A 144,179-nucleotide genomic window follows, 5' to 3' on the forward strand; every position below is an offset into this window, starting at 1 on the left:
GGACAGAGGAACGTTTGCTGAGTGCAGAGAATAGTTGAATAAAGAACAGAGAGGGCCGAAAAGTTGCCGAGAAGCCTCGCGCAGTATACGGTTACTAATTCCGTCGGGACCAGAAGCCTTCCCTATTTGCAAGTTTCTGAGAACATCCTCAACTTCATTCTGGATAAGAGTCACAGATGATAGCTGGCGTTCAACTGGAGGGACGGTTGGATTCGGTTGAGTTTTACCGTCATCATTTAGTTGAGTCTGATTTGCAAAGTACGTATTTAAAAGGTCAGCCTTTTCTGCATCACTTGTGGTTGGCATATTAGTGACAGGATCGATAAGGGGTGGGATAGAAACAGAAGAATCTTTAGTTATGAAAGGCTTCAATGTATTCCACCAGTCTTTTGAAGAAGATGTGCAGGTTTTAAGTTTGTCTACGAGATTAATGTAGTACGTGGATTTGGCCTGCTTGATGGAACGTATAGTGTCATTACGGATCCTTCGAAATTTAGATCAGTGCTCGGCAGATCCCGACAGTTTTGCTTTTTTATATGCACGTTTACGCCTCCGAATACACCGTCGTATTGCGCTTGTCATTCATGGGACATCTCTAGGACGTACAGTAACAGTTTTATTTGGAATAAGGTTTTTACATATCGATAAAATTGTGTCTGTTATGTTAGAAGCGTACGCATTGACATCTGCGTTGGAACACGATTCCCAATCTGCTGACGAAAGACTTTGTCGCAAGAGGTCAAAGTTGCATTGATCATACATCCAAATGAGCCTTGTAAACGTAATTGGCTTAGGTTTACATAATTTAAGAATACAGTACGTGGGACAATGATATCTGAGCTCCTGTTCCAGGAAGTGATCACTGACTCCGGAAGCTACAACAGATCTTGGATTAGAAACGAAGAAGAGGTCAAGTATAGAGCTTGAGTTCTCTGTAAAATGCGTAGGCTCTTGGATCTATTGGGTGAAATTATTTTCTTGACAAAGTGAGGCAATTTTTAAGTTGGAGCGTTGGTCCATAATGTTCCAGTTGAAATCACCTGTTACGATTATGTCATGAATACCGGTATCGATAGCAAGAGAAAATGAATCGTTTAAAAGAGTGTTGTAGACAGAGTCAGAACCTGGGGGACGGTAGAAGGTTCCGAAAAGTATCCGTTTGTTGTTGCGAAGAGAGAGTTCAGTCCAAAGGCATTCCAATCGATTGGGTTCGAGGTCGGGTCTACGTTTGAAGTGGATGCAATCCTTAACATAAATCACCACTCCGCCATGACTGTCCCGAAATCTGTCTTTGCGAATCGGTGGATGGAAAGAATGTATAAGAAGGTCATCATCTGAGATGGAATTATTTAACCAGGTTTCAGTGAAAGCTAAAATATCAAAGACGGTCAGCTCAGACGCAAGGATATCGATCTTGTTGTAGATGCTTTGAACATTATAATGGACGAAAGATAAGTTGTTACTTAGACTCAAAATATCAGAAATACCAGAACATGAGGAGACTGAAGAGAAAGAAGAATGACTGGGAGATGGTCCAGGATTTTTGTGAATATCATCAGCATTCATAAGTATTATGTATAACCAGAGGTAAAAAGTAACTTGGAAAAAGCACCATGTAAGATTCTGGATAAAGATGACGTTGGTAATGTAAAGTGAGGTATTCGGATGCACGCTCCGCAAGGCACTTTTGGACATGGATTGTGAACTTCACAACAAATTTACAGCATTGACAGCTCTGTATTTGTAAAGAGTAATACTATCCCGGTCAATATAGCATAGAAAAACAATATCATCAACGATGAATTTTTTTTTGCTACACATCAAAGTATTCAGTCAATGTTCAAATTTCCCACACATTTCTGTCAAGGCCGCCAGTTTGGAGTAGTTCTTTAATCCTTCAGCATAGAAATGTAGTCCTTAAAAACACGGACAAAACAACTGTTACAGACATCAGAAATGACATAAAATGTACACAGTGTCAATAAATACATTTGGAATTTAAGATGGCTTCAAATTGGGAACTTCAAAATTTCAAAGAACTACTTCCTAGGATACAACGACCGGAAGTACTTCAATCCCAGCCAGCATAACTATATCGGCCCGATATAGGTATAATGTCAGAATGTCGGCAAAATGTGCCGATGTAGGGCCGACGTCGGGTCGTTGTGAGTCAGTGAGTTAATAAAAATCTGGAAAGTAGATCTTTCGGAAGCACCTAGAACAATGCAAACACGGCGAATCGACACAAAATGATCATATATCGCCGTGATCGGACCGTTGAACTGCAGCAGAATATAGAAATCAGTAGATCGACATCAATCAGTGTAACTATTTCCTAAGTCGGATTGACATCGGGTCGATATTGGATTCTCTAATATAGCTATATTTTTCAAAATATTATTGATAAACGTAAAAAAGTAATCTAATTGTTTATGTGTGCTAATTTATGAAGCAAATATGATGTATGCCAGAATTAATCAAACTAGGTTCCAAACAAAATTTGTAGACGGTATTTATCAAAATTTTATATGTAATAAAGGGAGGTTATAATCAAGATGCATTTTTATTTTATGTAGAATGCCGCTGTAGAAATATTTATATTTACAAGAAAATGAAAATATAAATATGTTTAAAAGTCTACTTGAACAATTTTAATAGTGTTAAGAATATACAGAAAACTTACGTAACTGTATAAAACATGTAGTATATAGAAAAATATTATATCAATATAATCAAATAACCATCATACACATGATGCGAGACACATCTGTTCTCAAGTAAATTACTGTGAGAATTTATAAAGTGTATATTTGAAGAAATCTTTGATGAAGCACTGCGTGTCACACTGATACGCGACAACGATATGATCTGTCAATATCGGGTCGATATCAGTTTGATGTTGGCCAAATATCGTTTGCCAATGTTGGACCTATGTCATTATGATGTTGGCCCGATATCATCTGCCGACGTCGGGCCGACATCATTTCTATTTGCAGCCGATATTGAAGCCGATATCGGGCCGTTATAGACAACGACGTCGGTTTGATATCGGGCCGATATAGAATGCTGGCTGGGATACCGGGGTGACTCCTTAAATGGGACTCTCAGCCGGAAGAATAATATTCATTTTGATCGGAGGAGCAAGGAAGATCAAACTTGTGGCCTGTGGATTTGTAGTAGGGCGTCTTCAAGTAAAATGTGCATTCTTAAAGTTCTCTTGATGCAAGAGGTCTAATACTATGATTGTTAATGATGAAACAAACTAGAAATCGATTGAACGACCGGATCAAATTTGCAACTACATTCCAAATTCACTGACTTTACTTTCTTACGCCTGTTACCTTGATCGTTCACCAATCTGGATTTCGAGCTACTTTCGCTGACACATACTATTTCTTCTTACATTTCCCTCTCAGAAGACAACATTGGTGTCACTGGTTGACAATCGTGACCCAACGCTTGGTATGAATTTCTTCAGGTCGCATGGATCTTTAAATGTTAATTCATTGAGCTCTTTCTCTGGGTTTACAGCGTGATTACCTAACCATCGACTTACATGAGCCTTTGTAGTTCTTTATGCTTTCGTCAACGTTACAGAAAAAAACTTGTATGAACTTCCCTAATGAACATTCAGTCTTGGGGCCACAGCAGTGTGCACATGTTAGGCAAAATGTAAACAAACAAAGACAAAATGCAAAATACATATTCGCAGTTATACGATAAAACTGGAAATGATGAATGAAAATCATCTCAGAAATGATTTTGAATTTGAAGTCGTACATTGGTACACATTTGTATTGTTTATTTAATTCACATTGCACATTTATGTTGCATTTACTAGTAGATATTTTAGCGTACACATGTAGTTAATGAAGATTGACATACATTTTCACATCAGCCAATCAGAAAGATTTTATAATCTAGACCGGAACTTCATTAGGGATTGAAGGAATGTGACCGGTACACAATGGAAGATAAATTACCACTTGTTCAATATGCATAGCACACATTTACCAAACTGCGCGTTTTAGGTGAGAAATGAAATGTGATTGAAATTTGTTAGTATATTTTCCCGTTCATGACCAGGGTTCTTATAGTTTACCTTGGGGTAGGGTATAACATGTACAGTGGTGCCGGTGACTCGTAATGGCAGTAGAAATGTGGCTGGTTCTCTAGTCGTTTTTGAGACCATTGTTGAACGTTGGGTACCGAGTCTAAGGCAGCTAGCACAAAAAAATGAATGGTTTTACAATTTACTTGCAAAAAATCGCAAGGGTGTTCCTAAAAGTTCAAGTTAAATGTACTGTTTTTTGTTGTTGTTGTTTTTGTTTTCATACATTTCAACTTTAATCATCTACAAAATAAGCTTGACATATTTCATTGGAATAAAACTAACTAAGTTCCGTTTATTTTTATCCAAATTAGTACAGCACACAGTTTCAAACAGTTAACGTCACTTTTATAACAACGCAGACCCCTTTATTGTTCAGTTCCGTCCGTTCTTATGCAATCAATATTCATGTCATAAACTCGGTAAAATGTAGATTTAAAAACTGAATAACAAAACCCCCAAACCCCTGAGAAGTATACAAAGGATATTTGTTTGTTTGTAAGGTCAATAACCTTAGGACGGCCAGCACATATTTATGCAATCTCGCCAGTCATATGTATGTTTTTGAACACAGAAAATGACGTCACTCGACCTTCAGCTATTTCCGGAAGTAAATAAAATGAAAGTAGAAATGCTAAACTTGAAAACGAAAGCCGCATTTTGATTCGTAGGTAGTCAGGGGTCACGCGCAGGGGTCACCCCGTCTAAATGTATGCGCGTGGACTTTTTTTTTTTTTTTTTTTTTTGCTATTAGGGAGCCAATTTTCAGCACTTTATTACGAATTGAAATTACCTGGGCTTTAGTACAGCATGTCAGCTTTTAATCTATGAAAAAATATTTGACCTCTGGATAAACAGAAATCCCAAAGGGGTCCGTAACGGACCAAGGGTACATTGCTAATATTGGAACTTCATCAAATCGCTCAAAATGTCATTTTTGATGTTGTCTGAGAGTGTCAGTATATGCCTCAGATGTAAGATATAAACGTATTTAAGAGCTGCAGACCTAGACATTTCAGAAATATTTTCAAAATAAGTTTCGTATGATAAATGTTGTTTCTACGGAAGCGTGAAAGGGCCATCAGACGCTAATACGTTTTAGTACGTTAAGGCTGCGGAAAGGATATAATATGCTTTTAGACACAGATTGGAATTGTTGAATAATACAACTTAACTCTGTATTGTAATGGAAATACTCTGATGCATACTTTATGTTATTGCTAATTCATGTGTGACCAGCCGTGAGGATTTGCGCATAATAATTTTATATATTTTTACCTCTTTAAAAGAAACGTTGCGTTAGTTACTGTATACTTTTGAATATTCTTAAATACAATTGCAAAATGAGCATACAAAAATGCTCTATTTTTAGTGAATACTTTTCGGCATGTTCAAGTCTTAAGATAAACCTTTTCTTTTCTTTTCGGCAAGGTTTATAGTGATTTAAGATTGTTCGTGTCAACCAGGTTTACCAAAGTTCTGCATACTTTTACTTTATAATTATACTAGACATACAGCGGCACGAAGTGACAGACAGTATTGTCTCGCGCGCTTTTTACATTCAATGAATGTGTACATTGTATCCTTCGTATATTATCTCATATTGTACAATCGCTGAAGAAAGATTATCCCTGATGGAATACTATCTAGAAAATATTACATATATGTCTATTGTTCTCACGGCAGGTCACACTGCAAATAATATTGAATGAATTTTAACTGAGTGTTCTTTTGTTTTGTTCACTCTCGCATTGCTATGCATGTTTAGTATATTTTGTTCTTATAACGATGAACTGTACATGTTCAAGTTATATCAATAAATTACTGTTCTGTTCTGTTCTGATATATCGTCTTTCAACATTTAATGTTTTGGCAATGGGCGTAACTTGTTTTCACAAACGAAACCACTTCGATCTGACATGTGAACAAACATGCTTTTCACGGTTTTTAAAATAAGTTTGTAGATCATTTGGTGGAAAAATAATTAATTTATGAAATATAGTTTTCACTTTGAAATGTATAGTTCATTCTTGTTTTTCAATATGTCACTGAAAAACATGTAACATACACTTTAATTGGCGATTTCAAAGAGAATCTCAACAACATATGATAGAACTAGAGTCATTCAGAATAACTTTCATATGTACGTTCAGTATGAATATCTGTCTGTTTAATGTCATCAAAGGTTCCCGCGGCAGTTGCAATGTACTGTCCCAACTGATATGCAATATATATTGTTTCGTAATATACATTTTTGTATCAGTAGGGCTACAAATTTCTTATTAAAACAGAAAATCAGTTTTTATGTTTTATGTTTACTATAATTTGTTAAATATGGCATGCAAGAAGAAGATTCTATCACTGGTTGTAGGTGGAGATGGGAATATCCGGCTCTAGGGTAACAGTTTAAGCGGTAATTGTGCAGAGCCTCCTAACCGCCAAAACAGTTTCCCTCTGGTCGGAGATTCCCATTAGTACATAAAAACAGTGAAAGAATCTTGTTTTATGCATGGTTGGTACAAGTACTAAACTTCAATCAGACTTCATAAAATGCTTTTGGCATCTAGTGACAAAATCTAAATCTTCTATTCCCTTGTGTCGAACTTACAACACGATGACGGTTAGGTTTATTTCCAAAGCTTATGTGCATTTCATAGCCGACTACTTGTCACTAAGTTATTGGATCAATTTTTGTGATGAACTTACGATAGTAGAAAGTCCCAATTGCGACGGTGAAAATTCTGAACAGCCGTAAATGGGCCTAAAACTAAACTAAAGCGAAACTACAACACCACGATGGTAAAAAGACGAAAGTAAGAATAATTTCGACTTCTTGTTGTTTCAATTGGGCAAAAATTTCCCAATAAAAGAATTTGTTCAAACTTTGTATTTGGACACAGTTTCATGTTAGAAACAGAAAAATGCAAAAACAATCATAGGTCACCGTGCTTGTTCAGGAGTTATCTGCCCTTAAACATGTTTTTTTTTCCTTCAAGTTTGCATATTCCGTTCTTTCGACTGATGGCAATAACAGGACACCGCACATGTTAGGAGTTGTGCGGGTCGTTGCACACTTTATTATTCATCATGAACAAAAACAATCAAACAGTTTTTTATTACTTGGCTTGGTTCAAAATAATGTTTGATAAGAAATTATGATACAATTGCCAAATACTACTCTTAAATGGATTAGTGTGCGTGCGTGCGTGCGTGCGTGCGTTTAACATATTTTCAATCATATAAATGATGGTGTCTGGTAATGCCCAACTTTATAGTGCTGCCTCAATGGAACATTACGCCGTAGACACTTGACGAAATACCCAATCCGATCACATTTTACTGACACCGGATTGACAAGTCCTAGCACTTTCCTCAAAATGCTAAGCGCCAAGTGCGGAAGCTATTAATATCATTTTTATGTTTTTGGTATGACGCGGCCAAGGATCGAACCCACGACCTCTCGAAGCGAGCGCTCTACTTCATGATCAGTACAACTTGAAAACTGTTTTGCTGGTATCTGAAGTGCGCAGTCTGTGAATCGTGGTCTTGGAATATCTAACAAAGACACAGGCACTAAAACGAAACCCAAGAAGCTCTTACAGCGCATATTTCTCTGCAAACGCAAGTTTCATGTACATATATATAGGCTACATTTACTACCAGCCTCGAACAAAGGAACATAACATCATCAATTTATTTGTAAAAAATACAAGAATTAAACATGTATTCACAAATATATAAATATATTCCATTTGTTCTTGAAAGGAATAGATGTTAAAAACAATTGTTTCACACATAAAATAAAATGTACAAATAAATGGTGTACTTGATATATTTTTGTCTGTCTGTTTATCACTTTATAGGTTTTAAGCAGAATCACTCGCAGTTTGATTACTGAGCAAAAAGTCAAACTTTGCTTTCGTAAGTTTATTTGTCTTCTCTTCCCTAGCTTCGACCGTGACTTCTGTGCCTCCAAAAATCATCTTAACCCAAACACCACGTGCTTTCCCACCAGAAAGGTCAGGAACCTCGACTTCAAGTTGACCTACGTATTCGCAGCCTACATCAGTGACGTATTGTGGGTCCTCCTCAGTCGACGTGTAAATGTCGAAAACTAACGATATTTGGGCAGGTTCTAGTGGTATATAGCGTTTGTTCGATTGCGCCTCGCCTACAATCAGTTCCTGGCCCTTTTTAACGTGGACAGCAAACACATCTTTGCATTTAGTTTTTCCTCCAATCTTCACCTTCTTGTTCAATGGATGGACGCCATCTTGGAAATCCCGATACACGCGAATACCATAGGAACGTTTAGCAATACGTGAAACAATTGTCACTGGATTGTGTCCAAAACTGACAGCACCTCTCAAAACTGCTAATCCCGATTCTTCTGGGATAATCAACCTTTTGTCTGGGAAATTTTTCCTTATGGCTTCTTGTAAGATAGGGGACTCGGAAAACCCGCCGACTAAAAGAATGGTGTTTGTTCCAGCACTTGACTTTTGCTTGAAGATTTCTTTGACATGTTTTACCGTATTCTCACAAGATTCGTTGAACCATGACCTAAATATTCCCGCCTCAACTCTCATTTTCTCTCCGACCCAGGTAACTTTGTCAGCATATTCCTTCTTTGTTTTAATGTAATCCTTCAGTACTTTTCCCGTAGATTCTCTGAAAATCTCAGCAAGTCTAGGTGGGACTTTAATGGTCTCTTTTGATCTCTCATCGCCAGCCCCTTTGGCCTTTATGCCTCTTTTCTTTGTCTCAAACTCCTTAAAGAGGTCAACCCAATCTTCCTCTGCGTCCTGCTTAAATCTGTCAAAAACCGTCATTTTGTCCTTTCTGTCCTTTTTTTCTATGTCTGAAATACATATTATTATATTCATTTCTTTTATATGTTGTTAAGTAAATAGATGACTTTCCATACACAACAATTTGTTCCACATAAATTTAGGGGGTTAAGACCCCCTCTTTTCCGCCCATATCAACTATTTGTCATTATCGTGAAGCATTTTTAAAACGATAAGAGCATAGGCGGAGATCAAAGACCATGTCTTGTTACGATATCAGCCTGTTTAAAAATTCGCTTTTTGAAAAGATACCCGTTCTAAATCGTGCATGCTTCTGGTACCAAAATTAGTAAGTATATCGTTTCTATTAAACAGTCCTCGTATAGTAACTATCCAGTTCCAAGAAGTTGAAAGCGTGGATTAATTGATACGCGACTCCGCCGAGCAAATTTATATATAAAGCAGGTATCCATACACACATCAGAAAACATGACTGATTTAATGGAAGTTATCGATCACTCGCTCAAAACCCCCAAAAATGACAGTTGTCAGGACCGGTATCATTCGAAGAAATGGCTACAGACCATCCGTTGATATCAGTGACTGACAGGTAGTGTCAGTTTCAAAGTTTCCCATCATAACTAATGGTAAATGGTGCATTTTTATAAACATGATCAATTTATAACAAAACATTGTGAGGTCTACCTATGCTCAGTTCGTTTTAAAATGCTGAAATATATTGGCTAACATTTTGCAAGGGCGCAGTTGGTTGCGGCTGGGAGTCATGACCCCACATGTCTGTGATTTTTTCTATACCACCGTGTTTTGTACTAAAACGTGTCCATTGAATTCAGTATACTGATTCCATATTCCTAATAGCCAAGTTTCTGTACTCATTAAGACTTTGTGGCAAAAAGGTACTTTCACGCGAGACGACCACTTTTCCTTTTCTTTGTTGAAGAACATACCGGTCAATACCGTCATCTACATTTAATAGCTTTCTAAACTTAGATGGAAGTAAAGACCCTAAAACTCGGGGGAAAATGTCTTAAAATCATTAATTTTCTCCACAAAATGTCGGTCTGCAAAATTGGAATATTTATGAGACGACAGATACAAAAGTCAACATGGACATTGTTAACATACCAACCATTCCCCGTAGAAATTTCTCAAATGCATCATCGACACATGTTCCACCACATGCCCCTCCACTAGCGTAAGTAACCTCCTTCAGTTTGTCCTCATCTACCACCTCATATACAGTTGCATCAATAGTTTCAGCTAGAATCAGACATATTATTTGCAGCTGAATACGGAATGCATGGATGAGGTTGACAATGCCTCAGTCATGTTCCATTATTACACGACACGTCCAAAATATAGATTCATAACATACGTGATGGCTATATTTTTAATCAAAGCCTATATTATTTTTGAAGAAAACAACACAACAACATACAAATCGATTACAAAAAGTAAAAAGATATTGCATGAATGTCATTATATTATACAAATATAGATAATTCAACAGACTTACGATAAGCCTACAGTGAATCATTTGGTACGGTTAAAATCCAATGGAACATTTTCAGGGGAACATGATGGGACTAAATCCAATTCGATTTTTCAGAATTGTTTAAAGACAATTTTAACAGTATATTTTTGCACTGTGCTATATCATTATCTTATATAAATTTGATGCATCTTCACATGTAATGTTTATGCCCTATTGCCAGAAATTATCCTAGACAACAAATAATAAACAAAAAGTTCAAGACCGACTAAATACCATAATACCAGTGGTGAATCCTAACTGACGATTTGAAATGATAATTTGTATCCCAAAGTGACGGTTATTTTTAATCTGTAAAATTGGAAGGTTAAGTAATTTACAAAGATACTCTAGTTACAAGGGTAAGAAGATAATATGATAAAGATGCTAGTTTAATTATAAGAACTGACACGAGTGTGGCATCGTTAAATGTTGCAACTCCGCTAAATTTCGCAACTACCTTTAAATGTCGCAAGGTTGACGTTAAATGTCACAATGCAACCACCAATAAATGTCGCAAAATCATCTGACGCTTCCTGTCGCACCTTCAACGCAAAAATTTGTCCACCGTTATATGTCGCAACACCAACGCTAAATGTCGCACTACCTATACAAAAGACATATATTTACAAAAGATAAAAGGTAAGGGCAGATTTCCCGGAAGCACAGAGCACCCCAAACTTAGCCATAGATCCATACATCGCAAAGTAGGCCCAAAACAAAAAGATGCTGCAACGGAAAAATATTATCCAACAAGTACATTTTAATTATATGCAAAATACAGAAAAGGGGGAGGTGTAGGCCTAAGAGGTAGATAAAAGGGTCGAGTGTTGGGGGAAAGTGGAGCAAGGATGAATATGCAAAAGGGAAAGCCACATTCCTTAAACGCAGTAACGCTACAACGTAAACCACAGCAGTGCAAACATCCACGTACAAAAGACAAACACAGACACACAACTAACATACACACAAGTAAGAAAAAAACAACAATGTGGGGCACCGCCCAAGACACGCACACACACACGCACAAACAAACAAGCAGGCAAAAACAACAGTCGGGCACCGCCTTAGGACGCCGGCGGCCAAAATTATGGTTGGCACAATAATTTACTCATAGTAAAAGGACAGGGGGTACTAATGCAAGGGTGCAAGGGAGTACAAATGCTATGAGAAAAGATGGGAGAAGGCGATGAGACAACGTAATACGCAACACAAGATACGAGACGGACAGAAAACAAGTTGAAAATAGGGACTCCGCCTTGGAACGGTCAGTAACCTATATAAAGGAAACTGGAAGTTTTTTTGTTTTATTTTTAATTTTATTTTTTATGTAATAAACTTGTATCTTCAACAGCAGTTATTATCTTTTTCATATTGCTGGTTCATATAGGAACACAAGAGGGTCATGGTGGCCCATGATCGCTCACCTGAGTTTCACAGCTTTCTTGGAGAGTTTTGACAGAGGGTCGCGCAAAAAAAAGTTGAGAAAATGTTTTGATACAAATACGGGTTTGTAATAACATTGTGTGTTCGTGCGGATGGGGTAGGGATTGGTAAGGGGGTAAATAAAGACACAGGAATCTAAGATAAAATACCAACAAATAGTAAAAAGAAAAATCATTTTCCTGGGGTAGGCATGGTGAGGAGGGATGGAGGAGTGAGGGGGATGTAGTGGGCAGAGATGTTAATGATATGATACTAAAAGACAATTCAAGAAACTAAAAGTGAAATAATGCACGGAGTCACCTTAATAGAATCCCTGACCAATTAATAGGAAATCGTTCGTTTTTTACAGCTGCACAGTACAAAACACAAAACCACTGTGTAGGTTAACTGCCTTCGAGACTATGATTAGAGACACGAACAGGTTTCCTTTATATGAACAAGCGTTATCAAGATTGATGCAGTTCACATTTCTCATATTGCGACTGATTTGTCTTCGGTGGCAAGGTCTCTTTATGTCGCATATATCTTACATTTTCCTATTGCTTAAATGAGTAAGACTAGACTGGGCTAGGCTGGGCTGGGCTGGGCTAGTTTGGCCAATAATTTTGACAGATCATTCGTTTTTTTTTATTTGGTGTCGTGTGGGGAAGTTGTCCGCTACTATCTCCAAACATTTTTTTTAATTTTAGTTTCGTAACACTTACGTGAAAGTACGATGGTGTGTTTAGGACACTCTTACGTTTTTAATTGACTTATCTTGAGCGACTGAAATAAGATTTTGTGCGATCGAAATAAGATGTCGTGCACTTGAGATAAGATGTCGAGCGATCGATATAAGATGCCGTGCGCTCGAGGTAAGATGTCATGCTCTCGAGACAATATCTCGAGAATAAATGTCGTGCTCTCAAGATAATATGTCGAGCGCTCGAGATAATTTTATCTTTAACAATAGTGTTATGATGGTCCAACATAGATCACCAGAGTTTCACAGTTTAATCTGGATATGTAAAATTTCCCGTCTACTAGCGGTTATATTTCGTACAAATCAAAATTGCGTTATCAGTCTTATTTAAATGTATAAACATGTATATTGTTTTGCCAAGACATATTGATAATGTAAGCCATGTTCAATTAATAAGTGCGGCTAATCATGTATTCTTCGAACAAGCTATTTAGACAAGATATTCAAAGTATCCCATTTATACAAATAAATATAATAAGCACATCCGTGGAGGTGCCGACTTAAACAATTTTGGTAGAAAGACATATTCTGCCAGATAACTTTGTATAAAACTGCTTGTTCGATTTTAAAATACACTGTTATTGCAAACAATATTTGCTCTTTGTGTGTTGTAAATGGTATACTATTATGTTAAAATTTAAAGCACAGCCGTCATGACCGTGACTTATGAACTATTGTACATTTAAAATATATCTATATTATAGATAATGTCTCACGATAGGAATGAATATACTAAAAAGTAACATGGACAGTAATTGGATACAAACACTCAGTAAATCATACATTCTCATTTGGTAAAAAGAATTCCATCATTTGCTACAAAACCTTATTGTCGCCCGTCGTATCGTGTGTTGAGCGTCATGTCGCAAGGCTGTGCATCGTTTTGTGTGTTGACGTCAACTCTTTTAGGCCGGCGCACGGCACGTGATACAGCTTGCGGCAATACGAAACGACGCGCGACACAGCGCTCGACAAAGATAAGACTGGCGACACAAGTGCGACATTAATATCACATAAGTTAAACCTAAAATAACTTTAGTACTGTGACTCAACCTTTAAGTATCAAATCAATAGCGTATGTATGGCCCGGCACCATTGAAATACAAACATGCTGTTCAGAACAGTATATCATTTCTAAGCATTTTTATAGTCCATTCAATGCATACTTACGTATGCATGCACACACTCACCTAATCTTATCCCGGATTCAAAATTACTGAAAGTAATATCTAAGTTGCAATGACTGTTGAACTTACAATACAGTAGTGATATTTTTTCTTCTTTTATAGTGTTGGTGTTGCGACATATAACGGTAGACATATTATTGCGTATATTTAGTGTTAAAAGTGCGACATATAGCGGCAGATGATTTGCGACATTTATCGGTTGTTGCAACAATTAATGTCAACCTATATTCAGCTTTAGCACCGCTTGTCTATGATCAATGTGAAAAGAATGGGGCACAAATATGGGCGGCGGTAACCGCCAAAATTAGTAAATATACAATCCATTCATAAAAAAGTCAGTCAGTGCAGTGAATTGCAACGTCGTCTAGTCTAAAACTCCATCCCGTCCAATATATTTGCATTCAACGCATTGTATTTTGAAACCATTTAATACAAAACTTCATTCCATCCATATAAACATGGAACGATGCATTGAAAAACGTGTTGTGATGCACCGTAATATGAAATCATCCAACAAAACATGATACCATGCAGCTCAATGTAAAGCCGTTTAACACAACATGAGTACGTGCAGTGTTAAATGAAATGGTTTATTACAACTTGACGCCGTCTAATGCATATTGAAACCGCTTTATGTAATTAAAAGCGGTGTATAAAAACTTGATGTCATGCAGTCCAATGTGAAGACGTTTAACGCAACATGAGTTCGTGCAGTGTAAAATGAGCTTGGCGCCGTCTAATGCATACTGAAACCGTGTTGTGTGATTTGGAGCGGCGTATCAAAATTTGATGCCATGCAGCCAAATGTTAAGCCGTTTATAACGAAACACGAGTGCGTGCATTGTAAAAGGTTAAAAAGACTATCAGTTCATAAGTTTGACCTGTTATAAATATAGATTCTGGATCAGTTTTACATAAACATATCTTAAAATTTGTCCTTAAACCGACCTTGTGGTAAAATTCTAACATTTAATTTTAAACAGTTCCTGCGATTTATCTGAATATTAAAAGGGACCTTATTTTCGTGAAACATCTTTGTTCTAAGTTAAGCTTTGTCAGAAGTAAGCTTCGTGAAACAGACTCAGTAATAAAAATAATAATGACAAAATTAACAAACACTAAAAATCTCCCGAGTTAATTATTAAACATACAAAATCAATGTTAACATGTAGGCATAGGAAATAGAGATCAATATAATTGCACCTTTACTAATCCTACCAGGTGTTCTGTATTACAAAAGTGGATCTATTGTGACATTTTGATACAAGCAAAACTGTATTATCTGCACTATTATTTACCTACTGGTACTTCGTTTTATTATTGGCTTGTTAAAAATTAATTTTTTACCATATGTAAGTTGACAGAATCATAGGAACCATGTCTTGAGGGGTAAATCAAATACAAATGAATAAATCCTTAATGATTTTATTGTGCAAAAAAGTATGATACTGTGTCTTAAACAGTTTTCATTTTCCACTCAATTGTGTAATTGCAAGGGAAGTAAACTAATAGATCTCTACTGATAAGTACTAGCCCAAGGCAAGAGTTGTCATTCTTTGTGGATCACAACTTTAAATTAAAAATTAAAACTTCTGTTATTGATATTAACAAAACTATCATAAACTTCACATTTGTGAAATCATTTTTGGTTATTTCAAGGACTTGGAAATTAATTTCTAGACTTTATTTAATGTAATTCTATCACTGAAAATTTTAGGGCCTATCTCTATAACATGTTTATGTTTTTAGACTGTATGTCAAAATTACAGATTAGATCATTTATTAGAGTCTTATCCATTTACATTTTATACACATATACATACATAAATATAACACATATCATACAAGTAAATGGCCATTCTATATAGAATTACAAGAGACTATAGAATATAATACTCATACCATAAAATGTTACACTATTAAAATCATAGTAAAACTATGCAAGTGTATTGTGTTGTGTTCGTTTCATGTGGTGTGAGTGTGTTGTATGGGTGCATGTGTGTGTACGTAAGTTGTGTGTATGTGTGTAATGTGTTGTGATTGTGTTGTCATTTTTGTTTGTTTGTTTGTTTTTTCTGGGGTGGGTGGGGGCGGAAGATCTTATGCCGTTTTTAAACAGTATTTCATTTAAGTTGGACAGTCAGTTTCCTGGATTTCATACTAGTATTAACTTTATCTCCACAAGTATCTGCTACGCTCGCTCGGTTCACAAATCCCCTCACAGGTCGTATGAAATCCAGGAAACTGACTGTCCAACTTAAGTGAAATACTGTTTAAAAACAGCACAAGATCTTCCGCCCCCCCCCCCCCCCCCCCCCCCCCCCCACACACACCCGAAAAAAAATTGCATTGTACAGTGAAGTACATGTAATTTTGACATACTGTCTAAAAACATAAACATGTTAACATTGATTTTGTATGATTAATAATTAACTCGGGAGATTTTTAGTATTTGTTAATTTTGTCATTATTATTTCTGTTACTGAGTCTGTTTCACGAAGCTTACTTCTGACAAAGCTTAAACTTAGAACAAAGATGTTTCACGAAAATAAGGTCCCTTTTAATATTCAGATAAATCGCAGGAACTGTTTAAAATTAAATGTTAGAATTTTGCCACAAGGTCGGTTTTAGGACAAATTTTAAGATATTTTCATGTAAAACTGATCCAGAATCTATATTTATAACAGGTCAAAATTATGAACTGATAGTCTTTTTAACCTTTTACAATGCACGTACTCGTGTTTCGTTATAAACGGCTACACATTTGGCTGCATGGCATCAAATTTTGATACGCCGCTCCAAATCACACAACACGGTTTCAGTATGCATTATACGGCGCCAAGCTTTAATGAATCGTTTCATTTTTACACTGCACGAGCTCATGTTGCGTTAAACGTCTCCGTGTTGGACTGCATGGCATCAGGTTTTTATACACCGCTCTTAATTACATAAAGCGGTTTCAATATGCATTAGACGGGGTCAAGTTGTAAAAAATCATTTCATTTTACACTGCACGTACTCATGTTGTGTTAAACGGTTTTACATTGAGCTGCATGGTATCATGTTTTGTTGGATGATTTCATATTACGGTGCATCACAACACGTTTTTCAATGCATCGTTCCATGTTTAAATGGATGGAATGAAGTTTTGTATTAAATGGTTTCAAAATACAATGCGTTGAATGCAAATATATTGAACGGGGTGGAGTTTTAGACTAGACGGCGTTGAAATGCACTGCACTGACTGCCTTGTTTATGAATGGATTGTATATTTGCTAATTTTGGCGGTAACCGCCGCCCATACACATAATCCAATATTCACATTACTTAATGTGTATACAGCATGTACAATATCATGTTTATTACCTCCAATATTCACTACCACGTATCTTGTTCCCTTCGCAAAAGGCGAGATTTCCTGTGACTTTGTCCCGCACTCCCGACCGGAATCCAATTTGTCAACCGGAAGGTGCATACAAAACAATGACGCAGCTTCCGGTTCAAGGGCAATAATAAGGCAGTCTTTCTTGATTCCCGCCTAAGTGTTTTGAAACAAATTTAGGTAATTTAAAATTTTATTTCTTGTATGTTACCAGCAAGTTACATGTGCATGTCATCATTATCAAATTATTGATTACTGCCCTTACTGGATTACAAGCTTACATAATCATTTTTGTGCAACTCAAAATAATCTGATTCCTTCAAGAAAATACATTTAAAAAACATAAATTAGTTTACACAAAAAGTAGTTCCTTCGAAATGAATAAAAATCAACCTTTTCCGCAGCCTCCCTCATAAACTGCTTTGATCCATCACTCCAGATGGCAGGTACGGTAAGTACCCACCGTATGTCGCCTGGTAAGATGCCTGTCATACTGGAAGAAAATTTAAATGACTGAATAAAGCAGCCACGTGTATAAACTGAAAAAAGGAAATTAAATATTTAAAGCAGCCACTTGCTGGAAATTGAAAAGAGAAGTTGAAGAAATTAAGCAGTCATGTGTAGGAAATTGAAAAAGAAATAAAGCAGTCATGTGTAGAAAACTGAATAGGGAAGTTTATGATGCAATATGCTCATCTTTCGTAAGATATTTTATCATAAGATATTGATTTAAGTATTGACAATGATTGTGATGACGGCTTAAAGCTTATTTGAACCACTCTCGAGTCCGCTTCCAGGAAAAACTAGTACTACAGCACTGGTGTCATAAGAGAAGTCATGGTCGTGACCGTAGTGGGGCTCGAACCCACGACTCCCGGTTGGAGCGGCCGACACCTTAACCACTAGACCACCGCTACTGCCTATACACACAAACGTAAATATTTTATTATTACATCGAAACAGTGTAGTAATTGTTCATATTTCCGAACAGAAATATTTAGGCATAATATATCTTTAAAATTTTCATATTTTAATGTACAGACACATTCACTTTAGGTTATAGACAGAAACATTGGGTATTTAGTACTTGCTCCTTAGACAGAGCTATCCTTACACTACCAGGTTATGAACTTCTTGTTTGTGCAGTTCTCTTTCTAAAAAAGACAGTGCTATTAAAATTCTTCAATTTTGGTATTTTTCTTTGACGATTCCTTTTTTACTGAATGTCCACTGATATAGAAAATGTTCAACTCTTCTATAATTACATTTATACATACCGCCTGCCTAGTGTATCCATCAGGTGATCTTTAAGATATCTGATGGAAATACTAAATACGAGTAAGGCAGCCATCTGTCGTCCTTTGTCGTCTGGAATCATTACGTCTCTCGTCAACTTACCCTGTGAAATAGTATATACTTATTAACCTGCATGCAATTCAGTAAGTGTTTTATTACATGGCATCAGAAATGAATTTCAAAGTTTTTTTAAAAAATGTCTTGACATTAGCTAACAAAATTTCTTCCTCCTAAAAACCGGTCAATAGCACAATCTATGGACCGGCGATTTATATAAAGCGTCGTGCAATAGAGACAGTTATGTGGCACACTCTTCATAACTCTCTAAGAAGGGTTTTATGGTTCACAGCACGTACTCACCATATTTAGGAAAATAGTTTTTATTTTGTTTGGTTAGAATTGTTGTTTATTTGCAAGCATCATCAAATTCAAATTTCTGGAATTATTTCTCTTGAGCAAATCCGCGGACTTGTATACATTCTTGAATCTAAAGCCCCGTTCACATGAACCTTTTTACACACAAAGAGTATATAGTTGCATACCTGCAAAGTTGCTTACATAAGCAAATATGGTTATGCGAACGCACAGATTTACATCCAAGTTTGCACCTTATGTGAACCAAAACCAAATTAACTAAAGTAAGTTTTGGGTATTTTCCTTCATGTTGAATCCAGTTGAAGAAGAAAGTTATATCATATGACAAAATCGTATTCTTGGGCACATGCGTTCTATTATTTTATGAATAGTGACTGACAGGTCTGGTTTTAAACCTTTGAAAATAAAAGCACATTTGTAAGTAAAAGTAACTAACAGTGTTTATATAAAAAGAAACTCTATTAAAAGTAAACTATTTTTACAAGAGAAAAGTATGAATATATGTATAATCAATCCGCTGATTTAGACGTTGTGCACGTGTATGATGTGTACGGAGCTAATGTACACTGTAAATTGATTTACATTTCTTCTACTCCTTAACACTGGATGAACTTCAAAGTTCGATCCCTTGAACAGGGCATTAGTCTAAGCTACATCTCGTAGCTAGCATTGTATTAAATCATAACGAATGGAACTACTTCTACCGACGAAGGTCATGCGACGACTCCCAGTATTAAATGCTTACTCATTGCCCTCATACTATCCCAGATAATAATTTCGGTATCTGGACAGAAACAGCAAACTTCAGTTCAGTTCGGCCCTATCAAAGCTCGAACCTGCAGCAGTAAGAGGCAATTGATTCAAACTCATGAAAAACTTAGATACTCACCGATACTTTGTACAGAAGCATTTTGAACCTCCGGAAGTAGTAATATTTGTGATGTTCTTCGTCTGCTGCAATATCCAAATATTTCTCTTCTGCTTCGTCCCCAAAAGCAACAAACTTTTTATTATTATCAAGGAGAAGAATTGTTGGAGTTTTCAATGACATCAGCCCGGCAGATCCGGCCACCCAGCTCGTGTTTACCGACACTTTAGTCGGCTCAACTTCATAGTCGTGGCTGAATGAAAATGCATAACCAGAAAATGTGCTTCCGAAATCTATGGCTGCCACAACAACCTTCCCGCTTTTACTCTTTCTTTCTGTCTTTGCTGTTCCTGTTTTTGTTGCCATATTTATTCCTTCAATGTTATAACAACAATCCTCCGGTCTCCTCACATCAAAACTGGACAGTGACGTATGCCTAAAGTTCACAGCACTTTGAAACCCGGTGTCTGCAAATAACAATTAGAATAAATGATAATATATCGTTTGTACAAACTAGTCTTACTGTGTATCCAAGGCGAAAACGAAAGTTTTTTTACACTAAAGCACATACATACCTTTACCTTATTGTTCCTTCTCATGAGAAGGAACACTTATGGTGAACATGTCACACTTGACTGAGCAGGTAATGGATACAAGGGTATCATCAAGGCATACAGACACTAAAAAGAAAAATGGCGTGAAAAAAATGGTAGTCGCATAATGGCGGATACAAATAGTCCTCAGTTTTTTTGCTCTGTAGAGCATTTTTCCTTATTTTCTTTGCAATTCTTTTACTAAAATCAATGACAGATCTATGCTTGACATGTAGGTAGCATTTTCATAATGAAATAACAACATTACAAAATTTTTCATGGAAACGTAGATCATACACCACCAGTATAATTTGGGGTCTCATTTTTTAGCTGATTTGGCAGTTTGTGTGTTTGACTGAAATTATTTTTCTTGCATCAAACATGACCCCCACTTTTCTTTTGATTTTTAGTTAGTACTGACAATATTCTTCAAGAAAATGTAGGTTACGGAAATTTAAAATGGGCCCTGATGTGTGCTGCGGTCATTGGAATTAGGTCAGTTTTATATAGAATAAAGAACAACAACTATTTAGTGTGTTATAACCTCAAAGACATCCGAATTCCAGTAGGCGCCGCCATTTTGTATTCATCCATATTCATTACAAATAGCCTCTTTGCCAATGTGTTTTTACGCATCTTTAAGTCAATCTTTAGTGAAATACAACTACGTAATAAACAGACCTACAAACACAATAATTTAGTTTAAACTATCTAACTCCTAAATCTTACATGTCATATTGTAGAATCGAGATTAACTAAATGAATATTCATCATCTAAAAATAGACTCCCGCCTAAAAATATCGTCTACTATTATTCTTCTCGGTTTCATTCTTTGCTGCGTCCAGAGGTTCTTTTTACGATTTTATTTCATACCAACTTTAATATTTTAACATTTTAAGTATAACCATCAAAACATACTGTACTAATAAAGTTATTCGAGATTTTTCACTTGACTGTGAATGCTATTGCACGATACGTACCGTCACCGGATAACAATATTTCAATTACTTCCCTTGTTTTTATCTAGAACTGTATAATTGCATTTCTTCTTTTTACTGAGCTATAAATATTTCGAACTTGGTAATTTCATACCTTTTTATTAATTGTTTTGTAATTATCAAGTTGTGAACTTTTTACACGCACTTTTTTCAAATCCATCAGTTTGTTGGTGCCGACTTATATAAAACCCCTTTTTCTCCTGGCTTAGTCGTTCTGGGACCTCCGTGGCCGAGTGGTTAAGGTCGCTGACTTCAAATCACTTGCCCCTCATCGATGTGGGTTCGAGCCTCACTCGGGGCGTTGAATTCTTCATGTGAGGAAGCCATCCAGCTGGCTTACGGAAGGTCGGTGGTTCTACCCAGGTGGCCGCTCGTGATGAAATAATGCACGTAGGGGCACCTGGGGTCTTCCTCCACCATTGACCTAGCATGTGTCTGTGCGACGTTAAATCCAACCAAAAAAAAAAAAAAGCTTAGTCGTTCTGGAGCTGTAAGTATCCATTCATGCAATGCAATTACTGGCATATGGCAGAACTTTTTTCCATTGTATTGCTAATTAAAATTAGGCAAACATACGACCAAATTATGATCTGTGCCACTAGGACAGATGTCGACATTGGTTCCCCAAATTTTGACAGAGTGACGGTATTTATTGTCCGCTAATAATATTTAGGTAGGATCGCTCATCTAAAGGTGTTTGTTTAATATTATTTTAAGTTAAATAAATGTTTGTGTGAAATAACTTTAAGTATTCTTAAAATAAATAGAGAAGAATGCACGTAAACTAGCAAAAACATAGTTCATAATTATTTTATTAAAGGTCCCTTAAAAAGAATATTTAATGTGCGCTAGAAGGAACCTTTTGGTAAGCTAAATCTTGTAACAATTAAACGTCTACATAATTATTTTTTTGTCATTGATACGAGCTGTTCAAGTCCGTCGATTATGAATTTTTTATTCTTTTGTAAATTTACTTCCGGGTATGTGACCTTACCGTCAAGTTATTTTTAAACTGTTCAAAAGTCGCACTGACAAGTCACATGATCCGTTCGCACAATATGTTGAAATGTAAGTATCTATGAATGGTAGAACTGTCGTCTTAAACTTTATCATATGGTTATATCAATTTGTTATCATCTGCATGTTTTCTATACTAAAGCGAAATAGATTAAACTTACCTGAAATCAAAACGAAAGTTGTGGTATTTATTAGGCTACATATTCTGAATATTTTAAATGTAACTTCAAATTCACGTTAACCACTCCTTACAGGAGTGCACCAAAGAACACAGACATCCCGACAATAATTACAATTTCATTTCAAGGAAAATGTCACTTCGTTTTACTTCCTCAATTTGGTATGACTGAAGGTAAGATATGTTATAACTGTTTTGTTCGTTTTCGACGTGTTTAATATGTAATATCTATAAATAAGATAACACAACTAGAACAGCTATAACAAAATTAAATTGCACACACAATTTAGTATTTAAAGTCGTCACGGGGGTATTATATTAAAGCTTTGATGTTCAAGGTCGAGATCAACCTACACCTGTGTAGATGAATTTCAATGACAATAAATATTGAATTATACAAAAATGCAACTCTTCCACCCCACCAACTTCTTTATATAGCCATATTTAACATAATGATAGATAATTTTGGAACTTAAATACTCGTATCACGTAAGCAAGAAAAAAACAAACATCCTATAAAGCGGGCGAGATGTATTCCATTAAACATTATTTATAGCAACTTAGAATTCCGCACAGGGTAACCAGGGTAACAAATTGTGTTGTTTGTATTTTTCTCATATGGCACAACATTTCATGTCAGTATTCAGCAGGGTTTAACACCCGTCACATACGCGCCGGGTAGAAAAACCACCAACATGCACAAAACTGCATGAAGGTCATTCATGAACCCAATTGGTAACAAATGCATAAACACCTATAATTATTGCGGAACACTTGTCTAACCTTGCTAAATCTTATGTATCATTTACATCTGAAGAAACGGCAAACACCTTTATCATCATGTCAATAATTACAGTTCGTGGAAAAGATCAGATTTTTTCCTTCCTTGTTTTGGTCTGAAATTATTTGAATTATTACATGTATTAAAATAGACGCATACTATTGTTTCTGTGGTTTATGAGTGAAAAAATACTTTCTGAGTTTTTTACGCTACAAACAGGTAAGACCTTATATCACATATTATATGAATAGAACAAATACATTTTATGGAAATTTCAGTATTCCCTGTGTTGATCTGAATTGACCAAATGTAGAATTTTTACCTCGACGTTTTTTTTTTCTCAAATGAGAGCTTTTTGTTGGCTTCCTTTCGTCAGTGTTGATGACAATTTAAGTTCCATTTCTCATACAGGTATAAAAATTATGCCCCTTTTCAACCTATAAAATTTCGGTGTACCTTTTTTTCGTGTTTTCGTCCCGCCGACACGAAAACACGACAAATGTCTTAGTTATTGAGTTTTCGTGTTTCGTCTTCCATTAGACATGCGCACAAAAATTATTCATATGCAAGACGAGCAAGGAGATCTGGACTTATTATAGCCAATATAGCGCACAGTAAGAAAATGACCCAAATAGCGTTCACTTTTTGTGTAGTTAACGGCGAATGACTTGAATATAAGGTGAATGTGATAAAAGTATCCTTATATATTAGCTCTGAGGTCTGTTCAAAATGTATCATCCGCCGTTTAGAAATGAAAATCTACTTTGCAACATGTGAACATTTTACATATCATATAACGTGGACGCATTGGTCGAGAGGGCTAAGACGCTTTCCCATGGAGGTGAAGGCCCCTCGGGTTTTATTCCTAGCTACTCCCAATGCGATGTGTCCTTGGGCAAGGCACTTTATTACGACTGCCTCAGTCGACCCAGCTGTAAATGGGTACCAGTAAATTGCTTGGGGTAAGGTATAATTGGTTTTAACTGTTCTTAAAATAGGGTCGCCAAAAGCTCTATAGAGCGGCTCATGTTCATTGTTTCACACTGGACGGTAAATATTTACTTTTATCTCTACACATGATCGGGACTTCGTATCTAAATGTTTTTGTAATACAACATAACACACGTCCACTAGGTTAGTATGACTCTGTGATAATGCAAACAGATTGTTTGATGAAGGAGGTAGAACTACTTTTTGTACTAATTTGTTAGGAATTGAGCTCGCTATTAGACTAAGTTAGCACAGATGCGGATAACCTGATACCATTATTGATGGTTAAGTGTATCTATAATCTTTGCATCAATGTTTCGATTCTGGTGTCACTTTCCGTGAAAAATGGTCTGTGAACTGTTACCAATACTGTGTAAGATACTAGTAGCCGTTTAATTGTTTCTAAAGATTTATTTCTCAGTAAACCTCAAATTCAAGGAATGAATTTTAAGCATTTAAAAGACAATTTGTTTCATCTTTCAAGCGCGGTATAGAACTTATGTCACATTCCCCTTTATATTTATGTTATTTTCCAAACATCGAGAAATCATAATAACGTTAAGAATAAATGTAGACAAGGACTAATGTTTCCCCTCCCGCTTCATACCCATGAGAAATTGCCCGTACCCAAAATATTTTAGTTTTAGTTTTTATGTCGGGGGGGGGGGGGGGGGGGGCGGGGTGCGAAGTCACGACATGACAGCACGACAAATTAACACGACATATTAACCCGCCAACACGAAAACTCGACAGATAAATTTTTGGTGTAACGTTGAGTTTTCTCATAGAATGTGTCGTGTTTTCTGGCATTTGCCCTGCCAACACGGAAACACGAAGCCACGAAAACTGACAAATAAGATTTTTGTAGAGTTGTCGTGTTTTCGTATTGTCATGCTTTCGCCTCGCCAACACGACATAGCAGAAATCAGCCACCATAGTCAATTGGAATACAACTTAACCGAGATAGATTTTATTTCAATCAGGGCCAACTAAGGGCATGAGATCATAACATAAAAATATTTACAATGCAAGCAAACAATGTGATATGCATTAGCTACTGCATGAGACAAAGCTATGTGATGTGCAAGACAACATAAATTTAATACATATCAAATAATGGAGAAAAGCACAAAGACAGACAGTATAGTTCACTGGCACCAGACCAGAAAAAACTCCCACTGTACATGTTATATCCTACCTCTAGGTATACTATATGAACCATAGTCATGAACGGGAAACTGTATGAACCCATTTCAATCGCGCATTTCTCACCTAAAACGCGCAGTTTGGTACTACAGGTGGCAGTAACGTACCAAGGATACAGTATGGGTCCATGAGCCATATACACTTAAATATATTACAATTATAATGTTTTCTCAGAAAACACGTCTGTGACCTCTAGACCGGCTGTGCTTTATGTAAGTTCACACAAGTTTTTTTCTGCAACGTTGAGGAATGCAAATTAAATATGTGGAGTATCTCTGCAGTATGAAATATTGAGACAATGTGACTGGTGCACGATGGAAGATAAATTACCTCTGGTACTCATTCGACGAACTGTGCGTTTACGGTCTGGTGCCAGTGGTATAGTTTGACAAAAAAGTGAATATTTTGCGTACAATGATAAATATACACCCTTGTAACAAAATTATTTCACTGACTTGTATATATTTCTCGGGTATATGTACCAATACATTTATTTCCCTGCGAGGATTCACTGTACGAAGCTGTCAAATCCTTGTTGGCAGGGTCTCTGTTTACATCAAACTTTGAAAGTGCTTTAAGGCCAAAACTTATTTGTATTTTTTATTATTTTTGAGATGGCGAGCAGACCGGCACAACAATCGGCGAGTAATACAATTTTGACAGACAGCGTAATGGCGCAAGTCCAAGTTCAGGGTCAAGGTCAGAGCCAAGGACAAACATATTCATGGCTTGGGACTGCAGATCAGGTTGCAAGGGAAGCCGATGACATGATGGAGAAGTTACGCAATATAAGAATTAAATACCGACCATTCCGAGACCGTTACAGTCAAACCAATCTGCAAAATGCTAACAAGATTTTGTCTGAATATAACGAGGAGCTTTATTCATTATGCTCAGCTAATAGGGCAAGTATACATCAACTTCTATAAAGCTTATACATGGTTTTTGCGTTACAGAGGATTTTCTTACAGATTTTATTATTGCTATATTTTTTCTCTGGTATGTTTACCCATCTGTTTATTTATAGTACGCATGCTATGTTGTTTAAATAGCAATGTGTCTATTTTTTCTATAAATTACCTCTTCTTTAAAGTATCTTTATTGTTTGCAAATGGTAGTATATTTTGACCTGTTTGGATGTTTTAAACTATTCAGTTTTACTTAAAGTTGATCATGAATTTTACACAAACTTTATACATGGTAACATGGTATACTCAAGTTTGTACATAGTATATTCAAGTTTATACATGGTATATTCAAGTCTATACATGGTTTGTTCAAAGCTACTGCACTACGCTTAACCAAAATATAATGAGTATATCACATGTTAGCTTTTGACCACGTTTCAGACAATCTGACTGCATTTCTAGAAGCTTGTGCTGAAAGCGGAGGGGTGATCCTTGCCGAGCGGTTAAGGTTGCTGACTTTGAATCACTTGCCCCTCATCGCTGTGGGTTCGAAACCGCGCCTTGGGATAGAATTATCTCAAATGAGGAAGCAATCCAGTTTTCTGGCGGAAGGCCAAGGGTTCTACCCAAGTGCAGGCGGCCCGTGTAATAAATGATGCTGAGAGGTGGGGTGATGGGGTGGGCGGGGGGGGGGGGGCACCTAGGGTCTTCTTTTAGCACGAAAAGCTGGAAGGTCACCGTATGACATGTATTGATTTATTATTTTATCATACCTGTAGAGGAAATACATGCCAAATGTGGTAGACAAAACGATGATTCTTGATCAAGAAAGGCAGGAAGCGCAGAAAATGATGCAACATTATGAAACCAGAAACTTTAAACTAGAAAAGGAACTGAAAGAGGCAATACAGGCCAAAGAACGTGCTTTAAACAGGTAAATATATACATGAATTTGTGTAATGTGAGTAGATATATTTGTATTTGAGTAAATACGTTTGTATTTTAAGTAAATCTGGTGGTATTACAGTGAATATGATTGTATTTGAAGAAATAATTATGTATATTGAATTACATAACTGCAAATTTTAACTAAGTATTTATGTTGAAGTTAGAAAGAAAATGATTAATGTATTTATGTATAGCGATAATGTAAAAAAAAATGTACATATGACTTAAAATGAGATTATTCAAATGACTTTTATCGGATTATACTTGTCCACCAAGAGTGAACTCTGTGAAATAAATAAGACTTTCAGAAATATTTGAGACTTAAGTAGAACAATATAGTAATAGAACATAATACAAAATGGATGTATATATAAGTCATATCTAAATAAAATTTATCTCAAAAGGTTGATAGGTCGGTCAATACTAAAGTTTGCTCAAAGACAGAGTAAATTTGTTTTAAGAATCACAGTCGCAGTCACTTACTAGTGATTTGTTTTATAGCTAGCAGTTTATTCTTTATTTTACTTTTGCTTATCATTATCTGTTTTTAAGTCGTCTTGTACTGTAACATTAGATTAGACATGTTTCTGAGATTCAACATGCTTTTCAGTTCTATGAGATTCAACATGTTTCTGAATTCTATGGGACTGAATATGTTTTTTGGATTCTGTGAGATTCAATATGTTTTATTATTATTATTATTATTATTTTAGATTTAACACGTTTTTAAATTCTATGAGATTCAACATGTTTTTAAACGCTGTGAGATTCAACATGCTTTGTTCTTAATTCTATGAAATTCGACATATTTTCTTTTTTATTCTCTGAGCTTTGACATGTTTTTGAATTCATGGGATTCAAAATTCTTTTGAAATCTCTAAGATTCAACATGATTTTTTTACATGTAATTCAATGAAATTCGACATGTTTTTGAATTCTGTGCGATTCAAGACATTTTTAAATTCTATGAGATTCAACATGTTTTTTTTTTCTTTTAATTTTGTGACATTCTTCATGTTTTTGAATTCTATGAAATTAACATGTTTTTGAATTATTTGATATTCAACATGCTTTTAATTACAATAACAATTTAAATACAATGAAATCAGGAAGAAAAAAAACCGTTAAGCTGGGTCAAACGTGCTTATGTTAATTGCGTTATGTATACTCTGTTATTAATATACAGGCTAAGTGATCTTCAGTCTCGTCTGCTAAAATATGGAAACCCTGAAATAACAGATCTGAGCGACGAGAACCGACCCACAAATCTCGGACAGAATTTTAAACAGCTTTACGAGGATGAATGGACAGACGCGTTTGAATTCTTAACGGAGAAAAGACCAAGTAAAGACAATCAACTCAAAGACGAAGACGCCATTGATATGCTGTATTCCATGTTGAAGGTAGAATATCTAAACATATTTCTGTCAGTTGTACTTCCTTACTTTTTTCCATACTCAAAGAAGTTATGATCTTATTTAGTATAGAAACTAATTTGTAAGAAATACTCGGGTATAGGAATAGTGGAAATTCTTTAGATGAATAATTACTAGCATGTTGTGTAATGTCTAAAACATTGTCGCCACAATATTGTGCTTTATCACCTCTGTAAGACATCTATTCTCCTCCATTTGACATCTTTTATCCTCTGTATGGCGTCTTTCCTCTTACCTCCTCCGTTTGACGTCTTACCTTCTACAAATGACGTCTTTCCACCCCGGTATGACGTCTTATCATCTCTGACGCATTTCCTCCTCCGTATGACGTCTTATCTTCTAAATTAGCCATAGCTTCTATGCCGTCTAAACAGCTGATCGCATGTATTGACATGCTGCCGTTTGACTGAGGCCCGATAGGGATAGCCGAATTCGGAGCTCTATATATAGATCTACTTCTACATATGACGTATTTTCACCTCGGTGTGACGTCTTGTCATCTTTGACGCATTTCTTCTTCCGTATGACGTCTACCTTCTACATATGACGTCCTTCCACCACGGTACGACGTCTTATCATCTCTGTTTGGCGCATTTCCGCATCCGTGTGACGTCTTACCTTCTCCATATGGAGTCTTTCCGCTAGGTGCGATTTCTTAACATCTCTGTAAGAAGTCTTACCTCCTCCGTATAACTTGTAACCTCCTCCATATGACGTCTTACCACGTGTGACAGACGTCTTATCACGTCTTACCCCCTCCGTATTATGCCTTACCTTTCAACTGCATATGACGTCTCATCTGCATAGGACGTTTCATCTGCATTTGAGTCTTACCACCACCATACGACCTCTCATAAACTCCTTATGACGTCATACTATAGGAAAGGCTGGTGGACTCGCATGAGACACGAAGGAGACACAAAATGATGAGCCTTACTGCTATTTCTTTTTTATTAATTACGAAAAAATGTTTATTTTTGAGTTCATTTACATATTAGTGTGTTGGAATGTGTTTTGGTCTGAACCACTAAGGAGACAACATACAACAGTTGCTTAACTGATGTTAAATCCACCATATTTATTGTATTCTGCATAATTTATTTTTCTAAAGTACTGACTAGGCAGCTTACTGGTGTCTTCTTATCCATCATATTTATTGTATTTCTGCATAGTTATGAGGGTTTTTTTCTAAGTACTGACTGGGCAGTTAATGTTGCCTTCTTATCCATCGTATTCATTGTAAAGTGTATTTGTCTTTCAACGATGTAATAAGTTTTGCTCTCAAGCTTGCTGGTTTCTTTTTCATATCCGTCATGTTTATTATAAAATGTATCTTTATTTCAGCGATGTAATGCGTTTTGTTCTGAAGCACTCACTGGACAGCATGCAGTACTTGCACAACTAGTGTCTAATCCTCAATATCTAAAGGTAAAATCATTGCTTATAGACTAAAATATTGTTCAAAACATCTATGCATGTCATAAATTTTGAGTACTGGCTTAACTTTGTTATAGTAGAAAATAAGATATTTAAAATTGTAAAATACATCAAACTGGCCATGGATTTTAATTCCCATTTTGCAATATGTATCGGTTTTAACGAAAAGTAAGTAATTATACATTAAGATGTAAGTATTTAACTTTATTTCAACTTTCAGAAAGAAACCATTAGCGGTCGCCCCCAGTCTAAACCCCAGGCAACACCTAGACGAACTCCAAATGTTACAAAATTAGATGTAAAGGTACAGCCTGCACATCAGAAAGATTCAGAATCTCAGCAGGTATGTACAGGTATAATCTTACCTTGTTCATAGTCTGAATAACGCGCATGTCTGCGATTAGCATGCAACAATGACACTGTAAAGTCTTCTTGTGACTTTTGGAGGTGGGGGATGCTATGTTATGACCTTAGGCATTAATCGTCAAGGTTGTTTGAATAATAAAATGGCTTACGAGTAGTACAAAAATGAAGTCCTGATAAAATTATGTCTGCCTTTGCCGTCCGTCTGTCAGTCCGTCCGTCCGCATTAAGCTTGTCCGGCTTTCACAGGTCAAACTGCTGGCTGGACTCGGGAGTGATCAGTACCAACCATAGTTGTGCATATCACCAGCACGTTCCGCTTCGCTGAACAAAATGGCCGCCGGAGCTAAAAATAGAAAAATCTTGTCCGGCTTTCACAGGTCAAACTGCTGGCTGGATTTCTACGAAACTTCACAGAAGTAATCAGTATCAACCCTAGTTGTGCATATCGCCAGCACGTTCCGCTTCGCAGCATAAAATGGCCGCCAGAGCTAAAAATAAAAAAAATCTTGTCCGGCTTTTACAGGTCAAATTGCCAGCTGGATTTGAACAAAACTTCACAGGAGTGATCAGTACCAACCCTAGTTATGCAATTCGCCGGCACGTTCCAATTCGCTGCACAAAATGGCCACCAGAGCTAAAAACAGAAAAATCTTGTCCGGCTTTCACAGGTCAAACTGCTGGCTGGATTTCTACGAAACTTCACAGAAGTAATCAGTACCAACCCTAGTTGTGCATTTCGCCGGTATGTTCCGCTTCGCTGCACAAAATGACCACCAGAGCTAAAAATAGAAAAAACTTGTCCGGCTTTCACAGGTCAAACTGCTGGCTTGATTTCGACGAAAATTTACAAGAGTGATCAGTACCAAGCCTAGTTATGCATATCGCCGACACGTTCCGCTTTGCTGCACAAAATGCCAACAGCCCTTAAAGTAGAAACATCTTGTCCGGCTCAAACTTATGGCTAGATTTCGATGAAACTTCACAGGAGTGATCAGTACCAAGCCTAGTTGTGCATATCGCTGGCACGTTCTGCTTCGCTGCACAAAATGGCCACCAGAGCTAAAAAAAGATAGAAAAATCTTGTCTGGCTTTCACATGTCAAATTGCTTGACAGATTTCGACGAAACTTCACAGGAGTGATCAGTATCAAGTCTAGTTACGCATATCGTCGACACGTTCCGCTTCGCTGCACAAAATGTTTACCAGAGCTAAGGGTATACATAGTGGGGAGACATATGTTTTTGTGACAAAGTACCTTCTAGTTAATTATACAATAACACATTAAACCGTTTTCCTATAAGGACAAAGGAAAACAGTAAACATGTTTAATCTTCATGAAAGTAAAGACACGTTTTAGTTGATGTTGAGAAACACCGGACAAGGTCACTTCGAAGCTTTACTAATTGAGAAAGAGTATACTAGTTTGCACAGATGTTGCTTACGCACACATTTACATGAATTTAAAATAGCGACTATATTGTTCCGTAATCGAAAACACATATTTTTTGGCCAACCCACTTGACTTTTCGGCATCGCACACACGGGAAAGATATCTCGATGCATGTAACATTTTTGCTTGTATGTTTTTATATTGATGGGATTCTAATAAAATGAAAAACGTCGAATACGGGAAAAAATGCTTTCCTTGGCACAAAGCATGTCCGCCACGCATTCTCAATACTTTCTTCTCAATACTCAATACCACTTCGCCTAAATCCCGTGTGCACATTACCTATTTGGCCCGTCAAAACATTCAGGCGAAGTATGAGAACAGAAGTTTTATGCCGAGGAAAGTACTCGCTTTCCTGTCTTTGACGCTTTTTATATGATTAAGTCAGTCAAGTAATAGGGAAATTATAAGCAAACATTTTGCCTTAATCGAGTGATTTCCTCATGTGTTCGATACAAAAAATGTAACGTGAGGACATCCCTGCATATGCGGTATGCCATAAACATTTTTAATATGAATGTTGCAATATTTTAAGGGAAAATAACACTTAATTTTTACTTTTACTTTTAACATAGGCCAAAGTCAACTTTTCAAAGACTATGCCAGCTGGGACTCAAGGTAGTGGAGGTCTGTCTACAAGCGCCCACGGACAGTTGGGCCAACAAGGCGGAAATGAAACGCACATTGTTAATAAAAACGCACAACCAGGTAGCCCAAGGTCAGCCCAGCTCTCAGATGTGTATGATGCTGGACAAATGCCTCAATCAACAAAGCCTTCAGTATGTGAATGAATGATTTATTAACTGTTAAAAGCGGTGCTTACCAAACTCATTCTAACTGAATGGCGAACAGTGCAGATCATGATCAGACTGTACGGATGTGCAGGCTTATCATGATGTACACTGTTCGCAAAAGCATACTCAATCGGCTCCAGCATAATAAGGGTTAAAGTCTTACATTCATGATGTGGCTATATGAGAAATAATTTAAGTATAACAATTTATGTTAAATTAATCGTTCAAGCATATGATAATGTTCAGATAGTTATGTGACAAATTGTGTGGATAAAATGTAAATTTTATACTTGAAAGATTTATGAGATTATATATATGTAGATGATAAACATTATGGTAGCTGTTTATTTACAATTAGAAAATGTTACCTTTTGCGGAAAGCCAAATGGTGGCTTATTAACAGGATATTATTAGATACACTGCTTGTTGGGTTTTCGAGACAGCGTATATCCCGTATCCTGTCACCAACAAGCAATGTAACGATTTCATCTTGCCGACTATACCCTTTACTTCCATGCACAGACACTTTGGTTTGACAAGCTTATATCAGTATTGGTCAGCAATTTTCTACATATTAGCATCACACAACATGAACAAATTTCCTAAGTTTGTACTGGCATTTTAGTGAAAATACCCTAATCTATGATCAGGCAAGATTCCAAATTTCTCCTCATTGTTTACATACAGTGACCTTGTTCCAGAAAATTTTTTAAGTTTTATCCGACACAAACACACATGCTATTCGTGTTGATCGATTCAGCCCAAAACAATTTTTCCATCTGTATATATATTATTACCTGTCGTGGACTAATATCAGCAAATCTCCCAGTCATTTTGCGCTGACAACCAACTTTCCGTTGGATATTGTCCGTGGCGCCCGGCTGATATGCACAGGTATCGAAAACGCAGAACAGGGGAACCAATTATACATGCTTCCGTGAAATCTTCCCTAACCTTTTATTTTTTTTATTTCTGGTGCAATTTATATTAGTATAGCTCACAAGATAAACGAATCTTGTCACAGACTGGTTTTTGAATGAAAAGGACCTTTATTTCAGACTCTTTCTGCATGAACTCTGATTGGTTTGTAATAAATATGTCAGTTTTATTTCCAGACTGGTGATCAAACGATCAAAGAAAGGTTTGAAGTACCGTTCAAAGAGTTCTCCAAAAGCGTAGCCGCCGAAGTACTCAGAAATATATCAGTTTCTGTAAGTTTATAGAGGGTCATCTTCATGTACGTTATCAAATTATCATATTCAAACAATTGACTAATCTCTATAGCAACCAAAAAGGGTACATCGCAATGAAATATATTCGTTGCTACTTTCAAAATCAAACATCCTCATTAAATGCCTGACAAAAGTGCTGTGTTATGAGGATGTTGTATCACTGAAAAAAAATTTCGACACTGAAATTCTAAACCGTTGTTTACATTCATATTGACCAAAATGAGCGACATTGGCTGAAATAGAACATCCTTCAATAAATACATCATTGTGGTGATGACTGAAATCATTTCACGAAGACTACCTAGGAAAAGTTAAAGCTTTCACGAACATCTTTTAAGTGGATTTTCATTTTTTAATTATTCGGCTGTTACTGCAATCTCAACCGAAGAAAAAGAGCTAGATTTGCCAAACATTTGATGAATTAATGACACCTTTTTAGAATGACACAAGTTGTTTACTATGATGTGAGTGTGTTTAGGACAGAACTTCGGAGCAAACTCACGTGACAGAAGCTTCGTGGTAACATTATTTATAAAATGAATTTCCAAATTTCATTTGAAATAAATTATTAGCGGTACAGGTCATTGTTCATGAAAAATGATGTTATCTTTTAATTTTATTGGACCTACTGCTTTTGACAAGTCATACTTGTATAGCTTGGCTGTTTCTTGTAGGATAGCAGTAATCGAATTTGCTGTCAATGTTTTTTAATCAAATCAAGAAAGCGTAAAACTTGCATGGCAGAATTTTAAGTTATTTAAGAAATAATATATCTCATCGGTGATTTGTCGCTGAATAAATCACTGCTTGGAGTTCAGATGCGAAGGAATTATATCACGAGGGCGTAGCCCGAGTGATATAATGCTACGCATCTGAACGACAAACAGTGATTTATTCAAGAGCAAATCACTAAATGAGATATATTATTTCGATTCTAACACGTTATCAAGGACTTTAAAGTACACCTTGTCGGCATGCATTAAATATTTGCCCGTTTTCAATCGGGTTCTTTTCCAGCGCGCCGTTACGCCGCTTGACGCTATGACGTAATAGTTGTGACGTCAGAGCAGTGAATTGTTGTTTAATAAATCACTGTCTCCAGCCTTCTTTGTTTGATAGGAAAATGAATCGGATCGTGTTAGAATTCTAATTATAACGTCGCATAGATGTACCTCTAGCAGTTTTAACACGACTCGGTGTATTTTACTACTAAACGAAGTAGACAAAAACTGTGTTATTATGCAATGCATGCATTGTTCGTACGTCACAATTATTCCGTCATATAGATCTATATAGCGTCAGACGAAACCCCACAAAACTGGCAAAATTAATATTTGGTGAATATCATCAAAGATGTTGATAATAAGCTTCGATGACGTATTAGAATCGAGATGATATTATAAACTGATTTGCTTGTTCAGGCGCGTACTACATGTATATCTGCTGCGCCCTCGTGGTATAGATCTAATTCCTTTTTATCTGAACTCGAAAAAAATATTTCACTCAACGAGAAATCATTGTTTGTGATATGTTATTTCTTTAACCATGATTTGCTACTTCAATTGCAGGATATTCTACAAGCCATAAACAAAGATCATCAAATTCAAGAAGATGTTCTACAGAATGCAGAGGTTCAGAAATACCTCGAGAAATGTTTTCACTTATGCTGGCTGATGCTAGCACAATACCCGCCGATGGTAATGGATTTTGAAGCGAAGGAAGGAAAAGCATTTGACAACGAGGCGTTTGAGACATACACTAACAGGGGGCCTACAATTGCCCGCATTGTTTGGCCTCCTATTTACTTACACAAAGACGGGCCTCTCGTCTGTAAGGGGTATGCTGAAGGAACAAAATAAAATTGCGCCATTGTCTTAAAGTAAAAATAACATGCAGATACATAGCACCTTCTACAAAAATATATATATATTTACAAACCGGAATAATGTTATGTTGCAATATATCTAGCTATTTGGATGCTTGTTGTGCAACAAGTGTGTGCCCCTCTGAAACGCATTTTAAGTATATAGAATATACATGTATATCACGGCTTGCAATTGTATTTTCTTAAAGCATATTTGTATATAACATTCTATATTGTTATTTAGTCAGTATATCTTGCCCCATTTTGCATTTTTTATATTTCATTGCGGAAAACAGATATGCAAGTTTCCAGGGGAGCAAAAATTACTGATTGAATAATTCATTTTATATTGAGTTTTATACTGAATCTTATGCTGAATTTTATAAACACAGCGTAGATATTAATACTCTTTAAGATGTTTTGTAGTTACACGATTTGTTTTACAGGACAAAAAAAAAAATGAACATAGCATATTTGAAAAAAAAAGTATTGAAATACTACAAAATCCTACCCACTATTTCTGGGGATCGGGAATATGAAAGTAACAAACAGAAATATAGACTCGGAATTGAATACATTGATGACTGCTAAACTGGGGTTTAAAGGACATGATAAACTTTCCTTGCTAATACCGAATGGTTCGAATTCCAACACTTCCAATACCGGGTTGATAATCAAATAATTAGTAATGGTACCCAGTTAATTTGAGCTGTGCCATGAGAAAACCAACATAGTGGCTTTGCGACCAGCATGGATCCAGACCAGCCTGCGCGTCCGCGCAGTCTGGTCAGGATCCATGCTGTTCACTAACAGTTTCTCTAATTACAATAGGCTTTGAAAGTGAACAGCCAGCATGGATCCTGACCAGACTGCGCGGATGCGCAGGCTGGTCTGGATCCATGCTGGTCGCAAATGCACTATGTTGGTTTTCTCATGGCGCGACTCATTTCTGCTTCCCACCGTTCATTTTCTCAGTTTTGGTATGTAAATTGTTTATGTATCATTTATGCTTTTATATCAACATATATATGTATCTTCATACAGAATCTTTGAAAGGCCTCCGTCTTTGGAACGGGGGTTGAAGGTTTAAACCCCACTGGGAACCGTTCTGCTGTGGCCGGTTGTTGAGTCTCCAACTAATTAAAGAATGATTACCGGTTGCCTTCTTTCCTCGTGCCTGGCACAAAAGACTATAATTGAGAAGGGCAAAGTGTCTCATAATTCTTTTTCAGACGAGATGACACTAAAACAGACAAACGCAAAATGAGCCGCGCCATGAGAAAACCAACCATTGCCTTTGCGACAAGCATGGATCCAGACCAGCCTGCGCATCTGCGCAGTCTGGTCAGGATCCATGCTGTTCGCTACAGTTTCTCTAATTGCAATAGGCTTTGAAAGCGAACAACATGGATCCTGACCAGACTGCGCGGATGCGCAGGCTGGTCTGGATCCATGCTTGTCACAAACGCACTATGTTGGTTTTCTCATGGCGCGACTCATTAAGTTTTATCACTATAATACCTTTTGTTTTGCCACAATAAACAAGATTTTTACCGCACAATTTTCACCAAATCACTGTAGAAAGGACACACATGAATGAGCGCGAAACTATTGTAACTGGATATAAACAGAGGCCTAGATAATGCATTTTTGTTCTATATTGTGTTATACTAATCATGTATGTATACCAGATTTTAATAAAACAAACGAATACTGAAATATCTTATTATAGTTTGTACTCACACTATCGTGTAATATTAGGTTATTTAACATTGTTCTGTGCAATACGGAGATATAGGCGAGTCCAATATGGTTTTCCCAGCTGGGTACGAGTCCAAATATATCTCGTATTGGACAGTGCAATGAAGACTAGCCACTAGACTGATAATAACTATATTTCTATATTTTTCCCTTTTTTGACAAATTCAATTTCATAGGGACAAAAGCCAGTCTATTTTAGTGATTTTCACACAGGACTGATGATATTGGACATAGGATATAGACTGGCTCAGTTCACTACATTCAATCATAAAAATGTAAAAAGATATATCATAGTCTAGGAGCTAGTCTAAGTGCAATGTTAAATAACCTTTTTATTCTATATCTATTTTATTTTATTTTAAATTAAAAATGATTCACTGAATATTGTATTTCTGCCTTTTCTTGATATATGTCGCATAATAAAAACTCTGTACATAGAGCGCCTACTTCAGCCGATTTACATCCAAATACGGAAAAATACAGGTTATTTTGTACGCACGTGCGTCCAATACGGTAATATATTGTACGGTCACGTGTTGCAAATAAACGTTCACGATTGGATAAATAAAATAGATATAGAATAAAAATCAATTAATGACGCGTAACAAATCAAATAATATTGATGGCGTGTAAGTAGTTATGATACACATCCAGGAGATATTTTGAAAGCAGAAAAAATAGCTTGAGCAATAAAAAATGCTAAACAAGCATTTAAAAAGCTTCGCTACTGATGAAAGAAATGATCATAATTATGAAGAAAAGCTATGTTTATACATATCTGTTCCCGGGATTAGGACTTACAAAATTGGTATGATAGACGTATTAGTGGATAAGAAGAAAGACATACAAACAAGGTCTTTTTCTTTTACAATATATCTGACAAAACATTGGGTACGAAAGGCCATTGGTGAAAAAGAAAATAATCAGAACTTTCACCAAAGGACATACAGCCATCTTGGAGAAAATTGCTAGCTGCTCAAAGTTGTATATTGTATTCACTGCGTTCCGTAGTACACCTACCTCCGTCGCGTTGACCTCAAAAGTTGGGTCTTGTTATCAAAACCAAGTTTAGTTTCTCAAGGTGTGTAAAATATTAATGGTTTTACAATCTATATGTATGGGATATTGACACACATGACTTTAAAACACTTCTAAAGTCAATTAAGTTGAACACCAGTTTATAAGATCTAATTTGAGTAATTCTGATTCAGAAATAAACTAAATAGTTATAAACCTAGACATTTTTACTTTGCTAACATAACTCTATCTTTGTAAAAACAAACAGGGATACTATTATTATGAAAATGAAATTATAAGTAACTCTACCAGCGAAAATCTAAACTATATTAAGCGCTTAGTGAACACAAATAAGAGTAAATTATCGCATGTGAAAGTTTTTGACAAAATAAGTTTGTCTTTTGCAACAGCTAATGGACCTTTTTTTATTCATTACATAATAAAGTTTGTTTTTTTTTCCTTCTACGTCGTCATGTTTCAGAAAATTATTATACGGTAATTGAAATAAAATCGATTTTTTAATTGAACAGCATTAATATACTAGTGTGGATTTTTTTTTTCGAAAACTGTAATATACATGTAAATAGGTATATGACTTGTCGGTTGAAATGATACACGAGTTACGAATTTACGCTTGTCTTGATAATTAATATTTTCATTTTTACGACTTATCAATGGCTTTTTGTTTTAGATTTCAGCATTAATCAAGACATGAGTACATGAACCACATGTGTGTAGTTTTATATGACAGATAAGAAGAAGTGTGTAAATCACGTTAAGTATATTTTATTTAATTAACATCAAATGTCGACAGATATTATACATTTCATGGAAAAACCCTGCCTTTTTCACTTCCTTGTTTAGATTTAGACTGTGTAAAAAGGTAAGATTATTATTTTTTGTACTTAACTTTTCACTGAAAATTTCAGCAACAAGACAAAAATAATAAGGTTGAATGTAGGATCTTTACAGGTACTGTGTTCGAATCAAAACTTATCTATTTCTTTTAACCGAGTTGTGATCTGTGATAACCTTCAGCAGTCATTCTTTAAACTTCTCTTCACTTGAAGTGAAATGTAGATTAAGTGGTCAATGTTTTGTCCATCGTGCTTGGTGTAAACATGATAACCATTCCTCACATTGCTGGTTGCTCGGGTTCGAGTCAGACTTTGACCGTGGCTTATTGCAAGATGAGAGTTATGGGTAATTTATTTTGTCCTATTCATGAAGGAATTTTTGAGCTTGTTCGAATGCATACAAGTGCTTTAGCCTTTACTAGTGGGCGTTATCGTAACGGGTGGGGTAGGTTCGGGACCGAACCATGTAACGTTTGTGGAGAAAGGCCGGATTACTTTTTAATCGGACAAACTTGTTGACTTTACCATGCTGTGGTAACAGCAAATGTGTGTCTTTTGTTTTCATAATTACAAGTTCAGCAATTTAGGCAACATTTAAGTCAACATGTTTTTTTTTTATTGTTTTGACATAACACAACCTACATAGATACTAAATCTACTTAAGGAAGTCCTATACCAACAAGGAAGTCTTTCGGGTTTCAAATCAGTGAGATACAATATAACACAGAAGAGTTATGATTGCGTTGTCACTCAAATACCACTTGATATACAGTTTTAATTTACAATACTTAAATATACCGGTGAATATAGGTCAGATTTGCCTTCTTGTGAATGTATCACTTAGACTTTGAAATTTCGTATGGGAAATTAAGTTTTAATAAAATATGTTTCGTACCACGTCTCAGATAAAAGAGTGTGTTATATTATCAAAAGAAGGAAACACACACACAATCTTATTAATTGTATTTAGAGATATGGGCGAATAGGACTATCCAGAGTCTTGCTGGTTTTTCTTTTTTTATCAAAACCATTTAGTTGACTTCATCTTTGCCAACAAAAGTCTAATTTTGCATCGCCCCGCCTATCAAACATGTAGACGAATTTCAATAAATTCAGATATTTCGCCCCGTGTTTGATTCCTGGTAAAATGGTGGTTTTACTTCCTGTTTTCCTACCCGTGAAGATGTCTATAAAAGTCAAGTTATCTAAAAAAAAACTGTTTCAACACTGTAGTCTCCCCTTGGTGAGCTGTTGAGACATTGAAATATTCCCGCGCCAATGTCATTTTTTGCTGACATAGTGTTTATCAGTTTTCTACGAACAGGAGTAGAAAAAGAGAGGAAAAAAAGCTTGGACCAAGATAAGGAGTATCAAGTTGTACGACTCTCTATTATGTGATGGCGCGTGCATCTGTTATTCCGTCCGTCCGTCCGTCCGTCCGTCCGTCCTTCATACTTGTGTCCGGAGCATAACTTAATAACCATTCAAGTTATTGACTTTAAACTTAGCGTATTTGGTAGATGCCGATGAGACAATGTGCAAAGCATATTAATCTGGTCGGAAGGCCAAGATCAAGGCCACAAATATAACTCATATGTTATATTTAACCTTCATATTTCGTGTGTCCGGGGCACAACTTAATAATGATTCAAGATATTGACTTTATACTCGGCATACATGTAGGTGGTGATAAGGCAATGTGCAAAAACATAAACCAGGTCGGTAGGTCAAAGGTCAAGGTCACGAAAAGAGCTGAAAGGTAAAATATGTCCTTAATATGCCCGGAGCATCGCGTAATAAACATTCAATGTATTGACTTCAATCTTGGCATATATGTAAGTGGCAATGAAACAATTAGCAGAGTGCATGAACCAAGACTGTAGTCACAGCTTGTCCGTCAAATTTTATATTCATTACCATTCAAGGTATTGACTTCAAACGTTATATATAGGTAGGTAGCGATGGCACAGGCTTGGTCTGTATGTCAAAAGTTAGGGTCAAAACTGAGTTCAAATCTGTCCTTTGTTGTTGATAGCTCACCTGTCACGTAGTGACAAGGTGAGCTTTTGTGATCGCCCGTCGTCCGTCCTTCCATAATTTCTTGTGTACAGGATAGAGACCACATTTTGCAATTAATTTTAATCAAACTTGCGCACAACTTGTATTGGCGTAATATCTCGATTCCTTTCGAAAACTGGTCAGATCCCATCATGGGTTCTAGAGTTATGGCCCCTTAAAGGGCCAAAATTTGCTATCGTGGCATTTGCAGCCGTATAGATTCTTCGTTTATGGTTTGATTTGATTCAGATTTGCAAAATATCTTTAACAACAATAGATCTTAGATTCCATGATAAATTCCTCAGATTCAATCATAGATTCCGGCGTTACAGCTCCTGATTGACCCCTAAAAGAGTCAATATTTGTTATTGTTTACATTGTGAAGTAAAGTCAGGTAACAAACAAGACCCAGGAAACTATAGACCTATTTCCGTACTTAATACAATATCTAAAATATTTGAACGTCACATTGCTACACAGTTACAGGACTTCTTTAAACGAACAGATATAATACACAAAAATCAATCAGGATTCAGACCTAACCACTCCTGTCAGACTGCTTTAACATATCTAATAGAAACGTGGCTAAAAGACATTGACAATGGGAAGTATATAGGGGCTATATTTCTTGACTTAAGGAAAGCTTTTGATATGGTGGATCATGAAATACTGATTTATAAACTGAAACTTTACCATTTTACAGACAGAACATTGGATATATTTAAATCTTATTTAGCTAATCGAACACAGACTCTAGAAGTAAAGAAGCTGCATTCCAAAAGAATGACAGTACAATCAGGTGTCCCGCAAGGATCCATACTAGGTCCCCTTCTTTTCCTGATATATATCAATGACATGGCGTTAATTTCAAATACTACCAACATTGATCTATATGCCGACGACTCCACCCTACATAAATCCGCCGACAGTATTACAAAAATTCACTCTGAACTTCAGTATAGCCTAAATAGTGTCCATAATTGGTGTAAAATAAATAACATGTCACTTCATCCTTCAAAAACAAAATGTATGGTATTGAGCACTAGAGTCAAAATAAAACATACTAAAAAACTTGAGTTAATTTTAGACGGTTCGGTCATTGAAAATGTGAAGTGTCAGAAAGTTCTAGGTGTATATATCGATGAAACTCTGTCTTGGCAATCCCACGTTAGTATCATGGCCAATAAACTTAACTCAAAAATTGCTCTACTTAGAAGAATTGCATTTTTCTTAACAGATGAGATGAAACTATTGTATTACAATGCATATATTATGTCAACCATGGAGTATTGTTGCAATGTCTGGGGACTTTGTCACAAATCGGACACTGATAAAATTACATCTTTGCAGAGACGCGCTATAAAAATAATTACAAAATCAAAGTGTAGCAACTTTGATGAAATATTAAGAAATTCAAAACTTCTATCTTTTGAGAACAGGTGCAAATACCATATTTCATTATTAGTGTACAAAAGTAAAAGAGGAGATTGTCCTATATACATTTCAGATTTACTACATTTTGTTCATAATGATCATTACAGTCTGCGCTCAATCGAAAACATGGATCTTTCTATTGTTAAACCTAAAACGAACTACCTGAAACAAACATTTAGCTACAAAGCTGCACACATATGGAATTCACTTCCTTCTTACATTAAACTTCATAATAATAATATAACTACTTTCAAGCATAATTTAAAGAATTTTCTCTTGTTAAAATAGTTTTTAACAATTAATTACTTGTAATTACAAGAATTTTGTTGAATTGATGTTACTGTATTCTATTCCAATAATAATAATATTCATACTATCTTATTATTCAAATCTGGAACAATTTATTATCTTATGGGACAGACTTCTTTTTTGTATGTATCTTAATTGTCATGTATAATCTTTGTGACGCATGATAATTCTTTTAAAACATAGTTATTGTTACATTACGTTTATTTAAGCCTTCTTTAATTTGAGACGTGTTTGTCGAGAAAATTTAAGTAATTCTGATATGTGTTTTTTTGTATAAATGTTAAATTATAAATTGACTGTATGATTGTGTGTATGTGTGAATGTATATCAGTTGAAGGCCATACTGGAAATAAGTTGTAAAATATCTGTATTTGTACACTTAGTATGTCACCTTCAGAAAATAAAGTTATTATTATTATAATAGATGTGACATTTTACATTTCATTTTAACCACACTAACACATAACTTAAGTCACATTAATATCGGTTCATTTCAAAAACCGGCTAGAGTCACTGCCTCTGAAAGGGGAAAACATTCACTTTGGCCCTTTCAGCCATAAAGAAGTTTCATTTATGCTTTGCTTTGATACAAACTTGCACAGAAAGTTTATCTTGATGACCTCTAGGTCAAGTTTGAAACTGGGTCATGTGGGGTCAAAACTAGGTCACCAGGTCAAATCAACGGAAAAGCTTGTTTACACCGAGAGGCCGCATTTATGAACCTATCTTCACGAAGCTTTGTCAGAGTGATTATCTTGATAATTCCTATGTCAGGTTTAAAAACTATATTATATGGGTTCAAACACTAGGTCGCCCGATCAAATCAAAGGGAAAGCTTATTTACAATCTAGAGGCCACATTTAAAGTTTTAAACTAGGTCATGTTGGGTCAAAAACTAGGTCACCCGCTCAAATCAAAGGAAAAGCTTGTTAACAGTCTAGAGGCCATATGTTTGACCCTATCTTCATGAAACTTGATCAGAATGTTTATCTTGATGATACATAGGCTAAGTTCGAAAGTGTGTCATGTAGGGTGAAAAACTAGGTCACCACGGAAATCAAAAGAAAAGCTTGTTAACACTGTAGAGGCCACATCTATGACCCTATCTTCATGAAACTTTGTCAAAATGTTTATCTTGATAATTCCAAGGCCAAGTTTAACAGATGAGCGTTATAGGAGCGTCATGACTCTCTTGTTTTTAATTGTATCCAGAGCACAACTTAATAACTATTCAAGATATTGACTTTAAACTTGGAATACAGTTGGGTGGTGATAAGATGATTTAAGGAATTCAGAAATCCACATTACCCCCCCCCCCCCACACACACACACACCCGATAATTCCTCCTCCTCGCCTCCCCCCAAAAAAGCCTTCGAATTCGAGCACATGAACTAAGTTGGTAGGTCACAGGTTACAGCAATATCGAATGTGCCATGCAAGGTGTTGCCTTTGAACTTAGCATGTAGGTAGGTGGCAACGAGACGATGCGCGGAACAATGAACTTGATCAGGTTAAAAGTTAACCATGTTATAACTATGAAGTGAAGTAATTTAACATGGAATATATATATATAAGAAGAGCCTATGATTGGCAAATGCAAGGACTATGGCCTGTCTAAAGGTGAATTTACATGAATAAAATTGTTAGGATATCGATAAGGCAACAAACCAAAATGCAGCAAATTTCTGCCTGTTCTCTTTTATTTATTCCGGTATATATCACATATAAGACATTAACTATATATGACCCGATGTCAGCTTCTATTTGGAACCATTTTAAAGCCGCGCCGTAAAATTCACTTACGGCCGGCACATCATAATTGAGCCGCGCCATGAGAAAACCAACACATCCGCACAGTCTGGTCAGGATCCACGCTGTTCGCTAACGGTTTCTCTAATTGCAATAGGCTTTGATGCACAGGCTGGTTTGGATCCATGCTGGTCGCAAACGCACTATGTTGGTTTTCTTATGCCGCGGCTCATATTTCTTGGCGATAGAAATTGCAAAGCTTACAAGACTAACGGAAAGTTGAACAGTCTCATGACGGCTTGCTTATTGCCTATTAAATTTCAAAAGACGATATTGTATAACAGATAGAAATCTGACAGGATACGGTGCACAAGGAATTTTGATCTTCTAAAGTCACAGGGGTAATGTTTCTCAACGGTTTCAGTTTTAGTCATTATCAAATTATTTCTACCCATTCTCTGCAAAAAAAAATAAAATATTAAATAATAATAATAAAACATCAAAAGATTAGAGAGGCTTTCTCCTTTCTTTGGATATGCAATTATAGACCTTTTGGTGGTAAAAGATATAAAAGGCAGTTTTAAATGTCTGTATATTAACTATACTGACTACTCACTTAAGGCAATGCTGATATTTTCGACACCATCACAATATCTGTAAAATCTAGATATCAGGCTTTTACGTAAAAGGTGGCTTTTGTGATAAGTTTAGTGGTATTCGCTTCGCGATTGTATAGATTTGAAAGTGAAAAAAGGACGTGGGAATGTGTTCATGCATAGTAGGTATATTTCAATCGGATAATCCCCAAAGCATTTTACTGTTTAAAAAAAAAACAGCGTTTAAGTTTTTCATATGTCATGTCTTTCCCATCGCCGACATGAGGTATATAAGTTAACTGTCATCCATTTATAATTATATATATGAAACCATAAGATACCATATAGCCCTTACGTAAATACATATTTCCATTATTAGAGACTTACAAGAGGCTGTTTCATTCCCTTATGTAAGCCACGACCCTAATCATATTCTATTTCTACTCTAATATATATTGTTTTCTCAGGTGTATATGGTCTATAATGTGTCAGATCACACAATGAGATGTAACGCAATCAGTATGTGGAAGGTGATGAAGAACAAACATTTTCATGTATAAATCATATCAGATCTTATAATCACAAATTCAAGTTTCATTTTAGTCTGTATTTACAACTTTCTATATTTAAAATTGCAGTTTGACCTTTAGCCTGCTGGCGGCAAGTGTTTCTGCCTTTGCGACCAGTGCAGACCAAGATCAGTCTCCACATCCGTGCAGTCTGATCTTGGTCTGCACTGGTCGCTATTCAGTCAGTAAATTTTCAGTGACCACCCCTTTGAATAATAAATATTACTGCAGAAATCGAATGATGGACCGGTCCATTTTAGAAATTTAGCAGGGTAAAGGTTAGAAATTAATATTTCAATCTAATCTATAGGAAGGTTCTTTTGGGAGCATAAAAGTGTCCTCCCTAAGCGTTTGAATGTTGATTTTCCCTTTTTGTTAGAAATCATTTTATTTTGTTTCCACACAGATTTAATCTTTGTCCAGGTGTTCCGTTACGAAACTATATTCATGACTGACCGTTGTTGTTTTTTTTCTCACCAAATTATACACAAGCTCTGCCGGTCTCCCTCAGCTTTGTGCGTATTATCCCACGTACTGGTTACCTCATTCTCTTGCTTAAGAGACTCTTTTTGTGAGTTTATTTTACCTGACTTTATTTAATGAAAAACGTATGTTAAAATGCCCATTGCGGGGTAATAAAGAGACTGTTATTCAAATCGATGCAAATTTTTGTATCTCAGAGCTGAATAATTGGTATAGAGGAATGTCTTTTGGCTTTTGGCGCCAACTGATCTAAATATTATAGATAAGAAGAAACATCTCCACCCAAAAAGCAGGTTTTTTTTTTCCCTCATTTGATACATTAAGTGTGTGACTGATAGCATACCTGAAGACTTGTGAAAATGAGAAAAAAAAAGTAAATTATTAAGATATTATCTGTATGATCCTCACTTAAAACACACACAATTGTATTTCATTTATGATAACTAAAGGCATCTGAATGTACAAAACAATTCAGTAACCTTTTCCCTATATTTACATGTATACCGGTATTGATCGACCGTTTGATTTGAAAGAAAACAAAAATAACTGTCAGCACTATAGCTAATCATTTTTGAAATTATAGGAATAATAGTACTAAATAGGTAATCAAGCAGCACTTCCGGACTCCTCAGTTTTTTCCTAGTTAAAGTGGCATTTCATGTTTTAAGGTCATTGTGGACCTATACTTGACATTTTGGTAGCATTTTCAATGTTTTTTTTTTTTGTTTTTTTTTTTCATTTATAGACATGTAAACAAACCTTATTACTCATTTTATGCTTCCATTTACTTTACAAGATCCAGATATGAAGTAGATCTACTCGTCATAGTAAAGATCTCCGGGGGCGATAATTCAGTCTTTATTAAAAAAACGTTTAAAATATCTTTCAGAATGTTAATTTTATGGCAAAAATTGTGTTTTTCCATTGTAAAAACTCGATCAAAATCATAATATCTTATTTTACAAAAGTTTTGCAAGGAAATATTGCCTTTGTGTTATTTTAAAATCCTGAATGAGTTATATCCATCAAGAAATAAAACCGAAATGTAACTTTTTAGATTGGTATTCAATGGAAAATACCTCACAAAAAATCATTTTTTAACTTGTGATTAACAATAGGTTGCTCCAGGTTGAATCACACTTAACAAGCCATTTCCAAAGACTGGCCTAAAGACTGGCCTTTATATAAACCCTCTCGGCGATATATGACCATTTTGTGTCGATTCGCCGTAAAACCCAACTCACTCACATATATAAACCCTCATCTTAGTATTGTTTAAAAGCGTAACTCTGCAGGTCATAATGCAGTGCAACAAGCTTATGACAGTATGTTTACCTCCCTTTACCTAATAATCTAGTTGACTGGTTTCAAATGGAAACATGGTCTTAAATGCCATATTTTATCTTCTTAACCTTTGCATATTTATTACAAAAAAAAAGAGATTGTTTTTTTTTTGTCTTTAATGTTTTGTTTTTTTTAGCATTATAGCAAAAAGTAATTTTATTACTTTGAAGTAAGTCCTAATTGAAGTTGCTATAAATTTTAATTTATTCCTCCAAGATTTCCATTTATTACTAGATAACCTTTTAATGCAGAATAAAAGCAGAAGTATTATAGAATTAATTATTTGATAAAATTAGTCTGTAATAAATACCAAACTTTCGGCATTCGGAAAGGTTGGCGAATTTCTGGCAATATAATAATGTTCATGCCTACCGTCCTGCAAACATTAAAGACAGCAAGGTTTTGCTAAAATATTTAAATTATTAAATATTATATTATATTTGAAATTCGTTTATGTGATTAATTTGATTACAATTAAAACAATTTCACATTTTTCATTGTTAATGCAGATGGAGGGTAAACGCTCACAGAAGTCGCTAGACAATGTGGCACAACTTTGTCGGGATTCAGTATGGCTAGAAACCGAAGCCGCTGTAAAGACAGAGGCAACAAGTGTAAGAGACAAGCTTCATCAAGTAAGGGAGAACTATCGAAAGATTGTAAATACACCCAAAGGTCTAAAGGAAAGTAATAAATTACTGATTGAATGGAATGAGGGTCTGCTGGCCTTCTGCAAAGCCAACAGGGTAAGCAGTCATATTACACAGCCATCTTCCAATTTTGTTGTTTGTTATTTTTGGTTACACATTAAACCAACACAATTTAGGTTATCTGGTGTGTTTCCAGCTTTTAATGGTCAAAGTAGATCCCAGGTGCCTCTCTGGGCATTATACAAGGCACGGATGTGAACAGGGGTAGTACGAAGGAACTAAACTTAAGTCCTCATAGGACGATATGACAGGACTTTGAAAAAAAATAGTTGAGAATCAAGTCACTTTGCATTGACACAAAAGACACGTGCGCGTGCCTGTTTTTTATCAAATGTACATAATTTCTGCACTTAAATACCTTTTTCAAAGCACTGTTTCAGAAAGATAAAACGGTTCCTTTACATGACAGTTTAGTATAGTGTAAATTTGTACGAATACTTGAGTATGTGCATATGAATTTTGCTAAAAGATCGACTGAAATATTAAATATCGCCACATTGATATATTACATACATATCTGTTATTACACTGGCTCATAAGCCAATTATTGACGTAACAACCTCTTATCTATTATGAATACTTATCAATACTGTTGTAGAGGAAATATCATATGGAAGACAGGACACTGAAGTTGGATAGGCAGAGACTGGAAGACCAAAGGATTATTGGACAATATGAAGACGAAGTGGAGAAACTTCGTAAGGAACTGAAAGAGGCAACTGAAGCAAAAGAGCAGGCACTGAATAGGTCAATAGTCTGGTTATGGAATTACATTTATAAGGCATTTGTTCTTAAATCAGAAGACGTAGACTAATTTTATGATATTCTCTTTCGCGTGAAATGCAATCTTTCAGTATGATATACGAATTTAACTTTATTGGATTATTATGAAATATAACTTTAGTTACATCGGTGTTGATGCTCTTTATATGGTATTATAAATAAAAAATTAAGATATACACGTAGAAATTTATGCCTCTTTAAATCAGCTCTGATGAGTGTACATGTAGTAAACGTTTTTCACAAAATCAATTAGACCAATATCTAAGTAATTTACCCCTCAACACTGTAGGTTCGAGGAATCTCAGTTGGGATGTAGAATTTATTCATGTGAGGAAGCTATCTGGATTGTTCCACCCAGCTACCTGCCTCTGCCTGCAATATTGTCCTAAGGGGCACCTGGAGTCATCTTCCACTGTTAAAAACTGGAATATGAACATAAATTATGGCCTGTAATAGTGAAGCTGTAACGTTACCCTCCACCCTCTCCCCCCCCCCCCCTCTCCCCACTCAAAAAAAAAATCTAAGAAATTTGATTTCATCAAGCAGCAGCGTCAGACATAATCTGGTTCCCCTTACTGTAAAAGTTTCCCTTCAAGTGTGGCGGGGTGTGTGTGGGGAGTGTGGGGTGGGGGCAATCTACCTCCAACATTACACCTTCATATTTAAGCTTCATATCTGATATTTTTGTCATTTAACAGATTGAGCGAACTTCAGTCCAATCTTTTGAAATTTGGAAACCCAGATATAACTGATCTGAGCGACCAGAACCGACCTTCAAATCTTGGGGAGAATTTCAGAGAGCTGTATGACAACGAATGGACAGATGCGTTTGAATTCTTGACGGAGGAGAACGGTGAGACCCGTCGCGAAGATGAAGAGGCAATTGATACGCTATATGCAATGTTGAAGGTAAAATATATGCTAGTGTTAATGTTTGAAAAAGCTAAAGAAACAGTTAAACAAATGTGAATATTTCTTTGTCGCTTTGTAAATTCTTAATGCAGAATGTGTGTGTTGTGAGTGTCCGAATAGACATTTGGATTAACCTGTTTTACAATATAAAATCTTTGGGCTATACTGCCTCTGAAATGAAAGGAAGAGATCATCACACAATCATCACATGACCATGATATAATGCCATATTTAAATATATAATTCCAGTCAGTAACTTTTCTGTCAGTCAGTCAATATTCAACCACAGTGTGGCCTAAAAAGTTGTTTTTTTATGCTAGGTGCGTGTTTGTCGGTGTTGCACAATTCATATCCACTCGGCAACAGACTCATTCAAACCAAGCTCGCAATAAGTTTGCTTGATTGCAATCTATTGTTACGATGCATCGTATAAATTGATTAACAGTAGCGTTTGGGGGGCTACAAGCATTTTTTCTATACACCTATATGAGCTGCACCATGAGAAAACCAGCATAGTGCATTTGCGACCAGCATGGATCCATATTGTTCGCTAACAGTCTCTCTAATTGCAAAAGGGTTTGAAAGCGAACAGTCTGGATCCATGCTGGTCGCAGATGCATTATGTTGGTTTTCTCATGGTGCGGCTCATTTAAGGACTTTATTTTCAGCGTTGCAATGAGTTATGTTCTGAAGCGCTTCGGGAGCAGCATACGTCACTTGCGCAACTGGTGTCTAATCCTGCGTATTTTAAGGTAGGCCTAAAATCTTGTTTTCGAGGGTTGTCCCAATAAATCGTAGACGCTGTGAATAAATCATTTTTCTTGACGTCCTATTGCAATTATTTCATTCACACTTATATATAATCTATTTCCAAGCAACTAGAAATGATCTTAATTAAGAAATAATTTAAGAAAAAAACTGAGTTTTTATTAAGGTTTGATACATGTGGTGCAACCTATGCGTGGCAATAATATAGAAGTTGTTATATTTTCTGGTCCTTTGGGATCATAGAGTCCATTCAATAGATGTGTAATAGAGTTCCGCTTAAGCCGGTGCTAGGTGGCGTGAAGGGTGTTGCACATTTTATTACTTCTCATGAACAGACTCGATCAAACCGAGTCTGCTGTTATTCTTTTTTGGTTGCATTCTATGCTTCCAATGGACCTTTTTACAGATTTTATTATTTTTATTTGATTGTTGAACAAGTTCTATAACTTATTTTAATAATTCTTGGTACCATATTCCTGATGGTAGCCGTCGCCGAGTTTTTACTAAATTTTCATTGTCAGAAAACAACAGTTTCCAGATCTTATTGAATTTTCCATTTTCAGAAGAAAACCGTTCCTAGCCTGCCCCAATCTAAACCTGCAGTGCCACTGAAGAAAACCGCAAATGTTACACAAGTAACAGTAAAATCTCTACATGAAAAGAATCCATTGACTCAGCAAGTATGCATGCAGTTTTGAATGCATAAGTACAGGGATTATCCGTATAAATGGCCCAATTATTTTTGATGAAATAGGTCTCAATTCCCTGAATACTTTATTCCAAATTTTGAATTGCTTTATTGTTTACGGTTATTTTTGCACTAATTCTTCTCAAAGAGTTATATTTTTTGTAAGTTATTTTTTCATATCTATTTTGAACAAGAGCTCGTAGAACACGAAATGCCCCCCTTGAATTATTCAGTAATTGCATAAGGAACAGAAATTATTTGGTCACTGTGTACTGGATGTTTGACGTACTGACCCCAAATCAATAGTAATTATTATGGGTCATTTACCAGCCATAAGTAAACTCTGTATCAAATGTGATCTTTGACCAAAACATTATCTAGTTATTTGGCAAAAAAAGTTCTACTGTTTTGGGGCAATGTGACCTTGAACTTTGACCTACTGATCTCAAAATCAGTAGGGGTCATCTGCTGTCAACTTTCATGATCCTAGGCCCAAGCGTTCTTGAGTTATCATCCGGAAACCGTTTAACTGTTCTGGATCACTGTGATCTTGACCTTTGACCTACTCACCTTAAAATCAATAGGGGTCAACTACTGGTCATGGCCAACCTCCCCTATCAACTTTCATGATCCTAGGCTCAAGCGTTCTTGAATTATCATCCGGAAACCGTTTAACTGTTCCGGGTCACTGTGGCCTTGACCTTTGACCAATGACCTCAAAATCGATAGGGGTCATCTGCTGGTCATAACCAACCTCCCTATCAACTTTCATGATCCTAGGCTCAAGCGTTCTTGAGTTATCATTCGGAAACCGATTGGTCTACGGACCGACCGACAGACAGACCGACTGACCGAGCGACATCTGCAAAACAATATACCCCACCTTCTTCGAAGGGGGGCATAATTAGTAGTAAAACCTATACAGAACATTAATTTACTTTTAAACACTGATACTAAATGACCGAACAGGCAAAGTGAGCTCATTAGTAAAGTAACATCCCTCCGAACAGTTACCCGGCTCTCCTGCAATGAACAAGGCCTGCTTAGACTTATGGCTGTGTTGATGACGAAATGTATTAAGTAAACAACCCAACCATTCAACCGTGAAGAAAAGCCTTGAGGCCATTCATACCAAATTATCTAATTTGCTTTTTAAAAATGTCGACGTGTCTTAAAAATAACATACTTACCATGTCATTTACCTTCACACAATTCAAGGCCCAATTTGCCAAAACTTTACCAGCTGGAAGTCTAAGTACTGGTGATCAAGGAACTGGCCCCCAAGGACAGCTGGACAAACAAGGCAAAAGTACAGAGACAGCTGGTAATGGAAACAAACAACCTGGTGACCTAAAGTCGGGAAAGATGTCAGACGTTTATGAGGTTGAACAAATGACTAATGAAACCAAACCAAACGTAAGACAATTTACCTAAACCTTTGTAAGACTTTCGTTGTTTTAGACAAAAGATAAAAATGTTTATTTGAGACAAATGATTATAGTATAATGAAAACAGACTTCCGTTTTTATCTCTTCAATGAGATCTACCCTTCCAGTGGATCGAACTTGTGGCCCTGGATTAACGGTTCAAAGCTTCTTTTAAAACTGTGAGGTTCATACGCAACATCAGTTTTAGATTATATAGTATGTGAGGCTTAGACTGGTTCAAAATTACTGTGACTTTCACTCTCACTTTCAGGCTGGTGAGACTGATGGCCCAGTCATTAGTGCAAAAGTTGAAGTAACAATCAAAGAGTTCTCCAAAAGCGTAGCAGCTGAAGTTCTCAAACATGTTGCAATTTCGGTAAGGTTTAGTAGTAGGGATAAGATGTTAAAAAATATTAATTATTTCATTTTTAGCACTTGTTATTTTTAAATCTGTGAGAAATATTTACAATAAAAAGAATTTCATTACTTGAGGGAATTCATTTTTAGCTCCACTATTTGGAGAATAGGGGGGCTATTCTACTCGCCCCGGCGTCGGCGTGACCTTTCTTGGTTAAAGTTTTTCGGCAACCTTTGTTTTTTTGTCATGTCTTTGTTACTATTGCTTATATCTTACTGTAACTTCACATAAATATTGTCCAGTATACAAAGTATGTACAGGAGCTGAGCCTATTATACCCAAGGTCAAGGTCACCAAGGTGTTATACTTAGGTTATTTTTAAGGTTAAAGTTTTTGGCAACCTTTGTTTTTCCGTCATGTCTTTGTTACTATTGCTTATATCTTACTGTAAGTTCACATAAACATTGTCCAGCATACAAACAAAGTATGTGCAGGGGCTGGGCCTATTATACCCAAGGTCAAGGTCACAAAGTTGTTATACTTGGAATTATTTTCATGTTAAATTTTTTCGAAAGCTTCAGTTATAGACATATCTTTGGTACTTTAAAAGATAATGACTTGAAATTAAAAAAATTCTTTATAATCATCAGCTGTATGTTTGGTTACAAACCCCATAACTCTAATTGTATTTTTGACAGAATTATGCCCCTTTTGTACTTAAAAGTTTTTTTGCAATCTTTGCTTTCTGGATATAACTTTAATGCAAAGATAAAGACTTGAAACTTAAAATGAATCTTTATCATCATCATCTGCATGGCTGGTAACAATCCCCATAACTCTGATTTGTATTTTAGACCAAATTATGCCCCTTTCATACTTAAATTTTTTAACAAACTTCGTTTTCTGGACATAACTTTGGTACTATATAAGATAATGACTTGAAACTCAAAATATGTCTTTACCATCATCATCTGCATGTGTGGTAACAATCCCAATAACTCTCTGTGTTCTTGATAGAATTATGCCCCTTGGTGTATCTTCCTTTTACAGTAGAGGTCTCTTATCGAGACATATATTCATTTTACTGTCAAATCCCCGAATAGAGGAGCGCGCTGTCTTACGGACAGCTCTTGTTGTTCCATACAATATAATTTCTTTAAAAAAGAATTTGCAACAGGCGTGGGCATTACTGATACATGAATACCATGCAGGCCCAGTTGTAGGGCCAGGCCCAGGGTGTCAGTCCCCTCCCTCCCCCCACCCAGTTGGCTGAGAAGTGACCTGTACTCATTAAAGTTGCACTTAACTATTTTGGCAAAAGAATAATATTTTCTCAAAATTTAGACCAAAAACTGCACCAAAGGCCAACATTTCATACCTATATTTAAAAAATTTCCAGACGGAGACCCACTGACCCTGACCTCAAAAACATACATTTTCAACTTATTCATTTTTCGGCGACGCCGTCTAAATTCGTTTTCGTTACCTATGCCACGTGACTTCAGTTTGCAAATCAAACTACTTGATAACGCATTATAGATAATTTATCAAAATGGAAGATTTATGCAACACTCTGCCTGATTGGACGAGAGTGTCAATTTCTTTCACTCTGTTGATTGTGCTACGCTGAGTGAAATGTAGACAAAGCGTTTATCCTTAACGACGCTGTTCACAGTTTTAAAGCTAACTTTGGCTCAGTATATTTAGCAAGAATATTGATATATCTGAAAATGATAAGTAAGTTTAATAAATATGATAAAAACCTGTTCAAATACCAACATATATCAAATTAAAGAAAGAGCTGAATACGGTCTGCGTATCACATGAATAAGGGTGTGATAAGAGTCTTTGATGTAGAGACGAGCTTTTTAAAAGATTTTCCTTGTTACGGCTGTATATGAAAAGGTTTCTTGCTTTTGTGACTTATTCAGATTGCATATTAAAATGAGTACTTGTTTGCTTTGATATATTTGTTATATATTATTTAACTGATTTATTATATATGAATAATTTTCTTTAGTACGGTATGCAAATATTGAACTCAGTTGAAATCTGTTTTATTATATATATGCTATATAATGACTGAATCTCATTAGCTGAAATGAATTTACGCTGCATTCAGTATATCTATGTGATATGACTACGGCCAAACTTTGTTTATAAAACAGAAATATTGAAATAATTACAATTGTATGTTTTGCTTGACCTTCACTTTTTTATAGGTGTGACGTCATTATCCAAAGATTCATGAATAGCGAATATGCATTTGTTAAAGCGGGATCAGTTGGCCTATTTTAGAAATAAACAAAAATAATAAATAAAAAATCTTTTAATTGATTTTTTCTCATGTATTCTAATCAAACTTGATTTGTAGCATCTTTATTAGGCCCGCAGCCAACTTTGTTCTGCTGGGACATTTAACCCCTTTTAGGGGATGCTAGAACTAAAACTAGAAATGCCTTTATACAGCGTCTCATGAACAGCTTGGTGGATCTTTGTCATACTTGGTCTGGAGCATCATTATAAGGTCCTCTTCCGAATTTATTTATATAGGAACTTGGGACCTATTAGGGACCACTATAGCTAAAAGTAGATGTGCCTTTCTTCGCATTAACCGCTAAAATGTAATGGATTTTTATCAAACTCAATGTGTAACAATATCGTAAGGTCTCCTGCTATTTTGTTACAATTGGGGCAGGGACCAATTTAGCTAAAAATATAAACACGTTTAATGACCTCTTCTCATGAACCGCTTCATGAATCTTCATCAAACTACTGCTGTAATTATTCGTCTAAGGATAAACGAAACAAAATTGCAACCCTATGAAACCTTTGCGAAAAATTAAAAGAGAACCATTTAAATTGTTAAAGTGCGGTGTTTAGTTTTGCAATTTGAAAAATGTTAGATGAAAGATGAATGTTAGATGAAAAATTCATAAACTTCTTTCCTTATTACAATTCGCCGACCATCATTTTTAAAGATATTTCTTGTTGAGTTCTGTTTTGAGAATACTGTTTTGTGTAAAACTCACAAAGATACAAATGAATGTTAAATATTTTAGGATACAGGGTTGTAGATATTGAGTTGTCATTGATAGATGCCCATGATCGAACCACATTTAGATTTATTTCTAAGATATGGAAGGATAAATATGACAATTTGACATTTTCAAGACTGTTGAACTGGATTTAGGCCGTAATAAATAAAACGTTCTGTTTTGTTGGAATATTAATATAGTATTTATGACCTACTTTTCTGAACGCATGCGAAATTTCATGACTGTACCAGAACATGTAAATGGAAAGATATTGCCAAAGTCAGACGTTTTGTTGTGTATTAGTTGAAATGTGGTATTAACTATTAATAATAACAGCTTATATTGTTTCAATTTCAGGAGATTTTACCAGCTATAAGCAAAGACAAACAATATCTAGATGTATTGCAGAACTCTGGGGTCCAGAAATACCTCGAGAAGTGTTTCCACTTGTGCTGGTTGATGCAGACACAATACCCGCCAATGTTGATGGATTTTGAAACAAAGCCTGGAATGGCATTTAACACCAATGTGTTTGAGACATACACTAACAGGGGACCTAAAATCGTCCGCGTTGTCTGGCCCCCGGTTTACTTGCACAAAGATGGGCCTCTTGTCTGTAAGGGGTATGCAGAAGGCACAAAACAATGAATTTGTCTGTTTCATACAGAATTTGAACAATGCTGACAAAGACGGGAATATACTATAGAGTGTAATCTATAAATCTGAGAAACTCAAATAATATTGTTATATACTTTATTACCGTAGTCTCCCTAATGTGTGAAATATACTGACTTTGTCAGTTCTACATAACTGTCTGTGTCCGTTTGTCGATATGTCACAAATATTTATCTGTCCTTTCGGTGTGATTCCTTTTGCACAACTGTGCATGTTGAGTAAATTAGTGATTTAATGAATAAATCTGGATTACTTCTGCTATACATGTAAGTTTTTGTTTCCAACGTATTAACTGTAAAAGTCAGTAGTGAGCATTGTGGTGCATACTTTGTACTTCTCTTTAGTTTGTACTTGAGCTTCTACCATAATCTCAATTTGAATTTCTTTTTTATGAATGAAAAGTACATTTTGTACCAAGTCTTAGGTGCAAATCGTTTGCGTGTTTAGTTTTTATGGAGTAATGTACATTAGAAATATTTCACAGATATAGGGCGTCTAGAGTACTTCTCATACACTGTTTATTTTTGAAGATCCAGATATAAGCCGCGCCAGGAGAAAACCAACATAGTGCGTTTGCGACCAGCATGGATCCAGACCAGCCTGCGCATTCGCGCAGTCTGGTCAGGATCCATGCTGTTCGCTAACAGTTTCTCTAACTACAATAGGCTTTGAAAGTGAACAGCATGGATCCTGACCAGATTGCTTGGATGCGCAGGCTGGTCTGGATCCATGCTATCTTGGTTTTCTCATGTAATGAAATAGTTTTAAAGGGCTCAGATGGTTCACTAACAATATAGTGCCGCAGAAAAGATAGTGAAACTGAAAGAACTCCAAAGATGAGGATAACTTTAGACATATCCAATATACGGATGCCTCTTTACGAAGAAGCAACATAGATCCTAAGTAAATATGTAGAGTCTCAAGGCATTAAGACTACACACTAAACGTGCAGCAATAGTAGACGCTATGATATAAAACCAAAAATCATTGAGATTATGCATTGTGACCCAGAGACAGCAAATAACACAAAAATATAAGATGTAACAGGAAACGAGCTTCGTACTCTCAACCCAGGGATCAATATTTCCGGATAGAATGGGAATATTCAGCCACTTCATTTATCTGTTTCAAATTTGACCTATACATCATCATGACAAACATTCTGACAGGCTATTGTGTAGATCAGTTCAAATGTTTGGCCTCTTAGTGTTGAAAAGTTATTTTTCTAGGATTTGACCCAGTGATCTGGTTAAAAACCCCAAGTTAACCAAGTCTCAAAGATGACCTCGAGTCTATTTACATAAACGTTCAGCAGTTTTGTGTTTATTAGGTATTATATTAACATTTTTTTTTTTTTTGATTTGACTTAATTTTAAAGCCTAGTTTCAAAGTTGAAGACAAACATTCTGTTAAAGCATCAATGTATGAAAATCAGGTACAAAATGTTTCCTCCAGAAAGTTAGAAGTATTTCTATGATTTGTCAAAGCGACCAGATATTTCATTCTGGATAACAAAATATCAAATTTGACCAAGTTTTACTTTGCCCAAGACTTTGTTTCAGGTAACATTCTGGTCAAGTTTCGTTAAATGTTGGCAAAAACTGTCACCCCTTACGGGTAAATTGTTACGACGCCCACCGCCGGACACAGGACAAACACAATAGTTTACCCGAGGTACAAGTTGTACGTTAGGTCCACTCCCTATATCAGTTTAAGTTTTATTCTAGTGTGCACACAAATCTCAGCAGACTTTTGTTACAGATACATATTTCAGGTCAGATACAAAACTTTTATATAACAAGAGGGTCATGATGACCCTGAATCACTCACCTGAGTAATATGAGCCACATGTTTCAAAAGGCAAACTGATGCTAAAATATTTAGAAAGTAGGTAATTAGGTCACATTCATGGTCACTGAAAGTCAGTTTTTAAGATCGGTATGCAAAACTGTACATGTCATCCAAATTTCAAGGCTGTATCTTAAAAACCAAAAAAGTAGGTCAAGGTCACAGTAAGGTGACCCGTAATCACTCTGGTACATCAGGTAAATATAATTAAACAGTTTAGGAAATATGATCTGATAATTTTTTAAGTATTTTTTCCTATATAACTCATATAACAAGTGAATCCCAGGGCGGGGCCTCTTTTCACCCTAGTGGCATAATTTGAACAAACCTGTTACAGGTCCACTAGGCAATGCTATATACCAAATATCAAAGGCCTAGGCCTTGAACTTTCAGACAAGAAGATCTTTATTATTTTCCTATATAAGTCTATGTAAAACTTGGGACTCCAGGAGCGGGGCCTCTTTTCACCCCAGGGGCACAATTTGAACAATCTTCATAGAGAACCACAAGGCAATGCTACATACAAAATATCAAAGGCCTAGGTCTTGCAGTTTCAGATAAGAAGATTTTAAAAAATTTTCCTATATAAGTCTATGTATAACTTGAGACCCCCCAACCCCCGGGCAGGCTCTCTTTTCACCCCAGGGTAATAATTTGAACAATTTTGGAAGAGGACCACAAGGCAATGCTACATACTGAATATCAAAGGACTAGGTCTTGTGGTTTTAGACAAGAAGATTTTTAAAGTTTTTTTCTATATAAGTCTATGAAAAACTTGGGACCCCCAGCGCGGGGCCTCTTTTCATCCCAGGGCCACAATCTGAATAATTTTGGTAGAAGACCATTAGATGATGTCACATGCCAAATATCAAGGCTCTATGCCATGCAGTTTTGGACAAGAATATTATTAGTTTTTCCTTTCCGTTGCCATGGCAACCAGAGTTCTGCATAGAATTAAATTCTTTGAATAAATTTGAAAGGGGACCACCCAAGGATCATTCCTGTGAAGTTTTGTGAAATTCTGCCCAGTGGTTTTCAAGAAGAAGGTTTTTTCAGAAAATGCTGACGGACACACGACAGACGACGCACGACTGACATTGAGCGGTCACAAAAGCTCATCATGAGCCTTTGGCTCAGGTGAGCTAAAAACCCAAGATTTAAATGATATTGAAAAATATTATGGTAAATTTGAACTGATGTAAGACCATTAAAGTCTCTTTCAAGTTTGCTTGTTTTTACATACAGATATAAAGAAAACAAGAATTTAAAGAAACGAAAGCAATTCCTTCTGCAACAGACTACTGCCAGAAGGGAAGAATTTTCACCAAAAGAAACCTTTAAAACCTAATCCTTTCATTTGTGTTTTTTTTTTTTGGAGAACTGTATATTAAATAAATGCATGTGTATATGAAAATAATAAAACAGCACGAAAAAAATAGACAAAGTGAAACTGTTGTGAAACTGGTTTTAATAATTGCAATACATTAATTACTACATATCACATTGGAATGCTTCATTTATGTAAGAAAATAACAACAGACTACTAGTTCTAGACTGGCATATAAGTGTTAAAAGACTTCACAAATACAAACAAGCTTAGACATGTATCCACATTTCATAAACAGATACTGCAAAATGAGAAATTTTCCCAAGAGATACATTTTCACATTACTTGCTTATTGTTCGTTATTGCAAAAATAAATACTGTACTTGTGAAAATGCTTTTTATGTTTCTAATAATCCTATGTTTCATGAACTGTCCATTTATATAGAATATTCAACAATTCGAAACAACTCTAACCTAAGCAAACTTTAAGCCTCAGCCAAATACTGCAAATTCATTTAATTTCGTGGTCATGAAATTTCGTGGTTTTGGTCAAACTGGCATTTTCGTGGGGATATGAATTCGTGGATTTCAATTTTTGAATATAAAATGAATGAGAATTTTACTTGTTCGTTGGGATTAAATTTCGTGGTTTGACTTAACCATGAAATCCACGAAAATTAGTCCCCCACGAATATTAATAATGTCACAGTATCTGATTTTACAGAAGTTATGTTATATTAATCGTTGTACCTCAGTAGTATAAGATAAAGAGACTATTACATACGTGTTTTTTTTTTTACCGAATTACATATACATAACTGCAATACATTAATTACTATATATCACCTTGGAATGCTTAAAAACAACATACTGCTAGTACTAGACTGGCATGTGAGAGTTAAAAACTTCACAAATACAAGCAAGCTTGGACCTATTTCCTAAGTAGAGACTGTAAATTCAGACATTTCTGCAAGGGGTTTACTTTCATTTTACTTGCTTACTGCTCATATTTGCATAAAAATAGATATTGTACTTGTGAAAATATTTGTTTTTAAATTTCTATAGTCCTAAATAAGTCACAAATTGGCCATATATTGTGAATATTCTACAATAAGAAACATTTTTGCAAACTTTTAGCCTGAGGAAAATATCTGATTTTACAGCAGTTATGTTACATACATAGTACAAAATATAGAGACTATTACACAAGATTCTTCTCATACTGAATTTATTAAGCGATTTATTTAGAATAATAAAATTCAAAATTTCTATTTTTAATTAACTTTAAGCCTTGTAAAAAAGTCTGATTTTACAGTAGTTAAGTCTATCAAATATTAAATGTAGTATCTATATTGGCATGATTAAAAGTGCAGCTACTTTACTTCTATTTCACATCAATTTTAATTGCATGACTTTTCTTGTATGTCAGTCTCCTAAATATATTATAGACTATTCAATGTTTTAATCATACAGTCTAAAACTCAATGTTTAACTATTAATTTACAATTATCAGTAAATAATTATAAATACAAAATGTATGCAAAACATGACAAATATCAGGAGCCTGCAGGTGTGCCCCTTTTGACTAGTACTATCTTTACTCAATTAATTAAATAATCTTTAAACTTTGTTGTAAACATTGTAGAAAACATACATACTGACGAACAACCACAAAGAAAATATGCTTTACTAACAAAAGTTTCAATATATAATTGGACGGATTCTTTTCATCTGTAAAGCTCACTGATAAATGCTAAGACAAATAAAGATGAAATCTTTCATTAACTCTATCTGAAGGACAATTTTTCTTCAATTTCTTGGTTGCATCAAGCCATGAAATTTATTCCCAATACACAAATAAAATCTACATGGATTTTATCTTGATAGTCATGAGCCCATGAAATATACATTGTTTTGTAATAAAATTAAACATTTTCACAGTCTACTGAACACAACAGTCAACATGATAAATTTAGCAATGAGATCGCGTGTATTAAAGAGGTACAGATATCCCTACCACTTTGTTCCAGTCTCATCTTTTTTTTCGTTTTTTTGTTTTGTGTCATATTATATATAATATTCTAAAGAACTCCAAAGCTGGTACCAGTAAAAGGACCTTTTTCAATTCTTGATTGCTGTTGAATTCAAAACACATGTAAATTTCAGGCATTCTGGACACAAAAAGTTTCAACATTTCAATTTTGGCTTGATTTGTTGGTGGATTGTTGTAAAACTTTAAAGGCATTTTAGTTAGTACCAAAGCAACATTTCTATATATCAAAATTACAATTTATACAGTAACAAGCAAAAAAAGTCCTGTTACCTATCTCCACCTTAAATAACGAGAACAATAGCTGAATAGATCACTACATGTGTAGTGAGCCAAGATTTTCTGTTGAAATTCTATAATTTGCAAATATCAAACATATTGGTAATACACAAACTTTGTGTTTTTAACAGTGTCAAGTGTATTCCCTTCACTACAAAAGAGGGTCTCAGTCACTTCTTTGAAGAATAAATAGGCAATTCAGGAAATGTCAAATCACGTGGCTTTTGATTTAATGATCACATGGTCAGGATCCTGAATTCAAATTGTACAGTATAGACTTGAGATTTAGAGCCAGGAATGCTTGATCATTGGAACAGCCTCGCAACAGTTCCTGTATAATTCCAGTAATTGTGTAGACCTCAAAGAACCTCTTGTTTGTTCTGAAAAAAGGAGAAAATATCATATACATTACATAGATAGTTAACAAATGAATAATCAATGATGTAATGGTAAAAACCAACCAGCTGATTCTTTCCTCAAGCACTGACTGAAATGAAAAATTACTTATTAAATGAATTTTTTTGTGGGGAAATGTTCAGTTATTTTTTTAGCTTTACATTCTTTATTTATTATTAGTTATTACCTGGGGTAAATCTACACATTTCCATTCATATAAAACAGCGTTAAAAAAATAAGATCCCATTACACAGATATATAGCAATTATGCACTGCCCTATCATTAAAGTATCAACACAGAACCTGTGAATTTGTGAGAGCCTCCACTGTCAAGTGGTCAAAGCCACTGACTTCAAATCACTTGCCCATCACCTCTGTAGATTCAGACCCTGCCATGAAGCCATTTGGCTAGCTTATAGGTCTGTGTATCTACCCAATAGCTCTCCCTTGACTGAAGGGGCCCATTTAAGTCTTCCTCATATGTTGGAAGTTCGAAAGTTCCCATACAACTGGGAATTAAACCCTAAAACACTTGCATTTGTACCCTACACTTCTATGGAACATGCAAAATTGTAACTCAAAGCGTCATTGCAGCATAGAAACTTGAGGAAGTAACTGACCTAGATATCATCAAGGTGAACATTCAGATCAATTTTCATGAAGATCTATTGAAAAATATGGCCTCTAGAGAGGTCAAAAGATTTTAATAATTTTAGACCTACTGACCTAGTTTTTGACCGCAGTTGACCCAGTTTCAAACTTGACCTAGATATCATCAAGATGAACATTCAGACCAACTTTCATACAGATCCCATGAAAAGTGTGGCCTCTAGAGAGGTCACAAGGTTTTTTATTATTTGACCTACCAACCTAGTTTTTTATGGCACGTGACCCAGTTTCAAATTTTTACCTAGATATCATCAAGGTGAACATTCTGACCAATTTTTATGGAGATCCATTCACAAATATGGCCTCTAGAGAGGTCACAAGGTTTTTCATTTTTTAGACCTACTGACCTAGTTTTTGACCGCACATGACACTGTTTCGAACTTGACCTAGATATCATCAAGATGAACATTCAGACCAATTTTCATACAGATCTCATAAGAAATATGGCCTTTAGAGAGGTCACAAGGTTTTTCTATTATTTGACCTACTGACCTAGTTTTTGATGGCACGTGACCCACTTTCGAACTTGACCTAGATATCATCAAGATGAACATTCAGACCAACTTTCATACAGATCCCATGAAAAATATGGCCTCTAGAGAGGTCACAAGGTTTTTCTATTATTTGACTAACTGACCTAGTTTTTGACAGCATGTGACCCACTTTCGAACTTGATCTAGATATCATCAAGATGAACATTCTGACCAATTTTCATGAAGATCTCATGAAATATATGGCCTCTAGAGAGGTCACAAGGTTTTTCTATTTTTAGACCTACTGACCTAGTTTTTGATCGCACGCGACCCAGTTTCGAACTTGACCTAGATATCATCAAGATGAACATTCAGACCAATTTCCATACAGATCCCATGAAAAATATGGCCTTTAGAGAGGTCACAAAGTTTTTCTATTATTTGACCTACTGACCTAGTTTTTGAAGGCACGTGACCCAGTTTCGAACTTGACCTAGATATCATCAAGGTGAATGTTCTGACCAATTTTCATGAAGATCTTTTAAAATATATGGCCTCTAGAGAGGTCACAAGGTTTTTCTATTTTTAGACCTACTGACCTAGTTTTTGATGGCACGTGATCCAGTTTCGAACCTGAACTAGATATCATCAAGGTGAACATTCTGACCAATTTTCATGAAGATCTTATGAAATACATGGCCTCTAGAGAGGTCACAAGGTTTTTCTATTTTTAGACCTACTGACCTAGTTTTTGATGGCACGTGACCCAGTTTCAAACTTGACCTAGATATCATCAAGATGAACATTCTGACCAACTTTCATAAAGATCCCATGAAAAATGTGACCTCTAGAGTGGTCACAAGCAAAAGTTTACGGACGCACGGATGGACGACGGACACCGCGCGATCACAAAAGCTCACCTTGTCACTTTGTGACAGGTGAGCTAAACAAGAGCTGTCTGATGACAGCGCGCTCGACTATTCGAAGAATTGATTGAAGAATGGGGTCAAAATATTTCCACGGATATTCAGACAAAAGAAATAATAGATTAGACAAACAATGTTCCTGTATTACTTTGATTTCGATAAGTCTTGCACTAAATGGCAATATATGAGCCAATTTCAAAGTCCAAAAAGGGCCATAATTCAGTCAAAATAGTTACGTACTCTTGCCTACAGATGGAAATCATAATGATAAACAAGTGTTCGAAGATTAAAAGCCATATGTCAAATAGTTTTGACAAAACATAGACTTGTATGAAAACAGAACCAATTTCAAAGTCCAAAAAGGAATATAATTCAGCCAAAATAGATGACAGAGTTATGTTCTCTTTCCTACAGATAGAGACTATTATACTAAACAAGTGATAAAAGTTTCAAAGCCATATGTCAAACACTTTACAAAAAAATATGAACTGGTACGAAAAACTTAACCAAGATTTCTAAGTCAAAAGGGGCCATAATTCAGCCAAAATCCTTGATGGAGTTATGTACTCTTGCCTATAACTGGACATGGTGATGGTAAACAGGTGTTGAAAGTTTCAAAGCTTTATCTCAAAAGACTTTGTCAAAATATGAACTGGTACGAAATATTAACCCAGATTTCTAAGTCAAAAAGGGCCATAATTCAGCCAAAATCCTTGATGGAGTTATGTGCTCTTGCCTATAACTGGACATGGTGATGGTAAACAAGTGTTGAAAGTTTCAAAGCTTTATCTCAAAAGACTTTGTCTAAATATGAACTGGTACGAAAAACTTAACCAAGATTTCTATGTCGACAGGGGCCATAATTCAGCCAAAATCCCTGATGGAGTTATGTACTCTTGCCTATAACTGGCCATGGTGATGGTAAACAAGTGTTGAAAGTTTTAAAGCTTTATCTTTAAAGACTTTGTCAAAATATGAACTGGTACGAAAAACTTAACCATGATTTCTAAGTCAAAAGGGGCCATAATTCAGCCAAAATCCTTGATGGAGTTATGTGCTCTTGCCTATAACTGGCCATGATGATGGTAAACCAGTGTTGAAAGTTTCAAAGCTTTATCTCAAAAGACTTTGTCAAAATGTGGACTGGTACGAAAAACTTAACCAAGGTGTGACGCCGACGCCGACGCCGTGGTGAGTAGGATAGCTCTACTTATTCTTCGAATAGTCGAGCTAAAAAGACACTGATAACTCACCTAACTTTTGAAAGCTTCTGGAGGACAATACTCAGTCTCTCCAAAAGCTTCATATCCTGTCTGGGTGCTCTGAGAACCATGGCAACTGTACGGAACCAAGTTTCATTGCTACAGCTCTCCAGGAATGGAGGAAGGAATGGTGAATCTGTTGACATTTGAAGGAATATATCCATTGCTGGTGACATGAAAGGCTGAAAGTAAATTGTAAAGAATTTTCTTAATACATCAGCAATATATAAAAACTCGTAATAACCTGGTTTCATAAAGATGAAACTACAATTTGTCTGCATGACATGAAGTTTTTCGTGTTCAGCTGGTATAAATGTATCTAGATTATTTCATATCCATGTGTCCATTGAAAAAGACCTCAAACCATTAAAAGAAGTTGTAAAATTGAATAAAAGTTCAAATAAATCACATACTGGTACTTACAAATTTGGAACAATGTAAATGAAAAATATAACTTTTTTTCTCTATTTGATATAACTGCTGAGCATCTTCCCTATAAATGCACTTATACTCATTCCTTTATATACCCAGGTATATGCATTAATGCAAATAAATGCAAATTAGTTTTAATTGACATCCAAATGTATGAAATGGTCAACAATTCTATACAAAATGTAAATGTCACTAGTTTCTTTGTTAAAGCAGTTATTTATACATAAATCCATTTTGTATTCTCTTTCAAACTTACATTACTGGTAGAATTCAGAAAATTCTGTGACTTTCCATATAAAAGAAAGAAAAACTTGTATTTAAGCATGTTGCTTACACCAGTCCCTAAAAATATTCACCCTTAGCAGAAACACACTTTTTCATCTAAACTTTCCATGACCTGAAAGCTGCAGGGTAGTCTGCCTTTAGTACACTGTGCAAGGGTAGTCTGCCCTTAGTACACTGTGCAAGGGTAGTCTGCCCTTAGTATACTGTGCAAGGGTAGTCTGCCCTTAGTATACTGTGCAAGGGCAGTCAGCCCTTAGTATACTGTGCAAGGGTAGTCTGCCCTTAGTATACTGTGCAAGCGTAGTCTGCACTTAGTATACTGTGCAAGGGTAGTCAGCCCTTAGTACACTGTGCATGGGTAGTCAGCCCTTACTATACTGTGCAAGGGTAGTCAGCCCTTGGTACACTGTGCAAGGGTAGTCAGCCCTTAGTATACTGTGCAAGGGTAGTCTCCCTTAGTACACTGTGCAAGGGTAGTCAGGCCTTAGTATACTGTGCAAGGGTAGTCTCCCCTTAGTACACTGTGCAAGGGTAGTCTGCCCTTAGTATACTGTGCAAGGGTAGTCTGCCCTTAGTATACTGCGCAAGGGTAATCAGCCCTTAGTACACTGTGCAAGGGTAGTCTGCCCTTAGTATACTGCGCAAGGGTAGTCTACCCTTAGTATACTGTGCAAGGGTAGTCTACCCTTAGTATACTGCACAGACACTGATACACATTGCTACGATGGGTGCTTCTAAAATTGTAGGAATGCACAGCCAGCACCTTTTTTTATTTAAAGATGTTTTTTTGCAATATTGCACCCTTTGGATAACAGATAGGGTACCCTCCTTGCACACAGCAATTTCAAGTGTTAAGTCAGAATTTCATGAAGTATTCCCAATGAAATGTCCACTGATGCAGCTATTTGGGAAACAATATACCTCCAGTCTGTTACAATGGCTGCTACAGCAGCGATGCTATGAGAAATTGCTGATGTTTTAGGGTGCCCTGCTCAAGGTAGATCTTCAACTCATAGATTCTCCATTATTAAATAACCTTTCCAACCTATAAACAGTGGCTTTGGATGAGGAAGATTCACTGTAAACAGTTTTAAATTCTTGCAGTATCTGCTTGGCTGGAATAATTGAGCCGCGCCATGAGAAAACAAACATAGTGCTTTTGCGACCAGCATAGATCCAGACCAGCCTACACATCTGCGCAGTCTGGTCAAGATCCATGCTGTTCGTTAACGGTTTTTCTAATTGCAATAGGCTTTGAAAGTGGACAGCATGGATCCTGACCAAACTGTGCGGATGCACAGGCTGGTCTGGATCCATGCTGGTCGCATATGCACTATGTTGGTTTTCTCATGGTGCAGCTCATTTAGAGAATAATGCATCTTAATGTAGGACCTAATGTCCTTCCTACCTTTAACCTTCATGCTTATGATAAAATAACACCAGCGTTTATGTGTGTGGTGTGTTAAAACGCTTGGTACTCAGCTATAAAACAAGAGCTGTCGGAGGACAGCAATGCTCAACTATTCAACAGCCTTGTCGATTGAATGAATACGAAAGTCGAAAAAGGGGCATAATTTAGTAAAATAGCAAAATAGGGTTATGGAACCTGCAACCTGAAGTTTCAATCCATTCCCATTAGTGGGTACTGAGATACCAGCTTACATAAAAGAATTTAACCAAAAACTCGTAAGTCGAAAAAGGGGCATAATTTTGTAAAATGAGAATTTGAGTTATTGACCCTTTGCACTGCATGTCATAATTATCATGACAATGAACAAGTGTGTGACGTTTCAATCCTTTCCCATTAGTGGATACTGAGATACCAGCTTACATACAAAAACTAAACCAAAAATTTCTATATTGAAAAAGGGGCATAATTTTGTAAGAAAGCAAAACAGAGTTATGGGACCTGCTTTGTGCATGTCAGATTATGACAGTGAACATGTGAGTGAAGTTTCAATCCATTCCCATAAGTGAGTACTGCGATACCAGCTTACATACAAAACCTTAACCAAAAATTTCTAAGTCGAAAAAGGGGCATAATTTTGTAAAAAAGCAAAATAGAGTTAGGGAACCTGTGCAGTGTAAGTCAGTTTACCATAGAAAATAAGTGTGTGAAGTTTCAATCCATTTCCTCAAGTGGTTACTGAGATACCAGCTTACATACAAAACCTTAACCAAAAATTTCTAAGTCAAAAAAGGGGCATAATTTTGTAAAAAAGCAAAATAGAGTTATGGAACCTGTGCAGTGTAAGTCATTTTATCACAGTGAATAAGTGTGTGAAGTTTCAATCCATTCCCATAAGTGGTTGCTGAGATACCAGCTTACATACAAAAACTTAACCAAATTGGGACGCGGATGCGGACGCCGACGCATGGGTGAGTCCAATAGCTCTACTATTCTATGAATAGTCGAGCTAAAAAACTTAATTTTCTTGAAATTTTCAATGTACATGGCTATTGAAACCAGCTAGAATTCCATGTAAAATCATGCTTGTATCTGTAATAGTTTCTACTGAAAAGTGTTAGTCTCAAAATTTTCTTAATGTACTAGTTGGCGACCCAGAATTTCGGAAGACCCAGAAACCCGGACAGTTGTGTAAATGCTTATTTTGGCATTCTTTTTTATCATTTGTTGACAAGTACACAGACGCTTGCTTTATGAGCAACATAGACACTTGCTTTATGAGCAACATCCACTGCAACAATTGCAAATCGGTACCGTAAGTAAAACTTACAAAACTGGAATATTGACATTTGTTCATGAAATGTTGTGACAGCTCTCGCTGGGGGAATTTGCATGTGCGTTCAGTGCGCATGCGCATACTTGTTTTTAGGCCCCAAGTGATCAAAATGGGTATATTGTGCCAGGCTTAAATAAAATAAAAGGCCATTATTTATTTCTTAAGTTATTTTTTAAAAAATGGAAAAGATGAATTTAATAAGCAGGGTCATGTCAAAAATATCAATCAAAGGGAGAAAACTTGCACAGTTTTAAGCAAAAACAAGAGCTGTCTCCATAGAATGACACATGCCCCCGATGGCACTTTGAATGAATAGTTATGGCCGATGTTAGAGTTTAGGACCTTTGACCTACGGACCTGGGTCTTGCGCGTGACACGTTGTCTTACTGTGGTACACATTCATGCCCAATATTTTTAAAATCCATGCATGAATGACAAAGATATGGACCGGACACGCCCATCAATGCACTATCATGAAATATGACCTTTAACGTCTAAGTGTGACCTTGACCTTTGAGCTACGGACCTGGGTCTTGCGCGCGACACGTCGTCTTACTGTGGTACACATTCATGCCAAGTTATTTGAAAATCCATCCATGGATGACAAAGATATGGACCGGACACGAATGCACTATCATGAAAAATGACCTTTAACGTCTAAGTGTGACCTGACCTTTGAGCTACAGACCTGGGTCTTGCGCACGACATGTCGTCTTACTGTGGTTCACATTCATGCCAAGTTATTTGAAAATCCATCCATGGATGACAAAGATATGGACCGGACACGCCCAACTATCATGAAAAATGACCTTTAACGTCTAAGTGTGACCTTGACCTTTCAGCTACGGACCTGGGTCTTTCGCGCGACACATCGTCTTACTGTGGTTCACATTCATGCCAAGTTATTTGAAAATCCATCCATCGATGACAAAGATATGGACCGGACACAAAAATTGCGGACAGACTGACAGACTGACAGACGGTTCAAAAACTATATGCCTCCCTTCGGGGGCATAAAAACACTAAGGTAGCCTCTCAAATTGTTTGAAATATTTTTGATGATAATTAGAGTTTTCCTACTGTCGGATTACTGGGTCCTGCAACATGCTATAAATGCTAAATTTAAGTACCCTCTTTCGTGCTTCAGTAATATGTTCAGTTTATTTTTAGATACAAACAAATTCGTGTTTTGTGACACTGAAAATTTGAACTTGATTCAGGTAACATTTCATGGATCTTGAAAAAAAATGAAATAAAAATGAAATATGACAGCTGAAAAGGTTGTAAAATTGTCCGAACCTGGGTCGCCAACCAGTATCTCATATAGGGACATATTACTGAAATTCCGCTATTCTGCTAACTGTGTCTTGTACTTACTTTATTTACAGGTTTTAGAAATTGTAGCACAACTGTGGTCCCTTGGTAATACAAGAATAATTCCTTTGCTATGTCCGATTTCAGATCTGCTTTCAATACATCAAACACATGGGCTAACAAATCAACTGAAAAACAATTGTTAATTTTTTGTTACATCTTTAAGGAAACAACAAAACAATCTGCTTTTGAACACTGCTGGGCATACTGTAACGATTTGGTTCAGAAACTTACTTCAAAAAATTGCAGGGAAAGTTCTTAAAACTGTAAGAAACTGTAACGAGTAACAATGCTCAATGACTGCACTCTGGACTTCGGACAATTATTCATGCCTTAAAGTAACAGATCATGGAGACCACGGTCTTATTCAAATTTCTCGCCAGATTTGGTTTCTGCCACCTTCAGGGTAGGAGTCAGATGCTCTATCCCTAGACCACAGTGTCACTCCCCTCATTTGTAGGTTACACACATATTTAAAGGCAATGACCTCCAGATTTTGGCTTTAAAATTGAAGTTTGTTCAAATTATGAACATAAGAACATGAGTTTTTGTTTCTAAACTATTCAAAAAAATGCCAAATCAAGAAAAAAAAAAGCCGTGTCATGAACCAAACCTGAGCCGCCTTGGCAATAAATCCTTTTCAGCATTCTAAACAAATACACCATGGAGGCATATATATCTACCGAGTATTAAAGATAAAGATTTATAATTAAGGGTAGTTCACCTCCGGTACCCTGTTACAAATGTGTTTCAATTTTAAATGGAAAAGTTAGTAAAAACAACTAATTCTAATGTGTTTCCATAACATATAACCTGTAGGTAACTAAGTTTCAAAGCCTTCTTAAGAAATACAGTAAATATTTCCTGACATCTAAACATTTCCTTTTCTTTTCTTTTGATGTCATACCATCTGGAGGTCAGTGCTTTGAATTCAAATACATGTACTGTAAAATCATTTTTATTCGCGTAGGACGAATTTTCGCGTATTTCACGCAAGGACGGATGCGCAAATTAAAGATCGCGCTATTATTATTTTTGACTTTATTTTTCATTTCTAAAATTGAAAATGCCCGAATTAAAGCCTGCGCAAAACAGTCCTTTTTCACATTTGCGCGAAATTTCATGCCAGCCAATTTAATTGATTTTACAGTACTTAATTGGTCCAATGCTTTGCAGAAAAAAAACAAGAGCTGTCATTAATAGTGACAAATGCCCCCTCAGCGCCTTGATCTTTGACCTGGTGACCCCAAAGTCAATAGGGGTCGTGTACTCAATAAGTACTATCAGCATGTGAAGTTTGAAGGTCCTGGGTGCAGTGGTTCGCGAGTAAAGAGCCTTCATACAAAAAGTTAACATTGGCCCCTGTGACCTTTGACCTGGTGACCCAAAGTCAGTAGGGGTCGTGTACTCAATAAGTACTACCAGCATGTGAAGTTTGAAGGTCCTGGGTGCAGTGGTTCGCGAGTAAAGTGCCTTCATGCAAAAAGTTAACATTGGTGTGACAAACGGACATTGGTGTGACGGACAGTTGAAAACTAATATGCCTCCCTTCGGGGGCATAAAAATTATTCCATGGATGCTCATTATGACAGGAAATCATGAAATACCTTGAGACAAAGTCCGTAAAATAATCAACGAAGACAACAAGCGGACATGTAAGTTAGAACTTCTGAAGTAAATTCCTTCTCTATTTTTCTCAGTTTTTACAGGAGACGTTGTAACATCAGTTATTGTGTAGGGATCAGAATCGTAAAATCGGACTGTCTTTGAACGATACAACTCTTCTCCAAGTCTTCGGAATGTGGAGGAAAGATTAGACTTTTGCTGAAAAATCAACTAGGCTTGCTAAGTTACTATTTTTCATCTGATATCACGTTGCAGTACTTCCTGGCACAAAAAGTTAACAACAAATGTTTCAACTAAACATCTGCTGACAAAAAGAAAATTTTGTAAAATGGCTACTTTTCTTTTCATGAATAAAAACTACTAACTGTGAAGATATAAGTCCTGTCCCAAAGAAATAGACTTGTGTGTAAAAAAAAATATTTTATGAGATTTAATTAAAATATTTCAAGTAAAAATATATAAATCAATGATTTTGTGAAAATGCTATTTTTAAATCTTTTCATTTATGGCTGCAAAACTGTGTACATGTCTACTAAAAAATGACTTTTTTGCTTACAAAAATTTCTTGAATTTTTGAAAAAGAAGCAAAAACCAACCTGTTGTCCCTGGCTTTGTTCAACATGAACCAGGGACCAGTATGTAAACTGTAGACAAGGTAGACAGAACTTCAGATTGTGGCTGGGAAACTCCTTCAACATCTCAACAAGGGATGGTAGAATCTGAAGGAGATAGAAATGAATATGAATGAAAAGACAGTTATGACCATATTGCATTGAACCCTTGATCTCAACAAGGGAGGGTATTTCTGAAGGAAATATATATATAAATAAAATACATATGACATGAACACATAATTCCTGACTCCATTAACATCTCAACATGTATTGTAAAATCTGAAAAATGAGAAGAAACGACTATGCTAGGACTTTTCAACAAAACAATAGAGGGAGAAAAACTTGCTAAAATCTTAAGCTAGGAGTATGGAATGCTAGTAATTTAGATATTTCTGGGCAATGAGCACCCTAGATCACTCACCTATTAAAGTTTCACAGTTCAAACTGGTTGCATCAACAGAATGATGACAGTTTTGGTAGAAGGCCACCCGGAAATTTTCATGTAAAATAATTCACGAGATTTAATGGGTGGTTACAGACATTTTCAAATTATTAGGGCGTTTATATGGGTGTATAAAGTTACGATATAACATTAACAAGAGCTGTCCGTAAGACAGCCTAAGTACAAAAGAGGGCATAATTTGGCCAAAATACATGTCAGAGTTATAGGACTTGATGCTATCACCTAGTTTTATAACCCCAAAGACACATGAAGTTTCAATTCAATATCTGCATTAGTTTTGGAGATACATGTAGTAACTTGCATGCAAAACTTTAACTAGGATTTTCATGCAAAACTTTAACTAGGATTTTCTAAGTGCAAAAAGAGGGTATAATTTGGCAAAAAAACATGTCAGAGTTATGGGATCTATGACCTAGAAAAAGAAAAAGTAAGTTTCAAAGCTATTTGCCTTCAAATGATAGCTATACATACTTGCATGCAAAACTTTAACCAAGGTGTGACGCCATCACCGACACCAGGGTGAGTAGAATAGCTAGACTATTCTTTGAATAGTCAATCTAAAAATAATCCAAAATTTTATTTTACTCAACTGAACAGTGAGTTTTGTACCCAAACTAAATTGATTTCATCTACTAAATCCATACTTAAACTTGTTTTATCAATTACATGACAAGGGAATTAACTGATATGGAAGTTGTCAGTAATTTGCCAAGCAAGCCAGTAATGATACAAAATCCTGGATTACTGGTTATGTTGACTGGCAACTGTAATGTAACTTAAATACTGCTGGAACAAGACTTTCAACAAGAATATATAAACCAAAACAAACAAAAACAAGAGGGTCATTGACCCTAAAGTGCTCACCTGTGTACAAGGCTTGAAGTGTGTTTGTATAAGTACAGAGTTAGGTTTCTTCTATGTTAGCCTATATTATACACATGTCACACACATTTCTGAACCTAGGGCAATAATCTGAATAATTACAGTCAAAATTACAAATCTGATATCACGGCTCTAGCTATTATTGATTCAGCGAAGAAGATTTTCGAAGTTTCTTACATAAAAGCCTATAGTAAGTACATATCAGACACAGGGGCGTGGCCGTTCTTTTGACCTCAGGGTAATAATTTGGACAAGTATAGCAGAGAGTCAAACCCTTATATCACATACCAAATATCAAAGCTCTACAGAAAAGGATTTTTAAAGTCTGATAGCTTAAACCTACTTTTAACCAAAAAAACCCTTATGCTCAATGAGCTGGAACCATTTGAACAACTTTGAAAGAGTGCTAACCTGAGATCATTTGTGTAAAGTTTCATCAAAATCCATTCAGTGATTTTTTTTGGAGGAGATATTGTTTATAGAAATTTGAAAAATATTTGTAGAAGGTCACACAAGAACCATCTGTGTAAAATTATTTTAAAATCGGGCTAGCAGTTTCACACAAGAAGATTTTTGAAGTTTCCACTATATACATATAGGGAAAAGTGACAATGCCCTCTGGCGGCCATGTCTTTTGACAAATCAATATAATTTGAACAGTCTTAATAGAGGGTCACACAAGGACCATTTGTGTAAAATTATTTTAAAATCGGGATAGCAGTTTCACACAAGAAGATTTTTAAAGTTTCCACTATATACATATAGGGAAAAGTGACCATGCCCTTTGGCGGCCATGTTTTCTGACGAATCAAAATAATTTGAACAATCTTGGTAAAAGGTCACACAAGGACCATTTGTGTAGAATTGTTTTAAAATCGGGCCAGCAGTTTCACACAAGAAGATTTTTTAAATTTCCACTATATACATATGGGAAAAGTGACCACAACCCCTGGTGGCCATGTTTTTTTGATGAATCGGTATAATCTGAACAATCTTAGTAGAGGGTGACATAAGGACCATTTCGCGGGCTTAGCGCAAAACGCTTGTAACTCCTTCTTTATTTCATATAAGTTACAACCGTTTTGCGCTAAGCCCACGATTTGTGTGAAATTATTTCAAAATCGGACCATCGGTTTAGGAGGAGATGTCGTTTGAAGATTTTTCTATTTTTAGCTCTGGCGGCCCCTGTGTGCAACCAAGTGGAACCATTTGAACAACTTAAAATGGTAGAGGACCGTCCAAGAAACATCCATGCCAAATTTCATTAAAATCCATTCAGTGGTTTTGGAGAAGAGGTCTTTTAAACACAATTGTTGACAATGGACGGAAGCACAACGGACACAGCGTGATCACAATAGCTCACCATGAGCATTGCTCAGGTGAGCTAAAAACAAACAAACAGTCAAAAACACTGTCAATGCAAGGGTGTGACATTAGATCCTTGACTTTCTAATAAAGCTACAATTCAAGAACAGCCCTTCTACTCCCTTTTCTGATCTTAAAATTGAATGTATTTGTGTTTGTACATTGTATCTCTTCAGTACCATACCTTGATAACTTTTTCCTGAAGGAAATCCTGTGTAGCTACTCTGTCGACTGGTTTCAGAATATTGTCAATAGTTGTATACCTGAGCTGTGAATCCGAGACCCAGTCTAGAAGTGCTGACATTACCTCATAGGTAGTGGATGGGAGCTTGGGTAAATAGAGAAATATTTCTAAAAGGTAGTTATAAAAATCTTTATTTATTACATGCAAGTTAAAAAACTGGTTTCATAGAATACACATTAAACAAGGTTTTACACTGCATATCAGACACAAAATTGATTCAGAAGAATTGCACGTTAGTCAAGAGAAAAAGGTATACAAAAATTTTAGTAGATTTTTTAAGAATTTTTTTTGAAATTCAATTACGCATTTGACATATTTTCTCTTAATTCTCTCTTAAATTACACATCAAACAAGGGATGTTAAAACATCACATTTGACAAGCAAGTAAGTTCATAAATAACGCATTTAATTAACCCTTTCCCTGCTGAATTTCTATAATGGACTTGTCCATCTTTCAATTTGGACAGTACCATTAACTGTCAAAAGGGATGCTTACCAAAAAGATACTGACTGAATAGCGAACAGTGCAGATCATGATCAGACTGCATGGATGTGCAGGCTGATCATGATCTACACTGGTTGCAAAGGCAGAATCAATCGTGTCCAGCATGATAAGGGTCAATATGATTTCAGGATGCTTGTTTGGTAAATACATTCAACAGAATATACAAGCAACAAAAGACTGCCTGCAACAATGAGCCAACGTATACCTTTTGAGATTTGGTAGATTTTGGCCGTTCTTTCTCCTCCACTTGCACGTCTGGCTGGGTTTTGGATTTAGGTACTGCCATAGGAAGTGGAAGGTCGGCTTCTCGCTGACGCTGGACAAAGTCCTGTTTTCTCTGTAAGTTTGTAAGTCTTGCCTGCACACTAAGCGACTGCTTTTCCAGCTTTTCATGTTGACTTTTCAAAGCTTCCAACTGAAAAATTAGAAAATATTAAATGTCTACCATTTTCTCCTTAATTCAGTGTGGGGGATCACATGATTAAAATAATCTCTAGACGAAAATAATATTTTTAAAACTAGAAATGTGTCCATGGGACACAGATGCCCCCACTACATGACAAAGGACACAGATCAACTTTGGGAACATTCAAATGATCAATTTTTAACTAAGTCAGGGGCCATAACTCCTACATGACTGAATGAATCCGGACGCGAAACCCCAGGTGCACAACTGCACATGCTGACCAACATTCCTGTAAACTTTGGTGACTCTAAGTCAAATACTTTTGGAGCTACGCGCGACACAACATTAAAATGACCAATTTTTTAATAAGTCAGGGGCCATAACTCCTACACGACTGAATGAATCCGGACTCGAAACCCCAGGTGCACAACTGCACATGCTGACCAACATTCCTGTAAACTTTGGTGACTCTAAGTCAAATACTTTTGGAGCTACGTGCGACACAACATTAAAATGACCAATTTTTTAATAAGTCAGGGGCCATAACTCCTACACGACTGAATGAATCCGGACTTGAAACCCCAGGTGCACAACTACACATGCTGACCAACATTCCTGTAAAGTTTTGTGACTCTACGTCAAATACTTTCTGAGCTAGGCGCAACACAACATTCTTGGAAGGACGGACGGACGTAAGATATGAAATCTAAACATAGCCTTATTATGACTAACGAAAGTTGTTAAATAATTATGTAGTTTATAATGATGATAGATTTCTGGAAATTACGAACACTTATGAAAATAAGAGGTCTTAGTTTCTTGAAGAGTTCCAAACAATCAGAAGGTGATTGTGATTAAAATCTGTGTAGTTTTAGAATACATCTATGTTGCCATAAGATAGGCTATAGGCTATACCTTAGATTTACAGCAAAATTTGCTTCAGTATTATCCCATATTATTCGTAAATTAACTTTCGTTTAGTGATTATTTTGATCATGTGATTCCCCCCAGTGTAATTGTCTTTTATTTTATAATATAACTAAATCCGAGATATTTTTTAAAAATATTTTTTAAATCATTGAAATGCTACAGTGATTCATGACTAATCTGTCGATTATACTCTGTCGCTTATTTTGCATGAACCTTGAATTTTTTTTATTTATTTATTGTGCATTTTCTACCTGTTATTTCAAGTTAAACTGATCATGTAACAGAAAAACTGGCTGTCGAAATCAACTATGCATATTTTTCTTGTCTAGAAATCAGATATTTTACATGCAAATTGTGAATAAAACTTTTTACTTAAGGCTAAAAGCTCATAATTTTTTATTGAGTTGGTTTATATCTTTCCAATCCTGTGTCAATTACTGTAACATTTAGTTTGGTATTTTTTGATAAAACAGTATTTTATCATGCTTTTTTTGTCTTTTTATTTTTTCTGAAGTGTCTATCATCAATATAAGCTTGTAAGAAATGCAAGCTGTTATACACAACATGACATAATGATAATATTTCATAATCTTACAATGATCTAACAATAAAGTGACAGCATATCAAAACATTTCAAATCTAACTTCATGTATATTGCTGACATCTTACGGGGGTCAAATCTGATTTCATGTGTATTGGCAACACCTAAATGATGGTCGAAGTTGACCAGCTGACACAGTTGTCAAATACATGTTTCAAATCAATATATCAAAATATCATCAATATTACAACCGTAAGACACTTTAATTTCCAGCAAACTTTATTAAGCGAATTTGCACTACTTCCACTTAATATACTATTTATGCGCAAAAAATGTTGAATCTGAGACACTGAAAATTGAAACCAGAAAAATATTTGGGATATACTCAGGGCCCACACTGGACTAACAAAAGTTTGACGCACTTTTACATCATCTGTCTCATGCTGTCATTCGCCACTTGAGCCAACTGGCGAATTTGTGATAGAAGTGGCTCATAAAAGTCGCAAGTGGCGAAAATGGAAATTTCTACATATTTGTTTGTTCTGAATCGTAACCTTTCTAGAATTTTGACTGGTTCAGATAATTTGCCTTCAATTAAAACTGTCCAAATTGAAAGACGGACATGTTCATTACAGAAATTTAGCAGGGTAAAGGGTTAAGGGCTAAGGTAACACCCCTGATGTCTCACCTCTTTTTTCTGTGCATCATTTGCCAATTTAAGAGTCTCAAAATTATCCTTCAATCTCTTATTCTCTTTGAACTTCTCTTTCAAAGCCTGATCCATCTTCGCTAACTCAGATTTGTATTTCTGAAAAAAAGAGAGTTATCTTCCATAAATACATACACTATTCTCCTACGTAATAAAAATTTTCCGTTTTTACATTTTTATTCATTTAAGTATACACAGATTGCACATGTTATACATTTTAAACACTTAAAGATATTGTATATTAAAAATGTTATAAAAATTTTGCCACTTAAGAATATTTCATGCAATCCAAAATTGGTCCATATACCGCAAAAGAAAATTTCCTACATTGAACATTTCTTTTTATTAGGATAAAGAACTTCTTGTGGTGCCCTAAAATTTTTATTCTCCTGTTTGACCCAGTTGTGAATATTTACACTCTGATGACACCTTTGATCATGAAGACTATTTAAAAATGTTGATTTTTTTTGGCCTGACCTACACATGTACCTGTCAAATCATACATTTTGGCATGACCTAAATTTTCTGAATTTTAGTCTTGAATGTAAACTTACATTACAAAGAAAACATAAAAACTATGACAGGAGAGTTAAATCCATGAAAAAGAAACTTACACAAACAGTAATGATTCAACAGTAATTTTAATACTATCCCTATCAACTCGATGTCCTTGAAAAAACTTCCCTGATAAATAACATCGGTGAACTGTACATACTCGTAAAGTAGCATCTTATTGTTCAATGATCTAATGTTCAAAGATTTAGATCACTTTTTGTTGTTGTTGTGTTTAAAGTCACAGCAGCAACTTTTCAAGCTTTTGATGATGGAGGAAGACTCAGGGAAGGCATTGTTTCAGGCATGAGAGGATATCCGTGTTCACAAAACATTTTTTGGTCTTGGCTGAGTTTGAGTTTGAAATTTTAATATCAATTTTATAACCGGTAAAACTTCAAGGTTAAATTCAAACTGACTCTGATCGTCAGTACTGAATAGCCACTTGAAAATAGTTATTAACTTAAAATTTAGTTTTAAACATGCTATTTAGGTATAAATGACAATTCAAGTTTCATTATCAAACTCAGCTGAGACTGAAAATGTTTTGTGAACACAGAGCCAGGTTCCTCTCATGCTTGAAACAATGCCTTCCCTGAGTCTTCCTCCATCAACAAAAGCTTGAAAAGTTGCTGCTTGACTTTAAACCCAACAAAAAAAAGTGATCTAAATCTTTGAGCCTGGACAGAACCATCAGCCTTCCATAGGCCAGGTGTATTGCTTTCACACAAAAAATTCTAAACCCAAAGTACCGTTTGAAACCCACATCAGTGAGGGGCCAGTGATTTGAAGTCAACAACTTTAATCACATCACAACAGACTCATAGGTTCGAGCCCCTAGAAATATTGAGAACCTGACTGATAGTGTGCAGGTATTTATTTATTTATTTTGTTGGGTTTAACGTCACACCGACACAATTATAGGTCATATGGCGACTTTCCAGCTTTGATGGTGGAGGAAGACCCCAGGTGCCCCTTCGTGCATTATTTCATCACGAGCAGGCACCTGGGAAGAACCACCGACCTTTCGTAAGCCAGCTGGATGGCTTCCTCACATGAAGAATTCAACGCCCCATGTAAGGCTCGAACCCACATCGATGAGGGGCAAGTGATTTGAAGTCAGTGACCTTAACCACTAGGCCACAGAGGCCCCTAGTGTTCAGGTATAGCCAGTGCATGCATAACAATACTTTAACAAGTTTCACCTTAAACTAATACAGTTAAACTTCGTTCCCTCAAACTTGCATAATTCGAACATTACCCTTCGCTTGAAGTCATCGTCAGGTCCCGGCAAAATCCCTATGTAGTGCATTTTGTTTGATGGCTTAAACTACCGATAAATCGTACAAATTATGGGTGTCCCATCGAGTTCGAGCAAACAAAGTTTGACTGTTATTATTTACCTTTTTATTATATTTACATGTTCTGAAATACCATTCCAGAGCAAAAATTAGATGCGGACTTTACATTACCGTGACCTATACACACCAAAATACGGTAGGGCCATCATTTCAAAGTAACTGCCATAACTGGATAACAAATCATCTTCAGATAGGTGGGCTTTTTATTTTTTACAAATGGACCATCATGTTTTTTTTTTGTTTCTGTTTATTGTTATTGTGATAACAAGCAACTGTAATTACTCAGTAGCAAAAAAGTAACAGAAAATGGAGGCAAAACAGCCTTTGATAAACGAGAAATTAAACTTGCTTACATTTTACATTTGTCATTTTCTGCTTAAAGAACATAATGAAGTTAAGAGGTCATGCAGTTATGGTCAGGGATTTACCTTTAAGGTCAAAAGATCATATTAAGTCTTTGCTATAAACATTTTATGACAAAACTCTTTTTCCAATTCACATGGGGCAAGTCTCCAAATTTAAGAAAGACATTTTTTGATACTGAGAATATACCTGTTTGGAAAACAAACAAGAGCTGTTCGTAAGACAGCAAATGCTTGACTATTTGAATTATTGTCTTATGAAGCAGGAATATTACCCTAATTGTTAGAATATCTACAGAGTTTAAATCTTTAACTCAAGTTTCTGCATTAGTTTTGGAGATAGAAGCTTGCATGAAAAACTTTAACCAGAGGTTTTAAGTTCACTGGGGATATAATTTGGCCAAAATGCATGTCAGAGATATGGGACATGATGCTATCACCTAATTTTATGACCCTGAAGACACAAAAGTTTCAATTCAATATCTACATTAGTTTAGGAGATAGTAACTTGCATGTAAAAACTTTAACTAGGATTTTCTAAATCCAAAAGGGGGCATAATTTGTCCAAAATACATGTCAGAGTTATGGGACTTGACCCAATCAGGTTGGTTAATGACTTACAAAAAAGAAAAAAATAAGTTTCAAATCTAAATGCCTTTAAATGACAGCCATATGTACTTGCATTCAAAACTTTAACCAAGGTGTGATGCCAACGCCATAGAGAGTAGAATAGCTCGATTGTCGAGCTAAAGACTTTACCTCTTCCACAGCAGACACTCTCTGTTTGACTTCAAGATCAGCAACAGTTTTCAGGTTTTCCTGGGAAATGGACAACATTCTCTCCCTCTCCTTTAAACTGTTCTCTCTATCATGCAAGATATGATTCTCCTCCTAAATTAACAAAAAGTCAAAAAGTATGAAACAGCCAATGTCTCTTTACATTTTAAATTTTATGCTCCCCCCTCCCCCTCCATGCTCCCCCCTAGGGAAAGCCGTTGATAGCCCAGTCCATTAGTTTCATGAAGTAGTTAAAGTGATGACCCTTTCTATAAACTACATTTTGCAAGGCTAAGTTTCAAACACTGAAAATGTTTTATTGCCACAACTATTTCTTTTAAGGTATTCCTGCATATCTGATAGGTAAAAGTTTTACCTAATAACGTAATATGGAAATGTAGAGTAAGCCTGGACTCATTATATGGAAATGAAAATCTTTCTGTGCACTAATGGCAAGCAATGAGTACATAAGTCATGCCAAGAAAAAAACCAACAAAGTGAATTTGCGACCAGCATGGATCCTGACCAGACTACGCTGTTCGCTTTCAAAGCCTATTTGAATTAGAGAAACTGTTAGCAAACAGCATGGCTCCTGACCAGACTGCGCTGATCTGGATCCATGCTGGTCACAAATGCACTATGTTGGTTTTCTCATGGTGTGGCTCAAATTAATTAAAACATCAACGTTACTACTTTTCTAACGAAAAAAAACATGATATTAAAATGTTTGACATGGTAACTAAACTCTAAGTAATATTGGATCTCTTTAATCATGTGTAAATATTGAACCCTATCTTTTTTATTTGCCAGACTTTCTAAGTAAATTCTTAAGTTCTGAAAAATCTGGGTTTTATCAAATTCTATTTTGTAGAAAAAAAATATGACCCAAACATGCAGAACTACCTTTGACGGAACTTCACACAAACTTCACATGAGAAAACCAACATCTGCACAGTCTGGTCAAGATCCATGCTGTTAGCTAACGGTTTCTCTATTGCAATTTGGCTTTGAAAGCGAAAAGCTGTTTGGATGCGCAGGCTTGTCTGGATCCATGCTGGTCGCAAATGCACTATATTGGTTTTCTCATGACGAGGCTCAAATGTCAAACAAGATGAGAATGAGTATTACATGCAGAAATTAGATCTGAACTTCATCAAGATCAAGTCACAGGCCAGGGCACTTTGCTACTTTGTGGGATGGGTAAGATCATTTGTCCCTATCCGGAAACATCATAAATTTTGAAATTTAAATTAAGACAACACTTTCTTAATATAGTTTAATTCAGCTGTTTTAGGCTGTAAAACCATTTAATTTTGTGTTAATAAAATTTCATGGCTCTACATCAAAATCACAAAGTACAGGGGGCATAAATTTGTAACTTTTAAATTTTCAAAGATAAAATAATTGGAACATATTTATGGTACAAATTAATAAATTTATTAATTCATATACATTTAATTTTTTTTTTTATATTTTGAAATTTATCTTTAATTCTGATATGCATAAAAAGTCAGTGTTTGCTATGTCAAAGATTCCTGTAACAATACAGATAACAAGAAATTATATATGAAGTTATTTCGTGTCTACCTTGAGTTTTTCGCTGATCACCTCCAATTCCCTGTAGATTTCTTTCAGATTTCCTCTGCTTAAATCTGGTGGGTCTGCAAGACAGGAATATCATTGTTTAAAACAGTAATTCTAACACAGACCAATTTGTTTTCCTATTAAACAAAGATGGCTGAAAATGGTGGGATATTATGCAACAATTTATTCTTCTGACATCACAATTATTACATCATAACTTCAGATGACATAGTGGCGTGCTGGAAAAGCCCACCCACACCTAAATCAAGATGGTGCTATGCCACAATAGGCCTAATTAAAAGGGTTGGGCATTATCTCAAGTGTTGTAAGAACAAAATATATATGTTGTGTAAACAAGATTTCATGTTGTGAGCACAAAATATTTTCTATGGATGTGAAAAACATTTTCTTTTTAACTCAGGGTTTGTCACACAAAGTGTTCTGTTACTTGTGCTATATATTTCCCCCAGGTGCTTTCTATCATGAAAACATAAAATCCTTTTTCTTTCTAACTCAGGGTTTGTCACACAAAGTGTTCCATTACTTGTGCTATATATTTCCCCCAGGTGCTTTCTATCATGAAAACATAAAATCCTTTTTCTTTCTAACTCAGGGTTTGTCACACAAAGTGTTCTGTTACTTGTGCTATATATTTCCCCCAGGTGCTTTCTATCATGAAAACATAAAATCCTTTTTCTTTCTAACTCAGGGTTTGTCACACAAAGTGTTCCATTACTTGTGCTATATATTTCCCCCAGGTGCTTTCTATCATGAAAACATAAAATCCTTTTTCTTTCTAACTCAGGGTTTGTCACACAAAGTGTTCCGTTACTATATTTCCCCCAGGTACTTTCTATCATGAAAACATAAAATCCTTTTTCTTTCTAACTCAGGGTTTGTCACACAAAGTGTTCCATTACTTGTGCTATATATTTCCCCCAGGTGCTTTCTATCATGAAAACATAAAATCCTTTTTCTTTCTAACTCAGGGTTTGTCACACAAAGTGTTCCGTTACTTGTGCTATATATTTCCCCCAGGTACTTTCTATCATGAAAACATAAAATCCTTTTTCTTTCTAACTCAGGGTTTGTCACACAAAGTGTTCTGTTACTTGTGCTACCTATATATTTCCCCAAGGTGCTTTCTATATTTCCCCCAGGTGCTTTCTATATTTCCCCCCAGGTGCTTTCTATCATGAAAACATAAAATCCTTTTTATTGAGATAAAGATACAGCCACAATGACAGGACAAAGTGAGTCCATAATAGTCCCTCAAACTCAATGGTATGAGTAACAATGTATAATGCATAACAGACAGACACAGTGGTCCAGGGGACTGACTATAAAACCATGAGTCATGAGTTTGAGCCCACACTTCTACAACTAAAAATGATTAATACTGGGATAAGAGTCCTATGTATAGGCGTTTTACACTTGGCGCGCTAAAGAACCAGGGAAGCTTCTGGAACTGAAATGTGTTCTGTATCCGGCACCATACACAAAACAACTAACAGTCTTCTGTAGAAGTCGCCTACACAGGTTACCATTGGTGGCTATAAATTAGCTTACATTCAAATGAACAAGAAAACAGACAATTCTGTGCAATAATACTTATTTTCTGCTAAGCTTGCAAGATAAATGGCAATAAAAAATGGTCACTATCAAGATCAGAAACTGTTGTTCACCTGACTCAATAAAAAGCTAAGAAAGTACATGTACAAACAAAAATCAAGAAAATTACTTTTATTGTCATCAACCTATGCTAATTGCAAAAGAAAAATGTTATAGCTCTGTCTCGTCATGACGGTGTAAAAATAGCTGTCACATTTTTCTTGCACCAGACACTAATTTGTTGTATAAACAAACACTCAAAATTACATGCTAATTATGATGAAGTGTTCCAGTCTATATTTCTGTCAGGACATTCATCTGCATGAGTACTTAAATCAATGCCATTGGTTTGGTGGTCCACTTTCTGTTTGCTGGTGCAAGAGGTAACATCAACATTGGAAAAAAAAGGCGGAAAAAAGGAAAAAATGGATTTGAGAAACATTTTTTCTACAGTAACAGTTTTCTTGGCATGGCTTCTTACAGGTATGGAAAATTCATTTTTACATTTTATATTTTTTATATAATTATGAGCTGCACCATGAGAAAACCAACATAGTGCATTTGTGACCAGCATGGATCAAAACCAGCCTGCACATCCGTGCAGTCTGGTCAGGATCCATGGTGTCCGCTTTCAAAGCTTATTGTAATTAGAGAACCAGTTAGCAAACAGCATGGATCCTGACCAGACTGCGAGGAAAAAATTATACATTGTACATTATAAACATTGTGAAAATTTTTCATAATTTCATTTTTTATCTTAATTTTCTTTGTTATTTGGAAAACCATAAAATTACATAAAATTATTCAGAAATATCGTGAAAAAATAAATAAAATTGTTAAGAAATACCATAAAACAAACAAACATTTATTAAGAAATGCCATAAAAAATATTTAAGATTCCATAAAAATAGAAAAAAATACAAAGAATATCATAAAGGTATGAAAAAAGTAAATACTTCAGCAAAAAATACTCAGAAATAGATCTACTAAAACATTTGTGTCAATTGCTCATGACATATTTTCACTTTTCGTATAATTTTGATAGGCCTTTACTTAATATTTACTACAATGACCCTCTCATTGTTTCTTAAATATATATATTATGTTTACATAATTATGTAAGTGTAAGCTCCCTATTACAAATGTATGTTTTATGGAAATATGTAAAATCCTATAATTATATAATCCCCCCATTTATACTACATTATTCAATAAAACTGAGTATTTCTTTTTACGTCAATATAATTTCAAGTTTTTTTGGGTTATATCCACAATCTGAAGCAAAAAGCGAAGTTTTAAAACTGTGTCTTGCTTTTGAATTCATTTATCTCTAATCTATCTTGGTTGCACAACCAAGACAGTCAAAGGGAGGTAATAATGATGTCAGGTAAAAATACATATTTGAGCTGCGCCATGAGGAAACCTACATAGTGGGTTTGCGACCAGCATGGATCCAGACCAGCCTGCGCATCCGCGCAGTCTGGTCAGGATCCATGCTGTTCGCTAAAGGTTTTTTTAATTGCAATAGGCTTTGAAAGCAAACAGCATGGATCCTGACCAGACTGCGCGGATGCGCAGGCTGGTCTGGATCTATGCTGGTCGCAACCCACTATGTTGGTTTTCACATGGGGTGGCTCATATGATTTGTCAGTGACAGACTATGAAGATTTTGATTATTTTATCAATTCATCATTATCTTTAAACCATTCTCATCCTCCCTGGAAAGTGATGTAGAAGGTACGTTGTTTTGTTTTAGTAAAAGATAAAATGCAGTATCTTGAAAATGTAAAATGTGGTGTTCAAAAGTGGAAGATATTTTAAACAATTTAATTCTCAGATTTTTAATGTATTTTCAACAGCTTTCTCCAAACATTTTTAACCCTTAGCCGGCTGGCGGCAAGTGATTCTGCCTTTGCGACCAGTGCAGACCAAGATCAGCCTGCACATCCGTGCAGTCTGATCATGGTCTGCACTGTTCGCCATTCAGTCAGTATCTTTTTGGACAAGTTCATTATAGAAATTTAGCAGGGTAAGGGTTAAACTGACAATGTAATGCAAAAGGTAAAACATCAACTTCATCTTCAAGACATCAAAATGTTTACATAGTTCTGAGGAGATTTAAAGATTTCTTTTATATCTAAATATGTTTTTGCCTTTCTGACAAATTATTATTTTACAATCACAACTAGTTTTCAAAATGCAACTTGTAAGCTGTGTAGAAGGACCTTTAAAATTGACTTTAATATAAAAGGAAACAATTTTGATAATTAGAATAATGTTTCAAGATGATCAGTGCCACTGATGAGCCCAGACTAACTGGGCACTCTTCACAACTTGAAAGCAACATCATTAACCTTCCAAAATATCACTAAATTTGTAAACTCACAAAACCAAGAAAAAGTCAGTATCCTCCAACTTCTTTTGTAATATATACTAGGAACAACCAAAAGCCAAACACAACAAAATGCAAAATCCATAGGGTGAGTAAACAAGCCAAACAAGCTTACAACTTTTCAAACAAAAAGTCATTGTAACAAGTAACAAAACTGAGAGCATTGTCTTAAATTCAAAGAAAAATCTTTTTCTACTTTCAGTACAAGGCCAAATGTTCGAGCTCGATCCAATGGATATGATGCAACTCACGTCTGCTGTTCGGCATATTGTTCATCCAAATGCACAGCCAACCCCTGAGATGATGGCCATTGCTACAAGACAAGGCGGACCACCAGCTACCATCGCACAGATGTTACAGTACACACCATTTTTCGTTAACCTAGCAACCCAGATGGGAGTTCGACCCCCAGGAACCAATGGAACCGTTACCCGTCAAGCTCTTACAGATTTTATAGTTGCCAAGGGAAACCAGTGGATGCAGCAACAAGGAGCTCTAGCTGGAATGACCGGCGGACAGATGGGGTTCGGATCTGAAATGACCGGCATTGGAGGTTTAACAGGAAGAATGGGCTCAGTAGGAAGAGCAGCACCAGTGCAGCCACTTGGATCTTTAATGGGCCAATATTCAGCAGGATTTGGGTTCTCTCCTGTATCTATGATGCTTCTAAATGGTGAAATGGACTTACACATGCCCATGATGAATTCTTTAGGCAGCACCAGAAATCCTCTATCCATGATGTATTTTATGGAGAATATGATGTAACTATTGAAAAATATAATCAGTTATAAATGTTAATATGATTTCACTTTTTCACATAAACTTTGTCAGAACAATATACATGTACTGAAATGCCTGCAAAACAGGAACTTAAGTACAGCAGTACCCCCAACTTTCACCCTCATAACAAAGAGAAGTTTGGTACCAGTTCCTACAGCAAATACACAATCATATTAACCTGAACCCTTCTATTTTTGGGGGAAAAAACAATTTCCAAACTTAACCTTTATACACAAAGTACCCCTAAAAACCAAACAGCCTAAATTTACTGGCCATCTGACTATCTCCGCTTATCAAAACATTAAGTCCTAATGATACTCTGTGACAATTTTCCTTTACTATAGACTGGAAAATATTCATGTCAGTTTCATTTTACAATCTGATATGACAACAAACATCATTACATACATTGTTTAGAGTTTGTGCTTCATATCTCAATACATGTTTGAAAATAATGCGGCTTCATACTGAAAAATCTTGCATGTAATTTTGCAACTTTGACCAAAAACAGCTATTCCGTGGAGTTTTCAATTTTCAAAGGTAAAATAAATGAGAAGTAGGGATGGCAACGAATAGCAATTTTGGTATTCGAATATTCGGTCAGCCTTCCGAACGAATATTCGAATATTCGGTCATCAAATGATCAACAAATCAACTCAAAATCTTATGAATCTTATGAACTTTACCCTCTGTCTGAATATTGAGTAGATTCTACTATTTTTTCCATACGAAATGCATTTATTATCAAGAGGAATCCGTTTTACATAAAAATAATATTCATCACATTTGACTTGTTTACAACACTTTTCGGCATTTTTCTTTACTGAAATACATGTTGAATCGACTTTGACTGAAATCTGAGTCATTAATTCAAGTGCTTTCTGGTGATTTTTTTTTCAATTATATGCGGTTCGCACCTACCGAAAACAAGGCGATTTGTAACGGATTTACATCAATTGGGGACTAATAAAATTTCTAAAGGAAAGTAATTAGCGAATTACTTACTACAGGATACGATGTCATCACCATAGCGATGTACAATATCGGCACGCTAATATACAAAGTGACACGTCTGACAGCGACGGAAGCCATTTTCGCGCGTATTTACTATGAAAGCGAATTTTGGTAAATTGGATAAACGAACATACTGGTTCTTGCATTTAGTTTTTATTTATTTCTTATGATTTTATATTTTTTCCGAATATTCGAATAGTGAAACAGTATTCGAATATTCGTGTCATGAACGAATATTCGAATATTCGAATATTCGTTGCCATCACTAATGAGAAGTTTAATTAAATGAGCCATGAGATAACCAACATAGTGCATTTGCGACCAGCATCCGCACAGTCTGGTCAGGATACATGCTGTTTGCTAACAGTTTCTCGAACTGTAATAGGCTTTGAAAGCGAACAGCATGGATCCTGACCAGACTGTGCGGATGCGCAGGCTGGTCTGGATCCATGCTGGTCCCAAATGCACTATGTTGGTTTTCTCATGGTGCAGCTCAAATGTTTGTTAGGACAACAGTTCACAGACTGATACAACCATGAAATTAAGTTCCCACCAAAAAACGCTGATTTCAATATTCATTACTTGCTACCTTACCTTAATTGCAAATATTAATAAAAAAATAAAAATGTCATGAGTACTGTAAAAGCAGAAATTTCCATGAGGATTTAATTTTCGCTATATTTGCCAGGCCCTTCATCTCGCGTAAATTAATCCTCACGTATATAATTACCATTGGTATAATTCAAATCAAATTAGGATACCATTTTAACAATTTCACAAATATCAAACCCAGCGAACATACTCAAAACTTCAAATTTGCGAAATTTTGACCCAGCCAAAATATGTGCTTTTACAGTATTACCCAATCTACAAATACATATCCATACTCTGACACACCGGTAATTGTACTCATTTTGTGGAAAATATAACTTACCTTGTAAATTGCTTTTTCTGCCTTGCGACCTTAGCCCTTTTGTATCAGCGGAGGACTTTTCTCGACTGTGGTCTGACCTTTTCCTCGGCCTTCGACCTTTACTCTTCCTATCTTCAAGCTGACCTTGAAAATCTGACAGTGAATCAGAATCGAGAACTTGTCCGTGACCAGCATCATCCTGTGGCTGGATTGGGGTCACTGCAGAATCTGTGTCAGATTTAAAAAATATACTATATAAAGCTAGAGTTAACAAGAGGGCCATGAAGGCCCTGTATCGCTCACCTGACCTATTGACCTAAAGATCATCAAGATTAACATTCTGACCAAGTTTCATTAAGATATGGTCATAAATGTGGCCTCTTGAGTGTTAACTAGCTTTTCCTATCATTTGACCCGGTGACCTAGTTTTTGACCCCATATGACCCACATTCGAACTTGACCTAAAGATTATCAAGGTTAATATTCTGACCAAGTTTCATGAAGATATAGTCATAAATGTGGCCTCTAGAGTGTTAACAAGCTTTTCCTTTGATTTGACCTGGTGACCTAGTTTTTGACCCCAGATGACCAAATATCGAATACATCCAAAATTTTATTGAGGGTAACATTCTGACCAAGTTTCATTAAAATTGGGCCAAAATTGTGACCTCTAGAGTGTTAACAAGCTTTTTCTTTGGTTTGACCTGGTGACCTAGTTTTTGATCCCAGATGACCCAATATCGAACTCGTGCAAGATTTTATTGAGGGTAACATTCTGATCAAGTTTCATTAAGATTGGGCCAAAATTGTGACCTCCAGAGTGTTAACAAGCTTTTCCTTTGATTTGACCTGGTGACCTAGTTTTTGACCCCAGATGACCCAATATCGAAACTGTCCAAGATTTTATTGAGGGTAACATTCTGACCAAGTTTCATTAAGATTGGGTCAAAATTGTGACCTCTAGAGTGTTAACAGTCAAATTGTTGACGCCGACGGACAACGGACACAGGGGGATCACAAAAGCTCACCTTGAGCACTTCGTGCTCAGGTGAGCGAAAAATTGAACCTGAGGCACCATTTGAGCTAACATGCTCAAGATGAATATAGAGAGACTTAGAGAGGTCAAATTTCACACTGAGACATTCATTCATATTACTGCAGAAAATACAAATTTCAAAATAGCTTTTTAATTCACCTTTTCTGCATCAAGATTTTTCCTTCACTGCTCTTTAAAAAGAAGACAAGACCATTCTTTTTTTGTACATCATTTTAAAAAACTTCAAAGGAATGGGGGATAATGTTAACTTTTTCATTTTTAAAAATATGTTTTAACAGTGCATTTTCCATTATCAATTTAAGGTATATTTAGGACCAAATTTTTTTTATAAATTCCGACATTAATTGGGAATTTGCTGAGAGATTTATATAAAACTGTCCGGTTATACCAGCCTGTTCCAGATTTCGTGGATCAAACAGGAGGTTAAAGTTAGATAAACAACAAAAAATTAAGAAAGTAAAGGTCGTAATTATAACTGACTGCACAAGGGGGATTTTCTCCAAATGGGATTTCGGATTTCTTTGGTTCTTATGAAAAACCATTTCCTGTTTTGGCTGAAGGATGCGGCAATCAAATACGTATAATACATAACAGCACAAAAATTGCCGATTGTCAATATGGGTTCCTTACATTAATACAGCCAAAAGCATCATGCACTGCAGAGGTCACTTTTGCCATTTGCCATTAACTCAGCCATTCACTACACTTTCATGAAAGTGGCTCAAACTTGTTTTATCTGGCTGTTCGAATTTGGCAATATTTTACATTTACTACAAAGGATAACCTAATTATCTCATAAAATTTTCGTGCTGACAGTGGCTCTAAAAACTTCTGAGCGAATGTGACCCCTGCTATGTTACTAACTCAAGCCAGCTATGAACATAAATTATAATATTCTTACCGATATCACTTTCATCCGAGAAGTCCATTCCTAACACTTTACTGCTGAAAAAACAAAAAAAAAGTACATAAATAAATTTCTCTAGCACACTAAGTCTTTGTCCTCCTAAAATTGAATTTCTATATGCAGAGCATATTTTGCATCCATTATCTATCAAAAATGATAGAACTATACATTGCTAATAATACACGGAGAGACCTTACATTGTGAGAAAGAAAACAATATGAGCCGCACCATGAGAAAACCAACATAGTGCGTTTGCGACCAGCATGGATCCAGACCAGCCTGCGCATCTGCGCAGTCTGGTCAGGCTTCATGCTGTTCCCTTTTAAAGCCTATTGGAATTGGAAAAACTGTTAGCGAACAGCATGGATCCTGACCAGACTGCGCAGATGCGCAGGCTGGTCTGGATCCATGCTGGTCGCAAAGCCACTATGTTGGTTTTCTCATGGCACGGCTCATATCTAAATTCTTCATATCGCATCTGTGTGTAAATCCAAATCCTATAATCATGTAAGTCTTATCAGATAATTTTCCTGATTTATTGGCATAATGATTGATTAACGAGTGACTTATTGACTTCATGATTGATTAACAACTAATCTTTGTTTGATTTTGGATCAAAGAAATTTCAAACGTGACTTTTCAAAATTTTCTTAGATGTGAGAGAAATGTTGCATTGTCCAGCAGGAAGTTTTTGATACTGTAAGATCATTATTATTTGTGGGTGACTAAAGTTTTGGACATTATTGTTTCATCTGTCCATAAAATTTAACTAAAAAAATTGAGTATGGGGAGGCGGGGGGTGGGGGGGGAGTCCTTGTCCGTGTCTTGTTCCCTGGCCACATCATACCATAGAGGTGAAAAATAGTTCTGATAGCTTCCTTGCTTGGCGCTCAGCTTTTAGAGGATAGTTCTGCGACTGGTCAGCCTAGTATCAGTATAATGTGACTGGGTGGGGTTTCATGTCACGTGTCCATGGTGTGATATTCCAGTCAGGCAGCACTACAAAACTGGGCATTGTGCTCCCTGCCACAAGTTACTTATGAAGTAGTCACTGTCGTTTATATTCATATTTTGCATCCATTATCTATCAAAAATGATAGAACTATACATTGCTAATAATACATGGAGAGACCTTACATTGTGAGAAAGAAAACAATATGAGCTGCACCATGAGAAAACCAACATAGTGCGTTTGCGACCAGCTTGGATCCAGACCAGCCTGCGCATCCGCGCAGTCTGGTCAGGATCCATGCTGTTCGCTTTCAAAGCCTATTGCAAGTTCGAAACTGGGTCATGTGCAGTCCAAAACTAGGTCAGTAGGTCTAAAAATAGAAAAACCTTGTGACCTCTCTAGAGGCCATATTTTTCAATGGATCTTGATGAAAATTAGTCAGAATGTTCACCTTGATGATATCTAGGTCAAGTTCGAAACTTGGTCAAGTGCCATCAAAAACTAAGTCAGTAGGTCAAATAATAAAAAAACCTTGTGACCTCTCTAGAGGCCATATTTTTCATGGGATCTGTATGAAAGTTGGTCTGAATGTTCATCTTGATGATATCTAGGTCAAGTTTGAAACTGGGTCAACTGCGGTCAAAAACTAGGTCAGTAGGTCTAAAAATAGAAAAACCTTGTGACCTCTCTACAGGCCATACTTTTAAATGGATCTTCATGAAAATTGGTCAGAATGTTCACCTTGATGATATCTAGGTCAAGTTCGAAACTGGGTCACATGCCACCAATAACTAGGTCAGTAGGTCAAATAATAAAAAAACCTTGTGACCTCTCTAGAGGCCATATTTTCATGGAATCTGTATGAAAGTTGATCTGAATGTTCATCTTGATGATATCTATGTCAAGTTCGAAACTGGGTCAACTGCGGTCAAAAACTAGGTCAGTAGGTCTAACAAGAGGACCATGATGGTCCTGAATCGCTCACCTATCCCCACATGACCCAGTGTTGAACTGAGTATGACGAGCACATGTGACCTAGATATCATCAAGATAAAAAATTCTGACCAATTTCCATGAAGATCCATTGAAAAATATGGCCTCTAGAGAGGTCACAAGGTTTTTCTATTATTTGACCTAATGACCTAGTTTTTGAAGGCATGTGACCCACTTTTAAACTTGACCTAGATATCATCAAGGTGAACATTCTCACCAATTTTCATGAAGATCTCGTGAAAAATATGGCCTCTAGAGAGGTCACAAGGTTTTTCTATTTTTCGACCTACTGACCTAGTTTTTGACTGCACATGTACCAGATACGAACCTGACCTAGATATCATCAAGCTGAACATTCTCACCAATTTTCATGAAGATCCGTTGAGAAACATGGCCTCTAGAGAGGTCACAAGGTTTTTTCTATTTTTAGACCTACTGACCTAGTTTTTGACCCCACGTGACCCAGTTTCGAACTTGACTTAGATATCATCAAGGTGAACATTCTGACTAATATTCATGAAGATCTCATGAAAAATATGGCCTTTAGAGAGGTCACAAGGTTTTTCTATGTTTAGATCTACTGACCTAGTTTTTGACCGCACGTGACCCAGTTTCGAACTTGACCTAGATATCATCAAGGTGAACATTCTGACCAATTTTCATGAAGATCCATTGAGAAATATGGCCTCTAGAGAGGTCACAAGGTTTTTCTATTTTTAGATCTACTGACCTAGTTTTTGACCCCACATGACCCAGTTTCAAACTTGACCTAGATAACATCAAAGTGAACATTCTAACCAATATTCATGAAGATCTCATGAAAAATATGGCCTCTAGAGAGGTCACAAGGTTTTTCTATTTTTAGACCTAATGACCTAGTTTTTGACCCTACGTGACCCAGTTTCGAACTTGACCTAGATATCATCAAAGTTAACATTCTGACCAATATTCATGAAGATCCATTGAAAAATATGGCCTCTAGAGAGGTCACAAGGTTTTTCTATTTTTAGACCTACTGACCTAGTTTTTGAACCCACGTGACCCAGTTTCGAACTTGACCTAGATATCATCAAGGTGAACATTCTGACCAATTTTCATAAGATCTTTTGAAATATATGGCCTCTAGAGAGGTCACAAGGTTTTTCTATTTTTAGACCTACTGACCTAGTTTTTGATGGCACGTGACCCAGTTTCGAACTTGACCTAGATATCATCAAGATGAACATTCTGACCAACTTTCATAAAGATCCCATGAAAAATGTGACCTCTAGAGTGGTCACAAGCAAAAGTTTACGGACGCACGGACGGACGACGGACACCGCGCGATCACAAAAGCTCACCTTGTCACTTTGTTACAGGTGAGCTAAAAATAGAAAAACCTTTTGACCTCTCTTGAGGCCATATTTTTCAATGGATCTTCATGAAAATTGGTCTGAATGTTCACCTTGATGATATCTAGGTAAAGTTCGAAACTGGGTCACAAGATTTTTCTATTATTTGACCTACTGACCTAGTTTTTGAAGGCACGTGACCCACTTTCGAACTTGACCTAGATATCATCAAGATGAACATTCAGACCAACTTTCATACAGATCCCATGAAAAATATAGCCTCTAGAGAGGTCACAAGGTTTTTCTATTATTTGACCTACTGACCTAGTTTTTGATGGCACGTGACCCACTTTCGAACTTGACCTAGATATCATCAAGGTGAACATTCTGACCAATTTTCATGAAGACCTTATGAAATATATGGCCTCTAGAGAGGTCACAAGGTTTTTTATTTTTAGACCTACTGACCTAGTTTTTGACGGCACGTGACCCAGTTTCGAACTCGACCTAGATATCATCAAGATGAACATTCAGACCAAGTTTCATACAGATCCCATGAAAAATATTGCCTTTAGAGAGGTCACAAGGTTTTTCTATTATTTGAACTACTGACCTAGTTTTTGATGGCACGTGACCCAGTTTCGAACTTGACCTAGATATCATCAAGGTGAACGTTCTGACCAATTTTCATGAAGATCTTGTGAAACATATGGCCTCTAGAGAGGTCACAAGGTTTTTCTATTTTTAGACCTACTGACCTAGTTTTTGACGGCACGTGACCCAGTTTCGAACTTGACCTAGATATCATCAAGGTTAACATTCTGACCAATTTTCATGAAGATCTTGTGAAATATATGGCCTCTAGAGAGGTCACAAGGTTTTTCTATTTTTAGACCTACTGACCTAGTTTTAGACCCCACGTGACCCAGTTTCGAACTTGACCTAGATATCATCAAGATGAACATTCTGACCAACTTTCATAAAGATCCCACAAAAAATGTGACCTCTAGAGTGGTCACAAGCAAAAGTTTACGGACGAACGCACGGACAGACGCACGGACGACGGACGCTGCGTGATCACAAAAGCTCACCTTGTCACTATGTGACAGGTGAGCTAAAAAACGACATCATACTCAGTTCAAAACTGGGTCATGTGGGGACAGGTGAGCGATTCAGGACCATCATGGTCCTCTTGTTTAATGTTTTGCACTGATATTTTTCTCAAAGGTGGTCAATCACATTTGAGCAACATTTTCTGACATTTTTCAGTTTTCATATATTCTGTTTGAGATTTATTTAAGGAACAAAACGACCCAATACATCCCTATTAGAAATTTAATGTATAATTTATTACTTTTTATGAAATTTTTGTAATTATCTCCCCTTAGTACAAGTGTTTAAAAAGCGGATTATTTCTTTTGATTTCAAAATAATTTCTAGTTTTACATTGATTTTGCATTTGATAAATATTTGAATATTGCCACTACCTTAAACAAAAAGGCAAGTTTTAAAACAATGTGTAGCTTCGAAATAGGCAAGTTTTAAAACAATGTGTAGCTTCGAAATTTATTCATTTTCAATCTATCTTGATAGACAAAGGGAGGACCTGGTAATAATAATTTTATAAACACGTTTGCATTTCTAATTATTTTTGGCAAAATATGTACTTGTCAATGCAAATCTTTGACAACTTTAATAGTGCTTATATTCATATCCTTCCTTTTAAAGGCAAAATGTGTTTACTAAATTTATACTTACCGTAATAATTCTATTTATAGCCCATGCTCTAATAAACGCCCAGTCCCGACTTTTTGTACAAAAAAACGGCCTTTTTTTCGAAAAACATCAAAAATAGGATGTTATCTAATAAGCGCCCATCCCATGAATCTTAGAAAATAATCCTACCTTTTATTGGTTAAACAGCGAGTTTTCTTATTTCCCTTCTGATGTAAGATCGTATATCACTTTTCTTGTCTTTAATTCCATATATTTTATATGAACACGGTATTTTAATGCCCACTCCTTGCACGAACAATAGCACTATCACTGTATTCGTTTTCGAGTTCAAATATGCATGTCAGTATAGTTCCGAAAGGATGATTATTTTTATGAACATAACCTTTCATGGCTGCTTTAACTGAAACTAACACACATGCCGACATATCATATATACATTGTAATGTGTATTGACCCAGGTAAACATGTGCTAATGCAAAGGCGCGCGCTTTTCGTAATTACGTCACGTCACTAGTCTGACATTTCGAGACAGGGGTCCCGCACGGGAAATTTAATCATTATTAGATTCAAGGCGCTTTGATTTAAAACAATAGGGTGTTGTTTAAATTTGCTTGAAAATGACAGAATCACGAACAAAAATACTTGATACTATATTCATGACAGAATAAATTAAATTTAAATCATGTATTTTCTGAGTTTAGCTTGCCGGTTATAGTGCCGATCTAGTACGGCCGTTATCGATTTTTGTACGACTATCACATCATACTTTCTTATAGTCACCGGTATGTTCGAAAATAAATATTACATCAAGATTTTGAATGTTTGCTGGTGATTTGTCTCTAATATTCGCCCATCCCTAACTTTTGAGCCAACCGTGTTTCTAATAAACGCCCGGGCTATAAATAGAATTATTACGGTAAGCTAAAATAACGCTATCTTGCTTGGGCAACCAGAAAAGGAAAATCAAACTTTAAAAATACTTTGAGTGAAAGTCTGATGTGTATTAAGAACTCAGTGACCACAAATAAATGTAAATGATCAGCTGGTTAAGTTTCGAACAAATCCATTAGTTGACCAAAATCTGATTAACCGCCTGAAGCTCTTAATTTTTTTACTCTTGTAATAATGGTGGCAAGGTACTTAAAACTTACGAAAATTGTTGTTACAACATCATTTGAATGTCATTAATAAAGTATTAATAAAATGATTACTACACCTCTAGGCAACCTTTATATGGGTTGTCTAGAGATCTGGTTACAGGACCCCTAACTATGGACTGCCATTAAAGTTTTCAGTTTACTATTTACTGGTTATAATCATGACAGACAATAAATTGGCCAATTTTAAATAATGAAAGAATAGTATTGTCCGTAAGTATTGACCTGGCACTCATGAATATTCCGTATATTTCCGTAAATTAATTTTTGGTGTCAGAATCTAAATAGCGATATAACTATTGCATATATAATATATTTCTTATTAATAATTGATATGATGTCGCAAGTGCAGGTAGCTGTGCGGACAAAGCGTTTAGCTGTTAATCTCAGGGTTGTGAGTTCGAGTCCTATGTTTTTTTAGGCCGTTTTTGGGGCCGAAATTCGGCCCCATTCCCCTGTCAAAAAAGTACGTTTTTTGCCCTATTTCTGAAAAAAATTCCCCTAAAAAAAAAACCTTTCTAGATGTACACGATAAAGTAAACTGTACCATTTAAAACATGAGACAATGTGTTTTTAAATCATTTTCTTTTTTATTGTAATATATTTATGAAAAACACTGCTTTTATCACGACACAATTTTCCCCCTTTTTTAGTGGTTATGGCGCACTTTTCCCCTCCTTACGGGCCCGCCACCATTCCCCAAAAGCTTAAAACAAGAGGACCATGATGGTCCTGAATCGCTCACCTATCCCCACATGACCCAGTGTTGAACTGAGTATGACGTCGTTATTTCTATTATTTGACAAAGTAACCTAGTTTTTCAGCACATGTGACATAGATATCATCAAGATAAAAAATTCTGACCAATTTTCATGAAGATCCATTGAAAAATATGGCCTCTAGAGAGGTCACAAGGTTTTTCTATTATTTGACCTAATGACCTAGTTTTTGAAGGCATGTGACCCACTTTTAAACTTGACCTAGATATCATCAAGGTGAACATTCTCACCAATTTTCATGAAGATCTCGTGAAAAATATGGCCTCTAGAGAGGTCACAAGGTTTTTCTATTTTTCGACCTACTGACCTAGTTTTTTGACGGCACATGACCTAGTTACGAACCTGACCTAGATATCATCAAGCTGAACAGTCTCACCAATTTTCATGAAGATCCATAGAGAAATATGGCCTCTAGAGAGGTCACAAGGTTTTTCTATTTTTAGACCTACTGACCTAGTTTTGATTGCACGTGACCCAGTTTCAAACCTGACCTAGAATCATCAAGATGAACCTTCTGACCAATATTCATGAAGATCTCATGAAAAATATGGCCTCTAGAGAGGTCACAAGGTTTTTCTATTTTTAGATCTACTGACCTAGTTTTTAACCCCACGTGACCTAGTTTCGAACTTGATCTAGATATCATCAAGGTTAACATTCTGACCAATTTTCATGAAGATCCATTGAAAAATATGGCCTCTAGAGAGGTCACAAGGTTTTTCTATTTTGAGACCTACTGACCTAGTTTTTGACCGCACGTGACCCAGTTTCGAACTTGATCTAGATATCATCAAGGTGAACATTCTGACCAATTTTCATGAAGATCCATTGAGAAATATGGCCTCTAGAGAGGTCACAAGGTTTTTCTATTTTTAGATCTACTGACCTAGTTTTTGATCCCACATGACCCAGTATCGAACTTGACCTAGATATCATCAAGGTGAACATTCTGACCAATATTCATGAAGATCTCATGAAAAATATGGCCTCTAGAGAGGTCACAAGGTTTTTTAGCTCACCTGTCACAAAGTGACAAGGTGAGCTTTTGTGATCGCGCGGTGTCCGTCGTCCGTCGTCCGTCCGTGCGTCCGTGCGTCCGTGCGTCCGTAAACTTTTGCTTGTGACCACTCTAGAGGTCACATTTTTCATGGGATCTTTATGAAAGTTGGTCAGAATGTTCATCTTGATGATATCTAGGTCAAGTTCGAAACTGGGTCACGTGCCATCAAAAACTAGGTCAGTAGGTCTAAAAATAGAAAAACCTTGTGACCTCTCTAGAGGCCATATATTCATAAGATCTTCATGAAAATTGGTCAGAATGTTCACCTTGATGATATCTAGGTCAAGTTCGAAACTGGGTCACGTGGGTTCAAAAACTAGGTCAGTAGGTCTAAAATAGAAAAACCTTGTGACCTCTCTAGAGGCCATATTTTTCATGAGATCTTCATGAATATTGGTCAGAATGTTTACCTTGATGATATCTAGGTCAAGTTCGAAACTGGGTCACGTAGGGTCAAAAACTAGGTCATTAGGTCTAAAATAGAAAAACCTTGTGACCTCTCTAGAGGCCATATTTCTCAATGGATCTTCATGAAAATTGGTCAGAATGTTCACCTTGATGATATCTAGGTCAAGTTCGAAACTGGGTCACATGGGTTAAAAACTAGGTCAGTAGATCTAAAAAAAGAAAAAACCTTGTGACCTCTCTAGAGGCCATATTTTTCATGAGATCTTCATGAATATTGGTCAGAATGTTCACCTTGATGATATCTAGGTCAAGTTCGAAACTGGGTCATGTGGGGTCAAAAACTAGGTCAGTAGGTCTAAAAATAGAAAAACCTTGTGACCTCTCTAGAGGCCATATTTATCAATGGATCTTCATGAAAATTGGTGAGAATGTTCACCTTGATGATATCTAGGTCAAGTTTGAAACTGGGTCACGTGCGGTCAAAAACTAGGTCAGTAGATCTAAAAATAGGAAAACCTTGTGACCTCTCTAGAGGCGATATTTTTCAATGGATCTTCATGAAAATTGGTCAGAGTGTTTACCTTGAAGATATCTAGGTCAAGTTCGAAACTGGGTCACGTGGGGTTAAAACTAGGTCAGTAGATCTAAAAATAGAAAAACCTTGTGACCTCTCTAGAGGGCCCTATATTTCATAAGATCTTCATGAAAATTGGTCAGAATGTTCACCTTGATGATATCTAGGTCAAGTTCGAAACTGGGTCACGTGGGTTCAAAAACTAGGTCAGTAGGTCTAAAAATAGAAAAACCTTGTGACCTCTCTAGAGGCCATATTTTTCATGAGATCTTCATGAATATTGGTCAGAATGTTTACCTTGATGATATCTAGGTCAAGTTCGAAACTGGGTCACGTAGGTCAAAAACTAGGTCATTAGGTCTAAAAATAGAAAAACCTTGTGACCTCTCTAGAGGCCATATTTTTCAATGGATCTTCATGAAAATTGGTCAGAATGTTCACCTTGATGATATCTAGGTCAAGTTCGAAACTGGGTCACGTGGGGTTAAAAACTAGGTCAGTAGATCTAAAAATAGAAAAACCTTGTGACCTCTCTAGAGCCATATTTTTCATGAGATCTTCATGAATATTGGTCAGAATGTTCACCTTGATGATATCTAGATCAAGTTCGAAACTGGGTCATGTGGGGTTAAAAACTAGGTCAGTAGTTCTAAAAATAGAAAAACCTTGTGACCTCTCTAGAGGCCATATTTATCAATGGATCTTCATGAAAATTGGTCAGAATGTTCATCTTGATGATATCTAGGTCAAGTTTTTAAACTGGTCACGTGCGGTCAAAAACTAGGTCAGTAGATCTAAAAATAGGAAAACCTTGTGACCTCTCTAGAGGCGATATTTTTCAATGGATCTTCATGAAAATTGGTCAGTGTTTACCTTGAAGATATCTAGGTCAAGTTCGAAACTGGGTCACGTGGGTTAAAAACTAGGTCAGTAGGGCTAAAAATAGAAAAAACCTTGTGACCTCTCTAGAGGCCATATTTCTCAACGGATCTTCATGAAAATTGGTGAGAATGTTCAGCTTGATGATATCTAGATCAGGTTTGTAACTGGGTCATGTGCGGTCAAAAACTAGGTCAGTAGGTCGAAAAATAGAAAAAACCTTGTGACCTCTCTAGAGGCCATATTTTTCACGAGATCTTCATGAAAATTGGTGAAATGTTCACCTTGATGATATCTAGATCAAGTTTAAAAGCGGTCACGTGCCTTCAAAACTAGGCCATTAGGTCAAATAATAGAAAAACCTTGTGACCTCTCTAGAGGCCATATTTTTCAATGGATCTTCATGAAAATTGGTCAGAATTTTTTATCTTGATGATATCTAGGTCACATGTGCTCAAAAACTAGGTCACTATGTCAAATAATAGAAATAATGACGTCATACTCAGTTCAACACTGGGTCATGTGGGGATAGGTGAGCGATTCAGGACCATCATGGTCCTCTTGTCTATTTTGAGACCTACTGACCTAGTTTTTGACCGCACGTGACCCAGTTTCGAACTTGACCTAGATATCATCAAGCTGAACATTCTGACCAATTTTCATGAAGATCCATTGAGAAATATGGCCTCTAGAGAGGTCACAAGGTTTTTCTATTTTTAGACCTAATGACCTAGTTTTTGACCCTACGTGACCCAGTTTCAAACCTGACCTAGATATCATCAAGGTGAACATTCTGACCTATATTTATGAAGATCTCATGAAAAATATGGCCTCTAGAGAGGTCACAAGGTTTTTCTATTTTTAGACCTACTGACCTAGTTTTTCACCCCATGTGGCCCAGTTTAGAACTTGACCTAGATATCATCAAGGTGAACATTCTGACCAATATTCATGAAGATCTCATGAAAAATATGGCCTCTAGAGAGGTCACAAGGTTTTTCTATTCTTAGACCTACTGACCTAGTTTTTGACCCCACATGACCCAGTTTCGAACTTGACCTAGATATCATCAAGGTGAACATTCTGACCAATTTTCATGAAGATCTTGTGAAATATATGGCCTCTAGAGAGGTCACAAGGTTTTTCTATTTTTAGACCTACTGACCTAGTTTTTGATGGCACGTGACCCAGTTTCGAACTTGACCTAGATATCATCAAGGTGAACATTCTGACCAATTTTCATAAAGATCCCATGAAAAATGTGACCTCTAGAGTGGTCACAAGCAAAAGTTTACGGACGCACGCACGGACAGACGATGGACGACGGACGCCGCGCGATCACAAAAGCTCACCTTGTCACTTTGTGACAGGTGAGCTAAAAACACTGGAGTCCTATGTCTGGCAATATCATTTTTTCCAAATTCTATATGCAAACATCAAACTTATTGTGATTTTTATGGTTCATTTATTGAAAGTTATCAAAACGTTGTAGAAAAAGTCGAATAAAATTTGTTTTAAATGTATCTTTGATACAAAGACAAGTTGCTTGTCACCAGCATTTCCAGAAAATAAATTCTACAAGAGAAAACAATTAATGTAAGAATAAAATCAATATTGATAACATTACATTAAACAAGAGGGTCATGATGACCCTGGATCGCTCACCTGAGTAATATGAGCTACATGTTTCAAATGTCAAACTGATGCTAAAATATTAAGAAAGTAGGTCAGTAGGTCACAATTATGGTCACAGAAAGTCAGTTTTAAGATCGGCGTGAAAACAGTACATGTCATCCAAATTTCAAGGCTGTATCTTAAAAAACAAGAAAGTAGGTCAGTAGGTCACATTCATGGTCACTGAAAGTCAGTTTTAAGATCGGTGTGCTAAACTGTACATGTCATCCAAATTTCAAGGCTGTATCTTAAACAAGAGGGCCATGATGGCCCTATATCACTCACCTGAGTTTAATTGCTTGCTTGAACAAATTTCTTTGCTAAAGCTTCAAAAACAAAAAAAAAACTAGGTGAGAAGGTCATGGTAAAGATTCTTCAAGATAAGTACTGAAATCTGTTAAAAAATTATACAGGTGGTCCAACTCTCTTTGCTGTAGCTTCAAAAACAAGAAAGTAGGTCAGTAGGTCAGGGTTAATAATATTTAAGATGAGTATTGAAATCTGTATCAAAAGTTCTACATGTGGTTCAAATTTGCTGTAGCTTCAAAAACAAGAAAGTAGGTCAGAAGGTCACGATTAAGACTATTCAAGATGAGTATTGAAATCTGTATAAAAACAATTATACAGGTGGTCCAAATTTCTATACTGTAACTTCAAAAATGCAAAAAGTAGGTCAGTAGGTCACGATTAAGACTATTCAAGATTGAGTATTGAAATCTGTATCAAACATTATACATGTGGTCCAAATTTTTTTGCTGTAGCTTCAAAAACAAGAAAGTAGGTCAGTAGGTCAGGGCTAAGAACATTAAAGATGAGTATTGAAGACTTTATCAAAAGTTACTGACGTGGTCCAAATTTCTATGCTGTTAAGATCGGTGTGCAAAACTGTATCTGTCATCCAAATTTCAAGGCTGTATCTTAAACAAGAGCTGTCCGTAAGACAGCCAAGCTCGACTATTCGAAATATTGTCCCAGACGCAGGAAAATATTACCCATAAAGGTTAACTCATTAATACCTGCAGCCTTATCGCCGCTTAATTACTGGCATCAATTTTCTGATACATTCCTGAGCCACTTATCAATTTATCTGCTTTGTATGCCTGTGGATTTTCACTGATAATCAATAATCGGTAAGATCTAGGCTTCCTTTGATCAATATTAGTGACAAACACCTGTTTATAACAGATGAATAAAACTGAAATTTTCACATCTAATACTACAATGTATGATCTATTCAATAATTTTAGATTTACAATATTTTAATTTGCAAAATTGTTTCACAGGCCTACTGAAGTAACACGAATATGGAAAACTGCAATATTCAAGAAAGATTTGACATAGAAAAACAGCCATTATTTGATTATTTTATATTTATTCAAATATCATTTATTGCTAAACTTAAAGGCAAATGACATTATAAAAGAACAGAATTATGCTTTATTTAATAAAATTAAAAATACTGAATCAAAAAGAAAGACTCTGCAGTATAACAGAATGAGAAGATAAAACAGGCAATACCTAGAAATAACTTTGTAGTTTCGATATTTAGTGATGAGTATATTGAAAATACATGCTTAAATAATAAATATTTTGATTATTTCGATCGCTTCCGGGTTTTATAAATCCTTAGTGTAAAATATTTCATTGGTTGACTTTGACAGCGGTCCAATCGTTAGTACTCATACAAACGTAAAATCACGTCACGCGGCATACAGTACTATCAGGCAGATAGCGCATTTATGCGATCCTCGGCATACACACCTGTTATCTTTTGACGGATAAATACGACATGCGGTACTCGATAAGAGTTAAAATGAGTGCATAAATGCGATCTGCGTCCTTAATGAGTTAAATATCAAAAGAGTTTTAAGTTCAAAAGGGGGTAAAATTTGACCAAAATGCATATCAGTTATGGGACTTGCTGCTATCAACTAGTTTTATAACCCCGAAGGCACATGTGAAGCTTCAATTCAATATCTGCATTAGTTTTGGAGATAGAAACTCGCATGTAAAACTTTAACCAGAATTTTCAAAGTCCAAAAGGGGGCATAATTTGCCCACAATGCATGTCAGAGTTAAGGGACTTGATCCAGTGAGGTTAGTAATTGATCTAGAAAAGGAAAAAATAAGTTTTAAATCTATATGCCTTTAAGTTATAGCTGTATGTACTTGCACGCAAAGCTTTAACCAGGATTTTCTAAGGCCAAAGGAGGCATAACTTGGCCAAAATGCAGGTCAGAGTTATGGGACTTGATGCTATCAACTAGTTTTATAATCCCAAAGACACATGTGAAGTTTCAATTCAATATCTGCATTAGTTCTGAACTTCTGGAGATAGTAACTTGCATGTAAAACTTTAACCAGGATTTTCTAAGTCCAAAAGGGGGCATAATTTGCCCAAAATACATGTCAGAGTTATGGGACTTGAACAAGTGAGGTAGGTAATTGATCTAAAAAAAGAAAAAATAAGATTCAAATCTATATGCCTTTCAGTAATAGCTGTATGTACTTGCACGCAAAACTTTAACCAGGATTTTCTAAGTCCAAAAGGGGGCATAATTTGGCCAAACTAAAGGTCAGAGTTATGGGACTTGGTGCTATCAACTAGATTTATAACCCCGAAGTCACACGTGAAGTTTCAATTCAATATCTGCATTAGTTTTGGAGATAGTAACTTGCATGTAAACTTTAACCAGGATTTTCTATGTCCAAAAGGGGGCATAATTTGCTCAAAATACATGTCAGAGTTATGGAACTTGACCCAGTGAGGTTGGTAATTGACCTAGAAAAAGAAAAAATAAGTTTCAAAGCTATATGCCTTTAAATGATAGCTGTATGTACTTGCATGCAAAACTTTAACCAAGCTGTGACGCCGACACTGACGTCAGGGTGAGTAGAACAGCTAGACTATTATTTGAATAGCCGAGCTAAAAATTTTCCTATATAAGTCTATGTAAAACTTGGGGCCCCCAGGGCAGGGCCTCTTTTCACCCCAGGGGCATAATTTGGTAGAGGACCACTAGGCAATGCAACATACCAAATATCAAAAGCCTAGGGCTTGCAGTTTCAGGCAAGAAGATTTTTAAAGTTTTTCCTATATAAGTCTATGTAAAACTTGGTACCCCCGGGGCAGGGCCTCTTTTCACCCTACGGGCATAATTTGAATAATCTTAGTAGAGGACCACAAGACAATGCTACAAAAATTACCAAATATCAAAGGCCTAGGTCTTGTGGTTTCAGACAAGAAGATTTTTGAAGTTTTTTCCTATATAAGTCTATATAAACCATGTGACCCCCGGGGCGGGGCCATATATGACCCTAGGGGGATAATTTGAATAATCTTGGTAGAGGACCACTATATGATGCTACATACCAAATATTAAAGCCCCAGGCCCTGTGGTTTTGGACAAGAAGATTTTTAAAGTTTTTCCTTTCGGTTGCCATGGCAACCAGAGTTCTGTACGGAATTCAATTTTTTTATTTTTTTTTAAAGAAGACCACCCAAGGAACATCCCTGTGAAGTTTCATCAAAATTGGCTTGGTGGTTAAGGAGGAGATGTTGTTTAAAGGAAAGTGTGGACGGACGTACAGACGGACGGACGGACTGACGCCGGACGGAGAGCGTTCACAATAGCTCACCCTGAGCACTCTGTGCTCAGGTGAGCTAAAAACAATAAAGTAGGTCAGTAGGTCAAAGTCCGAGTCAAGTGATCCCTAATCGCTTGGGGTCATCAGGTAATTAAACAGTCTAGGAAATATGATCTGATAATTTTTAAAGTATTTTTTCCTATAACTCATATAACAAGTGACCCCCAGGGAAGGGCCTCTTTTCACCCCAGGGGAATAATTTGAACAATCTTGTTAGAGATCCACTAGGCAATGCTACATACCAAATATCAATGGCCTAGGCCTTCAACTTTCAGACAGAAGATCTTTAATTATTTTTTTCCTATATAAGTCTATGTTAAACTTGGTGCCCACAGGGCAGGGCCTCTTTTCACCCCAGGGACAAAATTTGAACAATTTTGGTAGAGAAACACTAGGAAAGGCAACATACCAAATATCAAAAGCCTAGGCCTTGCAGTTTCAGGCAAGAAGATTTTTTAAGTTTTTTTCCTATATAAGTCTATGTAAAACATGAGACCCCCCGGGGCAGGGCCTCTTTTCACCCCAGGGGCATAATTTGAATAATTTTGGTAGAGGACCACAAGGCAATGTTACATACAAAATATCAAAGGCCTAGATCTTGTGGTTTTAGACAAGAAGATTTTTAAAGTTTTTTCTACATAAGTCTATGTAAAACTTGTGACCCCCGGGGCGGGGCCTCCTTTCGACCAAGGGGCACAATTTGAACAACCTTGATAGAGGACAATAAGATGATGTCACACGCCAAATATCAAGGCTCTACGCCTTGAGGTTTTGGACAAGAAGATTTTTTAAGTTTTTCCTTTCGGTTGCCGTGGCAACCAGAGTTCTGCATGGAATTCAATTCTTTGAATAATTTTAAAGGGGGCCACCCAAGGATCATTCCTATGAAGTTTGGTGTAATTCTGCCCAGTAGTTTTTTAGGAGAAGATTTTTTTAGACAAGAGATCACAGAGTGATCTTGGCGCCCACCAAGTGCCATTTTTGAGTGTTCCAAATTTCAAGACTTACTGACTAGCTCAAGGTCAAATTTCATTTCCGTACACAACACTGTGCATGTGGTCCAAATTCGAAAGCTGTAGCTCGAGAAATGTGAAAGTAGGTCACTAGATCAATCTTAAGGTCAAAGTTTAATTCGGTACACAAAACTATGCAAGTGGTCCGAATTTGAAGGCTTAGCTTGAGAAATGTGTAAGTAGGTCACTAGGTCAATATCAAGGGTCAAATTTCACTTCAGAACACAAATCTATGCATGTGGTCCAAATCTGAAGCCTGTACCTTCAAAAATGTGAAAGTAGGTCATTAGGTCAATGTCAAGGTCAAAGTTTGTTTCAGTACACAATCCTATGCAAGGTCTAAATTTGAGGCCTGTAGCTACAGAAATGTGAAAGTAGGTCACTAGGTCAATCTTAAGGTCAAAGTTCATTTCGGTACACAAAACTATGCATGTGGTCCAAATTTGAAGGCTGTAGCTTGAGAAATGTGAAAGTAGGTCACTAGGTCAAAATCAAGGTCAAGTTTTATTTCAGAATACAGAACTATGCATGTGGTCCAAATTTGAAGCTTGTACCTTCAAAAATGTGAAAGTAGGTCACTAGGTCAATGTAAAGGTCAAAGTTCATTTCGGTACACAAAACTATGCATGTGGTCCAAATTTGAAGGCTGTAGCTTGAAAAATGAGAAAGTAGGTCACTGGGTCAAAATCAAGGTCAAATTTAATTTCGGAACACAAAACTATGCATGTGGTCCAAATTTGAAGACTGTACCTTCAAAAATGTGAAAGTAGGTCACTAGGTCAAAACCAATGTCAAATTTCATTTTGAAACACGGAACTATGCATATGGTCCAAATTTGATACCTGTACCTTCAAGAATGTGAGAGTAGGTCACTAGGTCAAAATCAAGGTCAAAGTTTTTTCAAGTGCACAAAACTATGCATGTGGTCCAAATTTGAAGGCTGTAGCTACAGAAATGTGAAAGTAGGTCACTAGGACAAAATCAAGGTCAACTCATGTCAAGGTTCATCTTGCCACTCAAAAATATACATGTGGTCCAAATTTGAATGTTTTAGTTATTGACAAGAAGATTTTAAAAGCTTTTCCCTATATAAGTCTATACGAACCATGTGACCCACGGGGCGGGGCCACATTTGACCCTAGGGGGATAATTTGCACAAACTTGGTAGAGAACCACTAGATGATGCTACATTACAAGTATCAAAGCCCTAGGCTTTGTGGTTTGGACAAGAAGATTTTCAAAGTTTTCCCTATATAAGTCTATGTAAACCATATGACCCCCAGGGTGGGGTCATATTTGACCCTAGGGGTATAATTTGAACGATCTTAGTTGAAGACCACTAGATGATGTCACATACAAAATATCAAAGCCCTAGGCCCTGTGGTTTTGGACAAGAGGTTTTTCAAAGTTTTTCCCTATATAAGTCTATTTAAACCATGTGACCCCCAGGGCGGGGCCATATTTGACCCCAGAGAAATAATTTGAATCATCTTGGTAGAGGACCACTAGATAATGCTTCATACCAAATATCAAAGCCCTAGGCTCTGTGGTTTTGGACAAAAGGTTTTCAAAGTTTTTCCCTATATAAATCTATGTAAATTATAGAAATAAACAAAGGGCCATAACTCACTCATAAATTGTTGAACCAATCTGATTTTCAGGGGGACACAACTAGGGTACCAATACATCATTCCGACAAAGTTTGGTCAAAATCCCCCCAGTAGTTTCTGAGGAGATGCGATAACGAGAAATTGTTAACGGACGGACGGACGGACGGACGGACGGAATGACGGACGGACGGACCACGGACGCAGAGTGATTTTAATAGCCCACCATCTGATGATGGTGGGCTAAAAATGTTGACGGACGCACGACAGACATTGAGCGGTCACAAAAGCTCACCATGAGCCTTTGGCTCAGGTGAGCTAAAAATATGATTGTTTTCTATTAAAAAAGTAGGCTAAGGGTTGGCTTTTCGCCGATGATACAGTTGTATATTTAACCACTGACACCCAATCTGACTCTGAAAGCTACAGAATGACTTAAGAAATTTGGAAATCTGGGAAAATAATTGGTCAATAGAGTTTAACCCAGACAAGTTGAGAATTACAAAAAAGAGAAAACCTGTCATTTACCCCTACAAACTTCACAACATTGAATTAAAAGTAACAAAAAATGCAAAATACCTTGGAGTAACTATCAGTGATGACTTTAGTTGGAAAAAGCATATTGGTAATGTAACATCAAAAGCGAGTAATACCCTTAGATTTATAAAAAGAAATGTACATACTACTTACAAAAGTATAAAAGAAAAAAGCATACAAGACCTATGTGAGACCCCTTTTGGAATACAGTAGCACAGTATGGCACCTATGGCACATGATATAGAAAGAGTGAAAACAGCTGCAGCTAAATATGTCATGAATGACTACTCATACCAAAGTAGTGTCATGGCAATGCTTTAATACATCACTAAACTGGCCAACTTTAGAACAACGTAGAATACTGATTATGCTATACAAGATCTCCAATAGCATTGTCATTGTAGACCACAACCACCTAACACTATCTAGAAACAATAACTTCTTTGTGCCATTCTCATGAACACAGTCTCACATCAACTCTTTCTTCCCTCGCTCATGAACACGTACAGTCTCACATCAATTCTTTCTTCCCTCGCTCAATCAGATATTGGAATGAATTCCCATTCAACATCAAGGCTAGTGCAAGCCTTCAGTGCTTCACTAACAGTCTAGCTGCTTACATGTTCTAACACAATCATCTTGTTTTTATTTTTAACTATAACTAACACCCTTGTATCATAGTAAGATTTTACTAACTAATGACCCCCGACCTTCCAGTCAAATCTGATTGTTGGGAGTAACACAGCTGAGGTTGAAAGATAAAACACTGGAAAGAACTTGGAAAATATTGTCATTAAAATTCCTAAAGCCAGTAAGAAAGCACAGTGAATAGGATATGATATCACAGTGACACAAAATTTGCATTTAGTATGACATACGCTGTGACACTAAATGTAAACTTTTTTTTTTAATGAATACTCAGAATAGGTTCTTGCGCAGTTTCACTTTCTTTTGATTAGCGAAAAGTTTTTGTGTAATATCTCTGATTTCTTTGAGCTCGCTTTAAGGCTTTGCCTGTTTTCATATAAGAAGGAAAGAACCACTTTAATTTTCTTCCTCTAGTTCACCTGTTTAACATGTTTGAAAAAGTATAGTTCTGGCTACCATAGGTTAACTGATGCTTTTTTTTATTCTGATGGTCACATTCATTAAGTTATGGCGTAACCCCATTTGTTTACCTAACCAGGTCGAACCGCAACATCTGCGCACTGACTCTCGTGAGAAACTGATGACATCATGCGCAGTTCCTAGCATGGTTACTTTTGAATTTCAGGATCAAAATTTTTTATATTTAATGAATTTAATTGACTTAAAATGTTAGAATTTTTAACAAAGTTCATAAAATCATACCTTAGAAAATTTAAATTCACAAAAAAAATCATAGTGATTCTTTACCCCTAGATTTGTTTTCAAAATGAAGAGTACCTCGATCACGTGACAACTGCAATGGTGGGCAAAATATTGCAGACAGCGGTACCCATTTGAAACTTTTGTGTATAACTCGTTTTCAAATGATGTATTGTGGCTCATTTTATGCCAGTTCAAAAGAAAAATAGATTAAAATACAATTTTAAGGTTAGTTGGTGGCATTAAAAATGATGAAATTATACGCGTGACAGACTTCTGGCACGATTTCTGGTTAGGTTTCAATACGCGGTTCGTTTCAGCTCAGAGATCCAAAACAGCATATAAGATCTCTGAAGCTGAATTGTTTTAGCTAAAAAAAGTAAAGAAACAAGTTTAAACTTGCATTGTACCTTATCAACCGCCTCGACATAAAAAAATACTGGTGAACACAAATCGGTAAGGGGGTAAAACCAAATCAACCTTTACAGTTTGTCAGAAATATTTTAAACAACTTGATTAAACTGAATAAAGTAACTTTATTTAAATAAAAATGTGCTTTAGCTGTTCAGTCTCCATTTTGTATTTGGAGCCAAGTCACATGATCATTTTACGAATTTTCTTATCAAAAGACGCTTACATTTTGTATTGTGGTGCATTAGAAATAATTTCCAACCGCCTGAAAGACTTGCCAGAACTTTTGATCGCTTCAACATAAACAAAATAGTTATCTGTCAAAATGAAAACGCTCTTTTACATTTGATCTGCCTGATATGAAAGAGTAACATTTTTACTATACTACTGAAGTACGGATTTCTTTAAGTCCAATACAAATGAAGTGCGTTTAGTTAAAGAAATTGCTTACATCATTGAAAAGTCTTCCCAATTATCCAAAATCGAAAGAAATTTAAGGATTTTATTGATTCTCACCAAGTAATATGTTTTCCATTGCAAGTATCATAGCTGCAGTAACAAACAGAGGAAGATTGGTGCCCACTGGTATATTCTTTAGCTTATAATTTTAGTTTTGTGCGCCTTTTTAAAAGAAGAAATGCACTGCTAATAAGAAAATGAAAGTGAAAGTGACAAAATGACAAAAAAATGCGATGTTGAAAAAAATATTAAAGCTAACTATCTTTCGTTTCCGGAGTACACAGATAAGTACGTTAGACACACAGCAAAAACAAATTTAGAGAAAAAATATGTTTGAAAAAGAAGTTTGATATTTTCTACAAAATAGAACGTGGACAGTCGAAGTACATGTGTTGTAAGACAAAATACATATTACCGAACAAGGTGACCTTTATAGAATGTACATTCTACTTCTGAACAATTCCTTATATATATATTATGCATATTACAGGTCTGTCAGGTGTAATTTCCAAAATGAAAATTTACCTGAGGCGTCACAGGTCTCAAAAGCTTTACATGATCCTTAAATTATAGACTATAGATGTATTTGTAAGTCTGTTGAATTTAAACTGTTACATCAGAAAGTCCTATTTAAAATGCACAGTTATGGTGTATATGGCTAAATCTTAAATGGATTAAGAGCTTCTTTGACAAATAGCTTCAGTCTATAATTCTAAATGGTTTAAGCGCAGAGCCCAGGTGTTGGGCCCCAGGCCTACTCTTACAGGCACAAAGTCTTCGGTCACAAGATTGCAGTTTACAGAGGACAATGTAATATATCAGTAACAAGAAATAGTCCAGAATGCAATCCCCATTGAACATTATATCATCTCCCTAACCAGGAAATCCTGCAATTATTTCCACAGTCCTGACTGCGCCCTCATGTTTTGAGAGGTATCATATTAATGAGTTTCTGTATCTAGTCGCCGTTCAGTTCGCATGCGTGGGGAGACTTTTCTAGCGTTTTATCTACGCTTATATAATATTGATATCTGTTAAAACCGTGATACATTAAAAACCCAGTGATAGGTATTAAAAACCGGGTGATAGTAGTAAGAACCCCGGTGATAGTAATAAGACCCCTGATGTTAGGCATTAGATTCCAGAGGATAGATATTAGAACCCAAGTGATAGGCATTAGAACCCCGGTGATAGTAGTAAGAACCCCGGTGATAGTCATTAGAACCCCTTTAATAGTAGTAAAAACCCCGGTAATAAACATAAGAAGTTCTTATTAAGAACCCCGTTGATAGTCGTTAGAACCTAGGTGGTAGTTGAATAAACTCTGGTAATAGCAGTAAGAACCCCGGTGATAGTAGTAAGAATCCCGGTGATAGCAGTAAGAACACCGGTAATTAGTAGACATTAGAACCCCGGTAACAACCCTAGTGATATTTGAGAAAACCATGCATGGTCTAGCTAATGTGTATCACCAGGGTTCCTTCAACTATCACTGGGGTTGTAATGCCTATCACCAGGGTTTCTTACTACTATCCCTAGGCCCAAATTTCATGAAAATACTTAAGTTTGTTATTTGACTTAAGTACGTTAATTTGCTTACGCTTTTACTTCTCTTAAGCAAATAAACGTACTTGAGTCAATTAACAAACTTAAGTATCTTCGTAAAATCGGGGCCAGGACTCTAATATCTATCACCAATGTTGATGTGCCTATCACTGGGGTTGTAAGCATATCACTCCGATTCTTACTGCTATCACCGGGGTTGTAATGCCTATCACCGGGGTTTTAATATCTATCACCGGGGTTCTAATGTCTATCGCCAGGGATCTAATGTCTATCGTCAGGGATCTAATGTCTATCGCCGGGGTTCTAATGTCTATCGCCAGGGATCTAATGTCTATCACCAGGGTCCAGGGTTGTTATGCCTATCACGGGGGTCCTTTTTGCTATCACTGGGGTTCTTCTTGCTATCACATGGGTTTTTTTCGGCCGTTTTTATAGCCGTTAGGCCAGAGTTTTTTATTTTTTTGTTACTCGGATTTTGGGCAGAAAAATGTTGACAGGAGGAGGGAAAAAAATAAAAATAAAAAGGCAGTAAAATTACTAAAACAACAGACGATAAGTGATCACTTCAAATGTGTTGCCTGAAAGGATTTTAACACTACTTTAATACGCATTTAACATGTAATACAAAGAAAATTACCATTCTGTGTTTTATTATCTTGAACATAAAATTGATGATTTCAAAAACTTTAACAAAATCACTCTTTGGGCATGGGTACTATTTGCCCTTGGTTATAACATCTCCGACGAGTATTAAATTGATGATTGAATAGCAATTTTCAATGGTCTGATCGGCTGGTTTCATTTTTAGCATGTGCATACTTTTATTTTTAATTCATAAACTTTTCTGACCAAGATCTTTATTTAATACATTTTAATATTTATTTGTTGTGTTATAAGTCACACTGACACAATTTTATAGGTCATATGGTGACTTTCCAGACTTAAATGGTGCTGGAAGACCTCAGGTACTCCTCTGGGCATCATCTCAGGCAAGAATTGGCATCTTGGTAGAATGGCCTACCTTCCGTCAGCCAGCTGGATATCTTTTTCACATGATGACCTGAGTGGGGCTCGATCCCACAGTGGTCAGGGGCACTTGATTCAAAGTCGGGCCACTCTTTATTTTATATTCAATGGCCAGAAAATGACTGAAAGCATAAGTAGCTAGATAGGTCCCTGAAAAGGATTCGTATGCAATGGAATATATAGATAAATACCTCCAATCAGGCAACTTGTAATATATATATATATATATATATATATATATATATATATATATATATATATATATATATATGTCTTCATAAGCATATCACAGGGTTTTATCCCCTTCATAATAGGGTCCTTCCCTCAGAAAATATCTTTTAAATTATGCAGTTTTCCCCAAAAACTGACTTTACATAAGGTTTTTTATTCCCCTTTGCCCAAACACCGAGCTGTTTTTGCTTCAAATCACAGGCCTGGGCCCCTTTCCCTCCTGGTTAAACCCCCCACCCCCCAAAATCTGAAACGGATGACTCCTTTGGCAGCACTTTGTTGCTCCTATACGTCATTCTCATGTAAATATATAACTGCCAAAGGCATGTCAAATTCACATTCAATGTTGCCGTTGTTATTTACGTCGGGTAAATCTATGTTTTTCTAACATTTTGAGACACCGTTACTGACCGTAACCTTTAAAGAACGTGTTTTTCGTTGTTTTATTGTCTATGCTAGATCACAAACCAAATATTCCGCTTTTCCATTGCGCATAAATCGTTCAAAGACAATCTTAAATTTCACTCAAGTTTTTTTTACGTACGGGAGACGCTTCTATTTGAGCGGAAATTGCGCCTATATGACACTGACGGATAATGCGCTGACGAATATCGATGTTGTCGTCGTCGTCAGAATGCAGCAAAACATCGATCGTCGCCCGAAAATAATTTTGAAATTTTTGAAATTTCCATTTTTATTTTTTTCGAAAATGACGGAAAATAGGGTCGGCGGGTCTGAGTAACGAAAAATCAAAGAACTCTGGCCTTATTGGGCTATATTCCCAATGCCAAAAAGTATATATTTTTCCCAAAATTAGTGCAAGAATTCCCAATCTACATTCTGAAAAAAATTCATCAAAATTGCACAATCATTGACCAAATTATGGACAATTTTGTAATGGCAGTTATGTTTAAGAGGTTGTACAATGTGAAACAAGTGTATGAGAAAGTATTTAAACACATCCTTACTATATCCTGTGGGACTAAATATTTCCTAATTTGGAACATTTACGCGTCAAAATTCCCAATATTGGGGGTATAGGGTATGTTCCCAAAACAGAAAGAAAAAACCCTGTATCATAGAGTTCTGTTGCTTGTCACAGGGGTTGAAATATCTATCATCAAGCTTCTTAAAAGTTCTTTCTACTATCACCAAGGTTCGAATGTCTATCAAAGGGGATTTTTTCCGCTATTACATGGGTTGTTATATCTATCACCCGGGTGGTGTACTATCACCGGGTTTCTTATGCCTATCACATGGGTTCATACTGCTATCACCGGAGTTCTAATGCCTATCACCGAGGTTGTAACTACAATCAACAGGGTTCTAATGTATATCAAGGTGGGTTCTTTCTGCTATTACAGGGGTTGTAATGTCAATTACCGGGTTCTAATGCCTATCACCGGGGTTCTTCCTGCTCTCACCGGGGTTCTTACTGTTTTCACTAGTCACCAGGATTCTTACTTCTGTCACCGGGGTTCTAATGCATGCCTATCACCGGGGTTCTTACTGCTATCACCGTGGTTGATTCTAATGCCTATCACCCGGGTTCTTTCTGCTATCAACGGAGTTCTAATCCCTATCACCGGGGTTCTTAGTACTGTCACCGGGGTTCTAATGCATGCCTATCACCGGGGTTTTTACTGCTTTCACTTGGCTTTTGATGCCTGTCACTAGGGTTCTTACTGCTATCACCGCGGTTGATTCTAATGCCTATCACCGGGGTTCTTACTGCTATCAACGGAGTTCTGATCCCTATCACCGGGGTTCTTAGTGCTGTCACAGGTTTTCTAATACCTGGTAATCATCAGGGTTCTTACTGATACCACCTTGGTTCTAACGCCTAAAGACTATCAGCAGGGTTATAATTTCTTTAAGTATGAAGGGGGTACTATTGACAGTTTTCTTTTTACTTCACTAGAGCTCTTTTGTCTGTCATCTGTTTTTTTAGCTCACCTGAGCCAAAGGCTCAGGGTGAGCTATTGTGATCGCTCATCGTCCGGCGTCCGTCCGTCCAGCGTCCGGCCACGCTTTCCTTTAAACAACATCTCCTCCTAAACCATCAGGCCAATTTTGATGAAACTTCACAGGGATGTTCCTTGGATGGTCTTCTTTAAATATTATTCAAAGAATTGAATTCCGTATAGAACTCTGGTTGCCATGGCAACCGAAAGGAAAAACTTAAAAAATCTTCTTGTCCAAAACCACAGGTCATAGGGCTTTTATATTTGGTATGTAGCATCATCTAGTGGTCCTCTACCAAGGTTGTTCAAATTATTCCCCTAAGGTCAAATATGGCCCCGCCCTGGGGGTCACATGGTTTACATAGACTTATATAGGGAAAACTTTGAAAATCTTCTTGTCCAAAACCACAAGGCATAGAGCCTTAATATTTGGCATGTGACATCATCTAATGGTCCTCTATAAAGAGTGTTCAAATTATGCCCCTGGGGTGAAAAGAGGCCCCATCCCGGGGGTCCCAAGTTTTACATAGACTTATATAGGAAAAAACTAAAACAAATCTTCTTGTCTGAAACTAAAAGACCTAGGCCTTTGATAATTGGTATGTAGCATTGTCTTATAGTTCCCTACCAAAATTGTTCAAATTATGCCCCTGGGGTGAAAATAGGCCCCGCCCTGGGGGTCTCAAGTTTTACATAGACTTAAATAGGATTTTTAAAAAAAAATCTTCTTGTCTGAAACCACAAGACCTAGGCCTTTGATGTTTGGTATGTAGCATTGCCTTGTGGTTCTCTACTAAGATTGTTCAAATTATGCCCCTGGGTTAAAAAGAGGCCCTCGTAAAAATATCAAAACGTCGTGCTGGTAATTTTCCATTCCACAAGCACGTGCGCCCTATCGTAATATCTAATTTACATCGCGGTTACTTTTGACACAAAAAACGCGCATAGTGCATTCATTTTTTAATATAAGCGCTTCAAATTTTCAACACCGCTTGAGAACTAATACAGTTTGAGTTCTATAACAATTTTAATAAGATATCCACAGGAATGTAGGCAAAATTCTTTAAAAACGATCAAATTTTCATATAATGTTTTGTAAAATTTCTAACAGCGCGATCTTGATTATTTACTTCTTTCTTAAAGTAAATAAATGGTACATACTATGGTAATACAATTCAGACTTTTGACCAGAATGTACAAAAAACACAATTAAAAAATCTTAAATAATGAAAAAGCGGCAGCAATTTAAATACATGGAGTAAAACGATTTTTGGCAAACAGATTTCTGTTAGCACGGCAGAATAGGTTACGTGACCTCGTGAACATAAATAGAAATGTGGTTTTAAAATAAAGCAGTATGATGTTGTTGTGGATTTTAATAAGTTTTAAATTATTCATTGTACATGTATTTTTTGACACAACACTTCGTTAGATATTCTTTTCAAACAATAATGTAAAATTCCTTGAGGGCAAATAGGTCACAGAGGTAGGCTATCCACTATCATCGTTCACGGTTTGACACATTTACATGTCAGTTTATTCGGGATATTGCACATTCGCTTTAAAAAAAGGATAAAGAAAAAACTTTTTTATTGATTTCTTCTCAACAATTTAAGGAATCGAGAAAGTACGATTAGACAGTGATGTGTCACATGGCGCGAAAACATGACGTAATGCCATGACAATCTCGGGCAACTATACCGCTTTGATCTCCTCTTCAGATGCCATAATAACCGACACACTTCTTTTAGCTCTTTGAGGGGGTGTTAATTGATGATGAAAACAAGGCTAATTACTTAGTTTATCATCAAAATAATTACCGATAATTGTTATTTTTTTTTTTTCACTTTCAACACGGGTCGACGTCGGTAGGATGATGATTATTGTGTCCATATTTTGGGACAAGTTACAAAACAATTATTTTTCAGGATAACAGATTGCTAGTCTTCCATTTTTAATTATTTTAGAAATAAGCCCTGTTTCTTTGAGTCAATTGAAGTTATGACATTTGGAGGTCCACTAAAGTCTGAGCAGGTCTACTAGATTTCAGCAGTTGGTGGACCTGCTGAAAAAAGTTAAGGTCGAGGCTTGCAGAGGCTTGAAAAGTCAGGTTTTAGATGGGATTTATAGTAGTAGTATGACGTTGAACAACCACTTGCAGCTTTAATAATTCACAATTTGAGCATACCAGTCAAAACTTCATTGTCTGGCATTTCCAGTTAATCCAGAATTTTAGATTGGGGTAGGGGGTGATGGTATTAATCTCAATGCAGATCAAAGATGCAAATCATATTCCGGCCAGTGTGCTTTTACTTGGTTTTAGTTTGAAATATAAATGTTGGTTGTTGAATAATATTCAATATTAAAATTATATTATTCAAAGAGAGAATCCACAGCAAGATTTCATTCAAGTTTCACGTTTAATTAAATATAAACCATGTTCTCTGCAAGTAATTGCCAACTTCTCCACATGAATTAGCGGCGGAGAATGAATGATATAGGACACAACGATCCTATGTCCACTTGATCCGTAGATCGTCTGCTCTACCTTGAGCTAATCGGATGGGCTTATAAATCTGGAAATGAAAAAACAACAACAACAAAACGCAAACATGTAAAGCAAATATTTATTTCATAATATTTAAATACACAATCAAATGGCATTTTATATTGCTAAAACATCATCAAAGTCATTGTACATCCGGGTGTAAATCAAACATAAATTAACAATAGGATGCATGTTTATAAGGTTTATAATCTCCCTGTTTGAAACTACAATAGTGTTAGGTTAAAAAAAAAAAAAAAAAAAAAAAATATGCCTACCTACCTACCCTATTTTTTTTTGGCCATGTCACTGGAAACAAACAATTTTTTTTTTTAGGCCTTATATAGGAAATTTCTTTAAAAATCTTCTTGTCTGAAACTGCAAGGCCTAGGCTTTTGATTTTTGGTATGTTGCTTTGCCTAGTGATTCTTTACCAAGATTGTTCAAATTATGCCTCTGGGGTAAAAAGAGGCCCTGCCCTGGGGGTCCCAAGTTTTACATAGACTTACATAGAAAAAAACTTCTAAAAATCTTCTTGACTGAAAGCGCTTTTGATATTCAGTATGTAACATTGCCTAGTGGCTCTCTAATAAGATTGTTCAAATTATGCCCCTGGGGTGAAAAGAGGCCCCGCCTCGAGGGTCACATAGTTTTCATATAGAAAAAATACTTAAAAAAATTATCTGATCATATTTCCTAGACTGTTTAATTATAATTACTGTATGACCCCAACTAATTAGGGGTCATTCGACTGTAACCTTGACCTACTGACCTACTTTCTTGTTTTTTAAGATACAGCCTTGAAATTTGGATGACATGTACAGTTTTGCACACCGATCTTAAAACTGACTCAGTGACCATGAATGTGACCTACTGACCTACTTTCTTGTGTTTTAAGATACAGCCTTGAAATTTGGACGACATGTACAGTTTTGCATATCGATCTTAAAACTGATTTTCAGTGACCATGAATTTGACCTACTGACCTACTTTCTTGTTTTTTAAGAAACAGCTTGAAATTTGGATGGCATGTACAGTTTTGCATACCGATCTTAAAACTGATGTTTAGTGACCATAAATGTGACCTGCTGACCTACTTTCTTAATATTTTAGCATCAGTTTGACATTTGAAACATGTAGCTCATATTACTCAGGTGAGCGATCCAGGGTCATCATGACCCCCTTGTTTATGTATTTTAATCACTACCACATATTCCATTCCCTTCTATCTGGTTTGAATTCTTTTTATTTTTATGAGCTCATCTGTCACATAGTGACAAGGTGAGCTTTCGTGATCACCCGTCGTCAGTCCGTGCGTCCGTCAACAATTTCTTGTCTGCACGATAATGGTTTCATTTATGATTTTATTTCAACCAAACTTGCACACAACTTGTATCACCATAAGGTCTCGGTTCCTTTCTTGAACTGGCCAGATCCCATTATGGGTTCCAGAGTTATGGCCCCTGAAAGGGCCAAAATTAGCTATTTTGACCTTGTCTGCACAATAGCAGCTTTATTTATAACTTGATTTTTACAAAACTGGCACACAACTTGTATCACCATACGATCTCGGTTCCTTTCTTGAACTGGTCAGATCCCATTATGGGTTCCAGAGTTATGGCCCCTGAAAGGGCCAGAATTAGCTATTTTGACCTTGTCTGCACAATAGCAGCTTCATTTATGATTTTATTTTAAGCAAACTTGCACACAACTTGTATCACCATAAGATCTTGGTTCCTTTCTTGAACTGGCCAGATCCCATTATGGGTTCCAGAGTTATGGCCCCTGAAAGGGCCAAAATTAGCTATTTTGACCTTGTCTGCACAACAGCAATTTCATTTATGATTTGATTTTAACCAAACTTGCACACAACTTGTATCACCATAAGATCTTGGTTCCTTTCTTGAACTGGCCAGATCTATTAAGGGTTCCAGAGTTATGGCCCCTGAAAGGGCCAAAATAAGCTATTTTGACCTTGTCTGCACAATAGCAATTTCATTTATGATTTGATTTTAACCAAACTTGCACACAACTTGTATCACCACAAGATCTCGGTTCCTTTCTTGAACTGGCCAGATTTCATCATGGGTTCCAGAGTTATGGCCCCTAAAGGTCCAAAATTGGCTATTTTGGCTTTTGCAGTATATAGAGACTTCATATATGGTTTTATTTGATACAAACTTCCAAAATATCTTCAACAACAATAAATCTTGGATTCCATGAGAAATTAGATCCAATCGTAGGTTCCAGAGTTATTTTATATCTGATTACCTCCCCTGATTGTAGTCAAAATGGATTTATATCAGTAAGTTCATATATGACTTATTTGAAATTTCATTGTTGTCATTAGTTGGACTGAGCCAATCAAAGTGGATAACTATGGACTGATTTTATGTGAAATTACCTCCCTTTATTTCAAATTAAAATGGGTATATCTCCGTAACTAATGAAGATACTGATCTGAAATTTCATTTATGTCAACAGATTTATTTGGCAGACCCTTCTTTTGTTCTCTTACGATAATTTTCATTTAATTACTTCCCTTTTACGTAACTATAAATAGCTTATTTTAGTAACTTTTTTATACGCCCGTTTGAAACATGGGACGTATTATGGGAACGCCCCTGGCGGGCGGATGGACGGGCGGGCGGCGTCCACAGACCTTGTCCGGAGCATATCTTCTACATGCATGGAGGGATTTTGATGAAACTTGGCACAGTTGTTCACCATCATGAGACAGAGTGTCATGCGCAAGAACCAGGTCCCTAGGTCTAAGGTCAAGGTCACACTTAGAGGTCAAAGGTCAAATTCAAGAATGACTTTGTCCGGAGCATATCTTCTTCATGCATCGAGGGATTTTGATGAAAGTTGGCACAATTGTTCATCATCATGAGACGGAGTGTCATGCGCAAAAACCAGGTCCCTAGGTCTAAGGTCAAGGTCACACTTAGAGGCCAAAGGATACAAGAATGAAAAATTCAAGAATGACTTTGTCCGGAGCATATCTTCTTCATGCATGGAAGGATTTTGATGTAGCTTGGCACAGTTGTTCACCATAATGAGAGGGAGTGTCGTGCACAAGAACCAGGTCCCTAGGTCTAAGGTCAAGGTCACACTTAGAGGTCAAAGGATACAAGAATGAAAACTTTGTCTGGAGCATATCTTCTTCATGCATGAAAGGACTTTGATGTAGCTTGGCACAATTGTTCACCATCATGAGACGGAGTGTCTTGCGCAAGAACAAGGTCCCTAGGGGTAAGGTCAAGGTCACACTTAGAGGTCAAGGATACAAGAATGAAAACATTGTCCGGAGCATTTCTTCTTCATGCATTGAGGGATTTTGATACAACTTGGCACAAATGTTCACAAGCATGAGACAGAGTGTCATGCGCAAGAACCAGGTCCCTAGGTCTAAGGTCAAGGTCACACTTAGAGGCCAAAGGTCAGATACAAGAATGACTTTGTCCGGAGCATTTCTACTTCATGCATGGAGGGATTTTGATGTAATTTGGCACAGTTGTACACCATCATGAGACGGAGTGTCATGCACTGGTCCCTTCTTTTGAATTACTTCCCTTTGCTGTTGCTATAAATAGCTTATATTGTAACTTTTTCATTACAAGTCGTAGGGAAAAATCGAGACCACTTTCCTGTAGTACAACATGCATGTTACATCCAATTCTGAGGTGTATTTTGAGCTATCTCTACCTGGTTAGGATTTTTGTGTTGACTTGTAATTTTTTTTTTTTTTTTTTTTTTTTTTTTTTCTCTTTAAAGATTAACTTCCCTTAGTTGTTACTATAAATAACTTACATTGTAACTTTTTTATAATTGACCGTAGGGAAAAACCAAGACCACTTTTCTGTGGTACAACATTGATGCTACTTTCAAATTTTGGGTGTATTTTAAGGTATCTCTACCTGGTAAGGATTTTTTTTGTGGACTTAGAAAAATAAAAGAATTACAATAATTTCTATAAAAAAAAAAAACATTGTAAACAACTAGAAAATTAAAATTCCATTTGCAAATACAGGTGCTAGTGTAAAGAAATTTGCTGTGACGGGCGTATATTGTGACATTCTGGCACCCTTGTTTATTATTGGCCGTAGGGAAAAATCGAGACCACTTTTCTGTTGTACAACATGGATGGTACCTCCAATTTTTAGGTATATTTTGACATATCTGTACCTTGTAAGAATTTTTTTTCTTTTTGGTTAAATTTCTTTCCTTTGTTGTTCCTGTCCTTTGGACTTAGGTATTTTTTCTAAGGACCTTCTTGTCCTCTAGTGCAATGATAACAGGTGAGCGATATAGGGCCATCATGGCCCTCTTGTTTAAAGTAGGTGGCAGTGACAAATAAATGTTTGTATTTCATGCATTATGTACATATTTTATGACATCCTAATATGACTGGTACCATAGTGATGTATAATATCTTAGATAACATATTTCCAAAGGAAAAGACAGGAATATCTATCCCTTGACCTGTGATCGGACAATTCAGTTTTTTCCCAATAGGCAAGGAAAAAGTGTCAAGGTCACTGAAAAGGGTTTAACATCATCATTGAGAAGGTAGATAGACAGAATTCATTACACATGTTAGTTTTGGCTAACATAAAATGATGTGTTTTGATATTAAACTGGCACTACCAGATTTTTTTCTAATAGTGCCATTTTAAATATTTGAAGAATGTAACAGGCACCTGATGATTATGAAGCTTTTTGTTCACGCTGTCATTTTAAAATTCCCCCAAATAACAGGCGCACTCCCTAATCTTTCAGTCACAGATAAAATGGGCTCTGCCAAATTTTTTTCTAACAGGAGATTTTTCCCGATTATCCCTCAGAATCTGTATCAGAATCTGAGGCCAGATTCGCCATTCTTGCAGCAGTTAGCCATCTTAAGTATCCCTCAGATACTCGCCATTCTAGCAGCAGTTAGCCATCTTAAGTATCCCTCAGATACTCGCCATTCTAGCAGCAGTTAGCCATCTTAAGTATCCCTCAGATACTCGCCATTCTAGCAGCAGTTAGCCATCTTAAGTATGCCTCAGATACCCGCCATTCTAGCAGCAGTTAGCCATCTTAAGTATGCCTCAGATACTCGCCATTCTAGCAGCAGTTAGCCATCTTAAGTATGCCTCAGATACTCGCCATTCTAGCAGCAGTTAGCCATCTTAAGTATGCCTCAGATACCCGCCATTCTAGCAGCAGTTAGCCATCTTAAGTATCCCTCAGATACTCGCCATTCTAGCAGCAGTTAGCCATCTAAAGTATCCCTCAGATACTCGCCATTTTAGCAGCAGTTAGCCATCTTAAGTATCCCTCAGATACTAGCAGATAGCCATCTTAAGTATCCCTCAGATACTCGCCATTCTAGCAGCAGTTAGCCATCTTAAGTATCCCTCAGATACTCGCCATTCTAGCAGCAGTTAGCCGTCTTAAGTATCCCTCAGATACTCGCCATTCTAGCAGCAGTTAGCCGTCTTAAGTATCCCTCAGATACTAGCCATTCTAGCAGCAGTTAGCCGTCTTAAGTATCCCTCAGATACTAGCCATTCTAGCAGCAGTTAGCCGTCTTAAGTATCCCTCAGATACTCGCCATTCTAGCAGCAGTTAGCGGTCTTAAGTATCCCTCAGATACTCGCCATTCTAGCAGCAGTTAGCCGTCTTAAGTATCCCTCAGATACTCGCCATTCTAGCAGCAGTTAGCCGTCTTAAGTATGCCTCAGATACTCGCCATTCTAGCAGCAGTTAGCCGTCTTAAGTATCCCTCAGATACTCGCCATTCTAGCAGCAGTTAGCCGTCTTAAGTATGCCTCAGATACTCGCCATCTAGCAGCAGTTAGCCATCTTAAGTACCCCTCAGATACTCGCCATTCTAGCAGCAGTTAGCCATCTTAAGTATGCCTCAGATACTCGCCATTCTAGCAGCAGTTAGCCGTCTTAAGTATCCCTCAGATACTCGCCATTCTAGCAGCAGTTAGCCGTCTTAAGTATCCCTCAGATACTCGCCATTCTAGCAGCAATTAGCCATCTTAAGTATCCCTCAGATACTCGCCATTTTAGCAGCAGTTAGCCATCTTAAGTATCCCTCAGATACTAGCAGATAGCCATCTTAAGTATCCCTCAGATACTCGCCATTCTAGCAGCAGTTAGCCGTCTTAAGTATCCCTCAGATACTCGCCATTCTAGCAGCAGTTAGCCGTCTTAAGTATCCCTCAGATACTCGCCATTCTAGCAGCAGTTAGCGGTCTTAAGTATCCCTCAGATACTAGCCATTCTAGCAGCAGTTAGCCGTCTTAAGTATCCCTCAGATACTCGCCATTCTAGCAGCAGTTAGCCGTCTTAAGTATCCCTCAGATTCTCGCCATTCTAGCAGCAGTTAGCGGTCTTAAGTATCCCTCAGATACTCGCCATTCTAGCAGCAGTTAGCCGTCTTAAGTATGCCTCAGATACTCGCCATTCTAGCAGCAGTTAGCCGTCTTAAGTATCCCTCAGATACTCACCATTCTAGCAGCAGTTAGCGGTCTTAAGTATCCCTCAGATACTCGCCATTCTAGCAGCAGTTAGCATCCCTCAGATACTTGCCATTCTAGCAGCAGTTAGCCATCTTAAGTATCCCTCAGATACTCGCCAATCTAGCAGCAGTTAGCCATCTTAATTATGCTTAATGAAAAAAGACCCTGAAAACTCATTTGCTTAATATGATAAGCTATCCAAATAGAACTGTTCCATGCTCTGTGTTTCAGCTGCTGTATTGAATAACTTAAGATGACATGCCTTCAGATTGACATGAAAGTTTTAAAACTTTTAAACAGAATGAGTTTAATTGCATGACCTACACTTCTGAGGGTTTTCTAACATACTAGTAACTTTTTTACAAGTTAAGAGGATGTTATTGTCTATAAAAGGGGTTTAAAATGCATGGAATCACTTTAAAATTTCATTCTGTTGGGATTAATAACTAAAGAAAGCCTTTTCTAAATGAAAGAAATGGCATAAATCTGGAAGACTTTGAAGAAACTTGTATGTATAAGAATAAAGTTTGTGAAATATGTAAATATATACAAAGTTGAGCTTGTATTGTAGGTCAGTTAGGCCAACCAGGACACCTGCAGACTTCATATAGAAATTCTGGTGTACTACTGGAAATGGTGAAATCTGTTGTTCCTTCACTGTCGTTTGGAGCGCACAAAGGTGACTGTGGTAGAATTGGAATTGTAGGCGGATGCCAGGAGTGAGACATTTATTCATTTAATTTAATCTAACATCAAAGCAATGTTTAAAGGGACTGACCTCCAAATTGTATGACAACAATTTCAAAGAAAAAAAAAATAAGGTATCAGGAAAATACTGCTATATTTCTTTTAAAAGAAGGTTTTGAAACTGAGATACTGACAGATTGTATGTTATGTAAACACATGAATTAACTGTTTTTACTAAGTCTTCCATTCAAAATTGAAGTGTTTGTCACAGGGTACTGTAGGTAAACTGCCTTAATTATAAAGGTTTATATTAATGGTGGTTTAGTATAAATTCATGCATGGTGTATTGGTCAAGATGGTATGAAAGTTTTTTTGCCGAGGCAACACGGGTTTGATTCCCAACTCTGACATGTTTTCTTTTCTTGACTTAGCATTTTATAAGTTAGTTTAGAAACAAAAATTCATGATCTTATCGCCCCCTTAATGCAAAAAGGTACCAAGTGCCTTCTTTATTCATATGCTCATGGTACCTTTTTGCATTAAGGGGGCGTTATGTTCATAATAATGACTAAACCAGTTTTAAAGAAAGATCGTTTTTAGCCAAAATCTGGAGTCCAGTCCCTTTAATAATATTTTAATATAGAAGGGGAATTTTGACATCTCCTTTATTTAGCTATTTGATTGAAAAAAGACATTTCTGTGTTTTTAAGAATTTCTGCATTGTCGTTGGTTATTCTTTTGGAGATAAATAATTTGTTAGTGATTGAATTTTCATGTTTTCTGTATTGGCAAATATTATGGGGGAAAATCATCACAAACATTTCCCAATATATAGTACCTTAGATTTGTGAATAAATTTTCTTTATTTATTTTTTGTGAAGAATATAATAAGAGTGTGAAGTCTATTTAATGTAACAGATGTGAAAGGTCACAATACAAAAGTTGAAATACAACTGTGTGATGGTTTTATAATGTTGTTTACTTACTCTTTGCATGAAATTGCTGTTCTTAAAGTCATCTTATTTCATGAGCAGCTTGATGTAATAATTCAACCATATTTTTAAAAAATTTTATCCAGGTACACTGGGGCTCCATATTTTGCAGCAATATCAGCATTAAAATTGGTTAGTATATCTTAGTTTTATATGATATTTGTCAGTAGAAATAATATACTCTTACTGGCAATAACTTGTTTAAATGCCAGGATATTGAAAAATGTCCTATGGAAGCTATTAAATATAATAAAAAGTATATGCATAATTATTACACGACTCCTAAAAAAAATTGCCAGTCCATGGTATGTGCTATTGACCAGTCTGTTGTTCAACACTATTTTTGCTGTGTTAAACTTTAGCCTGCTAAATTTCTAAAATGGACTGATCCATCATTCAGTTTAGGCAGTACCATTTATTATTTGAAGGGGTGTTCGCTGAAAATTTACTGACTGAATAGCGAAAAGTGCTAACTGATCTTGGTCTGCACTGGTCGCAAAGGCAGAATCACTTGCCACCAGCAGGCTAAAGGTTTAAGGCAAAACTTTAATTAAAGAAAAATATTATGAAAATTGATTTCTGATGACATGTGACAAAACATTTACTGAATGGCTTACAGATCAATAGCCGTAATTACATGTATTTGCCTTCAATCCTTCTGACCTTGGGCAATAGTTTGGACTATTAACCTGAAAGCCATTCTGTAAATGTATACTGTTGCAAGCAAGGCAAGCAAAAAAAAAAAAAGAAGATTTTTAGCTCACCTGAGCACAAAGTGCTCAAAGGTGAGCTTTAGTGATCACCCTGTGTCCGTCGTCCGTCCGTCCATCGTCAGCAATTTGACTGTTAACACTCTAGAGGTCACATTTTTGGCCCAATCTTAATGAAACTTAGTCAGAATGTTACCCTGGATAAAATCTTGGATGAGTTTGATATTGGGTCATCTGGGGTCAAAAACTAGGTCACCAGGTCAAATCAAAGGAAAAGCTTGTTAACACTCTAGAGGTCACAATTTTGGCCCAATCTTAATGAAACTTGGTCAGAATGTTACACTCAATAAAATCTTGGACGAGTTTGATATTGGGTCATCTAGGGTCAAAATCTAGGTCACCAGATCAAATCAAAGGAAAAGCTTGTTAACACTCTAGAGGTCACAATTTTGGCCCAATCTTAATGAAACTTGGTCAGAGTGTTATCCTTAATAAAGTCTTGGACGAGTGTGATATTGGGTCATCTGGGGTCAAAAACTGGGTCACCAGGTCAAATCAAAGGAAAAGCTTTTTAACACTGTAGAGGCCGCATTTATGACTATATCTTCATGAAACTTGGTCAGAATGTTAATATTGATGATCCTAAGGTCAAGTTCGAATCTGGGTCATGTAGTATCAAAAACTAGGTCACCCGGTCAAATCAATGGAAAAGCTAATTAACACTGTAGAGGCCACATTTATGACCATATCTTAATGAAACTTGGTCAGAATGTTTATCTTGGTGATCTTTAGGTCAAGTTTAAATCTGGGTCAGCTGGGGTCAGAAACTAGGTCACTAGGTCAAATCAAAGGAAAAGCTTGTTAACACTCTAGAGGCCACATTTAAGACTGTATCTTCATGAAACTTAGTCAGAATGTTAAACTTGATGATCTTTAGGTCAAATTCGAATCTGGGTCATGTTGGGTCAAAAACTAGGTCATGGGGTCAAATCAAAGGAAAAGCTTGTTAACTCTCTAGAGGCCACATTTATGACTGTATCTTCATGAAACTTAGTCAGAATGTTAAACTTGATGATCTTTAGGTCAGGTTCGAATCTGGGTCATGTTGGTTCAAAAACTAGGTCATGGGGTCAAATCAAAGGAAAAGCTTGTTAACACTCTAGAGGCCACATTTATGACTGTATCTTCATGAAACTTAGTCAGAATGTTAAACTTGATGATCTTTAGGTCAAGTTCGAATCTGGGTCATGTTGGGTCAAAAACTAGGTCACGGGGTCAAATCAAAGGAAAAGCTTGTTAACTCTCTAGAGGCCACATTTATGACTGTATCTTCATGAAACTTAGTCAGAATGTTTAACTTGATGATCTTTAGGTCAAGTTCGAATCTGGGTCATGTTGGGTCAAAAACTAGGTCACGGGGTCAAATCAAAGGAAAAGCTAGTTAACACTTATTTATGACCATATCTTAATGAAACTTGGTCAGAATGTTAATCTTGATGATCTTTAGGTCAATAGGTCAGGTGAGCGAAACAGGGCCTTCATGGCCCTCTTGTTTAAATAAATAGATCCATGAATAATATTTTCACCTGACCATTTTTTTTCAAAATTTTTATACAATTCATTGGCCTTGAAAAAAAGTCATATTTCTAAATTACTAGTTGTGTGATTATTACCCCTAGAAACAGCTTTGATACATGGTAACTAAAATGTTGTGAGCATGACCTTTGACATTGACCTTAAACTTAATGACCTAGTTTGTACACTCTGTACACTGTGCACATTGTCTTGATGAGGTTAACAGTTGATAATAGTTTTATAAAAATCCTTCCAATGGGTTAGATGATATGAAGCAGACACAAAATTGAGCCATTTGATCTTTGACCTTGCACCTAGCGACCTTGGTTGTGCACTCTGCATGTCATTTTGATGAGGTTTACAACTGGTGCTAGTTTTATGAAAAACTTAAGCTATCTGATATTTGACCTCCATGTGTGACCTTGACCTTGGACCTTGTGACCTGGGTTGTGTGCTATGCACATCATCTTCATGAGGTAAATATTTGGTGCTAGTTTTATGAAAATCTTCGAAGAAGTTTAAAAGATAATGGAGCAGACATGTAGTTAAGCTGTCCGACCTTTGACCTCCAGATGTAGTCTTGACCTTTGACAGAGTCATCTGGGTTGTAAGGTCCACATATTGCCTTGATTAGGTAAATGTTTGATGTTATTCTTTGAAAATCTTCCAAGTGGTTAAGAAAATATAAGCAGACAAAAAGTAATGCTTTTTTTTTGCCTCTGACCTCCAGGTGTGACCTTGACATTGGACCTAGTAACATGAGTTGTGTCCTCTTGATGAGGTTAATAAATAATTCAGGTTTCATGAAAATTTTCCCAGCTGTTATTATTATTATTATTATTATACCAGATTTATATAGCGCCCTTTTCATGATAAACACGTTCAAAGGCGCTTTACATATAGCAAACGCAGCCACACAGGGCGCGAAATTCATCCTCTACTAATACAGACACAGAGCGATCTGACCAGAGGGACAGAGTGAGATAAAGCCCCCAGAACAGATAGAGAGAAATCCTTTTTTAGATACAGACTTGTCCGGCTAACTTAGCCTAGCGCTTTACAAATAGACAGTCTGGTTCTTTAACATGCCCGGTGTATAGCACCGATACACGCGAAGCCGTCTTTCCTGGGAAGAACCAGTACAGGCCTCTTAAGTTAGATGGGAGACATTCAAGAGCATCTCAGAAATTTCCAGTGCCTGGACTGGGATTCGAACCCCGGACCTCTGGATTGACAGTCTTGTTACCACTAGACCACCGGCCCACCTGTTAAGAAGATATGGAGCAGATATAGATACAGGTGAACAGACAGACTAACCAACAGATGGGTATTTGTGAGTTAAATATAGCCCCCATATACTTTGTATCTTGGTGTATAATAAGCAATGAATGGTTGATTGGCCAGCTGTAGGGGAGGTGGAGGCAGACAAAAATAAGGTTGTATTGGTCAGTGAAAATCATGATTCTAGAGGATACATTTTTGGCCCAATCTTAATGAAACTTGGTCAGAATGTAAGCCTCAGTAAAATCTTGCACTAGTTCGATATTGGGTCATCTGGGGTCAAAAACTAGGTCACCAGGTCAAATCAAAGGAAAAGCTTGTTAACACTCTAGAGGTCACAATTGTGGCCCAATCTTAATGAAACTTGGTCAGAATGTTACCCTCAATAAAGTCTTGGACGAGTTTGATATTGGGTCATCTGGGGTCAAAAACTAGGTCACCAGGTCAAATCAAAGGAAAAGCTTGTTAACACTGTTGAGGCCACATTCATGACTGTATCTTCATGAAACTTGGTCAGAAAGTTAATCTTGATGATCTCAAGGTCCAGTTTGAATCTGGGTCATGTAGGATCAAAAACTAGGTCACCAGGTCAAATCAAAGGAAAAGCTAGTTTACACTGTAGAGGCCACATTTATGACCATATCTTAATGAAACTTGGTCAGAATGTTAGTCTTGAGGCTGTATAGGTCAAGTTTGATTCTGGGTCAGGTGGGGTCAAAAACTAGGTCACTAGGTCAAATCAAAGGAAAAGCTTGTAAACACTCTAGAGGCCACATTTATGACTGTATCTTCATGAAACTTAGTCAGAATGTTAATCTTGATAATTTTTAGGTCAAGCTCGAACCTGGGTCATGTCAGGTCAAAAACTAGTTCACCGAGTCAAATCAAAGGTAAAGCTTGTTAACACTGTAGAGGCCACATTTATGACTGTATCTTTATGAAACTTGGTCAAAATGGTAATCTTGATATTCTCAATGTCCAGTTTGAATCTGGGTCATGTAGGATCAAAAACTAGGTCACCAGGTCAAATCAAAGGAAAAGCTAGTTTACACTGTAGAGGCCACATTTATGACAATATCTTAATGAAACTAGGTCAGAATGTTAATCTTGATGATCTATAGGTCAAATTCAAATCTGGGTCAGGTGGGGTCAAAAACTAGGTCACTAGGGCAAATCGAAGGAAAAGCTTGTTAACACTGTAGAGGCCACATTTATGACTGTATCTTCATGAAACTTGGTCAGAATGGTAATCTTGATGATTTCAAGGTCCAGTTTGAATCTGGGCCATGTCGGGTCAAAAAATAGGTCACTAGGTCAAATTAAAAGAAAAGCTAGTTTACACTTTAGAGGCCACATTTATACCATATCTTAATGAAACTTGGTCAGAATGTTAATCTTGATGGTCTTTAGGTCAATAGGTCAGGTGAGCGATACAGAGCCTTCATGGCCCTCTTGTTTCCTTGTTGGGTGCAACCCAGTAGACACTTTTCATGTAACAGAGCATTTGATAAATTGATCTTTTTTAGTGACACATGATCTTGCAAGAGAATGGTCATTTACAATCCTTTGGAGATGCCAAAATACTAATTTGTTATAAGTTGTATAAAAATCCCTCTGATTTGACATTGTTGCTTCTTTGTAGGGTTGCATACTATGTAACTAAATATTTATATGGCTAAATAATATTCATTCAGAATTGTTTTCATTTAAGTCCCAAGCATAGTTTTACATGCTTGGTGTAGTTTTTGTCTTATCTTGATTTAGTTCCTTTGTACAACCGAAATCTAAGTGTGTTATTATATCTTTTTTCCAGGGAGCAGATTTATCACATGTGTTTTGTGCAAAAGAGGCGGCTCCTGTGATAAAGTCTTATAGTCCAGAACTCATTGTACACCCCATATTGTAAGTGTTACATTCTAGAACTTATTGTGTACCCACTGCGGTAACTGTTGCAGCCTAGAACTTATTGTAAACCCCTGCTGTAAAATTTTCAGTCTATAATTTTTTGTACAACCCCTGCTGTAAGTGTTACAGTCCAAAACTTTTTGTACACCCCATGCTATCGGTGTTACAGTCAAAAACTTTTTGTACAACCCATGCTATCAGTGTTACAGTGAAAATTTTTTTGTACAGCCCCTGTTTTAAGTGTTACAGTCCAGAACTAATTGTACACCACATGCTTTAAATGTTACAGTCAAGAACATTTTGTAAAGCCCCTGCTGTAAGTGTTTCAGTGTAGAACTTATTGAAACCCCGGCCGTAAATGTTACAGTCCAAAACTTTTTGTACACCCCATGCTATAAGTGTTACAGTCCAAAACTTTTTGTACAACCCCTGCTATAAGTGATACAGTCCAAAACTTTTTGTACAGCCCCAGCTGTAAGTGTTACAGTCTAGAACTTATTAAAACCCCTGCTATAAGTGTTACAGTCCAAAATGTTTTGTACACCCCATGCTATAAGTGTTACAGTCCAAAACTTTTTGTACACCCCATGCTATAAGTGTTATAGTCCAAAACTTTTTGTACAACCCCTGCTATAAGTGTTACAGTCCAAAACTTTTTGTACAGCCCCTGCTGTAAGTGTTATAGTCCAAAACTTTTTGTACAACCCCTGCTATAAGTGTTACAGTCCAAAACTTTTTGTACACCACATGCTATAAGTGTTACAGTCCAAAACATTTTGCACAGCCCCTGCTATAAGTGTTACAGTCAAAAACTTTTTGTACAGCCCCTGCTATTAAAGTGTTACAGTCCAAACCTTTTTGTACAGCCCTTGCTGTAAGTGTTACAGTCTAGAACAAATTGTACACCCCATGCTATCAGTGTTACAGTCCAAACCTTTTTGTACAACCCCTGCTATAAGTGTTACAGTCCAAAACCTTTTGTACAGCCCCTGCTGTAAGTGTTACAGTCTAGAACTTATTGAAACTCCTGCTGTAAATGTTACAGTCCAAACTTTTTTGTACAGCCCCTGCTGTAAGTGTTACAGTCCAAAACATTTTTGTACAACTCCTACTATAAGTGTAACAGTCCAAAACTTTTTGTACAGCCCGTGCTGTAAGTGTTACAGTCCAGAACTAATTGTACACCCCATACTGTAAGTGTTACTCTCAAGAATTTATTGTACACCAAATACTGTAAGTGTTGCAGTACATAATTTATTGTACACCCAGTGCTGTAATTGTTGCACTGTAGAATTTATTGTACACCCAGTGCTGTAATTGTTGCACTGTAGAATTTATTTTATTACCCGAAATCATAACCAGAAGACAAGTAACATTCACATTTTTACATGTTTATTTGTACATTTCAGATATGAATACAGTCACATATTTCAATTACCGGCGCGTAAGATACTGTAAACAGTGCTAATTTAACCTATGAAATATTCCTTTCAATATAAAAGTTATTATCAATATGTTGGCAGAGTATGGCCACTCCAATGAAAGCTATTTGAAAAACCAGTCGACCGGGGAGGAAACCAGACGTACTCGTAAAGCACCACGTCATTGCTCCACGTTACCTGTAGAGCAACAAGCAGCACCACACGGACGCAAGGAATACCACACGTACACCACAGTAAATTAAACATCCCCCAAAACTCGACGTTACCTGCAAAGCAATGAGGAATATTTAGCGGACCAACGGAGCAAGGCAAATGTACTGTGGTTCTAAGCAACGAGCAAGGCTACAGTAACACAACAATATTTGCGGACCAACGGGGCAAGGCAACGTACTGTAATTCTAAGCAACGAGCAAGGCTACAGTACACCACAATATTTAGCGGACCAATGGAGCAAGGCAACGTACTGTACTTCTAAGCAAGGCAAATACTATAATGAGCAAGGCTACAGTACACCACAGTAAATTAAATATTCCCCATAACTCAACGTTACCTGCAAAGTAATGAGGAACATTTAGCGGACCAATGGAGCAAGGCAACGTACTGTAATTCTAAGCGAAGCAAATACTATATGATGAGCAAGGCTATGACATCAGCAAGGCTATGATACATTTAAGCAAGGCTAGTCAGATATTGCCAAGGCACTAGAGCAATACCTTTAATATACACCGTAACATCCGTACCATCAAAACGTCCCAAAGCACGCCCGATCGCCCCCACGGTCGACAGAATTTTTCCAGGCCCTTAAAATTAGGAGTGACATAAAAAAAAAAAAAATAAATAATTGTATATAAATATGGAAATAATTAACTGGAATTTTAGTTATAAAAATTATACATGTATAAATTCTAAATTGTCCTTTTGATTTCTCAAAAAAGCAACAGTCCGGAAGAATGATAATATCTTTTAGATCTGTCTGTTTCACAAATTGTTTGTAGCCCAGGAATCCGTTCATTAATGTCTGGGAAAGTACCTGGAGTCTGATCACTTCCGGAGTTGGCACCAGTGGCAGCATATTATCTGCAACATAAGTACTTCACAAACAGTCAGATTGTCATAACAGAATTAAAGATACAAAATATAATGAACTGTAGTATACACAATTTTTTTTTTTATTATTTTTATTGGGGTGTGGCGGGTGGGCAATTTAACATCGATCTGAAGCGCTAGCCAATACACCTTTAGTTCAACTGAGAAGATTGCACGTGCTCTCGATTTAATATAACGCTCGAGTGGTTCCCTGACGAATAGGCGTTTATCATTCATCTGTTATGTTTAGACAAGGAACTAGAAAACTGGATTACTTGACAACGACGATAGTTTATAGCTTACACACCTAGCAACGAGATAGATATTAATTTCGGGAAAAAATAAATGTAATTATTTTTAGGCAAAATAATTTTTTATTATTTTATTACCCGAAATCATAACCAGAAGACAAGTAACATTCACATTTTTACATGTTTATTTGTACATTTCAGTTTATGAATACAGTCACATATTTCAATTACCGGCGCGTAAATACTGTAAACAGTGCTAATTTAAACCTATGAAATATTCCTTTCAATATAAAAGTTATTATCAATATGTTGGCAGAGTATGGCCACTCCAATGAAAGCTATTTGAAAAAACCAGTCGACCGGGAGGAAACCAGACGTACTCGTAAAGCACCACGTCATTGCTCCACGTTACCTGTAGAGCAACAAGCAGCACCACACGGACGCAAGGAATACCACAGTACACCACAGTAAATTAAACATTCCCCAAAACTCGACGTTACCTGCAAAGCAATGAGGAATATTTAGCGGACCAACGGAGCAAGGCAAAGTACTGTGGTTCTAAGCAACGAGCAAGGCTACAGTACACAACAATATTAGCGGACCAACGGGGCAAGGCAACGTACTGTAATTCTAAGCAACGAGCAAGGCTACAGTACACCACAATTTTTAGCGGACCAATGGAGCAAGGCAACGTACTGTACTTCTAAGCAAGGCAAATACTATAATGAGCAAGGCTACAGTACACCACGGGTAAATTAAATATTCCCCATAACTCGACGTACCTGCAAAGTAATGAGGAACATTTAGCGGACCAATGGAGCAAGGGCAACGTACTGTAATTCTAAGCGAAGCAAATACTATATGATGAGCAAGGCTATGACATCAGCAAGGCTATGATACATTTAAGCAAGGCTAGTCAGATATTGCCAAGGCACTAAGCAATACCTTTAATATACACCGTAACATCCGTACCATCAAAACGTCCCAAAGCACGCCCGATCGCCCCCACGGTCGACAGAATTTTTCCAGGCCAAAATTTAAATTTGCCAAAATTTATCCCCCAAAAATTCTGTGCAACGATTTCTTAAATTCTAAAACATACTATCTCAGCTTTACAACAATTATACTTGTTCTTTAAAACCAAACTGGTTCATCCATATAACTATAACATAATCGGATAGGCTATTTGAAAGACAAGTAGAGCAAATCCCACCAACATCACGTGATCACGTTTGCCAATGTATTAAACAAGGAGCAGAAGGATTATCGATCGTCTTGAGTGATTCGGATCATTTGTTCATCATCATGATGATAATCTATAGTTCTATCTTTGAAAGAAATAGCAAACTTAAATGCTTACCTAAAATATATTTTGTTTGGATACATGTTTTATCTTAAGATTTATGTCCTAATGTAATCCAATTAAAATTCAATTCCAACCATGTTGATATGTACTCCTACAAGGCTATACATCAATATCTAGAAAGACCATTATCCCTTTTATCTGCAAGCATTATGTGTTACTGCATTTTGGTTAGCTTTTCAATGAGTTTACCAGGCCTCAATCGGGTCGGGCATGACAACACAATCCAATACACTACGGTACCAATTTAAACATAGTATTATTGTATAGATCAACATGATACTAATTAAAACGACTGCATGTATCGTTTGCTTGTTTATGGTTCTCATGCATCGTTGAACTCAAGAAGATTGTCAATGAAAGAAGTAAGTGCATACAGAATGTTTTATACAAAATGTTTTCTGTATTGAAACGTTTTAATGAAGAAAATCATAATTATCAAACATTTTATCGTTTAAGTTACTGTGTGAGATTTATACATCAAGGCATGTCTGACTATTAATTTATAATAATACTGCGGTAAAATACCGACGATAGCGGATGGGTCACACATCCCGAAAAATTGTCGTGCAATTATAATGTATTTATAGATGAATAAAATCTACTGCGGAACTAGGTCGATAATTTATCAATTTTGTACTTCTGTCGAATCGTATATTAAAAGAAAACCATGCTTTTACTATGAAGACCCTGAATAATCGACTTTTCCAATAATGTTTCGCTATCGCTTTTTACTTATAAATACGTAATCGTTCTATAAATAGATTGCACTATGTCAAGATACTCAACTTAGTCAACCTTATTTGTAGATCTAAATCTAATACATAATGACGTTAACATAACACTGATTTATGAAATCCCGGTTCCGGGCTAAGGTCAAAAAACTACAGAATTTCGTTAACATGATATAGTGCTACATGAGCTATTCGAAGAGAATTCACTTACTGGAACAGGGAAAAATTAAGACAACCAAAAACAATTTTTATTCCTACATAACGTAACAAACGACTGGTAGTTTGTTACAGATTTCAACCAAATCCCATGATAACAGCTCTGAAGTTTTTGCTCACTACCATAACATACTCCAATGGTAAAATCAACAGTCAAGAATGTTGTAATACAGTATGATTACTTCCAAAATTTTAAGAACCATAATATGATCTGTGATATTGGATTCGGCTAAATATTGGCCGTTTATCTTAACGCTACATATTTACAACTATGATGACCTAATCTTATATTAGTTAGCTTGTAACGCCAAACAAAAACGTGACACTTATAATGGGAACCAACTGCAAAAACGGTTCTCTCTTGTTTTTTTGCAATGTCCACGCCCTTTTAAAATGTCATGTTAACTGACACCAGTGCCCTTAGAATAAATACTAACAGCTCTAACTAAATACTATCAAGAATTAATGACAACCAATAAAAATATCATAGGAAAGCTAGCCACATATACATGTATAAATTCAATTTGATTCTCTTTAGTTTTAAAGTTTAGAATGGTGTAAAAAGATTTGAGGCCCGCAACTTGAATTAACAAAGTTTCCGTGATATCTTATTTGACTCTGGTAACGATTTAATCTATATAATAATATAATAGAATCGGTGCTGTATGGAAAATAACAAAATATATATTGTTTTTCAGCCTCTAAATTGACAACACCACGATTCTGACCCCGTTTCTTCGAAAAATTCAAGTAACAATGTGTTTCGGGAAACGTAACAATCGTTTCAAATTTAATGTACGGAAAGTTGAGCTTCAACGAAACAGAATTTCCTCACAAAATTAACAAATGTATGTAGTGAAACAATTAACAATCTGAACACCAAACAAAGAACAAACGTGCCCAACTAATACTGTTTTAAAAAAAAAAAAAAAAAAAACGTTTGAATCTTATTTTCATGATAGACCACTCGATTTTTTTTTTTTTTTTTTTTTTTTTTTTTGTAAAACGTTTGCGAGCATTTAGCCTAAAATAACAGTGGACGAGTTTTCATAAATTTTATCAACAACATGCCTCACTCTATTTCAAAGATGCACTACAAAGTAACGGTACTCTTTGTAATCCGTCAACTCTACATGATTTGCATGAAAAATACATGAGGCCCACAAAAATTTAGTTCAAAATTGACGGTGACATATTAAGCGAAGACAATGTGTATTGCATGAACTAATGTAGCGATATTTTTGACGTCGGTGTGTTTAGTTAAATTTCAATCATTATTTTGTTTCCCAGCATAAGAAATTATTCCTCTATACGTAACAAACTATGTTGAAAAGAGATTGAATAAATAAGTCTTCAGATAATGTTGCGAAAACACATTTATCAAAGGAAGGGCCTAAATTATCCACCTGACATACATATTATACCTGTATATATACAACCTAGCAGTTCAACATCATTATTTATTTTGGAATTAAATTTCTGTGGATCTTAAATTTTCGATTCTATGGATGCACGTGTTCCCGTGCAGTGTATTTGAAGATTTATTACCGAAACCAGTCGGAAGAAATGTAAGTACATCTAAGCCTAATATTGAACCAGTGAATTTGTTAGTGATATTTGTTTATGATATCGAAAGAGTTAAATGACCTAACCTGATCCAACGTTAACAGGTGCTGATGCCTGCGTTTGCATGCCGACAGATTCTCCTGGTCGCAAAGTGAAGGTCGTAATTAATAGTGCTTGAGAAAACCTACTTTAATATCTTACAGTTGCGTCCTTGTATAAATATTTTTTCCTTACAATCTTTCTGGTTTCCATAACCCATCCGATCTTAATCCGTATACTATACCCTTGCAATACTAAACTATTCGACGGTCCCATAAAAGGAACATTAACGTAAAACACTCCGAAAATTTGCAATTTTAATTGTGGGAAGTAAATGAGCACAACAGTGTCATTGTCTTATGAAATGTGACGTCATCGATGTTACTACTTACTTTGCGAGCACCTTACGAGTAATAAAACGGAAATGCACTATGTGAATCTCGTGTATTGAAAGTACCACTGCCTGTCGGAATCAAGAAACTATTACGACAGTTGACTGAACTAGCAACATTATTGCTTTGGTTCGAATCTGTAAAATTATGAGAAATAGGGTCGCCACACCCCGTATAAAGTTTACAGTTAATACAATACACAATTAATTCATAATCGGTGCATAGATGTTAACGGGAAGACATTAACTGTGTATAACTATTTACTGACGTAAGTACTGTCATTACCAAACTGCAGAATTAATTGCGACTCCTTCAAAATTTGTTCGAAATCAATAACAAACCTACCGGCATTTTGTCTGATGCCTAGGATTTCTGGCAAATCCGCCGTCTAGTTCGCCTTTCATTTCCTTCTCTTCATAATTATCTCGACAGGCTGGCTCGCCTCTACCTTTCTGGCGGGCTTCTGCATCGACCACGTGGCATGGCTATTCAATTTAACATCGATCTGAAGCGCTAGCCAATACACCTTTAGTTCAACTGAGAAGATTGCACGTGCTCTCGATTTAATATAACGCTCGAGTGGTTCCCTGACGAATAGGCGTTTATCATTCATCTGTTATGTTTAGACAAGGAACTAGAAAACTGGATTACTTGACAACGACGATAGTTTATAGCTTACACACCTAGCAACGAGATAGATATTAATTTCGGGAAAAAATAAATGTAATTATTTTTAGGCAAAATAATTTTTTATTATTGTACACTCAGTGCTGTAATTGTTGCACTGTAGAATTTATTATACACCCAGTGCTGTAATTGTTGCACTGTAGAATTTATTGTACACCCAGTGCTGTAATTGTTGCACTGTAGAATTTATTGTACACTCAGTGCTGTAATTGTTGCACTACACCCAGTGCTGTAAATGTTACAGTCCGGAACATATTGTACACCCAGTGCTGTAATTGTTGCACTCCAGAATTTATTGTACACCCAGTGCTGTAATTGTTGAATTGTAGAATTTATTGTACACCCAGTGCTGTAATTGTTGCACTGTAGAATTTATTGTACACCCAGTGCTGTAATTGTTGCACTGTAGAATTTATTGTATACCCAGTGCTGTAATTGTTGAACTGTAGAATTTATTGTACACCCAGTGCTTTAATTGTTGCACTGTAGAATTTATTTTACACCCAGTGCTGTAATTGTTGCACTGTAGAATTTATTGTACACCCAGTGCTGTAATTGTTGAACTGTAGAATTTATTGTACACCCAGTGCTGTAATTGTTGAACTGTAGAATTTATTGTACACCCAGTGCTGTAATTGTTGAACTGTAGAATTTATTGTATACCCAGTGCTGTAATTGTTGAACTGTAGAATTTATTGTACACCCAGTGCTGTAATTGTTGCACTGTAGAATTTATTGTACACCCAGTGCTGTAATTGCTGCACTCCAGAATTTATTGTGCACCCAGTGCTGTAATTGCTGCACTGTAGAATTTATTGTATACCCAGTGCTAAAATTGTTACAGTCCAGCACTTATTGTACACCCCATGCTGTTTTACAGTCCAGCATTTATTGTACGTCCCTCGCTATAAGTGTTCCAGTCCAGAACTTATTGTACACCACTGCTTTATGCCAGTCCAGCACTATTTGTTGGTCAAAGTGACAGCTGAGATGAGGTACACACCAGATTCTGTATTGATGAAAAGTTGCAAAATTGTGGTTTATAGTGAATCTGTCATGCCTTTTAGTTGTAAATAAGAAAATTCCAACTGAGGTTTAACTTTGTTTTTGGATATACTTCAAACTGAGGATGGCATTACATTATTGCCACAACTTAATAAGTATAGTAGATTTATTTTCTCAACATTTAGACAATTTGATTTAAGTAATGAACCATTATTGAATTTTAATTGTGTCATCATATCACAATAACATCACCACATTAAGTTCTGGTCAGTTGATTGACTTATTTGAAATTTTGCAACAGTGGCAAATTTCTTAACATGGTTTAGGTTTGCAAAATTATCTCATTTTTCATGTTAGAAAATTTTTCTAAAGCTTTTTAAGCTAGGTTTCAAATTATGTACTGTATTTTTGGCAGAGAGAGTAAGGACTGCCCAGCTGAAGTATCCCAGTGGTTACCAAGGGTGCATTCCCTCGTTGTCGGCCCAGGGCTTGGGCGCACTGATCTCATACTGGATAATGCTCGTAATATTATCGAACAGGCGAAGGAGAGAAGCTTGCCACTTGTTATTGATGCTGTAAGTCTAAAATGGCATTATCTAGTTTAAACTGACCTTTTTCCTATGGAAAACATAAGCTACACATGTGCATACTGACGTGATAATTTGACATCATATTATGACGTCT

The 144,179-nt window shown here is 36.3% G+C and overlaps 6 protein-coding genes across 9 annotated transcripts in view; 4 read left to right on the plus strand and 2 right to left on the minus strand.

Moving 5' to 3' along the window:
* Nucleotides 1–7,945: 7,945 nt before the first annotated feature.
* LOC123557686 (heat shock 70 kDa protein 12A-like) lies at nucleotides 7,946–22,666 on the minus strand. Its single transcript, XM_053544051.1, has 7 exons — nucleotides 22,520–22,666; nucleotides 19,771–20,216; nucleotides 18,488–18,609; nucleotides 17,604–17,703; nucleotides 17,195–17,366; nucleotides 10,048–10,182; nucleotides 7,946–8,972 (listed from the first exon to the last, which is right to left on the minus strand). Exons 2-7 carry the CDS (start codon nucleotides 20,113–20,115, stop codon nucleotides 7,978–7,980), a joined length of 1,869 nt encoding a protein of 622 aa, XP_053400026.1. The 5' UTR covers nucleotides 20,116–20,216; nucleotides 22,520–22,666; the 3' UTR covers nucleotides 7,946–7,977.
* Nucleotides 22,605–36,708, plus strand: LOC123557685 (uncharacterized). Of its 2 annotated transcripts, none has more exons than XM_053544055.1 (9): nucleotides 22,605–22,710; nucleotides 26,128–26,418; nucleotides 27,201–27,355; nucleotides 28,556–28,772; nucleotides 30,150–30,233; nucleotides 30,463–30,585; nucleotides 32,634–32,837; nucleotides 33,968–34,063; nucleotides 35,653–36,708. In XM_053544055.1, the coding sequence occupies exons 2-9, from the start codon at nucleotides 26,128–26,130 to the stop codon at nucleotides 35,941–35,943; spliced, it is 1,461 nt and encodes a 486-aa protein (XP_053400030.1). In that variant the 5' UTR covers nucleotides 22,605–22,710; the 3' UTR covers nucleotides 35,944–36,708. The 2 variants fall into 2 exon arrangements, with proteins under 2 accessions (XP_053400030.1, XP_053400031.1); XM_053544056.1 differs by lacking the exon at nucleotides 22,605–22,710 and adding an exon at nucleotides 23,415–23,536.
* Nucleotides 36,709–39,455: 2,747 nt separating this feature from the next.
* Nucleotides 39,456–57,746, plus strand: LOC123557689 (uncharacterized). Of its 3 annotated transcripts, none has more exons than XM_053544053.1 (9): nucleotides 39,456–39,500; nucleotides 48,636–48,872; nucleotides 49,435–49,583; nucleotides 50,318–50,528; nucleotides 51,200–51,283; nucleotides 51,863–51,979; nucleotides 53,206–53,403; nucleotides 53,686–53,790; nucleotides 57,168–57,746. In XM_053544053.1, the coding sequence occupies exons 1-9, from the start codon at nucleotides 39,471–39,473 to the stop codon at nucleotides 57,456–57,458; spliced, it is 1,422 nt and encodes a 473-aa protein (XP_053400028.1). In that variant the 5' UTR covers nucleotides 39,456–39,470; the 3' UTR covers nucleotides 57,459–57,746. The 3 variants fall into 3 exon arrangements, with proteins under 3 accessions (XP_053400028.1, XP_053400029.1, XP_053400027.1); XM_053544054.1 differs by having other exon boundaries at nucleotides 39,494–39,609; XM_053544052.1 differs by lacking the exon at nucleotides 39,456–39,500 and adding an exon at nucleotides 46,216–46,284.
* A 3,035-nt stretch (nucleotides 57,747–60,781) lies between these two features.
* LOC123557691 (coiled-coil domain-containing protein 138-like) lies at nucleotides 60,782–91,469 on the minus strand. Its single transcript, XM_045349319.2, has 11 exons — nucleotides 91,203–91,469; nucleotides 84,475–84,548; nucleotides 82,870–83,001; nucleotides 79,815–79,934; nucleotides 77,455–77,664; nucleotides 76,685–76,828; nucleotides 73,773–73,895; nucleotides 73,158–73,374; nucleotides 71,554–71,678; nucleotides 66,707–66,897; nucleotides 60,782–63,369 (listed from the first exon to the last, which is right to left on the minus strand). Exons 1-11 carry the CDS (start codon nucleotides 91,462–91,464, stop codon nucleotides 63,234–63,236), a joined length of 1,734 nt encoding a protein of 577 aa, XP_045205254.2. The 5' UTR covers nucleotides 91,465–91,469; the 3' UTR covers nucleotides 60,782–63,233.
* Nucleotides 86,222–89,272, plus strand: LOC123557692 (uncharacterized). Its single transcript, XM_045349320.2, has 2 exons — nucleotides 86,222–86,565; nucleotides 88,677–89,272. Exons 1-2 carry the CDS (start codon nucleotides 86,421–86,423, stop codon nucleotides 89,237–89,239), a joined length of 708 nt encoding a protein of 235 aa, XP_045205255.1. The 5' UTR covers nucleotides 86,222–86,420; the 3' UTR covers nucleotides 89,240–89,272.
* A 52,011-nt stretch (nucleotides 91,470–143,480) lies between the features above and the next one.
* Nucleotides 143,481–144,179, plus strand: part of LOC123557693 (ATP-dependent (S)-NAD(P)H-hydrate dehydratase-like) — an 11,484-nt gene continuing 10,785 nt past the window's right edge. Inside the window, exons 1-2 of the mRNA XM_053544703.1 lie at nucleotides 143,481–143,485; nucleotides 143,911–144,070. Coding sequence (XP_053400678.1) covers nucleotides 143,481–143,485; nucleotides 143,911–144,070 — 165 coding nt within the window. The remainder of the gene's footprint in view (nucleotides 143,486–143,910; nucleotides 144,071–144,179) is intronic.

This window comes from Mercenaria mercenaria, chromosome 5, assembly GCF_021730395.1.
Source record: "Mercenaria mercenaria strain notata chromosome 5, MADL_Memer_1, whole genome shotgun sequence".
NCBI lineage: Eukaryota > Metazoa > Mollusca > Bivalvia > Venerida > Veneridae > Mercenaria > Mercenaria mercenaria.

What these genes read in the sequence shown, in the direction of transcription:
- LOC123557686 (XM_053544051.1), bottom strand. Translation starts at nt 20,115, where the DNA reads ATGGCAACAAAAACAGGAACAGCAAAGACAGAAAGAAAGAGTAAAAGC. An exon ending in TGCTTCTGTACAAAGTATCG is followed by an intron (nt 18,610 to 19,770) that starts GTGAGTATCTAA and finishes ACTATTTCACAG; the next exon opens with GGTAAGTTGACGAGAGACGT. An exon ending in TGAGGGAGGCTGCGGAAAAG is followed by an intron (nt 17,367 to 17,603) that starts GTTGATTTTTAT and finishes CAAAACACTTAG; the next exon opens with GCGGGAATCAAGAAAGACTG.
- LOC123557685 (XM_053544055.1), top strand. Translation starts at nt 26,128, where the DNA reads ATGGCGAGCAGACCGGCACAACAATCGGCGAGTAATACAATTTTGACA. An exon ending in AAAGAACGTGCTTTAAACAG is followed by an intron (nt 27,356 to 28,555) that starts GTAAATATATAC and finishes ATTAATATACAG; the next exon opens with GCTAAGTGATCTTCAGTCTC. An exon ending in AAGATTCAGAATCTCAGCAG is followed by an intron (nt 30,586 to 32,633) that starts GTATGTACAGGT and finishes CTTTTAACATAG; the next exon opens with GCCAAAGTCAACTTTTCAAA.
- LOC123557689 (XM_053544052.1), top strand. Translation starts at nt 46,231, where the DNA reads ATGAGATGTAACGCAATCAGTATGTGGAAGGTGATGAAGAACAAACAT. An exon ending in AAAGAGCAGGCACTGAATAG is followed by an intron (nt 49,584 to 50,317) that starts GTCAATAGTCTG and finishes GTCATTTAACAG; the next exon opens with ATTGAGCGAACTTCAGTCCA. An exon ending in CTAATGAAACCAAACCAAAC is followed by an intron (nt 53,404 to 53,685) that starts GTAAGACAATTT and finishes TCTCACTTTCAG; the next exon opens with GCTGGTGAGACTGATGGCCC.
- LOC123557692 (XM_045349320.2), top strand. Translation starts at nt 86,421, where the DNA reads ATGCCATTGGTTTGGTGGTCCACTTTCTGTTTGCTGGTGCAAGAGGTA. An exon ending in CTTGGCATGGCTTCTTACAG is followed by an intron (nt 86,566 to 88,676) that starts GTATGGAAAATT and finishes TTCTACTTTCAG; the next exon opens with TACAAGGCCAAATGTTCGAG.
- LOC123557691 (XM_045349319.2), bottom strand. Translation starts at nt 91,464, where the DNA reads ATGGCCCTCTTGTTAACTCTAGCTTTATATAGTATATTTTTTAAATCT. An exon ending in CAGAAAAAGCAATTTACAAG is followed by an intron (nt 84,549 to 91,202) that starts GTAAGTTATATT and finishes CCTGTCTTGCAG; the next exon opens with ACCCACCAGATTTAAGCAGA. An exon ending in CAGAAGCTTTCAAAAGTTAG is followed by an intron (nt 63,370 to 66,706) that starts GTGAGTTATCAG and finishes TCCTTTTTTCAG; the next exon opens with AACAAACAAGAGGTTCTTTG.